Raw genomic sequence first — 144,179 nt, forward strand, 5'->3', positions numbered from 1 at the left:
ATCATAAGAGGCTACTATGAACGACTATATTCCAACAAACTGGGCAATCTAAAGAAATGGAAAAACTACTAGAAACATAAAACCAACCAAGACTGAATCATGAAAATTAGAAAATTTGGACAGAGAAATTACTAGTAAGGATACTGATTCAGTAATAAAAAAAACCTCCCAACAAACAAAAGCCCGGAACCAGATGACTTCACTGGTGAATTTTACCAAACATTTAGGGAAAAATTAATGCCAATCCCTCTCAAAGTCTTTGAAAAAAATCAAAGAGAAGGGAACACTTCTAAACTCATTTTATGAGGTCAGCATTACCCTGATACCAAAGCCAGAAAAGGACACTACAAGAGAAGAAAATTACAAGCCAATATCGCTGATATACCCAGATGCAAATATCCTCAACAAAATACTAGCAGACTGAATTCAACAGCACGTTAAAGGGATTATACTCCATTATCAACTGAAATTTATACCTGGGATGCAAGGATGTTTCAACATATGCAAATCAATAAGTGTGATACACCAAGTTAACAGAATGAAGGATAAAAATCATACAATCATCTCAATAGATGCAGAAAAAGCATTTGACAATATTCAACATCTATTCATAATAAAAACTCTTAATAAATTAGGTATAGAAGGAATGTACCTCAACAGAATAAAGGCCATATATGACAAGCCCAAAGCTAACATCATGCTCAACGGTGAAAGGTTAAAAGCTTTTCCTCTAAGATTTGGAATAAGACAAGTGTGCCAACTCTCAACCACTCCTGTTAAAAACAGTACTGGAGGGGCTTCCCTGGTGGCGCAGTGGTTGAGAATCTGCCTGCCAATGCAGGGGACACCGGTTCGAGCCCTGGTCTGGGAAGATCCCACATGCTGCGGAGCGACTAGGCCCGTGAGCCACAATTACTGAGCCTGCGTGTCTGGAGCCTGTGCTCCGCAACAAGAGAGGCCGCGATAGTGAGAGGCCCGCGCACCGCGATGAAGAGTGGCCCCCGCTTGCTGCAACTAGAGAAAGCCCTCGCACAGAAACGAAGACCCAACACAGTCAAAAATAAATTAATTAATTAAAAAAACAAACAAACAAACAAAAAACCAGTACTGGAAGGGGGCTTCCCTGGTGGCACAGTGGTTAAGAATCCACCTGCCAATGCAGGGGACACGGGTCAAAGCCCTGGTCCAGGAAGATCCCATATGCCACGGAGCAACTAAGCCCATGCCCCACAACTACTGAGCCTGCATGCCACAACTACTGAAGCCCACACACCTAGAGCCTGTGCTCCGTAATAAGAGAAGCCACCGCAATGAGAAGCCCACGCAGCACAATGACGTGTAGCCCCCGCTCACCGCAACTAGAGAAAGCCCGCGCACAGCAACAAAGACGCAACAGCCAAAAATAAATAGATAAATAAATAAATAAATTTATAAAAAAAAAATAGTACTGGAAGTCCTATACTAGAAATCAGCCAAGAAAAAGAAATAAACAGCTTCTAAATTGGAAAGGAAGAAGCAAAATTGTCTCTATTTGCAGATCACATGATTTTATATATAGAAAATAGGGATGTAATGCACAGCACGAAGACTATAGTTAACACTACTGGACAGTATATTTGAAAGTCGCTAAGAGAGTAGATCCTAAAAGTTCTCATCACAAGGAAAAAAAATGTTTTTGTATCTAATGAGATGATGGATGCTAACTAAACTTACAGTAGAAATCATTTCACAATATGTCATTATGTTGTACACAAACTTATACAGTGCTGTATGTCAATTATATCTCAGTAAAACTGAAAAACAAACAAAAACACAAATTATTATCTTACAGTTCTGAAGGTCAGAAGTCCAATATGATCTTATTGGGCTAAAATCAAGGTGCTGCCAGGGCTGTGTCCCTTCTGGAGGCTGTACATTCCACTGCCTTTTCCAGTTTTTAGAGGCTGTCTGCATTCCTTGGCTCATGGCTCCTTCTTCCATCTTTAAAGTCAGCAGTGCAGCATCTTCAAACCTCAATCTCACTCTTTCCATCGTCACATATCCTCCTCCGACTCTGACCATCTGCCTGCCTCTCATAAGGACCCTTGTGTTCATATTGGAACCACCCAGATAATCTCCCCATTTCATGATCTCTAACTTAATCACATCAGCAATGTTCCTTTTGCCATGTGACGAAAATGTTCACAGGTTTTGGGGATTAGGATGTGAACATTTGGGGAGGGGAGGTGCATTATTCTGCCTACAACAAAGGGCATCTGTTACTAACAGTGATTTGTAGACTGAAGAGCTACCATTGAAGTTTGAACTTTATGTGATTATTAAGTTAATATACCATGTTGACTGAAATTTGAATTGTGTTGTATGGACACTAGTGTTATTTAAGTAAACCATGGTAACTGGAATTTTTTCATAACTGAATCATGCAAAGCAAGGAGTGCCTGTTTTAAGCCCAGCTGATAGGTCAAAAAGGATGAGAAAATGCATGTAACCACACATGCAGAGCCATGGCTACAGAAGATAAGGTGGAAGTGATCTATATGTCTGTGCTCATATTTGGAGAACACTCATGTAAATAGGTTGAGGTTTCTCTTGTGCTGGATTCTCAAGGCCGCCAGAATACTAACAGCACTGCAACTTTTCTGAGAAACGTTGTACAGGTGAATATGGAAAAAATTCGAGAAATAATGATATAACTTCCCTCTTACCTCTGTCGTCTTCTGCCACTTTCCCCAAGCACCAAAATATCTGAGGATCTTGTGCACTAATATCCAACTACTAATAGTGTATTACACTTTGTTTATAAAGCAACTGTCTTTTAAAATTCTGATGAATAAATATAAAAGAGCTCTTTGATCACTGATTAAGAATATAATAAACACTTCCTATGTGTACATTGTTGAGCAAACTATACAATAAGTAAATGGATACACAGGCTTCTGATAATTAGACCAAACACAATTTTAAAAACTGAACTGCTGGTATAAAGTTTCTCATAAATTAATTTTATTAAAACAGCAAAAAAAAGTCAGTTATTCACCTCTGACTGGGATTATAAAGTACAATCTTTCAGCATGAGTATTCTCACCATGCCACAGAGAAAGAGGCACTGAGGGATTGGTGAGGGGGTGTTTTCCTTCTCTGGCAGTGCTATATTAAACTGCAGTATAAACATCTGATCTTAAGATCAGAATACCTCTTGAAGAGGTGTAGCTTGTTTTATAATACCTAAGTATTGGAAATATATTCATTGCATGAATTGGGAGAGGGAAAGGAAGAAGAAATGGCAATTCATGAAAATCCATTCCTAGACTACATCCATACCAAGTCTTACCACTTTATAGAATTCTTAATTTTACTAGCCAGTGCTATTTAAAAATACCACTTCAGAAGTCTTACACCGATACTGGATGAAAATCACACACAACACCTAACCCTGGTGGTTTATGTGAAACCAAATCCTTATCTGCCTCTGGCTCCTTCAGGGGTCTGTATCACCAGTGTCTGAATCCTGGTTGGGATGAAAATGACCCTGAGACAGCAGTTTCATTTTCTTCATGCTCAACCAGACAGATGAAGATCCAAAGTGCTAAGTACGTATTTCAAGCATGTGTTCTGAAACTGTTTAGAGCCACATTAAACTATAAAAGGCAATTTCATAGATACTCTTTGAGAGCGAATTAAACTTGATATTAAACATTAAACTTGATATTTTACCTCAAAAAGTTTTTTCATACTACAGAAAATAAACTCATATATGTTCTGAAACTCTCACTATAAAATTACTATCATAAGTTCATCAAAACTTGAGGGTTTCTGTTTTCATGAAGTAGGTGAAAGGGTAATCTCTATTCTTTCCATGTGATTGTACCTACACCAGGCTTCCCTACAATCACACATCAAAGTCCTTCAGCTCTCCCCAGCTGGCACCTATTTTCACTTTCACTTTCAGTTTCACAGAGAGTTTTATGGCACTTTCCATTTCATTCTTGACAATCTGAGCTACCTACAAAGGGAAAAAAAAAAGAGGTTAACAAACTCTGCCCAATCAAAGAATGTCTGCCAGCCCACCCACTGAGGCGATAAACCAGACTGGAGCTCTTTACCTCATGGTGCTTAAAACTCTAAATTGGAAAAGGGCCAGGCACCCCACACTAGTCTGCACTGACAAGCAGAAGCTCTGCCAGGTTCACTAGAATGCTCAGAGCTTCGAAATCCTCAGGGCAAGACTCCAAATTCTCATCTAACTTCTCACAGACAAAAATATCCCTGCATCAGGGATTTCTTTTAAAATGAGTTTCAAGCTGAGCACTCTTAGCTCTTTCTCTACCCTTAAGGATTCTACTTTTCTATAGCCATCCTGGGGCTAGGGAAGGGTTCCAGAAATCTCATGCATCTTAGCCTTACCTACAGTGTCTCAGCTTTCTATAGAATGGACATGAACACTGCAAAAATACCTGAACAACATCCTCTTCTGCCACTTCATATAAGAGTTCATCATGGAGTTGAAGGATGAAGAAGCCTCCTCTGATGGGACAGAACATCCCTTGCAGTTTTCTCTTTGGTAACAATCCTACCCCATGAAAAAAGTAGCAAAACTGATCAGCATGTCACTGTGCTATGGGAGTATTTTTTTTTTTTAAGAGAGATTTTGGGAAATTATAATTAAGAGATTAAAACACACAAAATTTGGAGCTATCAAGAAAATAACTAATTGCTGGTTGCCACCTAGCCCACCTATCAGGTAAACTCGAATCTCCACCTACCTCCTCCCAGAAATGAGGAGTCTAACAAAGACATCAGTAAATGGAGTTGATTGACACTCCTTGATGTCTTTTTCTGGCCAGAAGTGTCACCATGGTAGAACTGGTGATTCCCCAGTTGGACCACACACTCTAGACAAGTAATTCTAAACCTAGGGTCCAAATGTAGACTTCAGAGGATATACAGATTCCTTGTATATGTAAGGGTCTATGTCTGTACATTTTTCTGTGGAGATGATGTATACCTTTTCAGAAGATTCCCAAAAAAACTCATGAATCCAAAAATGGTTAAAAAAAAATCACTGTATTATAGTTAGTCACTATTTCCTAACTAGTGGGCCTAGTGGTACAGATTATGCCCCTCTGATCACTAAAATAAGGTTCAACATTAATACTTTTAGAGTAACTGCCTTCCATTGTTTGCCCGTTTCTCAGAGCAGTCCTTCCTTTTCGCCATTCAAATTTCCTATACTTATTCTTCAGGACAGCACAAATACCGTCTCCCTCAATATCTGGTGCTTCCCTCAGAGAGAGTTCTTTAGCTGTCACTACCTGCAGCCCAAGTTTTCTCAGAGGTGGCTCTCACAGGGTAAGAGAACAAAAGCAGATGAGGCATGGCAAGTTGCTTCCATACCAGGGCTGCAAAGGCTGTGCATCTGTTTGCCAGTTTGGCTAAAATCTGATCTGACCCATTGGGCCCCACTTATCTTGCATCATTGGCTGTCTGGATGCTCTAATTTTTCTGCTTTCTGATCATTATACCTTTGTCCTCTTGATTTCCCTTGGGTACCTGGCTTCTGACCCAGAATGCCATGATCCTCCTGTTCCCTGTGTGGTCTGCTTCCTCAGGCTGAGCTCCCTTTGATCCCACTGACCTACTACTGCCTTTAACTCAACATGACACAATCAAGTCAATCTCAGTGACATACCCACATTGTCTTCCACTCACTCTAAAGAGTGATACCACCTATATCTTCATTTTGACACTGCATCATTCTGCTGTGAAGAGTCAGGTAAATATTTCACAGTCAGGTATCATATCTTCCTTTCCTTAGCAGATTTAAAATTCAAATATAAGTTGACAACTTTTACTTCTAAATCCTCCAAAGCACACAGTACAATGTTATTCCCCAAATAAGTTTGACCATACATCCTCTTTCTACAAATATAAGAGTGTGAATGTGTGCATGTGTTCATGGAAAGTCATGAACAGGAAAATCAACATCTTCTTAAGGTGTGGTCTGAGGACTGAAGAGGATCCCAGAGATTCTTTCAAAGCATCTGCAAAGTCAAATTATTTTCCCAATAACACCCAAAGGTTATTTTCCTTTTTCAGTCTCCTTCTTTCATAAGCGTACAGCAAGGTGACCAATTATCTTGGTTTTAGCAATGAAAGTCCCACATCCTGGGAAACCATCGGTCTCCCACAGACTGGGACATTCATCATCCTCTACAGAGGATTTTCCAGAGATTACAGAACAGGTAATATTGCAACAAACTGAATACAGAAAAATATATGAGATTCCAACTGTCATCTCTTAAGCCAGACATTAAAGAGATTTTCAGAAAAAATGAAACCACTCATCATGAATTTTTTTGTTGTTCTGAAAAAAATGTAGTTATTTTCATGAAAATATGTTACTTATGTCAACACATGGTGGGTTTATTATTATTATCTGTAAATGTTAATAAATGTTTTTAAATTCCCAGTTTTAATTTCTAATATGGTAAATATTAGTAGATATAACACACATAAACAAAAGCTCTTTGGGATCCTTTCTAAGAGTGTAAAGACATCATGAGACCAAAATGTTTGAGAACTGCTGAGAAATAAATATAAATCATTTCCCCTTTTCTTTTCTGATGTAATTAATCTCACCATGTTATAGCAAGGGCCTCATTTATGAACAAACCTGTTCTGTCATTTTGGAGCATACTCTCCCGATGACCATGGGATTTGAAGGTTGAGTAGAAGGTTTCTAATTGCTTCTGAATATTAACTGTGGCTATTTTGACAATATCAGCCGCAGAACCTTGGACTCTTGTGTTGATAGCCTGACGCTCAGCCTATGAAAAACAGCAATAACAGATGCTCCATCAGACACGCCAGCATGGTTTCATACCTGCCCTTAGCGTCCACAGATTAGTGCTCACATGTGCAACCAGACTGGAAATCTGGAACTGAGATGTGACCCAGGGCATCCACTATAAGCTGTATCTTAAGAATAACAACCAGAATGATCCAGGGCTCTAGATTCTGGGCTATCATTCACATGAGGATAGACTAAACAGAAGAAGGTCAGATTGCTTCAGTTTAGAAATCTTCGACAGTTAGTTAGGAACCAAAAACTACATTACACTTGAAATGTATCTAGAAGCTCCATATTCTTTTTAAAAATATATTATCAGTGTTCTAAACTTCACTTTAAAGGATCTATTCCTCAAAATACAATTCCTCTTAATCCTAAATAGATATAATTAGAATACCATTCTTTGTGATGTGGGTTGGAAGGTTTCAAGCACATCCCCCATATCAGTGGCCTCTCAGTCCTGTGTAGAGTTTGGCCACAGCAAGTCTGCAGCCTTCTGGTATGAATCAGAGCTTTTTATGGGCTATTGGGCCTAATCGTTAGCTGCTGGCGAAAATGCAGATCCTAGATCCCCAGGTATTAGATTAGAACTTCCCTGAAACTATTGCTGCCATGAGCTTCTTGGCAGGCAACCACAGCTGCTAAAAGTGAACATCCTGGGGCAGTAGGAATAGAGGTCTAGGTTAATATCCAAGGTGTAATCTATCCATGAATATCACTCCTGTTGTTCCAAAAGGGCTCAGAAAATGGGAAGGGTCTACTCACTGGAGGGATCTATGTAACCTGAGAGGTATTCTCTAGTTCCCTGTCACCTGGGCCATATCCAACTCCTAGTATATTAAATACTGGTTAAAGAGATAGACTTTTTACCTATTGTTTTGTCAAATGCTGATGAATCCATTCTAAACTCACTCAGTTGTCACTGTTTAAAGAGTGACTGAATTTCAAAGTTCTGACTGCTCCCCTTCTTGAAACTATATGCCTCTGTGCAGTGGATTATGTTATTGTTGCTATTACTTGCTGCCTTTCTCTGTTAAGTCCCATGGCCCCCACCCATTGCCATGTGATTCAAAGTGGTTTTCACTCTAAAAGAATGGCCTTGACTTGTTTTGGCCAATAAAATGTGAGTAAAACTGACATACAGCACATGCAAGGAGTTTTAAAACCTATCTAACACTGTCACAAAAAAGGGCTTATCCCAGGTAGGTACTTTTCTTTATTCTGAATTTTAGAATGAAGAAAATACAGAGCAGAGGCAGAGTCAACCCAGAGCCAAACTATAACATGAATTAAAAATAAATATTCTTATTATAAGTCACTGAAATATGGGAGTTGTTTTTACTGTGACACAAGCAAATATAACTAAAATATATAATTCATTCTCATGATACTGTACTTCCCTGATTCTATTCCAAAATAAGAAAACTTGGCAGTCTCAGCTTTGTGTCCCACAATCTCAGTCCCTTCTCATCACTAGAGTGTTTTCATATACATAAAAATATATAGGTTTCTGGTAATAGGAGATTATGCCATTAGGACTAACCCTTCCACTGATAACCAGAAAAGGTGGTCAGAAACTGCCTCTTTGAATGAATCAGACAGGAAAAGGGAAGTGAAGAATTATAGAACCTAGAGAACTGGGAGAGAAAGGAAACCAAGGAGGTGATCCTGGCATTGGAGGCCATCCTTTCTCCCAGGGAAATCAACAGATTCCAGAAGAGGCAGCTGAGAGGCTAAGAAGCTGAGCAGAACTTGATGGTCTTGAAATATTTGGGTTCACAGCCCAACAAGTAGAAGGCCTGGTAAGGAGGTGAGATAATACAACTATTTTTATAGAAAACTAAGAAAAACAAAAGGCAATAGGAACAGACTACAGGGATTCAAGTATGAGCCATATTTGACTACAGACTATTATCAAACCTATTAGACTATAAAATGATCACGTTATCAAGAAAATAAAAGACAAAATTGAATATTTTGGCAGAGAACAAAATACCATAAGAACCAAATAGAAACTCTATAACCAAAAAAATTAAAACAACAGAACTTAAGCATTTAAACAGTGCTTTCCCTATAGTTTGGTGTATGTGTGCAGTGGGGAGATAGTACTGACTTGGAGAGAAGATAAAAAGGCCTTCTGGGGTGCTGGAAAAGTTCTATATCATTTAGAACCTAAAAGCTCAATAATTGCTCAACAGCAAATTGAAGAGCAAATCAGCCAACTGAAAGATAAGTTAGAAGAAAATATCCAGAATTAAGCATGATGAAATATAAACATGGAACAGAGGATACGAAAAGTGAGGAATTAAAGAGAAAAGTTTTAGAAGTTTATAATAGAAGTTCCAGAAAGAGAGGAGAGATTTCGATGAAGCAATGACTGAAGAAGAAATGACTAAGAATTTTCCAAAATCAACAAAAGATCTCAAGGTGCAGATTCAAGAAGTCCTAACACCCTCAAAAACAGATCAGTTAAACACACACACACACACACACACACACACACACACACACACAGGCACATGAAGTTAAAAAAAAAACCCAAAAACTTAAGCACATCACAGAAAATCTGCTGGAAACCACAAGGAAAGAAAAATACTGTATTAAAAGCAACCTAGAGAGGGGCTTCCCTGGTGGCGCAGTGGTTGAGAATCTGCCTGCTAATGCAGGGGACACGGGTTCGGGCCCTGGTCTGGGAGGATCCCACATGCCGCGGAGCAACTAGGCCCGTGAGCCACAATTACTGAGCCTGCGCGTCTGGAGCCTGTGCTCCGCAACAAGAGAGGCCGCGATAGTGAGAGGCCTGCGCACCGCGATGAAGAGTGGCCTCCGCTTGCCACAACTAGAGAAAGCCCTCGCACAGAAACGGGGACCCAGCACAGACATAAATAAAAAAAAAAAAAAAAAAAAAAGCAACCTAGAGAAAAAAGGCAGATTGCATTTAAAGAAGAAACAGACCAGGGATGGGCAAACTACAGCCTACAGGCCAAGTCTGGCCCATCTCCTGTTTCTGTAAATACAGCTCTACTGGAACACAGCCACACTCACTCATTTATGTAGGGTCTATGGCTGCATCTGCACTAGAACAGCAGGCCTGAGTAGTTGTGATGGAGACTCTGCGGCCTACAAGCACATATTTAAGGGAGCTTACTTTTTCTGACACAGACACTATTAAAAACCTAAAGGAAAGTTCTACTTATTGGTAAAATGTTTAGAATTTCCCTCTGAGACCTGAAAAGTGGCAAAGATACTCATTATCACTAACTCTATTCAACACTGTCCTAGCTAGTAAGTCAAGCAAAAGTAAAAAAAAAAAAAAAAGAATAAGACTTGGAAAGACAGTTATAAAACTACTTTTTTTTTTCCAGATAATAACTGTGTAGATAGAATACCTAAAAGTATCTACAGATAAAATTTTGGAATTAGTAAGTAATATTTGCAAGGTTTCTAGATAAAAGAACAACAATAAAGGCAATTATCTTTCTATACCAGCAGTAAAGGGTTAGAAAACGTAAAAAGGGAAGGAAAAGCATTAAAAATTTAAAAAGATGCCATTCACAACAGCATGAAACTTTTCCAATATCTAGCTATAAATTTAATAAAAACCTTGTAAGATCTCTTCCCCAAAACTATACATCATTAGTGAGAGAATTTTAAAAGACCTGAAGACCTAAATAAATGGACATATATAACATGTTTATCGACCGGAAAACTCAAATTTATAAATACGTCATTAATCCCATCTTGATCTATGAACTCAAGGCAACTGCAATTAAAAAATCCCAACAGGATTTTGTGTTTGTATGGAAATTCACAAGCTGCTTCTACAATTTATATGGAAATGCAGAGAACCAAGAATAGGTAAATATTCTTGGGGGAGAGAAAAAAAGCAAGTTGGGAAAACTTACTTTACCATATATCAAAACATAGTATTCAAGAAAAAGCAAATTAAAACTACAAGATACTACTTTACACCCACCAGAAAAGCCAAAATTATGTTAACTTAATAGCAAATGTTGGCAAGGATGCAGAGCAATGAGAACTCAAACTTATATGGGAGGACAAATTGCTACAACCACCATAAAACACAACGTGGCTTTATCTACTGAATTTGAAGATGAGAGCAATTCTATGTCTACCACTTTACCAAACATTAACGGAAACATATGTGCACCAGGAACCTTGAACAAGAATAATCAAATCATCAAGATCCATAATAGAAACCCATCCAAACAGAAAGTTCTCCAAACTAGAAACCCATCAACAGAAAAATGGATAAATTGTGGTATATTCATATAACAGAGCTATATACCTACCCCAACATGAAACAACATAAATGACTTGCCTAATGTAATTTTGAGTGACAGAAGCTAAACACAGAATACATATATTTGATATATAGAGAGGTCAAAACAAAACCAGAGGGTTAGAGGTTACAGTGGTTATTACTGGGAAGGCAGTGGATGGTGATTAGGAAGAGGCATGAGGGGAGCTTCTGGGGTGCTAACAATATTCTATTTTTTGGTTTGTATGGTAGTTACATAGGTATAGCTCTATAATAATTTACTGAAATTTACATTTGTTTCTTGTGCTTTCTCTATGTATATTTTTCAGTACAGTAAAAGTTGAAATAAAATGTAAAACCAAACTAAACGAAAACCAAACAATAAATCTGGCTATATTTATTCCATTTCTGATTCAGAGGGGCACAATTTTTATTTTCCTCAGCAACAACATAATGAATCAGTTAGAACTCTGACTCCTAAGGATTTGGTATAAAAAGTCTTACTCTCACATTTTTAACTTCAAAAATATTAGTTTTTAAAAAATTATATGGTTCATTAACATTAATCATTCTATCCTCCATTTTTCACTGTGTAAATACCAAAAAACATAATCAATCCCTATTAGATCAAGCCCAAATTCCTCAGCCTGCCATTAAAAGCCTTCCAATAGCTGATTCCATCTGACGGGTAGAAAATTATCTATTCCTAAGTGACAACTCAAACTTTCCACTCCTATCAGATTGGCTTCTAGCCAATCCTTACTCAAACTCTTAGTCACTTGTGATTATCTTTTTCTCATGCCCATCAATTAAATTTTAAATAGTCTTCAAGCATCTGTTTAAGTCCTACCTCCTCTAGAAGCCTAAATAACTGAGTATACATGCTACTTTTATATTTTTTTAGTTTGCTTTATCTCTTCCAATACATTTTAAGACTTACTTTTCCTAGTGCATCAACTACAGTGCCTACTTCACTTGGTGATATGGTAAAAGGCTGATAAATATCTGATGTCTGTATGTGGATATATGGGAGGCGAGAGAGTGAAGAAGTAACAAAACCCCAACTATTCCTCCATGGTCCCTAAGAGCATTATTGCTCTGAGAGATTCTAGCTCAAGACAGTAGTTTAGCAATTTGGGGGCTGGATATTTTCATTACATACAATGTGTAGTGGGCACTGACACACAAAAGTATGGGGTAAGGGCAAAATACAACCAGTTAAAATAGGAAGGTTTGGACTGTAACAGAAACGTAAATGCTCAGATACACAAAATATTTTTATGGATCCCAATGAAAGAGATTTCAATCATAATTTGAGTAAATACCATCAATACATCTTTTGAATGATATTAAAAATAGCCTTCTTTAATATTTTGGGTATCCTAATAAGCTCTGATGAGCCAGTGCTTTTAAAATAAATAAACAAAAGGAATGAACCAAAAAATACCACAATTCAATGACTGGCTAATCTCTGAAGACACTGGCAATCTGGTGTAATATGACAAATTAGTATATGATATCTGAAACAAAGAACAATTAGCAAATGTAAGAATTAAGTTTATATATAACTTATTACCAAAGCTAATAAATAACTGGCTTACTAAAACAGAACATTTTTAACTGAAATATTATTAAGTGAACCCATATTTACATTAGTCTCCTAAAGAGACTGTGTTCAGCAAATACTGGCATGTACCATCACTTCAGAAGTCCTTAATAAAACAGAAGATCCAATTAATATGCTAGTGATCTCTAAAAGGGACATTAGCAGGGTTCAGTCTTTGTTGAAAAAGTACATGTCATTAAAGTTAAAAATTTAAGTTAAAATATTAAGTTAAAAATCCAGAGAAATTTCAACATACGTGAGCTTTGTGATAAGGGTTGTTGTCTTTGATTCCTGGTAAATATCTATGCCTTCCCAAAATGGTCTGAACAAATCCATCTCTTTTACAATTCTTCACTGTCTCTCTCATGAAATGATTAATCCCTACAAAGAAAATGAAGAAATAATTGCAACCAATGTCCATCCTTAATCTCACTCACTAGTTTCAATATAGTGAAATATACCAAAACTTCACCATGATTAACATTAATATCACATCATCAAAATTTTGCATATAAACTTTCATTCACTTTTTCTTCCAGTTTTATTGAGAAATAACTGACACACATCACTGTACAGCATGACAGTTTGCTTTACATATATTGTGAAACAGTGCTCGCTTAGGCAGCACATATACATATATTGTGAAATGATTACCACAATAGATTTAATTAACACTCATCACCTCATATAGCCATGAAAGTTAGAAACAAAGGGACTTTAGAAATGACATAATCTCTGTTTTTCAACCACCACCACCAACAACAAAAACTACGAAACTAAACTCCAGAACAACAGAACCTAGATGGTTTTATTACAGGACCTTAAGACTATTCCATGCTACTTTTCACAGGGTTCTGTTCTTTGATCACACTAACCCTCTTTTACTCTTTGAGCTTATCTTTTCCAGGCTTAATACATTCCAACAGCTCCTTGTTACCATCTATGCTATGATTCAAATAGGACCTAACTGAAACTAATGCATGAAGTTGTAATATTTTATTAGAAACTTACACAACTCACTTCTTAAAATTCAAAAAGACTACATATAGTATATTACTCAAACACATTCATATTCCCTATACCAGCATTCATCCTTTGCTATATAGGTCCGTTATTAGGTCTTATAACTCTCCAGGATGAACTCTTTGCTTCAGATGGGCCAGTCTCTTCATTGCTCATTCCTGTCTCTGAGCTAGAGAGGTTCTTCTCTCCTGGAACATTCTTTTTCTATACTCTTTAAAACACATTCAAGTACAGAGACTGCTAATCTATCTTTATTCTTTTGTGCAATTTCTGCTTTCTCACAGCTCTGCTCATCCTAAGTAATAAACACTAATGCCTCCCAATTAAAACCCCTCATTTGAGGATTTCTATTGTGTGGCTGGCACAGATTGTGGGTGAAAGGAAGGGGAGAAACCCTGCCAAGTGCAGCTGTTGGTGATATCTGACCACTAGCATAGGGATTTCAGAAAGCAATCAGGCTCTCATCTTCTTCTCTTCAAGAATTACTGTGATACTGCTGAGTAAAGAGCAAAGAAAAGGATGAGATTTAAGAGACTACACCTCTATGAATTCTCTTACCTGACTCCTGTAGGAAGCCTTCAAATATTCAGAGATTGCAAGAACTACTTTAAAAAAACAATCAATGCTGAGGTATAATTTATGTACAATAAACAATGCTGAGATATAATTTACATACAATAAAAGGCACCCACTTCCGGTGAACAGTTTGATGCATTTTAACAAACGTATACACCCCTCTAACAACCACTACAAGATACAAAACATTTTAATCACCTTCACAGTCAGTTCCCCATTATCAACCTCAAACACTAATGGATCTACTTTATTACACTGTATCTTTTTCATGTTCTTGAATTTCATAAATTACACTGTATGTTCTCACTTGTGTCTGCCTTCTCTTGCTAAGTAGCATTCCATTGAAGAGATATACCAAAATCTGTTTATCCATAATCCTGTTGACAGATATTTGTTCCTGTTAAAAAGGAGACAGCAGGGCCAAAATGGAGTCACTTGTGCTAAACCCTATGTCAGCAAACTAAGACTTAATACCTAACCAAATTGCAGCCTCAACACACCCAGGAATGTAACCTTTAACCAGTCAACCTGGTATTACATGGTCAGCACTAGTGAGGTTATCTGCCCAATAGGCCCTTCCATTCCCCTTAGGAGAGTGATCTTGCCTGAAACAATGCATTCTTTGCTAATATTTCCTTATCCACCTACCCCCTTTCTGCTTTTAAAAAACTTTCCTCTTCTACAGTTCAGTGGAGCTCCTTTCTAGTGCTAGATGGGATGTTGCCCGACTCATGAATCATTGAATAAAGCCAATTTGATCTTTAATAAATTTACTCAGTTGATAAAGAAATGGAGTAATAGATACAGAGAACAAACAGATGGTTGCCAGAGGGGAGGGAGTTGGGGGGAGGAGAAAAATAGGTGAGGGAGACTAAGAGGCACAAACTTTCAGTTACAATACACATGAGTCACAAGAATGAAATGTACAGTGTGGGGAATATAGTCAATAACTATGTAATATCTTTGTATGGTGACAGATGACAACTAGACTTACCATGGTGACCATTTTGAAATGTATAGAAATATCAAATCACTGTGTTGTATACCAGGAATTAACATAGTTTGTAGTTCAAATATACTTCAAAAACAAACTCATAGAAAAAGAGATTAGATTTGTGGCTACCAGAGGTGGGGAGTGGGAGGAGAGGGAATGGGTGATGGTGGTCAAAAGGTACAAACTTCCAGTTATAAGATAAATAAGTACTAGGAATGAAATGTACAACACGATAAAGCTAATTAACACTGTTGAATGTTATATATGAAAACTGTTAAGAGAGCAAATCCTAAGAGTTCTCATCACAAGGAAAAAATCTTTTTTTTCTATTTCTTTAATGTTGTATCAATATGAGATGACGGATGCTCACTAAATCTATGTGGTAATCATTTCATGATGTATGTAAGTCAAATGATTATGCTGTACACCTTAAACTTATAAAGTGCTGTGTGTCAATTATAACTCAATAAAACTGGGGAAAATTTTTTTTTAATTTACTCACTAGGAGTTTTGTTGTTTAACATTTCCAGTCTTTGGCTGTTATGAATAAAACTGCTATAACATTCACATACAAGTCTTTCTTTGGAAATATATTCTCATTTTTCTTGGGCAACCATCCAATAGTAGAATTGCAGAATCATACAGTTAAGTGTATGTTTTACTTTATATGAAAGAGCCATATTGTCTTCCGAAGTGGTCGTACCATTTTACAACCAATCAGGAATGTAAAAGAGACACAATGTTTTTAAATTTTAGCATTCTAGTGTTTCTATAATGGTATCTCTTTGTGGTTTTAACTTGCTTTTCCCTGAGAACAAATGACGATAACACTTGATGTAGTTATTCACATATTTTCTTTTGTGAAGTGTCTGTTCAAATTTTTGAACTTTATTTTATTGCATGATTTACTTTCTAAGTATTGAGTTTAAGAGTTCTTTATATATTCTGGATGCAAGTCCTTTGTTAGATAACAGGAACTATAAATATTTCCTCTCAGTCTGTGGCTTGACTTTATATTTTCTTAATGGTGTCTTTTATCAATATTTATTTTTTATGGTTAATTCAGTGTTATTATCATCTAAGAAATTGTTGCCTACCTCAATGTCATAAAGCTCCTCTCCCTTTTCTTCTGCAAGATTGATAGTTCTAGTTTTTACTTTTAGGTTCGTGCTTATATCAAGTTAATTTTTGAATATAGTATGAGATAAAAGTAGAAGTTCATTTTTTTACCATACTGGTATCCAGTTGTTCTAGCACCAGTTGTTGACATGACCATCTTTCCTCCATTGAATTACCATGGCAACTTTGTTGAAAATCAATTCACCATATACGTATAGGTCTATTTCCTGATGCTCTATTGTGTTTCATTGTCCCCTGCATCTACCCTTATACCTATCTTGATTACTGTAGTTTTATAATAAATTTTGAAACCAAGGAGTGTAAGTAATCAACATTGTACTTTTCCCAAAAAAATTATTCTAGTTATTCCAGGCCCTTTGAATTTCCATATAAATTTAGAATCAGCTTGTCAAATTTGACACAAAAGTCTAATGATATTTTGATTGGAAATGCACTGAATCTATAGAACAATTTACAGAGAACCGTGATCATAACAATATTGTGCCTTCTAATAAATTAACATGGTAAACCTCACATTTACTTAAGTATTCTTCAATTTCTCTCAGGACTGCTTTGGAGTTTTCAATAAAGTCTTGCACATACTCTGTTAAATTTATCCCAAGTATTTCATGTTTTTTGATGTTATTGTAAATGGTTTTATTTTTACTTCATTCACTAATTGTTTATTGCTAGTATATAAAAATACAACTGATTCAGAGACTTCCCTGGTGGTCCAGTGGTTAAGACACCACACTTCCATTGCAGGGGGCATGGATTTCATCCCTGGTCGGGAACTATGATCCCGCATGCCATGTTGGCATGGCCAAAAAAAGGAAAAAACAAAAAAACAAAAAACTGATTTTTACAAACTGACCTTGTATGGTGGGAACCTGTGCCAAATTTAGCTATTTGTTCTAGTAGTTGTTTTTGTTGAATTCACATGATTTTCTATGTACAAGACCATGTCATGTGTGAATAAAAGTTTTTCTTTTTGGGGACTGGGGACAGGGTTGATTACAAAGGGGCATAAAGGAACTCTTTGAGATGATGAGGTGATGGTTCCATACCTCAGCTGTAATGTAGACAGTATGATTGCGTGCATTTGTCAAAATTCATAGAACTATACAACTAAAAAAGGTGAATTTTATTGTGTGCAAATTACCTCAATAAACTGCCAAAAGAAGAGGGAATTTAAAATGGTGATATTCAAACTGCTCTATAAAAGCAATTTTTCTCTCACAGTTTCTGGTACATTTACTCAATGGTTTACTGTTTCAAGATAAAGCTATGTAAACCTAAAGCACAGGACAATTCCTAGATTTTATAAGATTTTCACAATGACACAGTAGCATATACATCAACTTCATTTTGCTATTCCATTTCTGTCCCTACTTTTATGAAAAAAGCACATCTCTAAGTAAGGTTGACGTTATTTAATCAACAATGCTTGATGAAAACTTCTGTTAATAGAAAATTCTGTAACACAAATTTTTAAAAATATAATATGGAAAGAGAGTTGAGAAGAATAGTATCTAGAAGATAATTAACATTCAATGCTTCCTTACCGGTATATCTGGATTTGAAGGAGTCAATGTAAAAAGCAGCATCATTTTCTTTAATACCCATCTGCTCTCCCAAAGATTTAGCTCCCATTCCATAAATGATTCCATAGCAAATCTGAAAGGGACTCATCACACTCAGTAAGTAAATTATAGGTCATAACTACATAAAATGCAAACATAAAAAGTTCATTAGGATTGAGATTTGGTAAACTTTTCATAGTGAGTCAAAGAAATGATTAGATTTGCTTTGGTGGGTTAGATCCATAGAAGCTGATATCCAGTGAGCGCCTTTACTGCCTTTTAGCAATACTTTTTGAGGTGTGGGGAGAAAGAGAAGAAGGGACAGAATATGAATGAATATGAGTCTGTGTGTGTTAAGAAAATAACCCTAGTGGTTTAAAAGGAAATATTTCTGACTGTCATTTATCCAGAAGTCTTCAGAGAAGCTTTCTACTCCTAATACTTCATTAACTGCTGCTTAAAGAAGTGCCTAGGAGTCAGGAAAGAGAAGCATTACAAACATTCCTCTCCTCACCTTTGAATAGCACTAAAAAAGCAGGAAGAGTAGACTACATGGCTTCATAATAGGGAGGACATCATTGGAAATAAATATCCTCTTCATCTCACAGCCACCTGAAATCCCACAATTGCAGAATTCATTTGGGTTAAACACAAACTTTTGAGAAAATTTTGGGAGTAGTGGAGGAAAATGGTCTAAATAGGTCAATAAAGAAACTGATTTAGTAATAAGTATTGCCCGGGTTCAAATCCTAGTTCCACCATTTACAAGAGGTATTATCTTGCACCATCTACCTTGTATCTCAGTTTCTTCAACTATAAAATGAGGACAGTAATACCTACATCATGAGTTTGTTAGGATTAGATGAGTTATTTTATGTACGTGTGTATGTGCGCACACGTGTGTGTGTGTGTGTGTCTGTGTGGTGTAGGATACCACCTGACATAAAGCAAGATCTATATAAATATTGTTAAATAAAATTTAAAAAGATAACTTGCAAAAAATGATTATCAAAATCCAAAATACTTTCCAAAATAATTTTTTTTTTAATTACATTGAGAGGGATTTTTTTCACTCCTGTTTTCTTTTCCTTTTTGGTCTTTTTACACTTTTTTTTCTTAATTCAGATATTACTTAGTGCTAGCTGATATCTCAGCAAGACTGAGATCTAGATTAGATGGTTCAGTGCATGGCAATTCAACAAAAAAAAACTGGTATAGCATAAACACTATTAAATCATGCAAGAACTTATTAAATAGAGGCAGCTATCATCAGTGTATAAACGTTTAGATTATGGAGTCAGAATGTCTAAGTTCTGTCATTCTGAACTTATCCTGGCTCCACCACTTATAGCTATATGACCTTAAGCAAACTACTAACTTTCTGTGCCTTGGTTTCCTCCTATGTAAAATGGGAATAATAATAATAAAACCTATTTCGTGTATTTACTACGAGGATTAAATATTGGAATATTACCTATTTAACTTAGGGTTTGATTCTTGCTAACTGCAGGATTTAATCTGAGAGGATTAAATAGAGAGGACAAAGCTGGCTTTCTAAATAGTGGAAGAAACAAGTGTTGGTGCTAAACAGGCAGTGGTGAGAGGAAGTGTTTCATGCCTAATGAGCCAGTCAAGAATCACAGCTGTGAGTAACAAGAAGTGTAAATGTAAAACTAGTAAAGCAGGATCTTAGAGGTGGTGTGACTTTACCTCAGCCAACAATCCTGCTCTCTTGAAAAGGGTATCAGATTTCCCACAGGTGATGTGATAAGCAAGTATCAGTGTTAATTTAGGCCAGGGAACAGTGTGAATGTGGCCTTTGATTTTCCCTGTGCCCAACAGTCATCCAGAAGTAGGAACTAATATGGGCCCATGTGAAAAGTCCAAGGGCAGTATGAAGTTTCACAGGCAGATTAGCTAACCAATGGCCTCAAAAAACTAAAAAGCTGGGTTTCCCTGGTGGCACAGTGGTTAAGAATCTGCCTGCCAATACAGGGGACACGGGTTCAATCACCAGTCCGTGAAGATCCCACATGCCGCGGAGCAGCTAAGCCCGTGCGCCACAACTACCGAGCCTGCGCTCTAGAGCCCGTGAGCCACAACTACAGAGCCTGCGTGCTGCAACTACTGAAGCCCGCGCGCCTAGAGCCCATGCTCCGCAACAAGAGAAGCCACTGCAATGAGAAGCCAGCACACCGCAATGAAGAGTAGCCCCTGCTCACCGCAACTAGAGAAAGCCCGTGAGCAGCAACGAAGACCCAACACAGCCAAAAATAAAATAAATTAATTTAAAAAAATAATAATAAATAAATCTTAAAATAACTAAAAAGCTAATAGTTATTGATTATAATCCACAGCTCAGCAATATTTATTTTTCAACAAACATTCAGAGAGCACCCTTCTATGAAAGGCACCGTGGCTCAATGTGTGTGAATATAAAAAGATAAATATATCTGTGCTTACAGGCTAGAGATTTTAAAAATACACACACACACACACACACACACACAATATCTACCACCACCACCACAATATCTACCACTAATGCATACAGATTTCCCAGAACTAAGTAGGCTCGGACTAAGTCTACCTGATTCTTTCTATTGACTCTACAAAGGAAAATATGAATACCATGAGACAGGCTCAGATGAATGTTGTGAAAAATCCAAAGAGGGAGAAATCGTTCCTCAACCACAAATGACTGAGATAGTTAAAAAAATTTTTTTTGAATCGTAAAAATTCTCCTCATTTATGTTAAACATGTTCAGTAAAGACCACCTGTTTTGCTTGTTGCCTCAGATCATCCCCAACAGACTCTGGCTCAATCATCTTCCATTCAGCTGCAATACTCCTGAAAACATCAGCTCCAGTGTTTAGTACTTGAATGAGACGATGATCGTGGGATAAATGAGCCAAGATCCTCAGCTCAAGTTGAGAGTAATCAGCAGCTAATATTAAACCACCTGAAATAGAAATGATTTTAGAAAAGTCGGTACAAAGACAAAACCAAGTTTTATAACACTGAGCAGGATGACAGAAATTTAGTTTCAACATACAACTGTGAGATCATGTAAAAAAGCTCAAATCAGAAAAAGCTAAAACCTTGCTCTTAATATGATGCAATTCAGCTCTGTAACATGTAAAAATTTTTTGCTTAGCTTTCAAGGATATGTAATATATGTAAAGCCACCCTTGACCTCTGCCCGTTACCACTGTGGTAGTGCTTTCCTCAGTGTTCCTATAGCACTGACACATAATCTAAAATGGTTCTTTCATGCCTCTCCCATGTAACACTGAGCCATTAGGGATGGGAGACAATCCTCCTTTGCATTCTACAGAAATGCCCAGTTCCTGGTACCTAATAGGTCCTTAACAAATGGTTGTTGAAGGAATGAATGAATGAGTGAATAAAGAAACTGGTTTCTAATGTGTGTTGACATTTTAAGGGGGCTGGAGAGAAATGTGTGCAATGCTTTGAAAATAAACTTGTTCAACAAAAAACGGTCAAGTGGCCTGTATGTGAAAAAGAGTATTCAAATAATTAAGAGGATTCAAATAATTTATCTATGGACTAGAAATGACTGGATATGCATGGCAAAAACAAAATAAAACAAGCAAAAACATGGTTAAAGAAAAAGTAGAAAAATATCTGCAACTGATATCACAAAGGACTCATTGCTATATTGTATAAAAGAGGTGCTATAAATCAAGAACAAAATATAAACAAGCAATTCACAGAACTAATAAAAACAAAAGAACCTTAAACCTATTAAAGAATGCTTAACTTCATTCACAATAAAAGAAATGCAAATTAACTCTGTAATAAGAAACAATTCTTTTCTACTTGTAAAAATCCAGAGGTTGGATGGCACATTCTGTGGCAAGGCTGTGGAGAAAGAAACACTCATACATTGTTACTTGGAAGTAAATGGTAACTGTGTCCCATTAGATGGCAATTTGACAATATCTATCAAAATTAAACAGGTTTTTTTACTCTGTGACTCAGTAAACAAGCCCACAGGCTGCTGCAAAGATTATCTGCACACAGATTAAACTGGTTTACATTCAAATTTCTTTACTGATAATCACAAGTCTTCAGCATAAAAATATTAAACACAAAAACAAAGCAAACAACAGTGTATATGGAATGCTTATGCTTGTGTAAGAACAGAGGAAGAAAATAGTACATATTCATATTTGCTTGTATCTGCATAAAGAAATACTGGAAGGATATATAAGAAACTCAAATATGTAATTAACTATAAGAGTTGTACATAACAGGGTAGCTAGGACAGGGAAGGAAGCAAAGTTTCTCAATATATACCTTTTATATATTTTGATTTCTGAACTATGTGAATGAATAACCAATTCAAAAATATATAAATACTGATTTGAAACAAATGACCACAACTTTTATGGCCTTTCTGCCCTAAACAAAATAAAACTGGACAAACTATATGAAATAACAGTTTTCAGATGTTGGACAATAGGCAATGCAGGACTACCATCCCTGAGAAAGGGGAAGGAGAGAGGAGATAAGAGGAGCCATGCAACTGTCTCAAGTTTATGAATGGAGGCAGAGCAGGGAAAGAGATGAAACAAAGCACTGTGGTCTCTGAGCTGGAAGAAGAAAGTGTAATTTGGGCCTGCTGAGGCTGCTAGAACTTGTGAAATTTGGAGAGAAAGGAACTGTGCATAAAAGGATCACCAGAAATATGCACAGTAATCCCTTTGGATTTTTGACCAAATACTAAACTGTGCAGGGAGAAAGTTCAGAGAACCAGGCAAAGAACAAACACTAAAGAAATAGCTACTATCAAAGTTCAGCTATCAGCTGAACTACTTGAACAACATACTCTTGAATGTTGAAAGATGTTCAAGCTCTGACCAGACTGAGTGGAGAAACCCTGCTGAACAACTTGAGCACAAAGTAGAGACCACAGTAAGGCCAAACCTTACAATGAAGGTTAATCTAGCCCTAGAGTAAAGGCTACTCTAAACATCTGCTCACAAAGCTTTAAAAGTCTCAAAATGATCAAGCTGATGTGAAAGTAAATTAACTGCCTGCCAGAAGAAAATGCTATAAATGAAGACTACAAAATCCAAAGAGTTAACAATGTAGTAACCATAATGTTCAGCATACAATAAAAAAATACTAGACATACGAAGAACCAGGAAAATCTAACTCTGACTAGGAGAAAATTCAGTCAATAGAAAAATGACTCAGAAATTACAGAGATGATGGAATTTTAATATGTTCAGGAATTTAAAGAAATATAAAAATGATGATGGAACAAACAGTGAATCACAATAAAGTAATGAAAACTATATAAAAAATTAAAATTCTAAAACTGAAAATACAATATCTGAAATGTAAAATTCACTAAAAGGATATGACAGCAATTAGACACTGTAGAAGAAAAGATCAGTGAACATTAAAACAGTCAATAGAAAATATCCATTGCAGTACAGAGTTTAAAAAAATGAAGAGAGGGGAATAAAGAAGAAAAGAAAAAAAGGTTCAGTGATCTGTGGGACTATACTAAGTGGTATTACACATGTATATTTGGAGTAATAGGAAAAAAGGGCAAAATAGGGACAAAAATATTATAAGAAATGATGGTTGAAAATGTTCCAAATTTAATGAAAAATATAAGCACATAGATTAAGAAGAAGAAAAAAAAAAAAAACCTAAGTGAATTCAGGAAATTTGGCAAACTCAAAAGCCCAAATAGTAAAGCATAAAAAACCACCCAGAGACTCACATCCAAATCGAATTGCTAAAACTGAATAACGAATTTAAAAAATCAAAAAAGCATCCTGGGAAAAAATATATTATGCTTGGAGGAATAGCAAGAAAAATAGTGGTGTACTTCTCATCAGAAATAATGCAAACCATAAGCTAATGGAAATATATATTTAAAGTGCTAAAAGAGAAGGACTATAAACCCATAAATCTATGTCAAATAAAAATATCTTACAAAAGTGAGGATAAAATAGAGAAATTTAGACATGGAAATGCTAAGAGAAATCACTGTCAGTAGAACTGCACTACAAAAAAAACCTTAAAGAAGTACTCTGGGTGAAGAAAATTGATAATAGATGGAAACTTGAGTCTACTTCAAAGAACAAAGAGTGCCAGGAAGGGTAAAAAAGTGAACAGATAGAAAAGACACTTTTGTTTCTTGATTTCTTTGAAAGGTCATAACTGTTTACAGCAAAAAAAAAACTACATAGCAAAGTTTATAATAGTCATAGAAGTTAAACATATTACAAAAAATGGGAAATGGAAAAACACTCCTTACGTTATGGATGAAGTGGTATAAAATTATTTGAAGCTAGACTGTGATGTGATGCATATTGTAAAGTCTAAACTATCTAAGATATAGAGTTAAAAAGATAATAGAGGAAATAAAACAATAACAAAAATAGTCATTTACAGTTTTTAAAAAAGAATAAAGAACAGATAGAACAAAATACAAATGACAAGACTTAAATCCAACCATATATCAAGAATTATTTTATTTTTATTTTTTTAACATCTTTATTGGAGTATAATTGCTTTACAATGATGTGTTAGTTTCTGCTTTATAACAAAGTGAATCAGCTATACATATACATATAGCCCCATATCTCCTCCCTCTTGCATCTCCCTCCCACCCTCCCTATCCCACCCCTCTAGGTGGTCACAAAGCACTGAGCTGATCTCCCTGTGCTATGCCGCTGCTTCCCCTTAGTATCTATTTTACATTTAGTAGCATATATAAGTCCAGGCCACTCTCTCACTTCATCCCAGCTTACACTTCCCCCTCCCCATGTCCTCAAGTCCATTCTTTATGTCTGCGTCTTTATTCCTGTCCTGCCCCTAGGTTCATCAGAACCTTTTTTTTTTTTAGATTCCATATATATGTATTAGCATACGGTATTTGTTTTTCTCTTTCTGACTTACTTCACTCTGTGTGACAGACTCTAAGTCCATCCACCTCACTACAAATAACTCAATTTCGTTTCTTTTTATGGCTGAATAATATTCCATTGTATATATGTGCCACATCTTCTTTATCCATTCATCTGTTGATGGACACTTAGGTTGCTTCCATGTCCTGGCTACTGTAAATAGAGCTGCAATGAACATTGTGGTACATGACTCTTTTTGAATTATGGTTTTCTCAGGGTATATGCCCAGTAGTGGGATTGCTGGGTCATATGGTATTTCTATTTTTATTTTTTTAAGGACCCTCCATACTGTTCTCCATAGTGGCTGTATCAGTTTACATTCCCACCAACAGTGCAAGAGGGTTACCTTTTCTCCAGCATTTATTGTTTGCAGATTTCTTGATGATGGCCATTCTGACCAGTGTGAGGTGATACCTCATTGTAGTTTTGATTTGCATTTCTCTAATGATTAATGATATTGAGCATCCTTTCATGTGTTTGTTGGCAATCTGTATATCTTCTTTGGAGAAATGTCTATTTAAGTCTTCTGCTCATTTTTGGATTGGGTTGTTTGTTTTTTTGATATTGAGCTAAATGAGCTGCTTGTAAATTTTGGAGATTAATCGATTGTCAGTTGCTTCATTTGCAAATATTTCCTCCCATTCTGAGGGTTCTCTTTTCGTCTTGTTTATGCTTTCCTTTGCTGTGCAAAAGCTTTTAATTTTCATTAGGCCCCATTTGTTTATTTTTGTTTTTATTTCCATTTCTCTAGGAGGTGGGTCAAAAAGGATCTTGCTGTGATTTATGTTATAGAGTGTTCTGCCTATGTTTTCCTCTAAGAGTTTGATAGTGTCTGGCCTTACATTTAGGTCTTTAATCCATTATGAGTTTGTTTTTGTGTATGGTATTAGGGAGTGTTCTAATTTCATTCTTTTACATGTAGCTGTCCAGTTTTCCCAGCACCACTTGTTGAAGAGGCTGTCTTTGCTCCACTGTATATTCTTGCTCCTTTATCAAAGACAAGGTGACCATATGTGCATGGGTTTATCTCTGGGCCTCCTATCCTGTTCCATTGATCTATATTTCTGTTTTTGCGCCAGTACCATACTGTCTTGATTACTGTAGCTTTGTAGTATAGTCTGAAGTCGGAAGCCTGATTCCCCCAGCTCCGTTTTTCTTTCTCAAGATTGCTTTGGCTATTCGGGGTCTTTTGTGTTTTCATACAAATTGTGAAATTTTTTGTTCTAGTTCTGTGAAAAATGTCATTGGTAGTTTGATAAGGATTGCACTGAATCTGTAGATTGTTTTGGGTAGTATAGTCATTTTCACAATGTTGATTCTTCCAATCCAAGAACATGGTATATCTCTCCATCTGTATCATCTTTAATTTCTTTCATCAGTGTCTTATAGTTTACTGTATACAGGTCTTTTGTCTCCTTAGGTAGGTTTATTCCTAGGTATTTTATTCTTTTTGTTGCAATGGTAAATGGGAGTGTTTCCTTAATTTCTCTTTCAGATTTTTCATCATTAGTGTATAGGAATGCAAGAGATTTCTGTGCATTAATGTTGTATCTTACTACTTTACCAAATTCATTGATTAGCTCTAGTAGTTTTCTGGTGGCATCTTTAGGATTCTCTATGTATAGTATCATGTCATCTGCAAACAGTGACAGTTTTACTTCTTCTTTTCCAATTTGGACTCCTTTTATTTCTTTTTCTTCTCTGACTGCTGTGGCTAAAACTTCCAAAACTATGTTGAATAATAGTGGTGAGAGTGGACAACCTTGTCTTGTTCCTGATCTTAGTGGAAATGGTTTCAGTTTTTCATCACTGAGAACGGTGTTGGCTGTGGGTTTGTCATATATGGCCTTTATTATGTTGAGGTAAGTTCCCTCTATGCCTACTTTCTGGAGGGTTTTTATCATAAATGGGTGTTGAATTTTGTCAAAAGCTTTTTCTGCATCTATTGAGATGATCATATGGTTTTTCTCCTTCAATTTGTTAATATGGTTTACCACATTGATTGATTTGCATATGTTGAAGAATCCTTGCATTCCTGGGATAAACCCCATCAAGAATTATTTTAGATAATTAACTAAACACTATATTTAAATGGCAGAAATTTTCAGGTTAAATCCATATACATTGAATTTAAATTAATTTTAAAATTTTAAACAGAATCAGTATAAAATATTGTTGTGTTAAACACAATTTTATTATTTAGGTAAGAATAAATAAATATCATGAAATATTATTTGGCCTTAAAAAAGAAAGAAATTCTGACACGATTGCTACAACATGAATAAACCTTGAAGACATTATGCTACGTGAAATAAGCCAGGCACAAAAGTACAAATATTATATGATCTCGAGTGGTCAAATTCATAGGGACAGAAAATAGAATGGTGGTTGCCAGGGGCTGTGGGAGTCCGGGGGGAAAGTTATATTTAATGGGTACAGAGTTTCAGGGGAGGATGATGAAAAGTTCTGGAGATGGATGGTGGTAATGGCTGCACCACAATGTGAATGTACTTAATGCCACAGAACTGAATACTTAAATATAGTTACAATGGTAAAATGCTGGTAGTTCATATTTAAAAAGCAAAGCTGAAAATTGCCAAATGGGTTATACTATCATAGACCTGAATTCACCCTTGGAATATAAATTTCTGACAGAATTCAAATAAATTCAGCTGGTTAACTGCACTCACCCAGAGCTGCCAGGTGGCAAAAGGTAAAAGAGCAAATATGTATACAAATAATAGGGATGATCTGGGAGATAGATCATGACGTCCAAATGTTTTGATGATGAGTACTGAGGAGAGGTCAGACAGAAGTAAGATAGCCTTGAGGGTTACCCCCTGCAACAGGAAGCAGCAGTGGCGAGAAGTGGAGAAGAAACAAAAGAGCAAAACAAGTTAGAAAGAGACCAAAAAAAAAAAAAAAAAAATTGTGCCCTTAGAGGTCGGGGGGGGGGAGAGAAATTGAGGAAAGAGAGGGTTGACAGAGTGACAAATGCTGTAGAGAAGTCAAAGAGGATGACAACTAACAAAATTCACTGGATTTTGCAAAAAGGTTTACAGTGACCCAGGATTACATGATTTCAGCAGGATGCTGAGCAAACAGCACAGAGGTTTCCCACAGAGCAGATCATGAAGACAATAATGACTGACTGTTATAAACCTGGCAACATGAAGGGGAAAAACAGGCTCCACCAAAGAGAGGAAGATGGACGAACTAATGTATTCTTCTGAGTCTTATTCATAATTCAGGCTTTATCAGTGCTTTGAAAACCATTCCCACAGCAAAAGAAGCTCAAAAAACATCATCGGTCACCTTACCTGGGAAAGGCACAAAGGCATGTCTCATGCTAACTGAAAATGGAACTCCTTTGTCTGAGGCTCTCTCCTCCATCTTTGCCTGATGCCTGGGGTTCAGGCCACAATCCTTCTTTTTTCCTCCTCTGTTGTGCGAAAAACATCATCAGCTGGACATGAAGTAGTCTTAAATATATGAAAATGGTCTGAGTTTTTCATTAAGTCAATATTTCCATCTAAGAAATTTAAAAACCTTATTTGAAACACACTTTAAAGCTTAACAAATATACTAGACCTCGTTCAGCAAACCTTCAATTAAACAGGAAGTAAGGTATTTCTGTAATAACCTTTCCAACAAACTGCTTCACTCAATTCAGTAAATCTCATTGACCATATCTAATATAAATGATCTGTGCTTTTTCTTCCTTTTGTGAGCATATAGAGAGGGCAGGAAGGGGGATGTCCCAGACACTTCTAAACTTGTCCCTTTAGTATTTGACTTAAACAAGCATATAGTGCTGGTTGATTTAATTAGTGACCCAGATTTTCAGCTTTTTGCCATCAACTAGCTTCTTTATAGACAGACTCAGGATTTGAAATAGAATAGAAATGTGTATGCCTGGAACAGAAAATTAAACTGATTTCATTATTTGTCCAATAGGCTATTTCTGAGCCATTCATACTCCCAAAAGTATATTAACCCAAATAAAAAGAAATAGAGTCTACCTGCCGGTAGGAAGTAGGCCTTTGCCTAGGGCTTGGGAAGGTGGGCTTTCCTCTACTAGTGTTGGCATTTTGATCTCAAAATCTCTTGGTACATTCTGAATATTTGGTTCTATAAAGGTTATTCGTCCTAAAATCAAGCAGAATGAAGACATAAAATTGGGGGGGGGGGAAGGGAAGAGGGGAAATCTGACATTTACTTTAACACGAATATCATTTCTGAATTATCCTAAAAATGAATGCTCTGTTATTGTTAAACTAAATTTAAATGAAATACACTTCATTATGTTCATGTGTCTAACAATAATAAGTACAAGACCAATTGTGATATAAGTGAATATATGAATTAGCTACAATACAGTGTTTTATAATTAACCTCGTTCTACAGAAACAATCCCATGATAAGAATATGATAAATCACAGTATTTCTACGCTAAAATGAGTACCAGAAGTTAGCACTATAAAATGCTAGCAGTTATACTAATGAGTAAAAGACAAATCAAATGGATCTTAGGAGAAATGACTGTCGAAGCCTTTAAAAGCCAGGAACAAACAAGATACAGAGAAGAGGATCTGAAGCAGAAGAGCAACTGAGTGCTGAACAGGGACAACTGGGGCCAGAGGAGTTAGGCCACAGGATGCAGGAGATGGAGTAGTAGTGAGAGATGGTGACTAGAACGTTACTTTCTAGATATCACCTGGCCAGTTTTCCTCCTCCTCCTCATCACTTATCACAAGAATCAATGGTAGGTAGCACTGACATGACTAGAAACTAGAATCAGATGGCTAGTACATTTTCTAGGAAACAGAAAGCTATTTGTTTTAATGCTTATGGCCTTTACTTTCCCCCAAATATTTTACATTTTATTTACTTATTGGATGAATTTTTCAAAAACACACAGGTGTTGTTCAAAAAGTTTGGGTAACTGACTGCTACTGCAGTTTTTATAATACACATATAGTGACACAAATATCCTCTGTTTTATGATACTCTTCATTCTAACAGGCTCTCTACTAGCTACTGTATGGAATTCCATCTTCTTTAGATGAATCAGAGATCTTAAGTATCTCAGATACTGTTTTTCTGAATAAACTCCTGATACTATATCCTCGTTATTTCAATTTTAGCAAAAATTAGTGTTCAATTAATGGTAGATATTAATACACTTATTAGCATTAAATGGCCTAATCAATTTTATAAAGCTAACAAATAGCACAGGAAAGAATCCAAGTCTCTTTCTGCCTCAGCACACTGTCTTCTCTTCTAGGATAATATCAATACTTAATATTCAGGTCTAGTGTTTGAATTAATGAGGTAACACTGGTAGACAAATAAAATGGCAAAAGTAAATTACAAAACATGAATATAGCTTCATGAAGATGAATTCTAATAATGAAAGGGCTTTACTATACTTAGGTAAGCTTGTATTTCTAAAATATTCTTTAAATGTAGGCATAGTATAATGAAAAACAATCAGGAAAACAACAAGGAATTGATGATTTTCTGCTTTATAAGCAACAAATAAATGTGCAAAAGCTTTGAAAACTCTAGGTTGATTGTTTTTTCACCAACAAGAATTTATTTTACATAAGTTTACAGCATTAGCATATGTTTCAAAATGAAACTTAAAACAGGGCAAGAAATAGGCAAGAAGCACCAAGAGGTGAGCTAAATAGGGAGAAGGAAAAGAGGAATTGTTTAGAACAGAGACTAAGCAAGCAAAGAGAAAAGCAGCTCCTCACGGTGCTCCCATCCTCAATAACAGCAACAACTGATAATGTACCACGCATTATTCTAAACACTTTACATGTATTGACTTATTTAATCCTCAGGATGACCCAGTGAGGTAGGACTGTTATTATCTTGTTTTATACATGAGGAAACTTGGGCACTGAATGGTTAAGTACCTTGTCTAAAGATTCTTAGCACCAAGATTCAAACCTTGTGAAAATGTGATATCAAAGTCCACATTCTATACCACCGAACTAAAATGCCTCCTCTATGAAGGAGTTAATGCTGCCCTTTCTTCCACTGCACATTGCATTTGACAAATATGTGGAGTTGTGCACTACCTAGAAAAAGAATGCTTTTTTTTCTTCATGAGATTACATGCATACTTATCCCAAGAGGGCCATAAGACATGCAAAGGACTCTACAGCTTTCTTTTCTGATTGAGTAAAGTAAGACACTCCCTTATTACTGCACAGGCCTACTTAGATTCAACTTGGAGAGACTCTTAAGAGATTCAGAATAGGGCTGGGACTGAAATTAGATAAGATCACTGACTCAAATAAATATTTAATTCTTGGCCATACTCTCATCCAATATCAGACATCTGAGTTACTCTATACAGTACTTGAAAGCAGGAACTGTATCTTACTAAATTTCATCTCTTTATCTACCTGATATTCACCTATGCTTTGGATGTAGTATGCGTTTCATAAATGTTTATAGAACTTCACTGAACCCAATGATCAACACTTGAATTCCTTGGTCGTCATAAGCAAATATTACATATGAATTTTTTTTTGCAAAACAGGATAGTATCCATATTTAAGATTTCTCATTACCTGTAGCAGTGTGTGATTGTGATACAGGATAGATTCTTTCCATTCCAAGGAAAGGATTCAGACGTTTTTCCCGCTGCAGGGGAAAGACCACTTTGGTAATAGCATTAGTGATTCTTCTCCACTCTAATATCAAGCCTGGTAAAGGATGTAATGTCCTTAATTTATTTAAAGCATCCTGCCAAAGAATTATAATAAAGTAGGATCAGATTCTTGTCCAAATTCCATAGCAAACTAGAATCTCTTTTAAGTAAACAATATAATCTCAAAATTAAATTTGATAACTCCTGTATCTAAACTCAACTTTACTATTATAAAATTACTATTTGGGTATTTTGGAAATCACCATAATGATAAATCTATAATAACTATAGATTATAAAATGTAAACATATTAATGTTGAGTAATGTCAATTTACATCTACTATTAAAAAAAAATCAATGAGATGTCAACTTAGTCAAACAGCTGCTTCCCCACACCCCACCCAATTGTTTACATCATCTCTTTTCTTTATATTTTCCTCCTCCATTGCTCATGTGATTGTAAGTTTCCCAGTCTTTTTTTTTTTTTCTTCTTTTTGCCATAATACTTTCATGGTTTTTGTATCAAGGAAATTTATTTTTAAAACTTTGAATTTTCCATGCTACAGACATTCAATGAACCGTTAAGGAACAAAAACTTGTGAGGTAAAAAGGCCAATGCGATTAAATAAAAAGTTTTGTTACAGAATGAAGCTGTGGAAACTTCCCCAGGGCAGGCAAGTCATAATTAATAATATTATGGTCAAAATTCTACAGAATGGCAACTTGGACTGCTCTCTCCATGGCTGTTGTGGCTGTACTTTCTATCCTTATTTTCCATTGATAATTCATTCAGTAAAAATGTAAAATTAAGCCTTTCTCTCTTTTGTCCCATGCATACAGTTTCCATGGGTTGTGATTCCATTTTACTTTGAAATTAACAGATTAGATTCTCAAAACAAATGTATGGAAAACTTACTATTTTGCTCTGGAATTGAAAAAAACAAAATTTTATTTATATTGACTGTCTTTTTATTTTTTAAGTTCTTCCATACCTTTTTGTTCATGTTCATATAACGACAGAAATTATATTATACTAGAAGTCCAAGAGTAGTGCATGTCAATAATTAATGTCTATATAGGTCTGAATTTACAAACCTTTACACTGTTTTAATGATAGGAAGGACACAACTGCTAACTCAGATTATGATCCAGATTTTCCATGCTGGAATGTTTCCACAGTGTTTGTGGGCAGCTGAACCAAAAACCAATTTGTTTTTGTCTGGATAAGTTCAAATGGTGGACTACATTGGATCTTGATTTCATCAGCATTCTTTCAAGACACCAAAATGTTAAAAGTAGTTCAGATTCTGCCCTGTGACTGCCCCAAAGAGCACCTTACTAGTGCTGAACTGTTTTCCCAGCCTTAGCTTCCATCCATCGTCATTCCCTCTTCTGGTAGAACCCAAAGTTTTCTTGCTGCCTTGGTATTTTCTCCCTCCATTTGGTGGCAACTTCAATTCCAAAAATAAAACCTGCAAGAAGTTAATGCTTCTTTAGTCAAGAATCAAATCACAAGTATTATCATTCAGAAAACATTTTAAAAAGTTATTCGAGAAAAGGTTCTATACATTTCAACATGGATTGTAAGAATTTTTTTGGACAATTTGGAACTATCACATTTAATAAATAACGGCAATAAAATCTTATGTCAAGTAGGCTGTCCATAGCCTAATTTAGTCAGTATTAGATTAATAGTAACACCAGGCTCTTAAACAGTCAAGAACACAAGAATGTATATTCTGTGCTGAACGACTGACAAACTATTGGCATTGCGACTTTAGGTTGCTCTGATTATAAGCTCACCTAAATACCCCTTGATGTGGTAACCAATGTGGCTGCTTGATCATTTAAGCCCCATAGAGGATAAACATGGGAGCCTTCGTGGCTATTGTGTGATCACAAAACTCAGAGAACACTAAAGTAGGAAGGGGCCCAAAAAGCCATCTAATTCCACTACCACAAGGCTAGACCCTGAGAGGCCCCGACCAAAAAGCCAGGAGAAGGTGGTTGATCCAATGCAGCAATAATGAAAGTTAGAGAGTGGCCAGTAAGCACCCACTGAAGAAACTAGGCTTACACGGAACAGGGATCCAGGCTGTGGGTCAGAGGGAAGATCCCGTGTATACCTTAAACTCACTAGTTCATGTTAGAGGGGTTCCAATTTAGGCAATTCAGAACACTATCTACTCTTTCTACTCATTCATTTATATACTTTCAGTAAGATTTAATGAACCTTGGATTATTTTCCGAGTAATAATTCTAAAAATTGAAACCCTTTGCATGAGAATTTTTTCTACAAGTTGGGCCAGGGGTGGAAGTAAAGATATACCTGTTTCCCTAGAACAGTGGTGATGACAGAAACAAAAATCTGGTTTTAGTTTTAAGTAGTGGGAATAACTGGGGTCCTAGGCATGAAAATTACTGAGGCTTACTATGGATGTTAATAACTAACTTGCCCAAAGACTGTGTTATATAGATATGAGCATATGCACACATAAGGATTGGGGTTGTTATATTTAGCAAATAAAATTACATGATGCCCAGTCAAATTTGAATGACATGGAGCATACTTACACTAAAATATTGTCCACTGTTCATCTGAAATTCAAATTTAACCAAGTGCTTGTATTTAATCAGGCAACTCTAATATAGATATCAAAGAGTATATAAATGAATGGCAGCAGAGAGAAAAAAATAACTGAATAGGAAAAATGAAACATTATTACAGTAACAATAAATCAACAACCCCAGGAAGGAAGACCTATCATAATTAAGACAATTTAAAGATCTCGAGTTATGTATTTAAAAGTTCTTTATCTTAAGCTTCCATTTTTGGTGAATCCTTCAGAATTAATTATAAAAACTTCACACATAAATTCTCTCTTCAGGTCTTAATTAACACATCTGTGACTGAGGGAGTTGAACTGGATGGGAGCAAGAGACACTAATATTTATTGAGCACTGACTATGTGCCAGCCATCAGGCTAGGTGCTTTAACCTGCAATCCTTATAACAACTCTATGACAAATCTGCAAAGTTTAGACAGTTGGAGAAACTTGCTCAAAGTTGCATGCCCAAAATGTAGTAGAATTAAGAATTAGAACCCAGAGTCTTCTAACTCTAAAGTCCTTTTTCTTTCTACTAACCCATGCTTCCCTCTAGACCAGGAGTCAGAAACTTTTTCTACAAAGGGCCAGACAGTAAATATTTTTAGCTTTGTAGGTTTTACTGTCTGTCACACCTTTTCAACTGTGCCATTATAGAATGAAAACAGCCACAGGCAATAAGTACATGAACAGCTATAGCTGTGTTCCAATAAAACTTTATTTACAAAAACAGGTGGCAGGCCAGATCTGGCCTGCAAGTCATATTTTGCTGATACCTTCTCAAGACCAGTGCCATCCAAGAACTTTCTGCAATAATAAAACTGTTCTATATTTGTATTGTCCAATATAGTGGCCACTAGCCACATGTGGCTATTGAACACTTGAAATGTGGTTAGCATGACTAAGGAACTTAAATGATATATTTTATTTAATTTCAATTAATTTAAACTGAAACAGTGATAAGTGGCTAGAGACTCCTTTATTGAACACTACAGCTCTATATGATTAGTAACATTTTGCCTATTTGAAAGACTCAACTTAAAATCACCAAGGATAAAATAATCAATGTATGAAAATGTTAGATTACCTTTAATATAACTTCCATTTTAACATGAAGACATAAGAACAAGCCAATAATATCAAAGGACTTTTATTTTAGGCCAGAGTTTGGTCTAGGCCTAAGGCCCACATGCCTTTGCACCCATCTGAATCACAAGAGTACTGGTTCTTGCCTTTGCCCCAAGCCTACTTGTGCTGAATCCAGAGATTCTATATTTTTGACAAGTTCCCCATGTAATTTTAGGTGCAGCCAGCTAGGTTCTGGCTTGGGGACTTCTGGACTAAAGAAATCAAAAGAAAGTATTTTAAAACACCCCAAAAAACACCACTGAATTCAATACAAATGCACCATGTGATTAGGAGAAACAAAGTTCCTCATTTTTTAAAAACACATAACTGTGGCTTAAAGTGGGGGGGGGCTTTTGTAAGCCCTTTATATAATATTTATACAACACTTTACAACACTTACTATGAGATAGGCACTGTTCTAAGTGTTTTACATTTATTGCTTATTCCTCACAACTCTATGAGGTATTTCTAACATGAGGTATTTTACTGATGAAGAAACTGAGATATAGAGTTAATGAAGTGGTCCAAGGTCATGGAGTTAGTTAATAAATAGAGCCGGTAGCATTCAAACCCAAGAAGTCTGGCTTTAAAGTCTATAATACTTACCAATATGCTATAATACTGAATCACATCTAGATAACAATAGAACTTCAAAGCTATCAAGAGTAAGCACCCACCCTGTATCAGTAACTCTTCTAAAACAACCCAACCACCCTTTATGGAGTGTGGGGAGGGAAGAGAACACCAACCTTTGGGGGGGGGGGGGAAAGTAAACTATGTCAAAATTTATCTAAGATGATAAAAATATTAGTAGGTTTAAAAAAGCAGAGCATCCCCAAAATCCCTTTTTCACTAACATCTAAGAAAAATATCTAATTTTGCAGTGAAGAAGGAGTGAGAGTTCATGAAATGACTAACTTCATGGAGAAACACCTACGCTGTTATACAGCTACCACTATGGATCTCATTCACACAAAAAATATTTACTGGGTGCCCCTTCTGTTCCAGACAAATCTCCTTATGGAATACACATTCTAGGATACTTCTTTACTACCTTCCTATTCATAAGTATAGGTATAAACTTACAAAGGAGATGTTAGAATACTCTATCTCCAAAGTATTCTGGTTAACTGACTGTCTTATTTTACTGATCTTTGGTATTTAGGTAAACACATTTACAAAACACACATACACATTTTTTGCTCTAAAAATGACTTTTCTAAATTTTTTATTCCCATTATACAACCTCAGCGATGTCATCTGAACTGGTGAAAGAAAAACTATGGCCAGCTAGTTGATAGGCCTGAGTCTCAATTGCATCCAGTTTGGCTTGCATTATGTGTTTCTGACTTTCACATTCTGCGGTACTAAAGCCGATTCCATTTAGTTCTAGCAAGGCCAAGCAGTACTGGGAGGGCATTTCCACTTTACAGAAGACATCTGGAAGGAAAAAAGAAAGAAAAAACATTAATTCACCAGCTAAGTGACTAGATCAACATGATTACCTAAACATACATAGAATTTTTCTGGGAGAATCAGAGATGCTACTAAGCTATCCTTCAAGATCCAGTCTCCTGAGCAGCATTCTCAAACCGTCAGTGAAAGGTATTAAAGTACTTTCCACTTTTCCACTTGAGTATTGGATTACTATCTGTGTCTATGCAGAGTAAAACAGGCAATCTTATGAACAGTCTGAATTATAAGAGACTGCATTTCTCCCAAGATGATGTTTCTGCTTCTACTCTTAGCAAGAACAAGGTAGCCAATCTTATTTGCTAAGCTGACTGCAAAAGGTTAATTCACCAAAATAATTTCCAGAATTCCTGGTCCCATGGTATGCAGGTGTGCACAAAGATAAACATGAAGGTTTTATATTTTCCAATGCTCTAAGAGTAAAGAATAAGATTCCTGAAGTAAGAATCAGAGTATTTTTCTATCTGCTGACATTTCTCAACAGAATAGTCACTCTAAATCAGTTTTCCCAGTATGTTCTTTAGAATATTAGCCTCAAAAATACTCTATAAAAGGCTGGGATTGAGAGACACTGTATACTATGAGTTTCAGCATTTATAAATTACTCTTAGATGTTCATGATGCCTGTTAATATATTAAAGGCTCTGAGTAGAAATGAACAAAGACAACTATTTAATTTCGTTTTAACCAAAAGTCTGAAATCATTTGACCATAAAACCCTTTATCTGTATAATATTTATTAACATCGTGAAAAGTAAGTGTCCATAGAACACTCTGTGGGAAATGCTATCCTAAAATTATTAAGAAAAAATCCATAACAAAGATTTCTGCTCCAGTACTATGGGTCACTAGGACTCTGTGTAACCCTGGCCTGCCCTCCCCAGCTCCAAACACACACATTCCTTAAGGCACTCTTGGTCTCAAGCAGCAGGCGAAATCCCAAAGGACACCCGTAACCACCCCCAAAAGCAAACACGTGAGAGCTACTGGCCTCTAATAGTCAGAACATACTGGGCAGTCAGAGCCTGGCTTTGGAGACTTGGAATCAGAGCAGAAATTCATGGGATGTGGGACCAGAGAAATAAGGAACTAGGGTCAGAAAAAGAAGAGTCAAGAGTGGTAGGAAGCCAGCATGGATTCATAGACAGTAGGAAGAAATAGGGTTGCAATGGGAATGGAGTCCTACTGCAAAAAGGTTGAGGGAATAATAGATTTTTGGAGTAGCATCTGGAGGAGAAGCTGATTCTCAGACTTCTGTTCTGAACCAAAACTCTCAAGAAAAGCTAATGTAGGCCTTGGATGCAGTTTAGTTTAGTAACAAGCAGAAGCCAGAGCAAAGCCTTTCTAGAGGAAGGCTTCCCCCACATAAGCCCTGCAGGGCTCTACTGATCAAATCTTGTATGATTTCACAAAGAGTATAAAAAATATAAGATAGCAAAGAAGTATGAATGGGACTCAGCAGAAACAACAAATGACAGATTTAGATCCCTAAGAGTTACAGGTATGGAATCATTAGAACAGAGCACAGCTACGAATAAACTATATACAAAATCAAACAAGATGAATAGAAACAAAACAGCAGGAAAGTGTAAATATGTCAATAATCACAATGAATAGAAACACATCAATAATCATAATAAATTGCTAAATTTGTAAAAAAAAAAAAAAAAAACTGGTAGTTTGAAAAAGAAATAAGCTATACTTTGGTTTATAAGACATCTAAAAAGTAAGGCTCTAGAAGGTTTAAAGGGATAGAAAAAAGATATATGAGGCAAGTATTAATCAAAAGAAAGTTGATGCTGCCATATTCATTCCAAAAAATAGATTAAGAGTAAAAATCATATTAGTGGAAAAGCTAGTCACAACATAATGATAGGTTTAATGCACCAGGAAAATACACCAATTTTAAACCTGTATGCACCTAATAAAATAGTCTCAAAACATATAAAATTAAAATTACCTGAACTACAGGGAAAATTAGATATAGAAGATTTAAACAACAACATTGAATTAACAGACATTTATAAAATTCTGCATCCAGAATTAGAATACATATTATTTTATATGCGCACAGAACGTTTACACAATAGTTCAAGTTTTAGGTTACAAAACAATTCTCAAAAGACTTCAAAGAATGGGTATTATACAAACATGTTCTCTAGCTATAACACAATAAAGATTGAAGGTAATAATAAAAATATAAAATAAAAGTTTCCAACTATTTGAGAATTAAAAACAATCTTCTTATAATTTATGAGTCTAAGAGGCATACCAGAAAATTTTAAATATTTAGGATAAAACAATGAAAACAATATATGTCAAAACTTGTAAGATATAATGAAAGTAGAACTTTGAGGAAAATTTATAGTCTTAAGTACTTAAATTAGAAAAGAAAAACATGATTTTAAAAGTAATGAGTTTAGTGTTAAACTTAAGAATTTACAAAAAGGACTGCAAATAAAGTCAGGGGAACTAGAAGAAAAGAGATTACATAAATGTTCACAGAAATCAATGAAATAGAAAACAAAAACAACAGGAAAGATCAAAGGCAAAAGCTGGTTCTTTACAAAGACTGAAAAATTGGATAAACTTCTAGTGAGATTAAACAATAATATTATGAAAGAAAAAGAGGACATAACAGATAAACCAGAGATATATAAAAAAAAAAATCAGCAACACCTTTAGATAAATTCTTAAAAATATATATAGCTTACCAAAACATAATCAAAAGATATAACTGAATAATCTTACAGTTATTAAAGAAGTCAAAGTAGTAGTTAAAAATATTTCCATAAAGAGAGTTTACAGGCAAATTCTACCAAACTTTTAAAGAACACATCATTCCTACGATACATAAGCTCCTCCAGAACAAAAAGAGGCTATATTCATTAACTCATTCCATGAAACTAGAGTAACTCTCTTACCAAAAACAAAGCACAAGACAGAAAAATTACAGTCATTTTACAACCAATGACTTGGCAAAGTAGAGACAACGTAATCAGCAAGATTTCTTTCACATTGCTGTTTAAAGAACAAACTTTATACAACCATTCTGGAAAACAATTTAACATAATCTTGTACAGTTGAATATTCCCATTTCCAAGACAGAGCAATTCTACATGCAAAAGAAATTCTTGCCCAGTGTAGCAGGAGACATGTAAATTTATAAGAATATTTACACAGAAATACCTGTTATAGCAGAACAAAAAACCAAAATAAAACAAAACTAGAAACAACCTGAGCATTCACCAAGAGGAAAATGGATAAATACATTTTGGCACACACACACACACACACACACACACACCCACACAGTGATATATTACAGAGCAGTGAAAATCAATAAACTACACATACTTGCAATAATATACAGGAATCTTACTAACATGATGCAGAGCAAGTAAAACAAGATATAGTGTGACAGATGCTTTATAAAGTTCAAAAACAAGCAAAACCAAATAATATATTGTTTGGACTTAGACACATATATGCTAAAATTTTTAATTAAAAATAAAATTTAAATAAGAAAATAAGGGAATAATAATAAAACTTGGGATGTACAAGGAAGGAGGAGCACAAAGGTAGACAAATGTCTAAGTTATGAATGTGAGTTAACAGTTATCATTATATTATTAAAATAATGGTGAATAATAAGAGGACCATACATGGACCAATGATAATAGTGTTCATGAAAGAAAGATTATGACTAATATAAATCTGTGCAGCTGAGGTCCTTTGAAAAAGAGAGAAACCAACTCACTCCATACCTAGAAAATCATCTCATCTATGTTCAAACTAGAAAGGACCTAATTGATCAATGTGAAGAGGACAGGATACTTTGTCCTGGGTCAAATTAAGCAAAGACACATTAGTATTAATTCACACCCATACAAAAATCAGCTCTCTATGGGGAGAAAGTCAGCTAGAACACACCTTTCCAACAGGCAAGAGGATGAGAAAAGAAAAAGATGAAGATTCTGGAGGCCCATTAAAATTAACAAGCACATCCTGAAATAATTATTTTCAAATAAAATTTGATAGATGTCCACATTCTCTCCAAAAACCTCCCTTATCTCAATGTACTTCAATTCTATGGATTCTGTGAATAAGAAATATTTAACACTGTACAAGAATGCATTTAACACCTCCTGGTCACCCACTTTTGAAAATCTGCAGGAAAAAAAGAAGCTTTCAAGGCACATAGAAAGAAATTGTGAAAGTTAAAAATTACAAATCTAGAGGGTTTCTTGTACGTTTCTGGAAAGGAAAGTCAGTCTTCTTTTTTTTATAGGTGAAAAACTGTCTTTAAATAGTGGAACCATCCCCTCCCAATCAGACTGAAAACTTACAAATCTGATAATGGGCAACAAATATCTAAAAAGTTACAGACTAATTCATATCACCATCATCAAATGTCAGTGTCTAGAAACTATACAGACTACCCAGGATGCCTATCCTAGGGGCAGACTAGTCAGACTAAGAGGGAATGAGCTATGTTCATTCAGCATTATTGTAAAGTAGCCTGAGGTATGTGTGCTGCATACTCCCACTCCTTGGCCTGCCTAGATTGGCTTAGAGAAGCTGTCTGAAATACTACAATGCCTGTTGAAGAGCTACTAATTAACATCACTTAAGCAAGTCTCCTGTGAGCAAATAAGTCAGTCTGGTCTTCTGTATTATTCTACCCCAGTGATGTTGGGGAGAACTTTATTACCAGCACAGAGGGTTTGCGCTAGCAGTAATAATAATCATCAAGGAATACAATAATGAGCGCCTGCTCTGTGGCAAATACTGCACTAAGTTCTCTGTCTCATTTAATACTTACAAAATAAGAACCAGACTTAGAGAGTTAACATAGCTTGCCCAAGGTCCCTCACAAATAAATAATACAGATTCAAGCCCTGGTCTCTGTGAATTCATCAGTCTGCTGTTTCTAGTATTTATTAATCAGCCACTAAATCCATGGTTTATATCTCCTCACAATTAAGCCAACTTTGTTCCACTTCGTCATTTTCACCATAAGCATATATTATGCTCTCCGAAGTCAAGGTACTCAATCTGAGCCAGCAGCCTGCACAATAAATCCACGCTATTTGTCACAATGGAAAAAAAAGATTCACATAAACACCCTTGGCTGAAAAAAATAACTGTTAATAGTTCTAAAAAGAAAACAGTTGATTTTTTTAAATCCATAAAAGATATATTCTAAGTGTGAATAAAAACCATTTGATAACATTCAAATATAAAATTAGGAATAAATGAATAAGATGCCACTAATTCACCTCATTATAATAGAGCCAAAAGTCAGCAAACTACGGCCAAACTAGGGCCAGATGCCTGTTTTTGTAAATAAAGATTTACTGGAACACTCATTTTCATATTGTCTATAGCTGCTTTCGTGCTGTGATGGCAGAGTTAAATATTTGTAACTGAGACCGTCTAGGTTGCAAAACCAAAAATCATCTGGCCTTTTACAGGAAAAAATTTGTTGATTCCTGCACTACACAATCAAAAGAAAGGGTCTGCATAAAAAGTATAATTTATCCACCTGTGATAGAGTGGCTAAATACATAACTATCCCCAGTCTTATAACATCGTAAAAATGCCAGGAACTGTGTTTTTACCTTGAAGGTTTTCCTTCTTCAACAAAGAATTAAGTTGACTCATAGAGCTGAAGATGAGAATGGACTCTACAGATGCTCTGTATCGCCCAGAATGCTCAGTGGTGACATTCAGCCCTAGGCTTTGAGTTCCTTGGCCAGTCTCTATCTCTTCCAGGAGTGGAAGCTCATGAGGAAGAAAACGGGAAACTATGCCATGAAGGGTCGGCTCCTTGGAATCTGGATCTAGTAACCAGCATGCCACCTGAATGGGATAACAATCAGAATATTTTCTTGATTTTTCAAAGATATTTCTGTACCCTTAAATTAAAAGGGGAAAAAAGAAAGCTCATTTCTAATCTCACTCGTTTTCACTGAATACTTAATTCAGTGGTCTTCCCAGGAGAGGAGAAGGAAAGGATAATTGTACCAGGATAAGGAAAGGATAATTGGTATAAAAAATAACTCATTTTTTACCAATAAGAGCGGTGGCCTTCAAAGAAGGAAAATTTATACTTTTCCACTACTGCAGTGCTCCTGCTGACCTCCTTCAGAAGTAGGCTTGAAAACCAAGTGCCTTTCAGCTAACAAAAGTCATGTTTCTGAAAATGCAGCTGGATTCTTCTCCACTAAGGCTAATTTTGGCTTTCCTACTACTATAATAAAGATGGGCCTATATAGTTTTAGGTTTCTTTAATTAAAAAAAAAATTTTTATTGCGGTAAAAGTCACATAATATAAAACATACTATTTTAAGCATATTTAATTGTACAGTTGAGTGGCTTATTCACTACTGGAAGAAGTGAGACATAAATATTTCACCATTACAAGTTCATATCCAGTGTTTTAGAATGCCTACAGAATTTCTCTCAAGGATGAGGACCTGTCACCATGACCATCCAACTAGTGATTTGACTGCTATTGTTAGCTTCCCTATGAGACTAGAAGACCTGTATTTTCTAATACTTGATTCTAGCAGAGCGAAATTGGATTTAGAACAAGGAAATCTAAGCCTTGTTCATAATTTCAATAATTACTAAGTGACTCGGTTACTTCTTTTATAGGTTTAGAATGTAGTTTTACAGGGCGGGGAGGGGCGATCTTGTAAATTATAATAAGAAATATAAATTGGGTCTTCCCAACAGAGATAAAGGTGTCTTTAATTATGCTAATGCAGTGACTTGGAGTGCCCCTAGGGTCACCTAGGAATGGCGGCTGGTGGCCACCAGTAATCAACCCTGTGATAGGAGGGCTGGAACTTTCAGTTCCACCCCCTTAAACTCCTGGGAAGGGGAAGGGGCCAGAGGATAATTGATCACCAATGGCCACTGGTTTGATCAATTATGCCTATGTAATGAAGCCTCCATAAAAACCCAAAAGGACAGGGTTCGGAGAGCTTCTGGGTTGGTAACCACATGAAGATGCAGGGAGAGTGGCAAGCCTAGGAAGAACAGAAGCTCCACGCCTCTTCTTACAAACTTCACCCTATGTATCTCTTCATCTGGCTGTTGACTTGTATCCTTTAATATCCTTTGTAATAAGCCAGTAATCTAGTGAGTAAACTGGTTTCCTGAGTTCTGTTAGCCGCTCTAGTAAATTAATAAAACTCAAGGAGGGGGTTGTGGGAATCTGATTTATTTATAGCTGGTTGACCAGAAGCACAGGTAACAAGCTGGGCTTGCAACTGGTGTCTGAAGTTGGGGGCTTGTGGGACTGAGCCCTTAACCTATGGGATTTGATGCTCATTCCAGGTAGATAGTAACAGAATTGAGCTGAATTGTAGGACACCCAGCTGGTACCCAGAGAACTGTTGGAGATACACTGAAACCCCCTCCCCCCCACCATTAGAAATTGGTGATCAGAACCCTTTTGGGGTGTTGAATAAGATAGTCTGATGTAAAAGTTGGCAAACGTCTCTTATAAAAGTGAAATTTTATAAATTAATAGCTTCTCTTCTTACACCAAAAATGTTATGATTAACAAAACCAAGTATGGAATATTTCAAATAGTTTATGCCAAAGGTGCTATATAAATCTGGGATACTACTATAGTTTTAATAAGCTCACATTACCCATATTCTCATTTTGGGCTCTGGAACATCAAAATTAGGTGATAACCTTTTATATCCAGTAAAGGTCAGTTTACAAACTATATGAAATTTATCACATATAAACCAAGGCTTGTTTGAAGTATAGGAAAGAATAGTATCATTAGTTTACCTGATACTGTCTTCAAAAATCTTTGCCAAAAAAGCTAAAGAAACTAAAATATTATCCTATTATCATTGATTATATTGATAATAACAACCAATTAGTATCATATCTCAATTCAGAATTAATATTCCACACACCTCATGTATCCAGTCTCAACAGGAGGGAAAAAACGATATCCCTTTTCAGGGCTATGATCCTGTAAATAAATGTCTTCTGAAAGTGCATTATACTGTTAAGTGTATATTACAACAACATAAGTTACTCTTTCCTTAATAACTCAGAGTCATCATTATGAAGAGTGCATCATAGTTTGCTATTATATGGAAAAGTTCTCAGGGGCTAGTAAGGTCATTTGTCCCTAAGCTAATGGCCTCTAACTACTATGCTTTGTGATCTCTTATATCTATATGCTTTTGCTACTTTCTGCCTCTATCCTCATGGATATTTGAAACACCCTGCTATCATATATCTAAATCTGACAGTTCTCCTTTCATTTCTAATTTACTATGAGACAGAAAATTTAGAACTTATGACCAAAATGAAAATTGTTTAAGTCTCTGAAGAAAGATGTGAACTTTAGTGCTTGGAATGTGTGACATCTCTGTTTTCATCTACACAGAGGCATTTGGTGCGTAATAATCTGTTCTGGGTGGATGAAGTTATTGGACAAAGGAGTGACTACTCAAATACTTAAGCTGTATTGTTGAAGCTAAATAAATACCAAGTCATTTAAGAATTAACCCTAAACATTAAAATTAAATATTTTTTGAAGTATGTAAAATTTTTTTAAATAAGACAGAGAACCTTAGGATCTTCAAAACTTTGTTCCAGGGAGATGCCACAAGACAGAAGAAGAATTTTATAGCTCTGGATGAAGTCATAGATGATAACAGAACGTTCTTTATCAGATTCCTTTTGAAAGCAAGATTGAAGGTGCCGCATTCTGTCTTTCACAGTCAGGCTTGGATCCAGAGAAGGCGGGGCCAAACTGGCACTGATTTCTTAAAAAAAAAAAAAAAAAAGTCTTAAGGCAAAAAGTACATGCATTCATTTGAAGCAGCAATCTTTAGTGTCAAGACTGAAAAAGACTCAAAAGCCTCAGTTTAGTTCAGCAAGACCTTATCCAGGTCATGTTGGCTATATAGATGAAGTGCTCTGTAATCTAAAAATTGAGGGTTGGGCTACGTGATTTATAATGCTCTATTTAATCAGGTGGGAGAAAATTCTAAACATTAAGATTCCTAAAAATAAATTTACACTTCTCAGAATGTGCAATTAAAGAGAGAAAAGTTATTTTGAAATGAAGTTTAAAGGAACTCATTTCAGAGGGAATTTTAGAATGAATGTATAAAATTACATCTAAAATAAAAGAAGTTCAAGTAATTACTTATCCTAAGATGTTTTCCTACGAAACAACTGAAAATATGTCATGCTTACTCAGAACAGACATTATACGGCATCTTTTAAAATGTTTCCTTATTAATTTTGCTTCTGTCTAAAACCAAACAATCAACTAGGTATCCAACAACCATAATCAGATCACAATTTATACCTAGGTCCTATCCTTTTAATTCCAAGACTTCTCCAAAGGCTGTGTGATTCAACTACGGTAGATGTCTAGCTCATCACTGCCTCTAAATGAGTTCCAGATACAGTCGATAGGAGAAAAAAAGCCTGGAAAGAAACTGCCATGATCCAGTCTTCAGAAGCAAATCCTCAAGGTGGCCAGTGAGTCCTTCAGGATCCACTACCCCAAAGAAGAAAACACAGTATTAACAGCCACATGTGACAAGCAGAAGAGAGTAAGGGGGGTGGCTTCTTAAAACATCATTCTAGTTAATATATGAAATAATGTACACAATATAGCCACTATTTTTTTAAAGGTTTTTTTTTAATCCTAAAAAATAAATTCTAGGTATATATCAGGAAACTATTCTCAACAGACAAGTCACTATCCTCATAGAGGTTACATTAAAATTATATGGTAACTTAACCAAATAGTGATTACTTACCAGAATGCTTTTGTTCCTTCTGCAATGAAAAATAGTAAGCATCTCTTCCACCCCAGCATACTGCCAGTCCAACCACCAAGATGCCATCACAACCTTTAACAGGAATTCCATCATCTCCAATAGGGCTTTCCTGAGAGGAACTAACTATGTAAAACCAAAGTGAAATAGTTAAAAATCTCTAAAAATGAAACCACTAAATTGAATACTAAAAAAAATGATATAATAAAAAATTATTTGATAAGCAAATTTTTCAGATCCCTACAATATGCATTATGTGGATAGTCATTTTTAGGTGTAAGATCTTTCTAGGCTTCCCATCATTTAAGATAACTGTCACTATGAAAAATCTACCAAAGATTTCTTAAAAGAGATCTGTAATAATGACTAAGATAGTTTAAAATTAACTTTTTTAAGTTTTCCAAAAGCTGCATTTTGAATTTCTATAACTCAAAAATAAAGACCACTTGCACACTACAAAAATTTTGTAGCAAATTTAGCAATTCTTAATACTTAGAAACTCCAGAAAAATTAAGATTCTTACTTCTTAGTGAAGAATTAGGTATGATTTTGTATTTGAGTCAATATTTTTCCTAAAATAATACACCTTTCAATTTCACAAAGACATAGGTCAAAAACTAATCCATCTTATTTACAATTATATCCCCAATACCTGAAAAATAACTGTCACATATTTGTTAAATTTAAGTGAATGTTTTTATCCCTCTAACCTCTAGCACAGAAAATGTACTCAATTTTATGTTTGTTGAATGAAAAATGGAAAGAGCTAGTCAACAATGAAAGTACATAAAACTTGTCGTTAACACATATGCTTCCTGAATTGAAGATCAAATACTCAGAACTTTATGAACAAACTCTTTCATAAATATAGAGATTTAAGAAATTTGAACAAATCTTTGATTTCCACAACAGGTTGTCAAGCTGACTACAGCTATCCCCCATAATACTGAATCATTACTTCCATGAAATAAGACAGGAATACATGGCATTATTTAACCAAAAGTTTCAATTCTCTGAAAACCTGAAAGAGTTCTATGAGCCTTTCATGACTATCAGTAGAGGTACAAGTTCTACTTGAGATAAGTCTTGGAAAACATAGCTAATATACACTGTGAAAAATATAGTGCCTATTTGCTATGTACTTCTGTTATTACATAAGTGAATATGGATATTACAGTTTAAGAGAAAATAATTCATGAGCAATGATGATTAATAAAAACCATCAAGTCTGCCATTTGCAACAACATGGATGGACCTAAGTGAAATAAGTCAGACAGAAAGACAAATACTGTATATTATCATTTATATGTGGAACCTAAGGATTAAAGACGAATGAATATAACAAAAGATAAACAGACACAGATATAGAAAACGAACCAGTGGTTACCAGTGGGGAGAGGAGGGGGGAGAGGAAAGATATCAGTAGAGGATTAAGAGGTACAACCTACTATGTATAAAATAAATCAGCTACAAGAATATATTGTACAGCAAAGGGAAATATAGCCATTATTTTACAATAACATTACATGGAGTATAATCTATAAAAATACTGAATCACTATGTTGTATACCTGAAACTAATTTAATATTTTAAATCAGCTATACTTTAATTAATTAATTAAATTCAAACCATGTCACACCGTTAAGGTACCATAAAAAAAGTCTGATCCATTGTCAAAATATACATCTTAAATTTTACAAAATTATATTCTAACTAATATACATATTATATAATATTGCACATTATGATTATATATATATATACATAGATGCATATATATATGATTTCTTAGAGAAATGCTGTGTTTAATGGTAAGCTTGGCACACTCTAACACCAGGCATGACCAGGAGCTAACCAAACAGAAGGGCCCTATGGCCTCAGACAAGGCAGAGCCCACAATGGCATAGAAGAAAGAGGTGTTGTTTGAGAGACAGATTCCTGGCACACCCAAGCATCAATCTGTCAAACACTGTTCTAATGCTGGCCCCTGAACCAGCCATACCAACTGTGGTGTCCCCACCAGCAATAAGACTGGCTGCTGGGTCAATGTCCTGGGAGACAACACTGGTATGGAACTCCTGTGGGGAGCTCCTATAGAAAGGCTGTTTAGATGGGATTTCTGGCCTGCTTGGAAGGAGGCAGACACAGGCCTGATTGTGCCTGATCCAGGCACAACAATGGATCAGAGCCAGAGGAACGAACAGTCTCCTAGTGGTCTGCACGTTTTCAGTCTACCAGCTTGAGCTCTTGGCCTCACTGCTCAGCTCTCCTACCCATGTGTCCAGAGGTCCCCCATCTCTTATACCAGAGGGTAACTATTTTTAATCTAGTTGTGCTGAACAATAAGGCTGTTCCACATGTAAACGCACATAGGAGAAACTTATTAAACTTTGAACACGTTTATTACATTTAATATCCAATACTGAAAAGTCTCAGTCCCATCTCAGTCCACTATTTTACATACAAATGTAAAAGATTTTTTAAAAAATCTTACCTTGCTTAAACCTACCACCAATAGTAGCGCTTTTAGAAGATGTCAAATTACTGATCTTTTCACAAGCCAATGAGATGGAAAATCGAGTTTTGTTATGCCACTCCTTCATGAATGTTTGAAAGAGAGTTTGGTCACTCGCTACGTCAATTATGGCCAAACTTTCTGGACTGCATGAGGCTAGAGTTAACTGCGATCCATCCTGTGGTAACTGCGGTGAAAAACTTGTGTCTCTAATAGGACTGTCATCTTTGAAACCATTTCTAGTCTCTGGACTTAAATCACGGTTTTTATTATCTGAAGGTGAGCCAAATGAATAACTTTCACCAAGTTGTAAACCACTACTAATTTTCTTAAGTTTTACAGAAGATGTTCCAAGAAAACCTGGAAATGACAACTTAGAAGCAGATGGTATAGGAGGAATGAGTCCATTATCATCAACTATACAGTTTTCTTTACAAGGCAAGAGGGAGGAGGTTTCACCATGAATGACATTGTTCTCTAGTGCGTCAATATTGCCTTTTAACACAATATTAGGGGAAAATGGAATTCCTTGAACTTGATTTGTCTCCAAATTTGAAATCATTTCTTGTTTGTCATTTACCTCTGTATTTTTTCCTTTCAAACTGAGCAAGTCTGTAATGGTTAATTTTAGCTTTTCATTTTCTAGAGGACTGGACACATTATCTAAAATCCTTTGCAGTCCTGGACTTAAATCAAATGATGCCCCTGACCATATGAATGAATTATCTTGCCTTGTCCCAGTTAATTTGGATTTTTGAGACCTTTTATCTTTATCTCCTCCAATTACTTCTCTTTGGGAATAATCATTACCCACAATCACTGGATCACTCAGTTCTAATACTCTAAGAGATCCTGCAGTATTATGTTTCTCTTGGACAGGAAATACGTCTACAGTGTCCAAAGCTTCAACCATCTGAGCAGAATCCATTTCTGAAAATACAGTAGACTCATCACTGAAACAAGACAGTGGCTGCTGATTATCTTGATTCTCATTCACATCTGATTTTTTAATTGGGCCCTCTGGTTGTAGACACAGAGAATCACCAAAATGGACTGAAGTTATTTCAGAAGGAAGGCGTTCTTTTGCTTGTACATGAGGTGGTTGCTCTTCTACGAGGTACTCTTCACTGAAACTGTCAAACAGTAAACTACCACTCAAATTCAAACTTGTTTCAGGAACTGGCAGACGTTCTACTTCTATATCAGTAGGAGTTCTCATTTTAGGAACCAGAGGTATAACTGGTTTCATAGCTTCTTGTGTTTGATAACCTTGAAGAAAACTATTTAATTGGGAGTCAGTAACAGAAAGTTCACTGCCTTTAAAACATGGGTCATTTTCCCCTATTAATATTGGAGAATAAAAAATTGGGCTTTCTGGAGTCAGGTTATCAACCCCATGTGAATCAGTGCTTTGTTTCATAGCATCTACAGTCTTAAGTTTCAAATGATTTGTCATTCCTGGTGAATGTTGTTCACCTGGAAAAGTAATGTGAATCTCTTTCTGAAAGGAGCTCACTGAGCTCTGTTTGTCTAGGCTTTTCTGCATCATCCCTGTTGCCAGGCTGGTATCCTTTGCTCCTTCTTGCTTGCCATTTTCAGTTGCTATCTGTTGAATTATTTTCTCTGACTGAGTATCCAGGTAGAAACTATCTTCAAAATCACAGAGATCTAAACCTAAGTCAGAAACATGATTATTTTTAGTTCTGTCTGCTGCATAAGCATCTGTTTTTACCTGTACTCTAAGGGTATTTAGAATATTCTCACACTGGCCTCCTGATTTACCAAATGCTCCACTTAGTAGATGTACTCCACTGGGTATCTCAGTGCTGCTTATGTTATCTTCTGATACCTGAAGATTACTTGATTTATTTTCCTCAGCATTCAACTTTGTACTTTCACATTTCATAACAACATTTGAGTCCCTATTCATATAACTGCTATCTGTCTCATAGGGCATTTGTCTTGCTATTGGTTTTTTCAGTTTGGTGTAAGTATTTGTCTGTTTATCAAACTGCTTTTCCAGGCACTGGTTAATTGGATGGGTGTCATGGTGTTTCACATTAACATGCTGGTTTTTTGAATCATTTTGTATCAGCGCTTCATTTTTTTTTTCTGATTCAACAGCTAATACTCTTCCATTTTCACTAACCACACTAGTGGCTTGATGAGTCACATTTTTATTCTGGGATCCTGTGATAAAATATTCCACAAGAACATCATTAGATATTTTATTGTTCCTTGAACAACTCTGTTCTGTTTGTGATGGGAATGATACTTTGCTATATCTTCCCTCAGCACAGAAAGATATGTTTTTAGCAAATGGCTCTGGACTTCTAAATTCCATATTCTTCTCATCTGAAGTAAATGACTCTTCACAATGAATAGGATTAGACAGAGTCTGTTCTTGTAAATTGATTCTACACATCCTAGTGTCTTTCACAGGGCTACTGTCTCTAGATCGTTTTAGATGCTTACTATGTTTCCAAGATTGAGAGGTTGTACTCATCTCTTCTGAACTGAAATTCAAAGCTTCTTTTTTTGTTTTCTCAGATGAGAGAGTCTGAACAACTTTCGTAGTGCTTGCTTTCCCCTCATTCAGAGAGGTTCCTAGCTTTTCTTTATTTATACTCAAAGAAGCCCGTTTTTTTGCTCTGGAAGTGGAATGCACCTGACGTTCTTGATGCCCATCCTGAAATTTATAATAAAAGGAATCTGTATGCTCTCTACTTTTATCTAAATCTTGCACTGTCTTTGGTAAATGAGTAATAGAAGAATCACTAAATATTGTGTTACTTTTTTTCTTTGAAGTTAATCTTTTATAAGAACTCTTAGTTTGGGGTATAAATTTGTGTTCTTTTACTTCTGATTCACTGCAGGTCAATGAGTGTGTATCAGAATTTAAAAGGGAATATGGACTCCACTGCACTCCCATTTCAACTAAGTCCTGCTGCAGAATCATTCTGGCTTCTTCTACTATAAGAGTTGCCGCTTCCCTTTCAGTTAAATCTTTTCTGCCAGTCACCCAAATAGTTCGCATATTCCGACGTTCTTCAACTGCTTCCTCTTCCTCATCCACTGCCTTTCGGGTACTATACAAGAGGTAGGAAAATAAATAAATTAATGCATTGATTCATTTATTAATACAAGTATTTATTAAGCATCAATCTGAGCTTTTCTAGGAACTGAAGAAATAGCACTGAACAAGAGGGAAATGTATCTACTCTCATAGAGCTTACATTATAGTTGGGGAAATCAGAAAGTAAACAAATGTTAAAATGCATTCTGTGTCAACTGGTAATAGATAAGAGCTGTGCAAAAAATTGAAGCGCCATTGTGATCACCTAGAAGGGTGGGATAGGGAGGATGGGAGGGAGATGCAAGAGGGAGGAGATATGGGGATATATGTATATGTATAGCTGATTCACTTTGTTATAAAGCAGAAACTAACACACCGTTGTAAAGCAATTATACTCCAATAAAGATGTTAAAAAAAAAAACAAAACTGAAGCACCAGAAAGGGATAGGTGGTTGTGCAATTTTTAAATAGCATCATTAGGGAAGGCCTCACTAAGACAGAGTCTTTAAATGGAAACCTGGAGTTTATTGATTGACAGAATTTGAAAGACAGTTCAGAGTAACTACAAGAGATTCAAAATGAAGAGAGAAAGTTCAGAATTGAGAGATCCAGGGAAGGAGAACCCCATATTTTTCATACAAATTCTGCCCAAATATCTGGCTGACCTCAAAACTATGCAAGTGTAGAGAGACTCCAAGCAGCTAGGTGAAAGTCTAAACAACTGAACAGAGATTTGAGCTATTGCCTACGACAGGAAAAGTTTGACCTTAGCCAGGCTGACTGATAAAATATCAGTGCTCTTCATAGTAAAATAATAGATTCTACACCCTAAAAGAGCAAACATACATAACTAAAGTACCATGAAGAGAAGAAAAACAGGATGAGGCATAAAAATTATGGAAGCTGGGAAACTTCTGTTTCCAACCAAGATAAAATAACAGGGACCAATTTAGCCTCTCACCCAAAACAACTAAAAACTGAGGCTAGGTCATAAAAGACATTGCAGTTTCCATTTTGCTCTCTTTTGGGTCACTCACTCTGGGGGAAGCCAACCATCATGGCATAAGGGTCTCAAGCAGCTCTATGGAGAAGTTCATGTAGAGAAATGAACACCAACCTGCCAGCATGTGTGTGAGGCATCTTAAAAGCAGATCTAAGTCAGCCCTTCAGATGACTACAGTTCTGGCCAACAACTTAACTACAACCTCCTGAGGAGCTCAAACCACAACTATGAGGAAAGGTACTCCCAAATTCATGACTTGCAGAAACTTTGAGTTAATATATATTTACTAGTTGCTTTTAAGACACTAAGTTCTTAAGTAATTTCCTCCATAGCAAGAGTTAACTAAAATGCCTAGTAAAACTATCGAACTTCAAAGATATAGAAAATAAATCTCGGGACTTCCTTGGTGGCGTAGTGGTTAAGAATCTGCCTGCCAATGCAGGGGACACGGGTTTGAGCCCTGGTCCAGGAAGATCCCACATGCCGTGGAGCAATTAAGCCCGTGCACCACAACTACTGAGCCTGTGCTCTAGAGCCCGCGACCCACAACTACTGAGCCCACGTGCCACAACTATGGAAGCCCGCACGCCCAGAGCCTGTGCTCTGCAACAAGAGAAGCCACTGCAATGAGAAGCCCGTGCACCCCAATGAAGAGTAGCCCCTGCTCACCACAACTAGAGAGAGCCCACACACAGCAACGAAGACCCAATGCAGCCAAAAATAAATAAATAAACAAATAAATGTTAAAAAAAAAAAAAAAGAAAAGAAAAGAACTCTCAAGGCCTACATATTTGGAAGGGCAAAAGAATCACACTCCCATAAGAATTCTTGAAAACAGCATACAAAGCAAAGAAACAACATTTTCAAAAAACTCAGTAAAAGAAAGTATAGACCAAGGATTTCTATCCAGCCAAGGTGTGCTTCAAATATTAAGGTTATGGAAAAACTGTCTGAAACATACAAGAACTTGAAGAATTCTATATTATATAAGCCCTCCTCAAGGAACCTAAAGCTACTAGAGGATAAGTTTCATCCACTCAAGAGAGGAAGGAATACTTCAGCAATAAGAACGATGGTAATCTGAATAACTAAAAATGTAAATTATATTAGTCTTCCATCCCTACCCCCCACAAGGGTGGAGGCAAAGGTGGAAAATTAATGTATGCAAGTTTTATATTGAGATAAAGTAGAAATAATGCACTTTGAAAAAGGGAGAGAGAAAAAGAAAGTTAAAGTAAGCTCAATGTCAGTGACTGTTGTTCCGGCAATAGGTAGGAATTACAGGATACAATTAAAATTTTGACAAACCAGATAATAAAAAGTACAAAAGCACCCATTAAAACAAAAATATACACCTTTCTAAATTTAAAATAAATTAAAAAATTTAAAAATAAAATACCAAAGAATACCCTTGGGTGGAGAAAGAAACAGCAAATATCACATAATACACATAATTATAAAATAATTTGAGAGAATTGAAATGAAACATGTTATTCATATTGATAAATGTGAATGGGATTAAATCATCTATTAAAAAGATCTTCAATTTGTTTCAGAAAGCAAAACACAACTACAACTCAATGTGGTATAAAAAAGCATATCTAAAACAAAGTAATTCAAAAAGGCTAAAAATAAAGGGATGGGCAAAGGAATTCCCAGGCAAAGGGAAACAAGAAGAAAGCAGTGAGGGATATTCCAAGAAGGGTATAATTTAATGCTCAAAACCAAAAACACAACAAAGATAACTATCAATCAGTCATATTTACTATGAACATTTACACTCTAAATAACAAGCAACCACATTTGTGAAGCAAACACTGTAAGAGATACAAGGAGACAAAGAGAGAAGTGTACTAACAATTAGTAGACTTTAATAAACCATTCTTATTAAAAGACAGATGAAGTACTGGCAGGGGGGAATAAGTAGGAATGAATAAGACTTAATTAACATAATCAAAAAGGTAGACTTTGTGAAAATATCTCAAATATTTTACTTTTATAATAGAGAATACAACTATCTAGTTTGTATTGATCATATATTAGTAAACAAAGAAATTGTCAGTGAATTCCCTAAAGTAGAAATGTTATAAACAACATGCTTAGATTGCAATGCAATAAAACTAAAAATTATTAACAACAACAACAAAAAAGAACTTCTACCCAGGCAAAAGAGGGAAAACATGCAAATTCCATAATTCCTAAAAAAATGTAACAAAAGTCCTAAATAGCAGAATCTATGGTTACATTTAAAATAAGACACCACAGGAAAATTCACAGTACTAAATTCATAGTATTAAAATAAAAACAAACAGTGTTTTATCAATAAAAATATGAATGTCAACAAATTAAACTCCTAGTTCAACAAAAAGAACTAGAAAAAGTATGACAAAGTAAAACAAAAGAAAGCAGTAGGAAGTAGCAATAAAATTCAAAAAATAGGATTTAATGAGGTAGATTTTTTTTAATAGACCTAACTAGTAAAAGAAAATACTTAATTTTTTAAAATTTACAAAATAGACCACTAGTTAATCTGATCAAGAAGAAAACAGAAAGTAGAAATTTACAAAATAATAAATCAAAAAAGAGGCATAGCCAATGAAATAGAAGAAATATTTAAAATTCCTAACAGACTAATTTACAGATCGCTATGAAAATATATTTGAAAATCCAGATGAAATAGATAATTTCATTGGGAAAGAAAGGTTACCAAAATTGACCCCACTAGACATAGAAAGCCTAAAGAGATTAAGTTCTGAAAAAATAAAATAGAGAAGGTGATCAGAGAATTAACCCCATAAAAAGGCACCATCCAAGATTGTTTCATAGGGTAATCATATCAAACCTTTAACCAGTCCCAAAGTACTGAAAATAAGGGAAATATTTATGGATAACAATGCAAAAGTATACTATATTAAATATTAGCAGATAGAATGCAACATCATGTAAAAAAAATAATATAACACGACCCAGTGAAATTTATTCTGGAACATAAAACTGATTCAACAGTAGGAAATCTATTAATATAACATGCTAAGAGATGTAAAGGGGGAGAAACCTATGACTATCTCCATAGATACTGAAAAAGCCTTTAACAAAATTTAATAAAAAATTTTCCTGATAAAAAATATACGAGAAAATTGCAATTAATGGACATTTTCTTAAAATGATTACACACACACACACCATAGTCCTGAAGTCAGTATCTTACTAGGGTAGCAGAGGCATTTCCACTAGGATCACAAACAAAGCAAAAATGTCCACTATCTCTATTACTACTGTCAACTACCACTACCTATTAGAGCTATTAGCTAATTCACTTAGACCAAAGAAATCAGTTAGATGCACAAGAATTGTTAGGGAAAAAGTAAAATAACTCTATTTACAAATGATATGACAATATACCTGGAAAATCCTTGAGAATCAATGATAAAAGTAATTTAAACAACAAAAGTATTCAGAAAATAGCACGATAAAAAAAATATAAAACTCAACAGCCTTTACATATTCAAATAATAACCATGTAGAAGACATAGAAGAGAGCCACTAATTAAAAACAGAATAATGATTAAATAGGAATAAATTTAACAAGAAATGTACACAATTTGTATGAGGAAAACTAAAACTCCTGAAAACCTATACGAGGAAAATATTTTAAAACTCCTGAAAAATCAAAAAGACTAGATCCAATGCAAAGATATTACCTATCCTTGGGTAGGTTCACTCAACATTATAAAGATTTCAGTTCTATTAAATTTCAATCGAATTCTAATACAATATCAAAAAGCACTTTAAGTTTCATATGGGCAAACATGCAAGAATAGCCAAGAAAATACTGAAAAACCATAAGGTAGAATTTACCCTACCAGACATTAAAACACACTATAAAGCCCTTATAATTAAAAGCATGGTACTGGCTCATTAATTGACAGAAAGAATAGCAAATAGAGAATAGAAAGTCCAGAAATAGACTTAATTACATATGGATATTTAATATATGATGATGGCATCTCAAATCACTGGGACAAAGATAAACTTTTTTATAAATGGGAACCATTGAGAAATAAAATTGGATCCAGACTTAACACCATACACAAAATTAAATTCTAAATGCATCAGGAATCCAAATGCAAACTTACAAATACTAGAAGAAAACGAGTGAATTCCTCTTTCATCTCAATATATGAAAAACCTTTCTAACTATGACAATTTAGAAGCAAAAAAAAAAAAAAAAAAGATTGCTAAAAAATAAATGAAAAGAAAAATAAAAATTCTGCATGGTGAAAACAATGCAATAAAGTCAAAAGACAATTGATAAGTTCTGAGAAAAATATATGAAATATACATGTGAAACAAATGGCTAAGAACCCTAATCAGTTTTAAAAAGAAAAGATTCTAAGACTCTTTAAAAATGAGAGGGTAAAAACCAAAACCTAGTAGAAACATAAGGAAAAGATATAACCAGATAATTCACAAAGATATATTTCTTTAAGTAATCCGGAAAATAAGAAAAAATATTCACCATCACGCACATTTAGAGAAATGCACATTAAAACCATACTGAGATACAACTTCTCATCTATCCGACTAGTAAAAATGAAAACCTTTTTGTCAAAGAGAAAAACCAGAGGCTCCAAATGGCATCACTTGTGCTAAAGCCCATGATACCAAGCTTAGACTTAATACATAACCTAAATACAATTTAAACCTTCATCAGACATGTAATCTTTTTTTTTTTGAAATATAGTTGATCTACAATAAGAGCTGTATTTTTTTTTTTTTTTTTTTTTTTTTTTTTGGTTTAAAGACAAGCTTGTAAGGATTGGCTATTCCAAAGTTCTAAGGAATATAGCTAACTCAAATGCTTTTCAAGATCAGGTTATCCAAGATAATCTTTAGGAAGTAAAAGCTAGTTTAAGTTTGTCGCTTTAATTAAAACAGACATGTCTTAATAGTTGTCAGCATTAATTATAATATTTTTACTCTACCTAAGCTAACAAATTTGTCAGCAAGAAAAATAACTTGGTATGATGAAATTTTCATTAGTAACCTAAATATAATTGTTTAGAGCAAGTAAATTAAATAAATAAAAGTAGAATAAAAAGATTTTCTAGGTGAACTTTTGAAATAAGTTTTCCAAATCTTTAGCCTGAAACCCTAAAGTTTTGCTAAGCTTAGGTTAAGTAATGGAAATTTATTGAACATTTAGATCATTCCAAATAAGATAAAATAGGTGAAAGATTAATTACTGAACATAGCTTTACCTACTTTTGGCTTTCTATTGTTGAAAAACTAAAGATAAAATTTGGGATTATTAGTGAGCATGTTTGGTGCTGCCAACTATTGGCACTTGCCATCTACCTCTACAAGGATTAAATCATGAGCTGCTGCAGCTGCTGACCTTCAACACCCCCTGAAAGGAGTTCAGGGTGGAGATCAGGAATGAGGCACTTTGTGCTCTAGGAAAAACTGGCAGAACAGGTCTTCAGATAGATATTTTCAGGAGATTTTATGAGCCCAATTCTTACATTCCTCATATCTAGAAAAGCACTAAAATCATTAACAGTGACACCTGCTCCTCATGACTAGCAGCAACCCTCTGCCAAAATGTGTGCTTGGCTGCTCATACCCCCTTCACTAAAGTCATATAACACTGACCTTCCCCGCTACCTCTTTGGAGCGGCTTCTCAGAGCTACCTGAAATGCTGTCTCCCAGGCTATAGTTCTCATTTTGCCCCAAATAAAACTTAACTCACAACTCTCACATTGTGCTTTTTTTTTTTCAGTCAACAGTGCCATGCTAAGAAAGTTTCTATGAGAAAGTACATGTTTCTAGAAGTTATAAAGAGTACTTATAATTTTGCCAAGCTTCGGAATGCTAGTGTAAGAGTCCACAACTGTTTAGTTCCTAAATTTTAGCCAGAAATTAAGGTTTTCAAAAGATTAAAAATTCTAATATATGTAATTAAAGCTACAAGAAACAACAAAGGAAACATCTCCATATGCAAGGAAAGCAGGATGTGTTTTTGGCTAGAAAAGGCATGAGGGACTTCCCTGGCGGCACAGTGGTTAAGAATCTGCCTGCCAATGCAGGGGACACAAGTTCGAGCCCTGGTCCAGGAAGATCCCACATGCCACGGAGCAACTAAGTCCATGTGCCACAACTACTGAGCCTGTGCTCAAGAGCCCACGAGCCACAACTACTGAAGCCCGCAGGCCTAGAGCCCGTGCTCAGCAACATGAGAAGCCACTGCAATGAGAAGCCTGCACACCGCAACGAAGAGTAGCCCCCTCTCACCGCAACTAGAGAAAGCCCGCGTGCAGCAACGAAGACCCAACGCAGCCAAAAATAATAATAATTTTTAAAAAAACAAAGAAAAGAAAAGGCATGAGGAATGAAGATGCATTTTGTTAAGGGAAATGAGAGTAATTTTGTCTGAACTAGAGCTTCTGGTTATAAAGGGTAAACTAAAGGCATACAAAAATCTTTTCTCTCTTCACTGAAGAGAGAAAGGATTTTACCTTGTGTAATCAAGCTGGCTAAAACTGAATTATTATAAGCATTTTAAAAATTAAGTTTTAATATCAATAGTGTACTTATATAAAACTAGAACTTAATTTTCCTTCATCTGCTAAATAGACAATCGAGTATTGTTTCATATGGACCTGTGATCCTATTTAGTCAAGTGTCCAAACCATTTGATATCTCTGACAAACTTCCCCAAATCAAATTCTGAATGAAGTCTTTTGACCACAAACTAAATGAAATTTTTCAGAGGCCCCTGGAACATTTCAAAAGATGTTAGGCTTATTTGGTATGTTAAATTACATGGGAAGCATTACCAAACAAGAAGTAACATTAAGCCTTCTTTATGTTGTACTTGATTAGGTGTATAAGTGTTCTAGAAATTGTGTGAAATTCATAGAAACTTGATATATCCTGGTGTAATCTTACCTTATAATTCTAGTCATTATCTTAAAATGGTGTATGACATCCTCTGGGACCCCAATCAGAAATGGGTAACCAGTAAACAATCCTTTTACTGCTATTCACTTACTTTCTGAAATTACTCATCAAAATTGAGGCTCACACTAAAAATATTGAACCTGAGTAACAGGGAAATGACCTAGCTGACTTTCATGTAAAGGCAACAGAATCTATATAAAGATTGTGTCAAGTGTTGATGAGATTCATTCTACTTCTCCAAAAATGACCCGCTTACTGCCAGACCTGATGTCCTTATAACAGATGACAGTATGCTCCTGAATCAGAGAAACTAAGATGGGTAAACAATGGCTGTAAATTAAACAAACAGTTGGAGCTGTGGGAAAACCAAGATGGCCTCATGGTTCTTCCTGGCTCCCTGACAAATCTCATTTTTCTGTTTTCCCATTCCTTCACCCACCACAGTATATGTAAGAACAACTATTTTTGTCCCTAAAGGCCTCAGGCTTCCTCCCTCTGGACCCCTGAAAAACTGTATTCAAGCAGAAAAAGAATAAATTACATAGGACTACATGACCTGAGGAGGATACTCTAATGTTTTTGTTTTTCCAGATTTAAGGAGACCTTTTCTTAAGCTATCTATGACTTACAACAATTTGGTAAAGTATACCTTTGTGAACAAAGATGAAACTTTTTCTCCCCACCTGATCCCTTCAGAATTCAGGAACTCTCAGTGAATATTCTTACTCTCTTAACAATTTATTTGCTTGCATAAGTTCAATAACAATCTTTTCTCCTTGTAACAGGATACAATTAGAAACACTGGCTATATTACCAAGGCTTTGACTGGAATGTCATATTTGAGAAAGGCATGCACAGACTCAGATATGACCAGATAGCTTCAAAGAACTGCTTCAAAAAAAAATCGACCTGGTACCTTGCTTACCAGGTTTCAGCAAAGCAGTCTTAAAAAAGGACTTATATGGTCAATCATTATTCTTGCTGTACTTATATAAATAATCAGGCCAAGTTTAATGCAAGCAAATTAGTTTTACTATGATTATCTTTGGTTAAAAAAAAAATAGGGGTAATTAAAGAGAGAAAAATTATCTTTGCACCTTTGTAGATAGAATTAGATTCTAGTCCTGTTAATTGTCTTTGAGGTTTTATTACATACCTGTAAACTGGACTGGATCCTGAATTCTTCTAGTGTCCTTAAATATCTCGCTACAACTCACCAAACTAGTATTTCCAATTTTCTCCCACCCTTCTGATTTGACATCACTAAGAACAAAGGCAGCCTTCGAGCCCTGTCAGAAGGGAGCTTACCAAGTGCTCCTGACCACTGACACTGATGCAGAACTATAGAAAGTACTGAGCCTTGGGTACATGTCTCACAGCTAAGGAGGACCACCTGACATCTGGTCCTACACAACACTGGAGACCCCTGAATCAAAATGATGAGTAAGAAAAGTCGCTGATATCGATGTCTACTGCTTTCGCCCAAGACACCAAATTCAAGTCTTCTTGCTTTAGTTAAACATGAAACCCTTTCTCCTTTTCTTTCTTAATTTCACTCTGGCATTGGCCTGGAAAGATAACACTCTCATCTGTATCTCCCAGGCCATTACTAAGAAGGGATAACCTTCAGTATTTAGGATAACTCTATTTTAGGATGGGAGATTCTCTTTCCACATGCACTAAAAACCTGACTGACTCCTGGCTTGAACAGGTAAATGCAGCAGTCCCTGTGAATAAATCTTTTATCAGTATTCCTTAACAGGAATGGTTTGCATCCCGACAGGTCTTGTCTTTGTCTGTGGTGGTTATCATTCTCCTTGGGCCTATGAATGCCCATATGGCTGGCACACAACTGTACTAGGCATCTTAGGTTATCTAACTGTGCCCCTAACTGTTCTAGAAAAGGCCTAACAGGAGGATTCATGATTCAAGAACTGTTTCCTTTGGCAGGGCCTACTTCCCTGATTAGGAGTTAAAACAAAGAAGAATATGATCAGGAACATTTCCTCAACTCTTAGAGAACATTGCAGATTCCACTGCTAGGGCACTAGTTGCCCAACAAAAATACTTAGACTCTCTGGCCATAGTTGCTCTTGATAATAAGATAGCCCTTGATAATCTTTTAGCTGAGCAGGGAAGTGTCTGTGCTATGACCAATACCATCTGTTGTACCTGGATTGACACTTCTGGTGAAGTTGAAACTTAATTATGTAAGATCACTGAGTAAGCCACTTGGCTTAAAAGGGTGACTCCTTCAACAGTGCCTTTGACTGGTTTGGGTCTTGGGGACTATGGCTCTGAAGCACACTCCAAATACTGGGAGTTATCCTATTTATAGTTATCATAAACATCAGTGCATTGGATCCTCTCAAAAGTTTTAAATGCATGTTCACAGCCACTGACCAGCAGAGAAATGATCTCCCTAAGAGTGGAACATCAGAAAAGAAACGAGGGGCTTCCCTGGTGGTGCAGTGGTTGAGAGTCTGCCTGCTAATGCAGGGGACATGGGTTCGCGCCCTGGTCTGGGAGGATACCACATGCCGCGGAGCAGCTAGGCCCGTGAGCCACAACTACTGAGCCTGCGCGTCTGGAGCCTGTGCTCCGCAACAAGAGAGGCCATGATAGTGAGAGGCCCGCGCACCGCGATGAAGAGTGGCCCCCGCTTGCTGCAACTACAGAAAGCCCTAGCACAGAAACGAAGACCCAACATAGCAATCAATCAATCAATCAATCAATCAATCTTTAAAAAAAAAAGAAAGAAAGAAAAGAAACGAGGAGAACAGCCACCTTAGAAGTTGTGAACCTGTAACAAGGAAGAACAAAATCTGACTCCATGTTGGATCTGTTTCTTTTACTTTAACCTTTGCTTCCCGTTGCTTTTGTGACTATAATCACTAAAAGGATGCTGTTTATAGCTATAAGCATACATAATGGCCTCCCTTGGGGAACCCTGCCCCTCTGCCTCAATGTTAAACCAAAGTGCCTTCGTTCAGCTCACAGGGAAACACCCTGCCCCTGCCCACCCTTGAATGACTGCAAGAAAGAAGAAATTAACACATCCCCTCCCAGAGGCTGGCCAAACCAGAAGATATTTTGCAAGACTTAGAGCCTTTTTACTTTACTTCCTCACCTCCTTCCCCTCTCTGTTCTATAAAAGAAACTAGCATCAGACCCAGATAAGATGGTACTCTAGGACTCTAGTCTGCCATCTTCTCGGATGCCCAGCTTTTCAAACAAAGTTGCTATTCCTTGCCTCAACACCTCGTCTCCTGATTTATTGGTCTGTCGTGCAGCAGAGCAAGCTTGGACTCGGTAACAAACCTGAAGTCATGGCCTGTGAATATCATAGGAGTTCATCAAAGACGTCATGACCTATGGATAGCACAACAAAGATCAACAAAGCTGCAGAGCAGTAGTTGAGAGCGAAGCTAATTCCTTAAATTTTGATCACATCTCTCAGGCTGAGAGTATGATGAAAAGGAGAGAATTATTAAAGAGAAAAGCCACAGGCCCCAAATGGCTAAAGCCCATGATACCAAACCTAGATTTAATACCTAACCTAATTGCAGTTTTGACCTTCACCAGAAATGTAATCTTAATCAACCAGTCTAGAATTTCCTGGTCAGCACCAAGAGGTAATCTGTCCATCCTCCCTCCCCACCCGCAAGATACAATCTGCATGATAAAACCCCCTTGCCTTTCCCTTTTACCCCCAAAAAGCTGCCCTGGTATAAAAATAATCCTTTCTTTTATTTTGCTAATAGCTCTTTTGCCCTATCCTTCTTCCTATAAAAACCTTCCATCTTTTAGTAAAACCCCTTCTAGTTCCTAGATTGGATGCTGCAATTCATGAATCGCCTAATAAAGCTAGTTGGATCTTCAAATTTACTCAGCTGAATTTTGTTTTTTAACAACCTCTAACAATGGATTCTACTGGTGAGCTGAGGGGTAATAGACTAGTGAGAGTGCAACTTGGCTAGACCCTTCTGCAGAGCAATTTGGAATCTAATAAATCTATATATATGCACTTACCTTCTGAAATCTCATGTCTAGGAATTTACTCTGAAGAAACATCACCAACAATATGAAAATACATATGCACAAGGTAATTCATTACAGATTGTTGGTAATGGCAAGCTATTTGAGACGATCTGAATGTTGGATGGGTTTTCTGGCTTTTACGTACCGGGCACTGAAAGGGTGGCCAGTCTCCAAATACATCAGTTTCTATTCAGAAAATTAACGTTAATACAATACTGTATCTAATCTACATACCTTACGCAAAATTTACCAATTGTTCAAAGTATGTCCTTTTTCTAATCCAATTTAGAGTAAGGTGGTACATTTAGTTGTCATGTCTCTTTAGCCTGCTTTAATTGGAATCAGCTCCTCAGTCTTTGTTTCCACGACCTTGATATTTTTGAAAAGTACTGGCCAATTATTTTGTAGAATGTCTCTCAATTTAGGTTTGTCTGATGTTTCTCCACAGTTAAATTCACATTAGACATTTTTGATAAAAATATTCCAAGAGTAATGTTGTGTCTTTCTCAGTATGTCACATGAGGAAGCAGATAATGTTGATTTCTCATATTACTATGTTTCATTAATTTTGATCAGTGAAGGTTCTGGGCTTTCAGAAGAATCACAGTCATGGCAATAATGGCCTTAGAATCACACAGAAGAGATTCCAAAATGTGTTTACAAATTTTTTCCAATTAACTTTTTTAAAATGTGTACTGACTTCAGATGACTCCCTGGAAGGGTTAAGTATAATATATGGTATGCTGTTACCACAGAGATACTCCCACATCTGAATTTTTTCACCTCTGGTCTTTTATTACATATTTCTAAGCAAGTATGAATATATCCAAAGATTCTGTGAAAATCACAGGCTCCAGAGGAGATCAACACCTTTATAAGTAGGTTTTAAAGCATACTCTATGTAGGTTTCAGCCAGAGGCACACCCAAAAGTGACAAAATCACCCACCAGTGGATCTTCCAATCTGGGGTCACAGGGGATGACCCTGCCCCCACAGCTCCACATTCTCTGCTTGGGTTGCATATGCTTAAGACTCCAAGCAATTTCATCCTTCAAAATCTAGGTAGAGGTAGCTATACAGCTATAGCTATGCTGGCTGTAGTGCATGCTGTACCAGGGCCCACTAGCAGGAATCACACCTGCATTGCTGCCGAAATACACGGAGTAGAGCCCATGATGTGAGGTGGCACTGCACAGTGAGGCCCTTTCTTTGACTATGCCCCATCCCTTCCCACATGTTTCAAGTTTCAGAGCGTGTGTCAAACCAAAGAGGAAAGAAGCACTGAACTGGAAATGAGATTAATGCTCTCATTTAGAACAAAATTTTAAAACCTGAAAATAAAACTGTTAATACTTGAAACTGCCTAAACAGCTATAGAATCTGGCTGAGATTCCATACAACAGTGAGTTCAAAGAATAATGGTTGAGAAAATAATTAAGCTATTCCTTGATAATATGCTGAGTCCAGCCCATTCAATGAATTGGCTACACACACACACACACACATATCAAGAAGTCCTCTTCTCATAAACTGTTTTTGAGGGACTAGTGTTCCAAAGAATATTCAAGAAGAGTATATTTTAAAGTTTTCTTGCCTGAAGAAAATCTAAGATGAGCCCTGGATATATACTGAGAACTAAAATCCATCAATGCAGAAACATTAGTAACTTAACTTTACTCAAACTTTCTAGGAGAGAGTTATGATACATTTAGAAGTGTCTTTAAAGTCATAGAATATATTTTAAATATACAAAAAAAGAAAAAAGTAATCCTCAAAGGGGAAAAGGAGCCACATTTTCTTCCACTTATACCAAATATGGCATGATATTATCTAAGGGAAAAATATTTTAATATATTATCTATTATTTACAAATTGACCTGTTTTCATTTAATAACATACGTAGACAAGGGGATTTTTCTTACCTTTTAAAAGGCACAGCATTTTTCAGAACACTTTCCACCTCAGCAACATCTGCTCTGGCAAGATCGGCCACAGTAAGAAAGCCAGAAGCATAGAGGAATCTGGCTCTCTGTGCATTAAGTAAGGATACCCGGACCAGGTCACACAGCTCCCTCTGGATGCCAAATGTAAGACGCTTCTGAAATTGGGACAGTAGTAGTTCCATGTTGTGCCAGCCCAGGCGGTTGGAAAACACTGTAATCATCCCTAGAATATTCATATAATATTTATTGAATTAAAAATTCTTTCTAGACCAATTCTCCGTTTCTTGAGATGTATTTTTGTTTCACTGTTGTTTTTTCTGCAGAATTATAAAGTTTAACAGGCCCAAGGTATAAAATAATAGGAGAGCAGACATCTTTAAGGGCCTAGCTAATTGGCTAGACACATTAAATATCATCTCATTTTTTCTTAATCATGAACTTGCATTTGAAAAAATTGAGGCAGAGCACATAAACACAAAACAAACAAAAAGCCCTCACTAGTTCCCCTCTCTCTCTCTCTCTCTCTCTCAATTTTTTTCCTTACTTTCTTTAAGGAAGAAAGAACTCTTAAAACAGGTAAAGAACTCTTTTCACCTAGAGGAAAACAAGAGAGCTAATTTAAATTGTCAAGTGCTGAGAGGATTATTTACAAAGAGTGAAAGTCCCATTGATAATTTCTTAAAAAAAAAAAAGGTTGCCCAGCTTGATAGCTATACCCTCTTGAAATAAAGAGGCCAGAGTAGCCAAGTGTCAAGTCATTAAGAAAATCACTTCCCTACAAGAACATTAACCCTAGAGGTAATCTGAGATTTTTGATGCCAGTGAGTTGAAGGGTAAGTCTCTCCCTTCTTACTACCCTCTCCTGGCATCTTTCCCTCAGTAATCTCTCATGCACACAATTTCACAATGAAACTTCTTACACATGTAAACACACTCTCCAGCAGCCCAGGATTTCCCTCCTAAGGGCTTAAGGATTTCTTGGTAAAATCAGACCTAGAGCTTCCCTTGTTTGCCTAGCTTAGAAGATAAGAGTTTAATTTTATTAAGAAAGACCAGTATTTCCTTAGAGAAGAGATATTTAGAACAGTGAGAAAGAAGTCCAGAAATCCCTCTCCACTTGCCATCTTCCACAATAATAAGTATTAATCAATAACTTGATGAGAAAATGAAGATCAGTGAGAACTGTATCTGTTTCTTCTTACAATACGCACCCCCCCCCAAAAAAAGACAGAAAAACAGAAAGAAGAGCAATGGTCAGCAGGTTGCTAGGGAATGGAAGGGGACCAAGATCCAGACACTCAGCCAGCTGCTATTCTTCTGTAGCAGGGTAACTGAGCCCACAGGAGTCATAGTTTTGGGTGTTCTGATGATGACAGGAACTATACAAAATTATGGCTTAACATGATCCCCTCACTTTTAGAGAAACCTACAGTAAAATGGAATTTGAAAAAAAGTAATCTTAACTTGGCCTCAAACCACAGAGTCTTAAATAAATGTGGGAACACTTGTTTAACTTACCTGCATAAACAGCAGCTGACTGTTGTAACGATTGAATCTGTCCACGACTGCATCCATATTTCTGATTAATTTCCTTTAAGGGAACTTCACTGATTAAATCTAATAGCACAAGACTGGTAAAAAACCTGGAAAGTAAATTACCAAAAGTATGGTAAGAGGTCACTTATGTCTACTATGAAAGTACGATGTATGTTGAGAAACAAGAAAGAACCAAAAAAGGTAAGAGGGTGAGAAGGTGAGAAGATTCCTAATAGGATATAGGATTAGTGGACAAAGAGCTCAATGTTTGTAAATTCTAACATACGTTAGTACTATAGCAAAAAACTAATATCTGTATAACAAAACAATTTTGTCCATATTTCAATAATGCTAACTAATTTTAAGAAATGAGACTTGGTTCAAGAAATACGACGGCACAAAAATTTTAAAGAACACTTGATACATAATTATATCACCTAATCATATTTCAATCAAAATTTGGTTATAAAAAGGTTTTGATGTGAAAGGCAATTGTGCCACAAATAATCCAAGTATATAATCCTTACAAAATTTACACTTGACTATGATGTAAATAATATGAGACTAATGCTTTAAGAAAAATAATTTTATTATATTTCAAAGAGGCTAAAGCCTGTACAATTTCCCCACCTGAATCTTTTAATTGGCTCTTCCCTACTGGTAACAAATCACTTCAAAGGATGATACAAACCATATCCTCAAATGGAGCCACACTAAGTTGGCAGTTCTGATCATATATTCTTTAAGGGAAGAAAGTAATTAAATGTTCTACTTTAAAAAGTCTTGATATATAGTGGTTTCTTATAAGCTACAAAGAAGAAAAATATCAATAAATTCAGTAAATACAAGAAGTTGAAAATTTTTACTATATTCAGCCAAAACTTTGATTTTAATGACAATGAAAGTGATTACAATAAACTGGACATCTACTGTATATCCAATACTGTGTTAAAAACTGGATAGTCCAGGCTCCTTGATATTTACCTTTTATGGATGGCCATTTGTCGGTGTTGTTTCTCAGTTCTGGCTACTACTTTTCCTTTCACACAGCGAGCCAAGAACCCTTCTTCAACTCCCACTAGCTCTGCCACCCGTTTCATAGAAGCTGGTAACTTCTCCCATAAACACAAAAATCGATACCAATCAATAGTAGTCCAATCCTCAAACACAGGTGTAACCTAAAGGGAAGAAGCATCATTCATTACCTAAAACTATTGCATTACAAAAGGGACAAAATTGTAAATGTAAACTTCATATTAAAAACAAAGGCTTCAGTATTTGGAAAAATTTCTAAATGTGATAATGCCTCACTTATATGGAAACTTCATTTAATCACAAACAACTCACTGACAAGAGAAGAGACCACTAAGCATACAAGCTGGATTTTACAGAATCCAAGAACTTTAATCATAGACATTTTTAATCTCAGTATTCTGATGTTAAATACAATCTTAAGTATTTTGTATGATTTCTGAGAAAATACAGGGAGGGGGAAGAGGAATCAATATTCACAATTGCTATAATATATTATCTGAAGTGTCCAGGATTCAACAACAGAAAAAAAACAATGAGACATGCAAAGAAACAGAAACATGTGTCCCAAACACAGGGGAAAAAGCAGGCAAAAGAAACACCTTTGAGGGGTTCCAGATGTCAGAAATATCTGCAAAGACTTCAAAACAGACATTATAAGTATGGTCAAAGAACAACAACAACAAAAAAAACCATGCTTAATAATGTAAAGGAAAGTATGATGACAATGTCTCATCAAGTAGGGAATATGAGTAAAGAGAAATGATAAAAAAAAAGAGCCAAATGGCAATTCTAGAGTTAAAAAATACAACTGAAATGAACTATTAACTATAGAGCTCAACAGTAGATGCAAGCTGGCAGAATAAAGAATCAGCAAACATGAAGATAGATCAATCAAGATTATGCAATCTGAGAGGTGAGAAAAAAGGAAAAAAAAATGAACAGAGCCTCAGAGAAATGTGGGAAGCATTAAAGTGTACCAACATATGCATAATGAGAGTACCAGAAGAAGACAGAAAGGAACAGAAAGAACATTTGAAGAAATTATGGCTAAAACCTTCCCAAATTTAATGGAAAACTTTACATATGCAAGAGACTAAAAGTGAACTCCAACTAGGAAAGCTCAAAAAGATCCACACCCTGATGCATCAGAGTCAAAATGTAAAATACCAAGAGAAAATCATGAAAGCAGCAAAAGAAACACAATTCATCATATACAAGGGAAACCAAAAAAAATTAACAGCTGACTTCTCATCAAAAACAATGGAGGACAGAATGCTGTGAAACAACGTGTTCAAACTGCTGAAAGAAAAAAAAGTCAACCAAGGATCTTATATAAAGGAAAACTAACTTTATAAAATAAAGGCATAACAAAGACATTCCCAGATAAACAGAAAATTTGTTGCTAGCAGAATTGCCTTACAAGAACTACTAAAGAAAAGCTCTTCTGGTTGAAAGAGAGTGACCCAAAACAGTATATTAATTCCACACAGAAAAACAGAGTGCCAACAAAGGTAATTGCGTGGGTACTTATAAAGATAGTATTATTGCGTATTTCCCCTCCTTTCTTTTCTTGACTGACTTTAAAAAGCAACAGTACAAAACAGTATGTATAAAACATATAAAAGTACAAAATGTTTGACAATAACAGCCCAAAGGAGACAGGTGGGAGCAAAGCTATATTGAAGTAGGAAATAACAAGAGATAGCAACTAAATCCATAGAAACAAATAAAGGGAAGCACAAATCTTAAATAAAAATGTAAATACAACAAATTTTATAAGTATACATTTGCTCTCCTTTCTACTCTCAGCATCTTTAAAGACATAAAATTGTATAAAATAACAATTATAACAATGTAGTGTTGCGTTTGTAACACATGTAGATTAGATGTAACATGTATAACACTAATAGCACCAAAAAGAAAAAAAAATGGAATAAGAATACAGCTATACAAGAATAATGTTTCTATATCTCAATGGGCTCAATGGGATTAAGTAAGTATAAATTTTAAGCTGTATATGCTAACACCCTGAGCAATTACTGGGAAAATAACTTCAAAAAATATAGAGAAAAATTAAAGAAATTTAAAAGTTATACTAGAAAGTTTTGCTTAATTCAAAAGAAATCAGTAAAAGTACAAGAGAACAAAAGAAGACGTGAGATATATAGAAAATAGACAAAATGTGGAAGATGTAAATCCAACTACATCAATAGTAACACGAAATGCAAATGGGCTAAATAATCTATCAAAGACAAGAGATTGACAGATTGGATAAAAAAAAAAACCAGAATCCAACTATATGCTGTCTATAAGAGACACATTACAGATTCAAAAACACAAACAGGTCAAAAGTAAAAGGAAGGGAAAATATGTAAACCACAACTATAACAAAGCCAGAGTAACTAGACTAATATCAGATAAAATAGACTTTTAAAAAAAAGTTCACAGAAGAGGAATATTTTATAATGACAACAGGACCCATCCATCAAAGAAACATAACAACTGTAAATATATACAGGGTTCCGAAACACATGAACAAAACTTGACAGAAATGAAGAAACAGACAATTCAAAAATAAGAGTTGAAGATTTAAATACCCTCACTTTCAACAGTGGAAAGAAGACCTAAGAAGATCAACAGGAAATAGAAGGTGAAAACTATACAGTCAATCAACTAGACCTAACAGACATCTGTAGAACTTCAACCAGCAACAGCAGAATGCACATTCTTCTTGAAGCCACATAGAACATTCTCCAGGACAGACCACCTACTAGGCAATAAAACAAGCCTCAATAAATGTAAAAGGATTGAAATCATGTGAAATATGTTTTCTGACAATGGAATGAAATTAAAAATAAATTTTAAAAAATATTGGAAATTCACAATGTGGAAATTAAACAAGATGCTACTAAATAACAATGGGTCAGAGAAGAAATCACAATTGAAATTACAAACTACCTTGAAACGGATGAAGATAAAAAATGAAAACATAAAATACCAAAACTTATGGGATATAGTGAAAATAGTGCTTTGAAAGAAATTTATAGTTATAAATGCCTATACTAAAAAAGAATAAAGATCTAAAATCAATATCCTAATCTTCCACCTTAAGACACTGCAAATTGAAGGGCAAAGGAAACTCAAAGCAAGAAGGAAAAAAAACCCAACAACTATAAAGAGCAGAAATTAATGAAATAGAGAGTAAAAAATAATAGAGAAAATCAACCTAACCAAAATAGGTTCTGTTAAAAGGTAAACTGAAACACATTAAAATTTTCAAGAGTTTATTTGAGCATGCACCAATTAGAATTGGGCAGCGCCAAACCAAAGGCAGTTAGGAGCCCTCTAATGACAGGAGCTAGGGGCAAAGTTTTTATAAAGAAGATGCTGAAGAAAAGCAAAGCAATTACAGGACTGGTTATAGCTTCAGCAGTTGCCTTATTTGGGAAAACCTAGTTAGCTTTTTGTGATTGGTTGTTCTCAAGTTTCACTTTCTTGGATTCAAGTGCATTGACTAAGGCTTAAGTTTTGGTTTGCTTACATAAGCTGCTAAGACATTAAAACTGCCTCAGTCTAACAGCTTCCTTGTTTAATTATTGTTAACAGTTCTTTGAAACAATACTGAAACCTTTAGCTAGACTGATCAAGAAAAAGAGAGAGAATACTCAAATTACTAAAATCAGGAATGGAAGAGGGGACACTACTGCTGCCTTATAGAAATAAAAAGAATCATAAAAAAATACTATGAACAATTGAATACCAACAAATTAGATAACCTAGATGAAATGGACAAATTCCTGGAAACATACCAACTACCAAAACTGATTCAGGAAAAAATAGAAAATCTAAATAGACCTACAACAAGAATAGAGACTGAATTAGTAATCAAAAAATGTACTCCAAAGAAACGTCTAAGCCCAAATGGCTTGACTGGTGAAATCTATTACCAAATGTTTAAATAATTAACAGCTATCCTTCACAATTTCTTCCAAAAAGAGAGAGGAACACTTCCTAATTCATTCTACTACCTCAAAACCACACAAAATCATCATGAGAATAAAGAACTACAGACCAATGTGTCTTACGAATGTAGATGCAACAATCCTCAACAAAATACCAGCAAACCAAATCTAGCAACATATAAATAGTACTATACAACATGACCAAGTGAGATTTACCCAGAAAATTCAAGATTAATATATCTGAAAATCAAATAATGTAATATCAATAGAATAATGGACAAAAATCCCATGATGATCTCAATAGATGCAGAAAAAGCACGTCACAAAATCTAACACCTTTTTGTGATTAAAAAAATTCAACAATCTAGGAATAGAAGGTAAATTCCTCAACCTGATAAAGGCTATGTGCAAAAAGTCCACAGCTAACATCATACTTGATGGTGAAAGGCTGAACACTTTCCCTCTAAGATCAGGAACAAGACAAAGATGTCTGCTCTCACTATCTCTATTCGTATTTAACTGGAGATTCTAGACAGGTCAAGAAAAAGAAATAAAATTCATCCACAGTGGAAAGGAAGAAGCAAAACTACCTCTATTTGCAGATGATATGAACTTGTATATAGAAAATCCTAAGGAATCCACCAAAATACTATTAAAATTAATGAACAAGTTTAATAGGCTGCAGCATACAAGATCAAAATATTAAAAAATTGTTCATACATTTCAACAATCTGAAAAGAAAATTAATAAAGGAATTCCATTTACAATAGCATTAAAAACAATAAAATGTTTAAGAATAAGTAACAAAAGACATATAAAACTTGTACTGTGAAAACTATAAAAATTGTTGAAAGAAATTAAAGACCTACACAAATGTGAAGACAGCCATGTACACTAACTGGAAGACTTAACGTTGTTAATTGTCATCAAAATTAAAAATCTTTGTGCTTCAAAAGACATAATCGAAAACTTGAAAAGACAACCCACAGAATGCAAGAAAATATTTCCATATCATATATCTCATAAGAGACTTGTATCCAGAATATATAAAGAACTCTTACAACTCAATAATAAAATGATAAATAACCCAGTTTAAAAATGGGCAAAGGACCTGAGTAGATATTTTTCTAAGGAAGATATTCATGTGGTCAAGAAACAGATGGAAAGGTGTTCAACATCACTACCCATTAGGGAAATACAAATTCAAGCTATAATGAGATAGCACTTCAAGCCCATAAGGATATACTTAAAAAGGCAGATAAAAACAAGTATTGGAGAGATGTGGAGAAATGTGAACCCTTGTACACTGCTTGTGGTAATGTAAAATTATGCAGCTGCTTTTTAGGACTTTGGAAGCTCCTCAAAATGTTAAAATTAGTTACCATATGATCCAGCAGTTCTACTCCTAGAGATATACCTAAGAGAATTCAAAACATATGTCCACGAAAACTTGAATATGAATGTTAACAGCAGCATTACTCATAATAGTCAAAAAGTAAAAACATATCAAATGTCCATCATTTTGATGAATGGATAAAGATGTAGTACATCTCTACAATGAAATATTATTCTGCAATATAAAGGACTTAAGAACTGATACATGATAAAACATGGATGAACCTTGAAAACATTATGCTAAGTGAAATAAACCAGCCATGAAAGACCACATATTATATAATTCCATTTATATGAATAAGAATAGAATAGAAAGTCTATAGAAAAACAGAAAGCACACTGGTGGTTGCTCAGGGGTAGGGGAGGATGAGGAGGTTGAAGGAAAATGGGGAGTGACTGCTAATGAGTACAGGGTTTCATTCTGGGGTGATGAAAATGTTCTGAAATTAGATGTTGATGACTGCACAACTCTGTGAACATACTAAAAATCATTGACTTGTACACTTTAAATTATATACTATGTGAATTGTATTGCAACAAAGCTATTTAAAAAAAAACTCAAATTCCCTATGAGAAAATTTTCAGAACACTCTTGAAAGCCCCAAAATAGACTCAAAGAAATAGAGAAACATCTCTTTTCATGAATAAGACCAATCAAATTAAAAAGGATGTCAGTCAGTTCTCCTCCATGTTAATGTATAAATTTAACAATACCAATGAAAATACCAAGTTAATTCTAAGCGATATATGAAAAGGTAGGTAAGCAAGAATACCTATGAACACTAAAAAAGGAGAGCAATGAAACTAACCCTACTAGATAATACAATAAAAGCTTTTAATTAAAACAGAGGTAGTAGTGTACATATTGGTAAAATTGGTCTGTTGTCAGGTCAACAAATGAAATAGAAATATATCCAACAACAAATGGAAATTAGAAATGCATCTAAACACAAATGCAAATTAGTACATAAAAATTGGAAAAAAAAGTTAAATGAAAGCTGAAGAAAATTTTTCAGTCACTGTGTGTAAACAAATCTTTTTAATAAATAAAGATGTGACTACAGATAGCCATTATGAAAAAAGATAAAATTGAAGAACCATATATTAGAATAAACTCTAAATGGAACGGAGCACAAAAGAGAGGGACTACAATCATATAATTACTTGAAGAAAATGTGAGAGAATTTATAATCTCAGAGCAAGAAAAGCATTTCTCACTGATTCTAAAGTTCAAAATTCAACTACATTTTTTTAAAATGCTATACAAAACACACAATAAACAAAGTCAAAAGCCAAGTGAAAAACTAAGAGAAAAATATTTATACCACAAAGAACTACTCTCCCTAATATATATAAAAGAATTGTTAAGGGCTTTCCTGGTGGCACAGTGGTTGAGAATCTGCCTGCCAATGCAGGGGACACGGGTTCGAGCCCTGGTCTGGGAAGATCCCACATGCCGCGGAGCAACTGGGTCCGTGAGCCACAACTACTGAGCCTGTGCGTCTGGAGCCTGTGCTCTGCAACAAGAGAGGCTGCGATAGTGAGAGGCCCATACACCGCAATGAAGAGTGGCCCCCGCTCTCCACAACTAGAGAAAGCCCTCGCACAGAAACGAAGACCCAACACAGCTAAAAATAAAAAAAAATAAAAAAAAAAGAATTGTTAAAACTTAAGAAAAAAACAAAAATACAATAGAAAAATGTGCAAAAGACATGGACAACTCATAGAAAATAAAATACTACCTTAAACATATAGAAAAAATGTTCAAATTTATTCATAATAAAAAGTGTAAATCAAAAGTACACTCAAAAATATAAAAGCTTGACAATATAACTTTATTTATGAGGTTGTGGGGAAATAACCACTCTCATATAGCACTGGTAAAACTGGAAAATGATACAAATGCTACAGAGGGCAATTTTGCAAAACCAAAATCACATATGTCTTTACACTTGACCCAGCAATCATACTTCTAGGATTCTTTCCTAAAGATACACCTCCATCAAAACTAAACTAAACAATAATATATGCCAAAGTTACTCACTGCAGCATCATTTGCCATACCAAAATATTGGGAACAACTCAAATATCCATCAGAGAACTGACTGAATAAACAATGGTATATCCACATACACAATGGGGTTATACAGATATAAAAAGAATAAAAATCTCCATGAACTGACAAAGAGTGATTTCCAAGATATATTAGATATATTGTTAAAGGGGAAAAAGAGGTACAAAGTAATGTATATAGAATACTATCCTCTGAATAAGAAAGGTAAAGTGAGACTGTACCTAAGCACTTGCTAATATTTATTAGCACTTGCTAATATTTATACAATGAAAAAGAAAAGACATACACCAGAAACTAATGAAAACAGTTATCTATGAAGGTGACAGGAAACGGCATGCAGGGCATTGACATATAGCTGCCAGACTTCACTGGGTATTCCTTTTTATATAGTTCTGACTTTTGAATCACATAAATGTTTTAAATATTCAAAAAACAAAATAGTACATGCACACTTAAATGTTTTATTTAAAATATAAATGTACATTAACTTGCCAGTTTTTTGAGATAGGGTTAAGGTCTTTTGAGTATGAGTCTATTGATTAGAATTTACCATGTCTTTCTTATGTAAACCATACCCACAATACATTGTCTCATAAATCCAGTTTCTCTTTTGGTCAAGTGAAGTTAGACATTAAAGAAAGTTGCAAAATAATCTGTGAACAGTATCCTTCTAGTTGTTTTCCAATATAGATTATAACTTTTTTTCAGAGCTTTACAGAAGTCTCACTCACATATTTTATCAGCAATTATTTTAGTAACTTGCATTAAATCTAATTTTCATAGAAGTATACTGGCAGTCTGACTCTAGGGCCCATAATCATAACCACTATACAATAAATGAGACTTATTTTTAAGGCCATACCAGATAACTGGTAAGACCAGCTTTGAGATTCTCCTTAGACACATTCTCAGGCACAGAACTTTGAACACATTATCACCCACGTAGTACACATGTTCACTGGGGGGGTGGAGGGGGAGGCCCTGTACAGAAATTTCTCCTCTGCTCTCCTCTATATAGTGTTTTTATTGAAATACATTTCTTGATAAGCCTTCCTAATTCTTATGATAATTTCAAATTTACCCCCCACTCTCTTGCCTATCAAAACACATGCATTTGCTCTTTCCCCCTTCCCAACTTTATTGAGGTATAATTGACAAATGAAATTGTATATATTTAAGGTGTACAATATAATGATTTGACATATGTATTCACTGTGAAATGATTACCACAATCAAGTTAATTAGCACATCTATCACCTCACATAGTTACCATTGTGTGCGTGTGTGTGGTGAGATTCTCTCTGTAAGTAAATTCCAAGTATACAATACAGTATTATTAGCTATAATCACTATGCTGTACATTAAATTCCCAGAACTTATTCATCTTACACAGGCATACCTTGGGGATACTGTGGGTTCAGTTCCAAAACATTACAATAAAGCGATTATCACAATAAAGTGAGCCACACAAGTTTTTTGGTTTCCCAGTGCATATAAAAGTTATGTTTTGGTTTAACAGTGCATATAAAAGTAGTCTCCTAAGTATGCAATAGCATTATGTCTAAAAAAAAACCATGCACACACCTTAATCTAAAAATAATGCTGTTAGGGAATTCCCTGGCGGTCCAGTGGTTGGGACTCCACGCTCTCACTGCTGAGGGCTGGGGTTCGGTCCCTGCTGGGGGAACTACGATCCTACAAGCCGCAAGGTAAGATCCCTCAAGCCACAAGGCACAGCCAAAAATAAATAATAAAAATAAAAATTTTTAGTTAAAAAAAATAAACATAATGCTGTTAGAAAAATGGCACCAAAAGACTTGTTCAACGTGGGGTTCCTATAAAACTTCAATTTCTAAAAAACAGATGCAGTATCTACAAAGCGCAATGAAGCAGAGCAAAGCGCAATAAAATGAGGAGGTATGCCTCTAACTGAAAGTTTGTACCCTTTGACCAACACCTCCCCATGTCCCCCATACCCCAGCCCCTGGCAACCACCATTCTCCTTTGTTTCTGAGTTCAACATTTCCGATTCCACATTAGCGAGACCATACAAAATTTGTCTTTCTCTGTCTGGCTTATTACACTTAGCACAACACCCTCCAGGTTAATCCATGTTGTCACAAATGGCAAGGTTTCCTTCTTTTTTATGGCTGAATGATGTTCCATTGTATACATAGTTATAAAATCCTATTTTAAGCTAATAACAACTTAACTTCAATGCTGTACAAAAACTCTATGCTTTTATTTCTCCACCCCCTCATATTTTATGCCATTAATATTACAATTTACATTTTATCTTATGTATCTATTAACAAATTATTGTAATTATAGTTATTTTCAATGTTTGTCTTTAACTTTTGCATAAAAGTGATTTGCATACCACCATTACATTCAGAATTCTGAATCTGATTATAAATTTACCTTTACCAGTGAGTTTTATACATTCATATGTTTTTACACTGTTAATTAGCATCCTTTCATTTCAGCTTGAAGAACTCCTTTTAACATTTATTATAATGCACGTCCAGTGGTGATGAATTTCCTCACCTTTTGTTTGTTTGGGAAAGTCTTTCTCTTACCTTCATTTCTGAAGGACAGCACTACTTGGTAGAGCATTCTTAGCTGGCAGTTTTCTTCTTTAAATATTTTGAATATATCATACCATTCTCTCTGCAAAGTTTTTGCTGAGAAATCCAGTAATGGCCTTTTGAGGTTTCCTTGTACATGACAAGAGTCTTTTCTCTTGTTGCTTTCAAAATTCTGATTCTTGGACTTTTGACAGTTTGATGTGTCTAGATGAAGTCATTTTGGGGTTGTACCTGTTTGGGGTCCTTTTAGCTTCATGTCCATATCTCTTGCCATATTTGGCATGTTTTTAGCCATTATTTCTTTAAATAAACTTTCTGCCATTTTCTCTCTCTCTTCTCCATCTTGGACTTCAATAATGTATATGATGGCATCCCATAAGTCTTGCAGGGTTTTTTCACTCTTCATTCTTTCCATCACCCCAACCCCCACCCCCACCCCCGGATGTATAACTTCAAATGACCTATCTTTTTTTTTTTTTAATTAATTAATTTATTTTTGGCTGTGTTGGGTCTTCGTTTCTGTGCGAGGGCTTTCTCTAGTTGTGGCAAGCGGGGGCCACTCTTCATTGCGGTGCACAGGCCTCTCACTATGGCGGCCTCTCTTGTTGTGGAGCACAGGCTCCAGACATGCAGGCTCAGTAGTTGTGACTCACGGGCCTAGTTGCTCCGCGGCATGTGGGATCTTCCCAGACCAGGGCTCGAACCCGTGTCCCCTGCATTGGCAGGCAGATTCTCAACCACTGCGCCACCAGGGAAGCCCCAAATGACCTATCTTTGAGTTCACTGATTCCTTCTTCTGCTTGATCAAGTCTGCTTTTGAAGCTCTCTATTGAATTTTACAGATCACTCATTGTATTCTTCAGCTCTGGGATTTCTGGGTTTTAGAGGGCTTGGGGGGCTTTTTAAAAATGGTTTCTGTTTCTTTGTTGAACTTCTCATTATGTTCATGTATTGTTTTCTTTATTTTGTTGTTGCCTATCTGTGTTTTCTTGTAGTTAACTGAACTTCATTAAAAGGATTAGTCTGAATTCTTGGTCAGTCAGTTCATAGATCTCTATTTCTTTAAGTTTGGTTATTGGAGCTTTATTAGTTTCTTTGGTGGTGTCATGTTTCCCTGATTCTTCATTATTCTTGCATACTGGTGTTGGTGTCTGTGCATTTGAGGAAGCAGTCACCTCTTCCAATCCTCACATTTGCTTTGGCAGAGAAAGACCTTCACTAGTCAGGCTAGCTTGGGGTTCTAGAAAGGGCCAGCTGGTAGAGTCCATAGGAGGGCAGGCAGGGCCTCTGGTTGGGTGGGGCCACTGGCTCAGCTCTGCATTCAGGCAGGACCACTGCCTGAGCTGCCTGGTCAGGTGGAACTGCTAGCTGGGGTCCATGGATAGGCATGACCACTGGCTGAGCTCTGAGGTTGGGTAGGGCTGCTGCTTGGGTTCTCCGGTCAGGCAGGAACAAACTGTACTCCCTGGCTGGTTGGTGCCATTAGCTGGATTCCATGTTCAGGTGTAGACAGAGACTGTGCTCCACAGTTGGGTATGCCCACAGGATGAACTCTGTGTTCATGCAGGACTCCAGGCTATGTTCCACAGTCAGGCTCCCTGGTCAGGTAAGACTGCAAGCAAGCTCTGCAGTTTGGTGGGGCTGCTGGCTTGGCTCTCTTTTTTTTTTTTTTTAATTAAAAGGTTTTTATTATGACCTTTATTAAGAGCTCATAAATCACGTTCTTAATCTGGCTCTGTTACTACTTTTTCCCTCCACGAATTCTCCCAAAGTTATAAAAAATAAAAATTTATAAATATACATTGAGGACTATGCACAGGCCACTAGCCAGGGATGCCAGCTGGGCAGAACTGCTCACCCTGCTTCTGGCCAGATGGGGACGTCATTCTGATGTCACAGTGAGTGGAATCGCTTACTGGCCTCTCTGATTGGGCGAGGTGGCCAGGAGAGATACAGAGCCACTGCCATGATCCACATACTGGTCACTGTGAGCCCCACCCACTTTTTTGTTACTAGCTGACCCTTGGTGGTCTAGCCTTGCCAATATTCCCAGGGTTCTCCATGAGGCGAGACAGAAGTGACCTTCCCAGGGAATACTCCAGAATGCTGAGGAAACTGGATGACTACCTTGACTCTCTTCTCCCCACTAGAGAAACTGGATGCCTCAGTGTGGCACTGTGCTTGCTTGAAGGAGAGGCAACAGAGTCAAAGTGAAACCACTGCTCTTAGTGTTCTCATGTGGCCTCTCTCAGTTTTTGTGCTCTAAGAGAGTGTTTTAACCTCACCACCAGGTTCTGGGATTTTCAGAAAGGCATTCTTGACTGTGAATAGTTGCTAATCTGTATTTTTGATGAGGACTAGAGCCAGGGATCTCCTATACCACCATCTTGCTTACACCACTCCCCACATCTGCTCTTAATTGCAAAATTAAGTATTTATTTCCGGTCAGGTTCTTCCCAGAGAATATGATCTCAAACTTTATTTTACTCAATTCTTATCAAAAATCTTTGTTATAAGAAACAATATTTATAAAAGATTATCTAATATAAACAAACTTTAAAAATTCCTAATTGCATTTACTCTAAATATTTTATCAAGAATCTAAGTCCCATAGTGTCTTTTTAGGACATTTCTCTTAGGCAATAAAATGCAATGCTCCTCCCCAATTTTTTTTTTTTTTATCTTATGAACATTGAGACTAACAAAGCTTCCCTCTTGGCTACAGCTGCTAGACAGCCCAGAACCAATGTTGGGCACAACAACTGTACATGACTTAATGGTGTTCTTGTTTATGTACCAACCTTTGCTTGAGTTTTACATTATGATCTTATCTTTAATTTCCAGATATCTCATTGTCCTTTGCTGTGTTCTTACATAATATATAATACACATTTATTAATAAATCACCTCAAGTACTTTTTGAAAGAAAGTTGGAGAAAAAAGACAAGTAGGCAAGTAGATTGAAAAGGTCACTAGAACATTTAGCTTATTACTTTACAACAATTCTTCTTACTTCTTCTCTATTCCCACCAGTACTACCCTAGTCAAGGAAAGCAGACAAGATATTCCCTTAGGGTATCTTTGATGTTCAGGATTCTTATAGGTATTTTCTCCCCATTTTCACAAATATAATAATGAAGAAAACAGAACTTACCAGATAAACAATATGCAGATCATTTTCTAAAACAAAGCCCTTCATTGCTCTTTGGAGGTCAGCAAAAATATCTAAAGTATCAACTGGAGAAAGTGAAGAAGAAAGAGTTGCCGAACCAAGATGTGTTGGATGATACACACTTCCTGATTTGGGATTGGGGGTGGAGAAATAAAGGACCAAATGTTAAAAATAAAATAAAACAAATGCTGTCTTTTGGCATTCTATAATTAACATTTTAAGGCTCTGATAAATTTTACAAACAGAATCCAATGCATGGATATTTGTTAGCAGGCTCTATGCTAATTGTCTGATGTTGACAGCACTGATTTACTAAAAATGAGTTGAAAAGTCAGTTTCCTTTTATACTGCTGGAAAAGTCAATTTCCTTTTACTAAGCAGTCTTAGATACTCTAAATCACTAAAGGTGAAAAAGTGAGTAAGTTGCAATTAAGAATAATTTACCTTCTGTTCCATCACTAGCTTCAGTAATCTGGATGAATTCATTTTCTAGTAGCCACATTACACAGGCCTCAATTGCTCCAAGTTGAACAGAATCTTTATTTTTCTGAATTCCCTGCTTCCCTTCTTTCATACTTGCAGCCAAAAATGTGCAAGAAGCATAAGTTTGTATGTCCTGTGATGTACTTGCCACGCCACCAACTATTATCTGAGACAAGAGGTTTGAAATATTCTGTAACTTTTTAATAAGACACATAGGTCCTCAAAATATAAAAGAAATTACTTTGTTCTCTTAAAATATTATCAGCATCTTAATGTAGAGACTCTTTATTAACTCTTCTACCATCATTCATTACAAAGGTAGATAACACCTACTGACAACATGAAAAGTTTTCCTTAAAAGTAGATATAGCATGTTCTCATAAATGAAAATAAATGAATCATTATCTATCTGAAATGTGGGAATTAACAACATAATTAAATAATATACATATATAAGTATATAACATATATAAAGGAGGTGTTGATGGTTCATGGCCATGAACCAAATCAATTCTTCTCATCCTTCCTTTTTTAAATATGTGGGCATATAAGAATGCAAGTATTGAATATTCCCCACCTAGCAGAGGGGTGAGAATCGGTGTAGAAAAAGATGAAAGTGGCATCTTATAGATATCATTTTCCTGAAACTATTCTATTACATATACTAATCTGCCCCTTGTCTTCTTTCATTTAATGTATACTGGAAACATACCAAATCATTCTAAACAGAGCTATTTCATTCTTTTTAATGAGAGCAAAGCATAGTTTTACCAAGATTTGTTTAGTTTTAATGGTATTTTAGATGTTTCCAGTTTCTTCTTATTACCAATAGAGCTATAATAAACATTCTTGTATCTTTAATTTGATGAAATTTCACAAATACATCTCTAGGTAAAATTCCTAGATGTGAATCTGCTGGATAAATGGCTTTGTGCGTTTTTAAAAAAATTCTTAGTAGGTATGGCCACGTTGCTCTCCAAAAGAGTTTCAGCACTGTATGAGCGCCTACTTTCTACAGTCTTACCTATCCTGTGCTATCAATTACTTTCTTTTTTTTTTTTTAAACAGAGCTAAAGGGGAGAAAAAGAGAATGAGTACAATACCAGTCCTCCAGCACCAGCAATGAAACCAACAGCAAGACATGCTGGTATAGGAATAGAAACTTTTTTGGATGAATATATGAAACAGTTAAAAGGGGTTACCTTTGAGGACTCCAAGCAAAAGGTTTTATTTTTCACTTTAGATACTTCCGTATTTAGAAGTTTGCAACTTCTAATTGTGCATTTGTAATTTAATTTTATTTTAATGTCAACAGGTATTACCTGGATGGAGGAACTAAGGTCCATTTTTGTCATCTTTTTTTAAAATTCAGAAAATAATAAAGAATATCTAAAAAATAACCATCTGGCATTTGTGATTTAATCCACTGTTTTGAAGTAGATTCATATGGCACTAGCTGTATTAAACTCCAGGAAATAACTATATAAAGTAGAAGAGGTTCAGACTTGGGAAGGCTATAAATAATCTCATACAGAAACACAAAGCTAAGATTTTTCACATACTAAAGTTCTATCATTGTACTATAGGAACAAAAAAGCAAATGGTAATTTAGTGAACTCTCTCTTACCTCCAGAATAGCTCTTATCATGCTCGAAGTTACTTCTTCTCCTTCTTGTCTTTGCAAACAGCTGCGAACAGGTTTTAGAGATCCCTGAAGTAGAGCTATACCTTTTGATTTCTCAGAGTTTTTACAAACTAAGATACTCTCACCTATAATCAAAAAAAACTATATATTTGCAGAATCCCAACACATCTACATAAAATACCTGCTAAAGAGAATTTAAACTGGTTTATTTGTTTAAAAGGAGACAAGAGATGATAGTGGCTGTTATAATCATATAATTATCACTGTTTTTATTTTCTGAATTTTGGATTGAAGGGGATCAGAATATGCCACACCAAAATATGCCACTTTAGCATAAGGATTATTTTGACCTGAAGCCAATTGGGAAGCAGCAAACATAGAAAGAGCTCTTTGCTTTCTCCTTATTTGCTTAGAAGCAGGACGTAAATTTCTCTGTGAAGGTGTTCCCCTTCCTGTCTCTCACAGCAGGAGGACAATTCTTATTACTGGAGACAAAAAGTCAGTATTGAGATGGGTGTGCACAAACCTCACTAAAGAAACCTTAACTTGCATTAATCTCCAGCATATATCTACCTTCCCACAATGTACCACCCCCTAGAAGCCCAAACCCCTATTCCTTTGTCTTGTCACTTCTCTACAATTCATCACCCTTTGTTCAAAGGGTATATAAGCCCCCAGCATCTAACTGCTTCTTTAGATTTCTACTTTTCTATTAGGGACTCTGTGTATGTAAAAAATTAAACATTAACATCAAGTCAAATATGTATGGCTTTTTTCCTGTTAATCTGTAATTTGTCAGTTTCATTTGCAGGCACTAGGCATAGAACCTAAGAGGGTAGAGGAAAAGTTTTTTCCTTCCCTACAGGATTAACTACTGTTATTGAGTAATTAAGTATATAATAGTAATAGATATTTTGAAAACTATAAAGGAAAATGCAGATGCAAATTATTATTGGTTATGAAACTGCATACCAGTCCCTGTGTCCCTGTCCTTTGAAGTAAAAAGCTCCCAGGCCTCCCCTCAGTCTCAAAAGGCTGGCTCAAGAGTTAATGATTAGGAAATGTGAAGGTGTAGAAACAAAGAATAGCTGTTGGGCCAGGAAACTGGTAACAATTTAGACTATAAACCAGCCACAAAGCAGAGTCACCGAACTCTCAGTTCCCTGAAAGATACTGATAAAAGATCTAACACACGTTCCTAAGTTGTTCTATAGGAAGCAGACCCCCAGATGAAAACTGCTGACTGCAAGCATGCAGACCCCAGACCAGCTGAACCCAGAAAACTGGTGATGCTTGAAACTTCACCTTGATGCCAACCAATCCGAGAATTGTGCACAAGCTGCTCATGCACCTGGAAGCACCCTCCCTCACACTGCCTTTAAAAGCCCTTTGCCTGCACCAAGATGTTAAGATAATTTTTAAGGATGCTAGTCCACCATCTTCTCCTTCTCGGTTAGCTGGCTTTTTCTAATAAAGTCACTTTCCTTGACTCAACACCTTGTCACTTAACTTACTGGCCTATCGTGTAGTGAGTAGCCAAACCTGAGTTCAATATCAGTTATACATGATGATAATATAAAATCAAAACTATTAACAGATACCTAGAAATCATATTATAACACTCACTAATTTAAATGCTTTAGGCTATTGAAACAATCACGTGAACAAAAATATGTGAAAGCACTTATTAATTAAAAACATATATAGGACTTCCCTGGTGGCACAGTGGATAAGAATCCGCCTGCCAATGCAGGGGACACGGGTTCCATCCCTGGTCCGGGAAGATCCCACATGCCATGGAGTAACTAAGCCCGTGCTCCACAACTACTGAACCTGTGATCTAGAGCCCGCGTGCCACAACTACTGAGCCAACGTGCTGCAACTACTGAAGCCCACACGCCTAGAGCCCATGCTCCGCAACAAGAGAAGCTACCGCAATGAGAAGCCTGTGCACTGCAACGAAGAGTAGCCCCCACTCACCGCAACTAGAGAAAGTCCGCATGCAGCAACAAAGACCCAATGCAGCCACAAAAAAAATAAATAAATCTTTAAAAAAAAGTCACTAAGAAAAAAATACACAAATATACAATTTATACAAACATAAACACTTATTACAACAATTAAGACTAGAGAAAACAAATTTTTTTTCAAAAATGAATCCAATAGTAAGGGAAAGGAAGTGGTAAATAAGATATTCAACAGGCAAAATGAAAGCCATTTGCATTAGAGAAAAATAAAAATAAAAGTAGCATTGTGGTGGACTATACTAACCACCCAGGCAGAAAGAAAATACAGATGATGCTTTCTTAACACTGCCAAATTGAGACAAGATAGGAAAAATATAAGGAACTATAAACTTGATAACCATTGGTTAGTTATCCCAAATATAATTACAGAAAACATAGGTACCATCAAAACAAACAAACAAACAAAAGCCAGGTGAATAAAATATACCACCTGGCTCTTGTGATAACTATAAAACAACCCAGCTTAAAACAAAAAAAACTACCTAGAAAATGGATCAACTAGCATTAGCAACAAGGTAAAAAGCCACTTTGAACAGTGTAAAGCTCTTCCAGGCTTTGATTCTTCAACAAAATAGACAATCCTTTTTCAGGATGAGCAAGATTTATGAAAATGCCCAAAATAATGCCAGTATATATGTCCAGATCCCATTCCCACCTGCCTAGTGAGGCTGTATCCATATTATAATTGAGAAGTCAATTAGAATCAAATCATTCATAGATTTGATATAGATAGATCTGCAAACTTTTTAACTTGCAAGTCACTGTTTTGGCACAAAGCACCATCATCCTACACTGGAAGGTTCCAAGAAATCCAAAGAGAGATTAAAGAGTCATCTAAATAAAACTCCACGAACTATCCAGGAAATATTAACATCATTTATAAAATGCAAAGAAGTTACAAACATGCTACACAGTCCAAAAAGAATGACCAAGTATTTAAATCTTCATAGTTGATATGAAACCCTTTATTTGCACATTCCCCACTTAAAGAAATTCTGAGCAAGCCATATGCCATCCTAAAATGGAACATTATGCAAAGTCAAAATCTCAGAAGTTTCCAAGACCTCAGAAACAAAGTTGTTGTGGTATATTTTAGTATTGTTTGAATGTTATCTGATTTAAGGCTTGATATTAGTCCAGGGTGCCAACCTTCCTATTATTCTTCCCCATGAGAAAGATAAGCACAGGCTAAGAATGTAGCAAGGCAAATAAAACCTCCTTATCTTTACATTACCTTGAAGACCCTCTGGCCTTGAAAGAAGAGCATCTGTGTAAAATGAACTTACACTCCACTCTCCAGAGTTGTGAGTCTACTGAGAAATGAAAATTGGAGGAAGGACAGAAGGAGGCAGTTAGAAATGAGAAGGGAGTGTCTTAGCTCTTCCTCCTGCCCTTTTAAAACACCTAAATGTAATCTGCATATTTCGTAGATAAAGTAAGAGACAGAAGCAGGATAAACTTCTTTGATTCCTATAGTAAGAGAAATCCAATGAGTTGGAAGGTTTGTTTAATCAACAAACTTCTTAGGGTTTAAAAGTGAGGCAGACCAGTGGCCCTTCAGGGATTACACACAGACGAATCATTTGCTACTAGGGCTGAGACTAATACTTGCCCCTAATAGCCATTCTCTCATTCTTTCTTTAATAAAACCCCTAAATGTTAGATGAACACAGGGCCACTCAGCTAGATTATATTCACCAGCTTCCCTGTAGTCGGGGAATATAAACATGTGACTTAGTTCTGGCCAATTGTGTGTAAGGAGAAATACTATGTGCAACTTCTGGGAAGTGCCCTTAAAGGGTAGGATGGGCCCTTTACTTCCTCATCTCTCCTTCCTGATGACTGAAATACAGAGACTGGAATAGCCATCTTATACCACAAGATAGAAACTATATTGCTGAACACGGAAAAACAAACTAGAAGAAAGAAAGTGTGACAGAGAATGTTCCTCTCAAAGTTCTTTAATGTTAGAAGACTCAACAATTTAGTCATACCCAGAATAATGTAGCAGGCAAGAAATAATATTTGCTGCTATCTTCATATTTAATTCAAACAAGCCTCTTCCCTATTGCTTAAGACAAAACTTTTGTTTGCATTGCTGGTAATATTATCATTACTTGCTGATACAAGATAAAAAACTGAAAAAGTGTTTTCAGAGCCAGCACCAATTTAGAAAGAGAAAGAGGGTACATGAAGTTCCTATTCCAAAAGTGTGAGAGTACTTCCCGGCTCTCAGCATCCTTATTTGAACTCTTACAGCAGGCACATAAACAGAATTAATACTCATAAAAATGAATCCCTTCACTAGCACAAAATAGTAGATGATACTGGAAATTAAGTCATCTTACAGCCAATGTGATGTCATCTGATTAACATAATACTGAATCATTTCACTGTATATAATACAAAAGAAAATCTTGATTCTACATTACTAGAAAATCAATAGTTGATGATATGAAAATTTTAAGTTATACTCATATAAATATTAAGTAAATCCAAAAGGATGACATTAGTGTTTTGGATAACAAAGAAATACAGCATGATAAGAAATGGGTTGCCATTCAATTTCAGGTAGATTGACACTGTCCTTCAGCAACACTATTACAAAATTCAAACTCACTTACCTACTGTGTCTACTCCTTTCCTGCCAGCACGACCAACCATCTGCTTGTAAGTAAGAATATCTAGAGGTCGACCACTGAAAATAGGAGTCCGAATGATTACACGACGTGCAGGTAAATTCACCCCAGATGAAAGAGTAGAAGTTGCTGCCAAGACCCGAATCTGACCTTGACGGAAGGCTCCTTCAAGGATATCCCTCTCCTCAAAAGTAAGACCTAAAAAAAAGAAATTACAATAGCATATATTTATTAACATATAATGAAAATATTGTACTTGATCACTTACAAATGGATCTGATAATCTGTTACAAGCATGTAAAGATTTTTTTCAAGCTATTGTTATGACTGTAAACAAAGAAGTAATCACAGTCTACCAATTTAAGAGTATAATCTGCCAACCCTTGTACTGTATACTGTACTTCTATCTCATCTTCTAGACCAGGGGTTGTCAAACTTTATCTGTAAATATTTTAGGTTTTGCAGGACAGATGGTCTCTGCTGCAACTACTCAACTCTACCATTGTCACATGAAAGCAGCCGCAAAACAAATGGGCAAGACTGTGTTCCAATAAAACTTTATTTACAAAAACAGCTGGATTTGACCAGCAGACTGTAGTTTGCTGACCCCTGCTCTAGACAAGAACTCCTTGAAGGTAGAGACATGCCTTATAACAGTATCCGCAGGGTCTATCCAACACCATGGTGAGACACATAAATAAATGTCTGAAGAATAAATACATGAGTAAATGAAAAACAGCATATAGAATACACAATTATGTGGCTTATTTTTTATTTTCTTTTATTTTAAAAAAAATCAAAAGGATTGGGGTTCTAGTTTGTAAATAAGTTGTGGGTCCACCGGTATTCATTTTATTAGTATGCATTATAAGTTATATACAATGAAAATATTCTTTTATGTGTTTGTGTGTGTGGGTATATATATATTTTTTAAAAATTTATTTATATATAGCATGATAAAAATTTTAAATAAATTGAAAAGGCTAAGTTCCTAATCATAGAAACTATATATTCTTAATCATATCCTCAGCACGTATCATCATGGACAGATCATACCCTGAAAGAAATTATTTAATTCGGTGACTGTCATAACCCTTGCAATTTTGACAACCTAGGTATTTGGTTTTTAAACACTTGTAGCCCTCTCAAAATATAATATGACAAATTCTAAAATTAATTTGATTTTGATATACTCATGAGAATATTTCCAATACCCCTTGAGATAAAAGGAAACAGAGTGGCATAAAATTAGGATAGCAAGTACCACTCTAACCTAATTTTTAAGGAAACAAAGTATAGAAAGGTAATAATTTTAGAATTCACTTCCCCAATGGTACAAAAAAGCTTATATCTAGTATTTATATACCATACAGATAAGTAAACCTACATGTTTGTTTTATTCTTGTTTAACCTTAATCACACAATTTCTTAAAATGAAATCTAAGAGTATTAAGTGTGGTTAACAAGAAATCAAATGCAAATCAAATATAAAAATAAAAATGAAATTATAAGGATTTTTGGAGGGGGCTTCTTAAAACATACTATAAATACGGATACCTGCATGATGAAACGCTACTCCCCATGGCACAGTTTTTTGTAATACAGAGTCCAGTCCTGAAGGCAAACGTTTTAACTGATCCATCACTTCTAGGAGGCCCTTTTGTTCCAGTATCACTGGTGGAAGTTCAGATGATCTTACCAATCCTGTCACAAAAAAATCATCAACACTGTCACCTCCCCTTGGACCTCTTTAACTGCTATCTGCCTGAGTCATGACAGAGGGCAATGGTTCTGAAACTACTACATATAATAATCACCTGGACATCTTTTAAAAATACTGATGCCTGGCATTCACCTCTGGACTTTGTGATGCGATGCAACCTGGACATAACGATTTTTAAATCTCCCCAGTCAATTCTAATGTGTACCAAAGTTTAGGAAACACTATATTAGGGTGAGATCAAGCCCACAGGAGGAGATCAAAAGAAACAGCTGAAGGAAGGAGAAAATTACAGATACTACCACTCAGAGCCTAAAAATCAAAATCCTTGCTCAAAGTGTGCCCCACCCCCCAAACCAGCAGTGTCAGAATCACATAGGAGCTTAGTTCTAAATGACAATTCTTCTAGCCTTTTTGGCACCAATGTGGTAATTAATCATACATTACCCTCTGTTTTTGCCTCTATGTGTAACTTCCCCCAGAAGACTTTCTTAGATGCAAGAACTATGTTTGCTTAAAGAATTTCCTAGACTTTTGGATTTCTGAACTAGTAAACCTTCTCATAGAATGTATCTTTTATTTTATGTATTTTTAAGTCTTTTAGGTAAACTTTTCCTAAAATTTTGAGGATCCACAGAGGGTTGCCAAAGTTTTATTTCTCTAAGGACAATTTAAATTTTTAAAAAAATTATCATTGATTCCTTATTTCAAAAGAAAAGTTATTTTAACATAAAAAAATTAGTAGGGATAATTTCAAAATTTAAACTTCATCTTTATGAAAAATGTGCTGCCTTGTCTTTACTCTTCTGGTGAAAAGTTCATCATAGCCCAGGCTCCAGTCTAAGCACTAGGATTTGGGAACCACTGCTATAAATCAAAATAACAGAGCCTCAAGCAAAGAAAATACTAATAATGTTTCTGGTTATTAAGGAATATAAGTTATCATGGTTCACATAAAAAATACAAGTTGGCATAATAAGAAAGTATCAATTAAGAGGGAAGTAGAAGAGATATTATAACGTTGGATCAGAGTCTACCCAATATAACTTCAGGCAAAGTTTACTTATTGGAGCTAGGCTTGAGATATCCATCACCTGTCCTCAAGATGCCACTGTCATAACAAAGTCATAAAATATCGTAGTATTCTGTAACTAGAACTGGTCTGTCTTCCCTACACTTATCTTTGACCCCAAGGGACCATAAGCTAGTACTCATCCTAGAATCAGTAAAAATATATACTAATGGTTATAGCAATATACTAGATCAATACTCAGCAATAAAAAAGAAACAAATTGATAAAAGTAACAATCTGGATGAATCTTAAAAATATTATGCTGAGTGAAAGAAGCCAGGCACAGAAGACACATACACACAATATGACTTCATTTACAATATGAAATTCTTAGAAAAGGCACAACTAATCTAGAGTGACAGAAAATATATGAGTGGTTGCCTGAAGCTGGGGATAGAGGGAGGAGATTGACAGCAAAAGAGAACATTTTAGAGTGACAGAAATGTTCTACATGTTGATCACAGTGGGGGAGTTAAACAGGTGGACACATTTGTTAAAATTCATGAAGTTACACACTTCAAGTGGGTACATTTTATTCCACATAAATTCCACCTCAGTAAAGCCGATTTTAAAATACTGGGTTGGCCAAAAAGTTCATTAGGCTTTTTCTGTAAGATGTTATGAACAAACTTTTTGGCCAACCCAATACATGTGTATATATGTATATGTACATATACGTGTGTCTGTGTGTGTGTGTGTGTGTGTGTGTGTGTGTGTGTATGATTCTTTTTAGAGTTACAGTTTGGAAATATAAAAAAGATATGACTGTTTTCCCCAAAAAAATGTGTATATGTGAAGTTTTTTATACAATTTAGGGGCTTCGAGGTCAACCTCTCAAAGCCCATGGATCCTAGATGAAGAACCTCAGTATATACCTGTAGAAATCCAACATTCTAAAACTCTGAAGATTAGTCTGAATGTGTGTACACACTGTCTGTAAGGAGGATAAGGAGATGATTAGTCACAAAAGCATAGTTTTACAAAGGAGTATCCAGTAGGCAGGTGGTGGCAATGATGAAAGAGAGCCATGCTTTGCTAATATAATTATTAACATTACTTTCAAGCAAATGTCCTAAGTATGGAGGCTTTCACTGCCATCAGTAACTTACCCTCAGCTTGATGGTGTAGACTGTAAAACGCATGGGCAATGATATCTGCCAACTTCTCACACCATTTCTTTGATGGACAGAAAAGTAATACTGAATGGTTATCACGAATGGTCTCATAACATAAACTAACAACATGGTCCTCATCTCCCTAAAAAAGAAAGAGAAGTTGCACTGTAGTAGTACTTTCAAAACATTTTCATATCATTTTAAAGTCATTCATTTTGCTTCAAGGGAAAGGTTTTTCTACACAAAGGCATGATAAAAATCAGTTACACAAAGTCAGTAATAAAACAAAGAAAAAACAGAAAGAGAAAAGAAGAAAATAAACTTCCTTATGATGCAAGGTGAGTAGGAAATATCTTATATTCATTCAACTAATATTGACTGACCTCCAACCCTCAGGTAATAGGGATATAATGGTGAGTAAAAGAAAGTCAAGGTACTATCTTTAAAGGGTTTAGGTCTCACTGGGGAAACATATTAAAGTACTAAACAAACAAATGTAAAATACAATCATAATATGTACTATAAAAGAGAGTTTTATGGTGTTTTGAAGCCTTATATTTGACATAAATTTGACAGAAAGATCTGAAAGAAAGGTTTCCCTGAGAAACTGATGATTTAGCTGAGATGTGAAGAATGGGAAGCATTATCTTAATGAAAGGTAACTGGGGGACAGGGAACACATCTCAAGCAGAACAAAGAGCATTTGTAAACACCCAGTGGGGCCCAGGGAGTTCTCAAAACTGGAAGGTCAGTGTGTGTAACTGGATCAATTCATTAATCCATTCACTCATTAAGCAAATATTTACTATGTGCCATATATTGTTCTAGGCACTGGGGATGGAGAATAAAGCAGAAAAACAGCTCTGCCCTCAGAGTTCTTCTACTTCAGTAAGAAAAGATAGATAAAAACAACAAGATAAGTAAAACACATAGTACGTTCAATTTTGAAAAGTGCAAAGGAGAAAAATAAAACAGAGAAAATAGGAGGAATGGGAGAACACAGCAATTTAAATAAGGTGGCCAAGGAAGGTCTGAGAAATTGACATTTGAGTAAAGGTCCAAAGGTGAAAGGGTAAACCCTACTGATGCCTGGGGGAGAAAGCATTCCAGATAAAGAGAACCTGAGGTGGAAGATTCTTGGCATATTATGGAATAGCAAAAAGGCTATGGAGGAAGTAAGAAGGACTAAAGAAATTGAAGTCAGAGCACTAAGGGAGTGGGACAGATCATGCAGGGGCTTGTAGGCTACTTTAAAGATGTTGGCTTTCATTCTAAATGAAACAGGGAACCATCACAAGTTTTTGAGCAGAATGTGATATTCATTTTAAATAGGTCACTAGCTCTTGATTTAAGCACAGACTGAAGGGGACAAAGTAGGAAGCAAAGAGATCAATTATGAGGCTATTTCAAAAATCCAGGTAAGAGTTGTAACATTTAAATGAGATGGAGGCATAGGCATGATAATAGAAGATTAGCAGGAGAGTAGATGAATGTGCTTACTTATATATTTGAGGTAACCAAGGCACAGTCAGGTGAAATTTGGGGTACAGATTGAAGCAACTAAATAAGATTCCATACCAGGCATACAGAAGCTACGAATGCATACCTATGAGGGTACTAAAACACATGAATTTAGTCCTATTCCTAGTTCTAAACTTACCCTTAACTTTTTTAGTACTCAGAGGTACCGCTCGGCATAAAAACAGATCCCTCGCAGCACAGATCATGAGTCAGTCCTTTAACCTCAGGACTGAAGAATCAGGCTTAGAGAAATACTGTGAACTAAACGTTTTAAAGTGTATTTAGGGGTGTGGGGAGCGGATATTTCTCAGGCCCTTTCTAGGTGCTAGGCAATTTTTTTAAATCAAATTTCATTCTTACAATACTAAAGACAAGTATTATATCCCATTTTATAGATGAAGACACCACATTCAGAGAAGTTATGTGATTCAACTAATATCATAGCCATATCAAGTATCCTATGAAGTATCAGAAGTAGGTCTTTCTGACTCCAAAAAATGATTTTTCCACTCTACTATATTATACCTATATCATTAAACAAAAGGTCAATTTTCCACATTAGTGTTTAGTGTAAACAAAGCCATAAGAAAATCTTTTTCCTAGTTAAAAAGAAAAATCTACAAAATTTTATACTTACACTTATAGGAAATGATAATATTTAAATTTAAGACACAGCTACATTTCCTCTCTCACCAACACCACCAATTCTTTAATATGAAACCAATTAGCTTAACATTAGGAATCCTTCTAATGCATATATAATGCATATTCAACTACTTTGCAACCCCCTACTTTACTTAACTCAAAAACTGTTAACTTGTGAGAAAATGCAATCAAACACAAAAGTACTGGTGGTAATTATATAAAAATAATGACTTACCTTTACTTGCAGCATGGGTTGAAATTCCCTCACAGGCTTCAATGAAGAGTCATAAATAGAATTTCCAATTTTTACTGATTCCAGCAGTGGTACAGGGCGAAAGTCAGTGTGGTAGAGTTCAGCATTCAACCAGGAAGCCACAAGCTCCAAATTTGGGAGAGTAGCACTCATGCCAACAATCTGCACGGCATTAGACAGAGGACTGGCTAAATATGCCTGGCTGTGAAAAACAAATGAAAATGATGCTAAAAGACACACAGTACTAATTACAAATAGTGCTAACAATATTCTTGGTCGTGTCCTTTGGTATATACGTGTATAAATTTCTTCAGGTATATACCTAGGAGTAAAATTGCTGGGTCTTATATTATCTTCAATTTTATTAGATAATGTCCAACTGTTTTCCAAAGAGACTGTACCAGAGTTACACCCCTGCAATCCATGTGTGTTTTTTCCCAGTTTTATTGAGATATAATTGACACACAGCACTGTATAAGTTTAAGGTGTACGGCATAATGATTTGACTTACATCATGAAAAGAGTATCACAATAAGTTTTGGGAACATCCATTATCTCATATAGATACAACATTAAAAAAACAGAAAAATGTTTTTTCCTTGTGATGAGAACTCTTAGGATTTACTCTCAATGACTTTTATATAGAACATACAGCAGTGTTAATTATATTTATCATGTTGTACATTACATCCCTAGTACTTAGTTATCTTATAACAGGAAGTTTGTTCCTTTGTCTACCTTCATTCAGCTCCTTCTCTCCCCAACTCTGCCTCTGGTAACCCACAAATCTGATCTCTTTTTCTACGAGTTTGTTCATTTTTGAAGTATAATTGACCTACAACACTGTTAGTTTCTGTTACACAACACAGTGATTCAATATTTCTATACATTTCAAAATGATCAGCATGATAAGTCTTGTTACAATATGTCATCATACAAAGCTATTAGTTATTAACTATATTCCCCACATTGTACACTTCATATCCATGACTCATTTATTTTGCAACTGAAGTTTATACCTCAGTCTTCCTCACCTATTTCTTTCCTCCCCACAACCCCCATCCTTCTAGCAACCATCTGTTCTGTATTTCTAGATTCCACATGTAAGTGAAATCATAAAGTATTTGTCTTTCTCTGTCTCTGTTATTTCACTTAGCATCATACACTCTAAGTCCATCCATGTTGTTGCAAACAGCAGGATTTCCTTCTTTCTTATGGTTGAATAATATTCCATTGTATATAAATACACCATGTTTTCTTTATCCATTCATCTATTGATGGGCACTTGGTTGCTTCCATATCTTAGCTATTGTAAATAATGTTGCATTAAACCTAGGGGTGCATAAATCTTTTTCAAATTAGTGTTTTTGTTTTACTTCAGATAAATACCCAGGGGTAGAACTGCTTGATCATATGGCAGTTCTACTTTTAATTTTTTGAGGAATTGCCATACTGTTTTCCATAGTGGCTGCAGCAATTTATATTCCCACCGAAAGTGCACAAGGGTTCTCTTTTCTCTATATCCTTGCCAACACTTGTTATTTGCTGTCTTTTTTGATAACAGCCATTCTGACAAGTGTGAGGTGATATCTCATTGTGGTTTTGATTTGTATTTCACTGATGATTAGTGACGTTGAGCATCTTTTCATATGCCTGTTGGCCATCTGTATGTCTTCTTTGGAAAAATGTCTATTCAGATCCTCTGCCCATTTCTTAATTGGATTTTTTTTTTTGATGTTGAGTTATATGAATTCTTCATATATTTTAGATATTAACCCCTTACTGAATACATCATTTGCAAAGATCTTCTCCCATTCAGTATGCAGCCTTTTCATTTTGTTGAAAGTTTCCTTTGCTGTGCAGAAACCTTTTAGTTTGATATAGTCCCCTTTGTTTATTTTTACTTTTGTTTCCCTTGCCTGAGGAGACATATCCTAAAAATATTACTAAGAGCAACATCAAAGAGCATACTACCTATGCTTTCTTCTAGAAGTTTTATGGTTTTAGGTCTTGATTTAAATCTTTAATCCATTTTGAATTTATTTTTGTGCATGCTGTGAGACAGTAGTCCAGTTTTAACAACACCATTTATTGAAAAGGCTGTCTTTTCACCATTGTTGTATATTCTTGCCTCCTTTGTCATAGATTAATTGCCGATTAAAGTGTGGGCTCATTTCTGGGCTTTCTAATCTGTTTCATTGATTTATGTGTCTGTTTTTATGCCAGTACCATACTGTTTTGATTACTGTAGCTTTGCAGTATAGTCTGAAGTCACGGAGTGTGATGTCTCCAGCTTTGTTATTCTTTCTCCAGACTGTTTTGGCTATTCAGGATCTTATGTGTTTCCATACAAATTTTAGAATTTTTCATTCTAGTTCTGTGAAAAATGCCATTGGTATTTTGGAAGGGATTGCACTGAATGTGTAACTTGCCTTGTGTAGTATGGTCATTTTAACAATATTTATTTTTCCAATCCATGAAGCATAGTATAGCTTTCCATCTGTTTGTGTTGTCTTCAATTTCTTTCATCAGTGTCTTATAGTTTTCTGAGTACAGGTCTTCTACCTCCTTAGTTAGACTTACTCCTAGGATTTTTTTTTTTTAATTTTATATTGGAGTATAGTTGATTTACAATGTTGTTTTAGTTTCAGGTGTACAGCAAAGTGATTCAGTTATACATATACATTTATCTATTCTTTTTCAGATTCTTTTCCAGTAATAGGTAATTACAGAGTATTGAGTAGAGTTCCCTGTGCTATACAGTACAGGCTTGTTAGTTACCTATTTTATATATGGTAGTATGTATAGGTTAATCCCAATCTCCTAATTTATCACTTCCCCCCACATTTCCCCTATGGTAACCATAAGTTTGATTTCAAGATCTGTGAGTCTGTTTCTGTTTTGTAAGTAAGTTCATTTATATCACTTTTATTAGATTCCACATATAAGTGATATCATATGATACCTGTCTTTCTGTGTCTGACTTACTTCACTCCTTATGACAATCTCTAGGTCCATCCATGTTGCTGCAAATGGCATTATTTTGTTCTTTTTTATGGCTGAGTAATATTCCATTGTATATATGTACCACATCTTCTTTATCCATTCCTCTGTTGATGGACATTTAGGTTGCTTCCATGTCCTGGCTATTGTAATTAGTGCTGCAGTGAACATTGGGGTGCATGTATCTTTTCAAATTATGGTTTTCTCCAGGTATATGGCCAGGGATTGCTGGGTCATATGATAGTTCTATTTTTAGTTTAAGGAACCTCCATACTCTTCACATAGAAGCTGTACCAATATACATTCCCACCAACAGTGTAGGAGGGTTCCCTTTTCTCCACACCCTCTCCAGCATTTATAGTTTGTAGACTTTTTAATGATGGTGATTCTGTGTGAAGTGATACATCATTGTAGTTTTGATTTGCATTTCTCTAATAATTAGCGATGTTGAGCATCTTTTCATGTGTTTTTTGGCCATCTGTATTCTTCTTTGGAGAAATGTCTATTTAGATCTTCTGCTCATTTTTTATTGGGTTGTTTGTTTTTATGATATTGGGCTGCATGAGCTGTTTGTCTATTTTGGAGATTAAACCCATGTCGGTCACTTTGCAAATATTTTCTCCTATTCTATGAGTTGTCTTTTCATTTTGTTTATGGTTTCCTTTGCTATGCAAAAGCTTTTAAGTTTAATTAGGTCCCATTTGTTAATTTCTGTTTTCATTTTAATTACTCTGGGAGGTGGATCCAAAAAGATCTTGCTGCAATTTATGTCAAAGACTGTTCTGCCTATGTTTTCCCCTAGGAAGTCTATAGCATCTGGTCTTACATTTAGGTCTTTAATCCATTTTGAGTTTATTTTTGTGTATGGTGTTACGTAGTATTCTAATTTCATTCTTTTACATGCAGCTGTCCAGTTTTCTCAGTGCCACTTATTAAAGAAACAGTCTTTTCTCCATTGTATACTCTTGTTGCCTTTGTCGTAGATTAATTGACCATAGGTGCATGGGTTTATTTCTGGGCTTTCTACACTGTTCCATTGATCTATAAGTCTGTCTTTGTGCCAGTACCATACTGGTTTGATTTCAGTATGGTACTGGAACAAAGCTTTATAGTATACTCTGAAGTCAGGAAGCCTGATTCCTCCAGCTCCATTTTTCTTTCTCAAGATTGCTTTGGCTATTCTGGGTCTTTTGTGTTTCCATACAAATTTTAAGATTTTTTGCTCTAGGTCTGCAAAAAATGCCATTGGTAATTTGATAGGGATTGCATTGGTCTTCTACCTCCTTAGTTAGACTTATTCCTAGGATTTTTATTCTTTTTGATGCAATTATAAATAGGATTGTTTTCTTAATTTCTCTGATAATTCATGTTAGTGTACAGAAATACAACAGATTTCTATATATTAATTTTGTATCCTACAACTTTACATAGTTCATTGATGAGTTCCAGTATTTTGGTGGTGTCTTTAGGATTTTCTGTGTATAGTTATCATGTCACCTGCAAACAGCGGCAGATTTATTTCTTTCTTTCCAATTTGGATTCCTTTTATTTTTTTTTTCTTGTCTGACTGCTGTGGCTAGGACTTCCTTACTGTTCCACATCTTTGTCAACACTTAGTATTGTCAATCTGTTAGGTATTTTGGACAGTGTGTGGTAATATCTCTTTGAAGAGGTAATTTACATTTCCTTGATTATTAATGAGATTAAGCACCATTTCATGTTTAGACACCATTTGGATACCCTCTTATAAATGTCTGTTCAAGTTCCTTACTCATTGATACATTAGATTGTATTTTTCCTCATTGACCTGTAGAATTTTTTTTAACGTTCAGGATAATGACTTTCCTCTTTCATTAATTTTTGTTCTTGTCTTTATTATTTTTCCTTCCACTCTCTGTGGCATTATTTTACTATTCTTTTTCTAAGTTCTAGAGATGAATAAGTCATTAATTTTCCAGTCTCTCCTCTTTAATAATATACACACTGTATACTATCAATTTCCCTTTAAAAACAACTCTAGCTGCATTTCATAATTTCATTAGGAAATATTTTTATTATACTTTCATTCCAAACTATCTTCCTGTTTCTACTGTGATTATTTTTTTCACCCCAAAAGGGGTCAAAATTATTTATTAATTTCTAAACACGTGGGTATCTTTTAGTTATGTTTTTCTTATACTTATTTCTCGCTTAATTCCACTGCTGTCAAAGAATATATTTTAAATGAGTTAAATCCTTTAAATATGTTGTTTTATGGCCTAGCATATGGTAGGGGTTTTTTTTTGTAAATGTTTCATATGTAACTGAAAAGAATATATATACTGCTCCTATTTGGTAAATATTCTACATACATCCATTAGGTCAAATTTGCAAATTGTATTAGTCATATCTTCTATATCCCTACTAATTTGGGATATAGATGATTATCTGCATGTTTTCCCACATACTGCAAGAGATGTGTTAAAATCTCCCTAAACTGAAAGACAAGAGCTCTTAGATTGAAAGCAACTACTGAGTACCCAGCACAATGTTAGAAAATAGACCAACACTAAGACACATCAGTGAAATTTCACAATACTAAGGAAGAAAAGGATCTCTTAAAAACTCTCAGAGAAAAATTTTAAAATTTATATAGGGCTTCCCTGGTGGCCCAGTGGTTCAGAATCTGCCTGCCAATGCAGGGGACACAGGTTCGAGCCTTGGTCCAGGAAGATCCCACATGCCGGGGAGCAACTAAGCCCGTGAGCCACAACTACTTAGCCTGCGCTCTAGAGCCCACGAGCCACAACTACTGAAGCCCGTGCACCTAGAGCCCGTGCTCCCCAACAAGAGAAGCCACCGTAATGAGAAGCCCACACACCGCAAGTAAGAGTAGCCCCCGCTCACTGCAACTAGAGAAAGCCCGCGCGCAGCAACGAAGACCCAACGCAGCCAAAAATAAATAAATAAGTTTATAAAATTTATACAAAGGATGAAGGATCAGCATGGTACTGGATTTCTCAATAGTAATGAGAAAAATGAAGTACTATCTTAAAAACTCTAAAAGTATTTAAAATCTTGACTTTTGTACCTGGAAAATCTATGAAATAATTGTAAGGTATTTTCAGACATGCTAATTTTTGCAAAATTTATACCCAGAATAGCCTGTACACTGAAATAAAGTGGAACTTCCTAGAAGATATCCCCACTAAAATAAGAAAGTGAATCAAGAGAAATACGTATGATCATGAAAAAAGAGGGCTCTGACTCAAGCAAACAGCAATGGGAATGAATGATAATGATAAAAAGAGATCTCAAGATAACTGTTGTACAGCACATGTATAGATTAACCAACTATCTAAATTGGAACAACTCAGGAGGCTTTAGGAGAAACTTCTTCAAGAAAACAAATTGGGCAGAATAACAAATGTATTGGAACATATTGGGTGGAGATTTATATAAGTGGGGAAGAGGCTGGAGATAAATCAATGATAAGTTCACAGAAAACCAACTCATCAAACAAAAGACATTTATTAATTTCAGAGAAAACAAAAAGTTATTTAGAAAGTAAAAATAATCATAATATACCACATGGCTCAGTTGACAACGACACTTATATAGTCATAATAGTGTAATATTGAATACTGAACTAAGCAAAACTAGAACATAAGTATATTTGAAGAATGGGAATATAATGAGAGGATAAAGAGAGACTAAGGGGCTGGAGGAGGAGATCGGGCAGAGTGAGTAAAGAATATAAAAAAGAGCTAGATCTTCAACTTCCATAGTAAAAAGTGTATAATGTATAAAATGTACAAGTGTATAATGTGTAAACCTAAAAACTCAAGTAGCTATATTTAGAGATATCTGTGTAAATAGAATTTTTAAAAAGCTCTAAGAGTTGAAAATAGTTACCTCTGGAAAGTAGGGGATAAAGTAATGCTATTTTTCATAATTAGCCTTGACTACTTAAAAAGGATGTGTGTAGAGATAACAAATACAAAAACTGGATTTTAAAAATTCTATCATAAAAGTGGTGAGCAGTCAGAAATTTAAGAATGTTTTCAAAATAATCTAAAATCACTCTTAGTCTTAAGTACTTCTTTTGGAACAAAAATGAAATGCTGTACATGAGTTTGTTCTAAATAAGTACTACCCTCCTCTGATGTATTTAACTTCTAGTTATTACGCACTTTTGCAAACACATTCTCAACATTCTTTGGAATCTCAGGAACTTAGTTATTTCAGGTACTTACCAAGATGCTGATTTCTGAGTAATATAGGAAATCTTGGTCAGCAGAAGTTCCAGCAGATACCCTCGGGGAGAGTCTCCCAGCATATGCAATTCATCCACAACCACCATTCCTAAAGAGATTTTCCAGATACTAGTTTTTACAGAATTTCACAATTCCAAGAATTTTAAAAGACTCAATATCTTGTATCTTGTACCATAAATAGCTGTCATTATAATACACTGCAGGTAATACAAATTTCTAACCATAAAACAAAAATCAGATTCCACATAGCAAACAATTCTTTTCCAAGATATTTCAAGTATAATAAGTGGTCTTACCACAATGTATTCTGGATCTAAAAATCAATGATTAGCTAACTCAGGTCTAACTCAAGGAAAACTTCGTCGTGTTACTCAGACAATTCTTAATTGGCAACCTTGTAGAAATACATGTACAATGAAAATCAAGGACATCCATGACAATTATTCAGTGGGTTGACTTTTCTATGGGGAAAACAGCCAGGGCAACCATACTGATGTTAGCAAGTGCTTAGAAAAACAGAATCAGATCAAGAAGAAATAAATGATTTTAAGGGGATGTTTTTGTTTGATTATGGTAGACTAGTGACTCACCCTACTATAAAACATAAATATGATCATAATTCCCTCCTCCCCTACTTGGAGAATCAAACCAGTCTATGCACTTGGAATAATGCTCAAGAAGTACTGAAATTAGTATCAACGAATGCCTCCTTTAAACATTTTCATAACATCATAGTTTGCATGGGCACTGGTGTCTCCCCCACAAATCCCCCTATAAAAATAAAAGACCTTTCAGACTATTTCATAATGACACATGATGATCCTTTTCCTCATCAATTACCTATTTCCAAATCATATTGTATGATGACTTATTTCAGCATTCATTCATCCACCCAAAAAATATTTATTCTACCTAGTGTGCCAGGCACTGTGCTAGGTATAGTAGATAAAACACTTAATCTGATACAACACAATCTGACAATTCTGATACAAACTGATGAATGTGATTTCTCTCTCCAAGCTTTATAGAGCGGAGCCTGTGTCTCATTAATCTTTGATTTTACTCCTCACCCCTAGCCTACCCTAACTTTACCATTTAAGTTCACCAGGAAAACAATGAGTAGCTAATTAATATTCTTTTTTTTTTTTTTTTGAGTTTGATGTCCCTTATTCAAGGATTTGGGGTGCACAGCGTCTCATAAGCAGTGGAACCCGCTCCCAGAGGGATTTTGGGCAAGAAGGAGGCTTACAGAGAGAAGAGGCCACGTGGAAACAGCACTGGGTAGGAGGGTGGGGATTTCCTTACAAAACTAGCAGGTCCTGTTCTCCAGGGTAAGGTAAACTAGCTAAAGCTGAGTTGGAGGATTGTGAGTGGTGTATGTCAGGTTTCCTTGGCAGGAGTTTCTGGTAAAAGCAGGCTGATTTAGGCTTAGATCTGTGACGTGGGTCACAGACATGGGGTCACTGGGGCGGCCTCCATTTTGAGGCTCCCCATACGCGAACTGTCTTTATCACTCTGTTACTATGTCAAGTTACTTGAACCTCAATTCTGCTTGGTAGTGGAGAACTCATTGGTTTAGGGCAAACCCAATCCACTCAGAGTTAAACCATCCAACTTGGGGCTCACTCCCTGCCTGCGAGTTTGTGAAGCATCATGACACGGAGGGAGGAGGAGGTTGGAGGTATCTGGTCTTCCAGTGTCACAGGTGCCCCGTGGGTCCTGCTGAGATGAATGTCATTCTGTTTGGCTGTCCTCCTCCCCTCCTCTCTCTGGCATCCCTCAGGACACTTGCGTTCCCGTGGGGTTTCTGCTCTCACGGTGCACTCTGCGGCCACTCTGCGTCCTCTCATTCCCAGTCACGAGTCCCTTGTTGGGGAGGAAAAATAATTTTCCCTCTACCCTTCTGAGTTCTTGGCTGAGGTCCCTTAGTTTTCCATTCCAAGCATGCAATTATCCATGTTCTCTACTTCAAAATGCATTTACCTCTGACAGAATCCTAGCAAACAAAGACCTGGTCCAGTGGTACCTGTGTTTTTATGTACCACCTCCTGCTGCTCTAGGCTCCATCTCTGTGCAGTTGGGTACCTTGTATTGGTGGTAACTGTTGACCTCAAATATCACTTTTCCATGGGAGTTTTTCATCAGAAACTTCCTCATACTCCAAATGGCACCTTAATTCTACACTATTTTCTCACAGTTCCATAGTCCTGTTTGCAGATTTGGTGGCTTGTCTTTCGCCCCACTCAGTCCACTTGGGGGCTATCTCAACCCATCTGAGCTCTACTGTCGAACGGAAGACGACACGCACAGTTGCCAAACCAAGTCTCCCCGTCCGTCAGGCATTCACTGAGAGCACACTTGCTGTCTGAAATGAGAACTCTCAGAACGCCACCGTCTGACCTTCTGACACTCTTAGTCTCGCTAATTGATATTCCTGCAGCTTCTATTACTGCTATAACCATTCTCTTCCTGTTGCTACCTCTACATAGTGGGCTTTCCCAAGTGGTTGGAAAAGAAAAAAAAAAAAAAAAGGATTAAGGTAGAAAAGTTCCAAGCTCAAATACAGTGCCAGTTTCTATAGCTCCCTACCATTTGCCTGCTAAATGGTAGCCTCTGGGTCCAGGCCTAATCTAGATACCACAGTACCAGAATATGATAATGAATACATATATACACTAATTGCAGAGATGGCAGATGCCTCCTATTCCTGGTAAACTTTAGATAGGAAAGACTATCTAAAGATAGAGAAATGACTTGAGGGTTCAAGGATACCCTCTATGCTTTGTAAAGTGCAAAAATACAAGGAAGTAGAGTCAATAACATCAGTAGGATGCAAAACTTTTTTTTTTTTTTTTACAGAGTTCCTAACATTACAGATGCCAATTCTCATCTCCAGAAGTAGATGACAGACAATAGAATAAAACATAAGACATACAGAAATCACAACAGCTTCACTCCATTCTATCAAAAATAGCAAGAGAGGGCTTCCCTGGTGGTGCAGTGGTTGGGAGTCTGCCTGCCAATGCAGGGGACACGGGTTCGTGCCCTGGTCTGGGAGGATCCCACATGCCGCGGAGCAACTAGGCCCGTGAGCCACAACTACTGAGTCTGCGCGTCTGGAGCCTGTGCTCCGCAGCGGGAGGGGCCACGACAGTGAGAGGCCCGCGCACCGCGATGAAGAGTGGCCCCCGCTCGCCGCAACTGGAGAAAGCCCTTGCACAGAAACGAAGACCCAACACAGCCAAAAATAAATAAATAAATTAATTTAAAAAAAAAAAAAATAGCAAGAGAAAGTATACACTTATTTCCTTACCTAATAGATCCATCTTATTCTCCTCTATGAGGCGATTGATCAGACCATTGGCTCTCTCAATTGTGCAGACAGCAATATCCAAAGAAGAGAAATGCCCTGTTGGAGAGGTACTGCCCATATAACCATCTACTTTTATTCCTACTTCCTGAAACAGACTCTAAATTGAGTAAAAAGGAAAAGTACAGGGGAAAATATTTGAAATTCATGAATCTTAAATTGGTTCTGTCCCAAAACACAGACATAAGTATTCAAATACATTTATCAGATTACTGTTAGTTATTCCTGGTCAGGGCACACTGGTTCTTTTTAGAATCATATACTAAAAATAAGAAGTTCAGAACTGACAAAACTCAGTACAGAGATTTTCTGTTAAGACAGAGTCAAATAAAATGGCATACTTAATCAAATAAGTTCTAAGAGCTCTTTATAGAAATTAAAATTAAAGAAAAACTACCTTAAGCATTAACACTTTTAATCTAATAAACAAGCAAGAAACCCACTCTTTCTTTAACACTAATGTAATATTTTCAGAAACAAATTTATACTTCATGAGGAAAATATTCTCATTATCCCACTAAAGATTAGTTTTTTATATAACAGAAGAAAAGGTTTCACAAGTCAAATGCAATGGGACTTTGATGTTAATTTTTTTTAGTTTAACTTTTAACTAACATACCTTCTCAATAAAAAGGATCATTATTTTTTTACTTTGGTCTAAGTTGAAAGGATGTTACCATGTAGAACCAGCTTTGTTGGCTATTTGACCTCTGAAATAACTGTTAAAAAAGATTTATAGAACCACTGAATTTTAGAGCTGTTCATTCAATGAAATGTTTCTGAGTGTTTACTAAGTTAACCCATAGTTAACCCCATAGTTTCATTTTACCAGTGAAAAAACTGAGGCCCAGCAGATTATGTATCTGGCCTGAAGACACAGGTAGTGGCAAAACTGGGAAGAGAACTCAGATTTTTTGTATTACCACTGCAATAATCTTGGCATTCCAAAATCACATTTTTTCACTGCAGAAATCAGAATAAATTTATTCTATTTAATGAAATATTGTATTTGTAAAAATACCTTAAAGACCAGTGAGCATCACACAAATGTATACTGTTGTCATTCATTTTTGCAGGAGAACAGAAGAAGAAAACACAGGTCTGGAGCTTTACATAAGCACCAATGGATCTTGTTCTTCATCCTCTAACGTTCCCAAATGGCCCTGCATTAGGATGGGATATGCTTCCTCAAACACACTTCCTTTCCATGCTTCAGTCTAGTCCTACTATTCACTTAAGAGGTTGATTCTTAATTTGCACTTTTATATGCTAATTAAAGTACTCTGTCTATTTCCTAAGGAAAAGTTTATAAATTTTTACACAATTTTCACCAATTGCTCTTTGATTTAATGGCCCTTTCTCCTTTATGCAGTAATTTAAAAGTTTCCCCTCATAAATGGTCAACTTTTAAAGCTACAATGGGATGTAATAAAAGAAATTTTATTTTCCAATTGCTTTTATAATTCTATTTCAAATGAGTAAAGCCGAAGCTGCCAATAATAGGCCTTTCACAATTTCAAACTTAGTAAAAGAACATTACCTGGAAATAGTATTTCTTCTCTTTAGCCACAGAGACAAAGGGCAGAATAAATAGAGCTTTCTTCCCCGTTTCCAAGACCCGCTTCAAAATAAGTAGTTCAGCAACAAGAGTCTTCCCAGCACTTGTAGGAGCTAAAACAAGTTATTCGGCAAGGTTATCACAAAAAGAAGTAATATTTGATACACTGCATTAATAAATGTTTTAAATCATATCCAGTAACTAAATAGCCCAAGGCTAAACTATCATTAAGGCCCCAGCTAGCATTTGAAACCTTTATACCCTGAAATGCCCCTGACTTTAAACCAGGTTTCTAAATACTCTCACAATGAAAATAGAGACAAATAAATCTTTACATCAAATAAATGATGAATATTACTGAGTACCTAGCTTATACCTAAAGATCCTTTCCTTTAAGTACTGAATAGTTAAAAGCCCTGCTTTGGGGAAGTAGATAAAAAGCTTTAATACACTGTGATAGGAGCTATAATAGAAGTTGAGGGAGAAGAGCTGTAAGGAAGTTTATGGAAACAGAACTTATGAGAGCAAAGAAGGCAAGAAGAAAGGAATGCCAAGCAGAAAAAAACAGCATGTGTAAAGGTCTAGAGGAAAGCCTGGTATGTTCAGATGATAGTAAGTAATTTAGTAAGTCTGAAGTATAAAGTACAAGTAGGGGAGTGAAAAAAGAGATATGAAAGTGCCACATGGAGAAGACTTTTATAATCCTACCACGTAAGGAATTCATCCTGAAAGCAATGCAGAGTGACTAGTGAGTTTTATGAAAAGGAATGACAAAATCATATTTGTACTTTATAGAGATCACTTTGGCTGCAGGAGCAAAGCAAGAGCAGAAAGAAAAGATTAACTAGTTAGAGAACTATTGCATAATCTAGAAGATGATAGTAAACTAGGTAATGGACCTAAGAACAGAGAGTAGTAGCCAGAATCAAGACATTTGAGGTAATAGACACTACACTTGGTGATTAATTAATGTGAGTTGGTGAGCAGAGTTATGAATGACACCCAAATTCTTGTTTAAGCAACTGAAACGGTCAGGCCATTCTACCACTGCCACCAACTGCCACTAGTTAGCATTAACTGAGTATTTCTTACATGCCAAAAACTTTTCTAAGCCCACACCCTGGCACTCATGCTCTCTGCGCGCGCACGCGCTCACTCCCTCCCTCCCTCTGCTTCTCTCTCTCAACTAATTTGCAAGGTTACACAGTCAGTAAACAGCCTGAACTTATATCTATTGACAGTTAACTCTCTAATTATTTTTGGCAGCCATAATGAAAATCTGGATGACTCACAATTTCAGAGAAAACTGATACAAAGGACGTACATCTTACCAAGTGATTAGATTCTAAAGTCAGTATACTAAGCACAGATGGTTAAAAATTATGTAAGTCAAAGTTGCTCTTGAAAGCCCATATAAACCTTTCATAAAGTATATTACATAGGGTTTTGTATATACAATCCTGTATAAGCAGGTCAACTTATAAACATATAACGTAAAATGTTCACACACTGAAAAGCAACTGAGATCAACTGTGGGAAGAGCACATTTACATCTCATACTGCACACTCACTCTGGGACATATGTTTTTTGAGAGGAATGGTAGGCAGATAATTCTGTTTAAATTGTTGGGTTTTTGCCTTCCCCCACCCTACCATCTAATGGAATTTTCATAATTTAAGTATGAATATGAAACTCTGCTTTTCAAATATTTTAAGACTTTCTCTAGTTATAAAGCACTTTCTCACCCTATCTTACCTCAATAGTGTCCTTTACATTAATAAGTCTTAAAAATAGTAGAGAAATTAACTTGCACAAATTTGAATACCTGAATAGACTAAATTCTTTCCTTCCAGGACTTGTCCAAGCAAAAGGCACTCTGCTTGCCATTCAAACATCTTTTTTACACCAAAACTGTGATATTTCTCCAGAACCGCTGTAGGAAGCCCCCAATTTGCCAATAGCAGCTTGTCTACTTTATCGTCAGGAAACGTCTGCTTGCATTCCCCTTTTAGGAAAAAAAAGAAAAAAGGAAATAGTTGAATTTAGTTCTAACATAAGACTTCAGTAATTAGCCTTCCACTGCGTTTTGGGATTCCTATGTGTTGTAAAGAGGCTATTTAAAGTACATCCTGACAATATAAGGATCCGTAAGGAGCACTGCGCACTACTAGAAGTGAATTCCCTACAGGTGATGAGATTTGGCCAACTAGCAAGTTGTTTCTGTAAATAAAGGTCGAAAAGACCCAGAAACCACTTGAAGATTACTACCAGACAGTCGCTGAATATGGACTGAAAGCTCTTCCACGTCAATAGAAAGTGACGTGCCGCACCAGGTCCTAGTCACAAACTGAGAAAGGGGAGTAGAAGCCTAGCAGGCCGTGCAAACGCGCGAGTTCCGCGCGGTGAGGACACCTCCCGACGAGCGCCCACCTCACCCGCTGCCCACGGAGTGCCTGGGCGTACCTGCAGCTCTGGCCGGCGGGCGGCCGCGGTCCTTCAGGCTGCGTGTCAGGCCCGGGGGCGGGCTCAGCACCGGCCGCGAGAGGAGCAGGGGGCTGTCACTGCTGTCACCGCCGCTTCCCGAAAAGGAGTCTGAGCCTGATGCTGAACGTCGTCGTTTCCCACTCCAGCGCGTCAGATTCATCGCGAAATATTCTCGGCCATTCAAGGAAAGGCACAGTCCCAGCGTCCTCCCGCTCGGAAGAAACAGAGCCTGGCGACAGATGCGGCCGCCATCTTCCCGCCACGGCTTTCAAACTCAAGCCTCCCAGCCCGCCCCGGAACCATAGAGTTCTCAGTGACGAGAGTAACCTGAGGACCATAGAATCGTGGGGAAGGAGCGGCTCTCGCTGGTGTTCTAGGCCTCCGGCCGCTCACCTTGGTTGTCGGATAGTGAAAGAGAACCAGAGTTGGACCTAGATTAAACGAGGGGAAAACCAAACTCAGTATATATAATCTCCAATTATAATCATACTGGCTTAAAGTTTTTCCTTTTCTTTTTGTCCATGTCTGGTTTAAATAGCAAGTTTATGTTAACTTCATAAAATGAACTGCCCATAATCGGTAGAGAAGTAGCTCTATTTAACATATCGTATTTTTAAAACAATTATTACAAATTATATGTGCAAAACATTATACAAGTAAAATTTAGGATTTAGAATGGAGTGCAATTTACTTTCTCCTGGTATGTGATGGTAGGGCAGAGGTTATTTCTGTACACAATTTCTACTTTAGCCATCATACGCTGTGAGGAATATGTGATGGAGAGATAGGGACTGCGGCCGATAGACCTCTTAGGTAGTAGAACGCTGCATGGAAGGGGCTCTGGATGTGCCTGAGTGATCATTCGGAACCAAGAGCTTGTTAATGGATCTGTGCTCTACCTTTGGCAAGGTAGAATCAAACGAGTTCTGGACTTAAACTGATGCCAGTTAAATACCCAGTTGCACAATTTGTTTCACCAAGCAAATCTAGTAAGGGAAAGGCCTGCCTTGAAGGGGCGGTGCTTTTCTACAGCTCTAAAAGTCTCAAAAGGACCAGTCCAATGACAACAACAAAAATTCTCCTATTTCCCGGACTTGTAGCCTGGGAAATAGGAGAATCAGTTCTCCTGTGAAACCTTCCTTGTTAAAAGAAAATTTGGGGGGACAGTATTCTAAAATTCCACAAGATGGAGACATTACTCCATGAAGGAAGCACTTTTCTTAGTTACCTTTCGTGCAATCATTCACTCAACTAGTTATTGAGCGTCTACTACGTGCTAGGCATTGGGTATATGGCAGGGAAATGGAAGAAATGGCTCCTGCTCTCAAAGTGAAAGAGACTAGAGGAGACAGACATTAAACTAATTAATTATTGATAATTTTAAATTGTACTAATGCTCAGGCAAAAAAGAATAGAGTGCTATCAAAGAAATAAAAGGATCCTAATTTAGATTGTAGTCATGGAAGATCTTGCAGAGATGCAGTGTAGCATAGGGGTCAAGAGTGCAGCAACTCTGTAGCCAGTCAGTCTGTGTTTGAAGACTTAGTAGCTGTGTGATTTTGCTTAACCCCCTGAGCTTCCTTTTCCTCATCTATATGATGGAGGTGATAAGAGTAACAACTATTTGGTTATTACTAGCACTAAGTTAGTCATAGGTGTAAAGTGCTTAGAACAGTGCCCAACACATAGTAAGTGCTCTTCAGAGAAAGTGCTATATAAATATTGTAATATTGCTCCCAATATAAATCCAGCACTTCGATGGGAAAAGAATAAACCAAAGAAATCTCTGTCACAAAGTTATTCTATTTTTATTAGGTGAACTATGATCAAGTGGGAAAAATAATTAGGAAGAAATTGAAAGGCATAGTTTGTGTCATCCTTCTAAAAAGCCTAGAGAATATTTTTAAATTTACAATGTATTTCAAGCATTCAACATAAATTTCTAATTTAAAAAAAAACTCTTAGAAAATAGAAAGGAGAAGATTACTTCTCAAAAATGTGAAACATTTTTGGTGCTAATAGTTACCATAATAATTAAAGCTAATACACCTGAAGTATTTCCCGCCTATCTTTTAACTGTGAGCTTGGATTCCTTGGAATTTTATCTGTGGTAATTCCTTAAGGTCTGCATTAAAGACCTTGAAATTTTTGTTGAATATATTTCTGCCAGCTACCTGGGAGACATATCAATTCTGGCCCATTTTATTTTTTTATTTTTTATTTTTTTATTTATTTATTTTTTTTAAACATCTTTATTGAAGTATAATTGCCTTACAATGGTGTATTAGCTTCTGCTTTATAACAAAGTGAATCAGTTATACATATACAATATGTTCCCATTTCTCTTCCCTCTTGCATCTCCCTCCCTCCCACCCTCCCCATCCCACCCCTCTAGGTGGTCACAAAGCACCGAGCTGATCTCCCTGTGCTATGCGGCTGCTTCCCACTAGTTATCTATTTTACATTTGGTAGTGTATATATGTCCATGACACTCTCTTACCCTGTCACATCTCACCCCACCCCCTCCCCATATCCTCAAGTCCATTCTCTAGTAGGTCTGTGTCTTTATTCCCGTCTTGCCACTAGGTTCTTCATGGCCTTTTTTTTTTTTTTTCCTTAGATTCCGTATATATGTGTTAGCATACTGTATTTGTTTTTCTCTTTCTGACTTACTTCACTCTGTATGACAGACTCTAACTCCATCCACCTCATTACAAATACCTCCATTTCATTTCTTTTTATGGCTGAGTAATATTCCATTGTATATATGTGCCACATCTTCTTTATCCATTCATCTGTCGATGGACATTTAGGTTGCTTCCATGTCCTGGCTATTGTAAATAGAGCTGCAATGAACATTTTGGTACATGACTCTTTTGACCTATGGTTTTCTCAGGGTATATGCCCAGTAGTGGGATTGCTGGGTCGTATGGTAGTTCTATTTGTAGTTTTTTAAGGAACCTCCATACTGTTCTCCATAGTGGCTGTATCAATTTACATTCCCACCAACAGTGCAAGAGTGTTCCCTTTCCTCCACACCCTCTCCAGCATTTATTGTTTCTAGATTTTTTGATGATGGCCATTCTGACCGGTGTGAGATGATATCTCATTGTAGTTTTGATTTGCATTTCTCTAATGATTAATGATGTTGAGCATTCTTTCATCTGTCTGTAGGCCATCTGTATATCTTCTTTGGAGAAATGTCTATTTAGGTCTTCTGCCCATTTTTGGATTGGGTTGTTTGTTATTTTGTTATTGAGCTGCATGAGCTGCTTGTACATCTTGGAGATTAATCCTTTGTCAGCTGCTTCATTTGCAAATATTTTCTCCCATTCTGATGGTTGTCTTTTGGTCTTGTTTATGGTTTCCTTTGCTGTGCAAAAGCTTTTAAGTTTCATTAGGTCCCATTTGTTCATTTGTGTTCTTATTTCCATTTCTCTGGGAGCTGGGTCAAAAAGAATCTTGCTGTGATGTATGTCATAGAGTGTTCTGCCTATGTTTTCCTCTAAGAGTTTGATAGTGTCTGCCCTTACACTTAGGTCTTTAATCCATTTTGAGTTTATTTTTGTGCATGGTGTCAGGGAGTGTTCTAATTTCATACTTTTACATGTACCTGTCCAATTTTCCCAGCACCACTTATTGAAGAGGCTGTCTTTTCTCCACTGTATATGCTTGCCTCCTTTATCAAAGATAAGGTGACCATATATGTGTGGGTTTATCTCTGGGCTTTCTATCCTGTTCCATTGATCTATATTTCTGTTTTTGTGCCAGTACCAAACTGTCTTGATTACTGAAGCTTTGTAATATAGTCTGAAGTCAGGGAGCCTGATTCCCCCAGCTCCATTTTTCGTTCTCAAGATTGCTTTGGCTATTCGGGGTCTTTTGTGTTTCCAAACGAATTGTGAAATTTTTTGTTCTAGTTCTGTGAGAAATGCCAGTGGTAGTTTGATAGGGATTGCATTGAATCTGTAGATTGCTTTGGGTAGTAGAGTCATTTTCACAATGTTGATTCTTCCAATCCAGGAACATGGTATATCTCTCCATCTATTTGTATCATCTTTAATTTCTTTCATCAGTGTCTTATAATTTTCTGCATATAGGTCTTTTGTCTCCTTAGGTAGGTTTATCCCTAGATATTTTATTCTTTTTGTTGCAGTGGTAAATGGGAGTGTTTTCTTAATTTCACTTTCAGATTTTTCATCATTAGTGTATAGAAATGCAAGAGATTTCTGTGCATTAATTTTGTATCCTGCTACTTTACCAAATTCATTGATTAGCTCTAGGAGTTTTCTGGTAGCATCTTTAGGATTCTCTAAATATAGTATCATGTCATCTGCAAATAGTGACAGCTTTACTTCTTCTTTTCCGATTTGGATTCCTTTTATTTCTTTGTCTTCTCTGATTGCTGTGGCTAACACTTCCAAAACTATGTTGAATAATAGTGGTGAGAGTGGGCAACCTTGTCTTGTTCCTGATCTTAGTGGAAATGGTTTCAGTTTTTCACCATTGAGGACAATGTTGGCTGTGGGTTTGTCATATATGGCCTTTATTATGTTGAGGAAAGTTCCCTCTATGCCTACTTTCTGCAGGACTTTTATCATAAATGGGTGTTGAATTTTGTCGAAAGCTTTCTCTGCATCTATTGAGATGATCATATGGTTTTTCTCCTTCAATTTGTTAATATGGTGTATCACATTGATTGATTTGCGTATGTTGAAGAATCCTTGCATTCCTGGGATAAACCCCACTTGATCATGGTGTATGATCCTTTTAATGTGCTGTTGGATTCTGTTTGCTAGTATTTTGTTGAGGATTTTTGCATCTATGTTCATCAGTGATATTGGCCTGTAGTTTTCTTTCTTTGTGACATCTTTGTCTGGTTTTGGTATCAGGGTGATGGTGGCCTCGTAGAATGAGTTTGGGAGTGTTCCTCCCTCTGCAATATTTTGGAAGAGTTTGAGAAGGATAGGTGTTAGCTCTTCTCTAAATGTTTGATAGAATTCACCTGTGAAGCCATCTGGTCCTGGGCTTTTGTTTGTTGGAAGGTTTTTAATCACAGTTTCAATTTCAGTGCTTGTGATTGGTCTGTTCATATTTTCTATTTCTTCCTGGTTCAGTCTCGGCAGTTTGTGCATTTCTAAGAATCTGTCCATTTCTTCCAGGTTGTCCATTTTATTGGCATAGAGTTGCTTGTAGTAATCTCTCATGATCTTTTGTATTTCTGCAGTGTCAGTGGTTACTTCTCCTTTTTCATTTCTAATTCTATTGATTTGAGTCTTCTCCCTTTTTCTCTTGATGAGTCTGGCTAATGGTTTATCCATTTTGTTTATCTTCTCAAAGAACCAGCTTTTAGTTTCATTGATTTTTGCTATTGTTTCCTTCATTTCTTTTTCATTTATTTCTGACCTAATCTTTATGATTTCTTTCCTTCTGCTGGCTTTGGGGTTTTTTGTTCTTCTTTCTCTAATTGCTTTAGGTGCAAGGTTAGGTTGTTTATTCGAGATGTTTCCTGTTTCTTGAGGTAGGCTTGTATTGCTATAAACTTCCCTCTTAGCATTGCTTTTGCTGCGTCCCATAGGTTTTGGGTCGTCGTATCTCCATTGTCATTTGTTTCTAGGTATTTTTTGATTTCCCCTTTGATTTCTTCAGTGATCACTTCGTTATTAAGTAGTGTATTGTGTAGCCTCCATGTGTTTGTATTTTTTATAGATCTTTTCCTGTAATTGATATCTAGTCTCATAGCGTTGTGGTCAGAAAAGATACTTGATACGATTTCAATTTTCTTAAATTTACCAAGGCTTGATTTGTGACCCAAGATATGATCTATCCTGGAGAATGTTCCATGCGCACTTGAGAAAAATGTGTATTCTGTTGTTTTTGGGTGGAATGTCCTATAAATATCAATTAAGTCCATCTTGTTTAATGTATCATTTAAAGCTTGTGTTTCCTTATTTATTTTCATTTTGGATGATCTGTCCATTGGTGAAAGTGGGGTGTTAAAGTCCCCTACTATGATTGTGTTGCTGTCGATTTCCCCTTTTATGGCTGTTAGTATTTGCCTTATGTATTGAGGTGCTCCTATGTTGGGTGCATAAATATTTACAATTGTTATACCTTCCTCTTGGATCGATCCCTTGATCATTATATAGTGTCCTTCTTTGTCTCTTGTAATAGTCTTTATTTTAAAGTCTATTTTGTCTGATATGAGAATTGCTACTCCAGCTTTCTTTTGATTTCCATTTGCATGGAATATCTTTTTCCATCCCCTCACTTTCAGTCTGTATGTGTCTCTAGGTCTGAAGTGGGTCTCTTGTAGACAGCATATATATGGGTCTTGTTTTTGTATCCATTCAGCCAGCCTGTGTCTTTTGGTGGGAGCATTTAATCCATTTACATTCAAGGTAATTATCGATATGTATGTTCCTATTCCCATTTTCTTAAATGTTTTGGGTTTGTTATTGTAGGTGTTTTCCTTCTCTTGTGTTTCTTGCCTACAGAAGTTCCTTTAGCATTTGTTGTAAAGCTGGTTTGGTGGTGCTGAACTCTCTCAGCTTTTGCTTGTCTATAAAGGTTTTAACTTCTCCATCACATCTGAATGAGATCCTTGCTGGGTAGAGTAATCTTGGTTGTAGGTTTTTCTCCTTCATGACTTTAAGTATATCCTGCCACTCCCTTCTGGCTTGCAGAGTTTCTGCTGAAAAATCAGATGTTAACCTTATGGGGATTCCCTTGTGTGTTATTTGTTGTTTTTCCCTTGCTGCCTTTAATATGTTTTCCTTTTTTGACAGTTTGATTAATATGTGTCTTGGCGTGTTTCTCCTTGGGTTTATCCTGTATGGGACTCTCTGTGCTTCTAGGACTTGATTAACTATTTCCTTTCCCATATTAGGGAAGTTTTCAACTATAATCTCTTCAAATATTTTCTCAGTCCCTTTCTTTTTCTCTTCTTCTTCTGGGACCCCTATAATTCGAATGTTGGTGCATTTAATGTTGTCCCAGAGGTCTCTGAGACTGTCCTCAGTTCTTTTCATTCTTTTTTCTTTATCGTGCTCTGCAGTAGTTATTTCCACCATTTTATCTTCCAGGTCACTTATCCTTTCTTCTGCCTCAGTTATTCTGCTATTGATCCCATCTAGAGTATTTTTAATTTCATTTATTGTGTTTTTCATCATGGCTTGGTTCCTCTTTAGTTCTTCTACATCCTTGTTAAATGTTTCTTGCATTTTGTCTATTCTATTTCCAAGATTTTGGATCATCCTTACTATCATTATTCTGAATTCTTTTTCAGGTAGACTACCTATTTCCTCTTCATTTGTTAAGTCTGGTGTGTTTTGACCCTGCTCCTTCATCTGCTGTGTGTTTTTCTGTCGTCTCATTTTGCTTATCTTACTGTGTTTGGGGTCTCCTTTTCACAGGCTGCAGGTTCGTAGTTCCCGTTGTTTTTGGTATCTGTCCCCAGTGGCTAAGGTTGGTTCAGTGGGTTGTGAAGACTTCCTGGTGGAGGGAACTAGTGCCTGAGTTCTGGTGGATGAGGCTGGATCTTGTCTTTCTGGTGGGCACGTCCATGTCTGGTGGTGTGTTTTGGGGTGTCTGTGGCCTTATTATGATTTTAGGCAGCCTCTCTGCTAATGGATGGGGCTGTGTTCCTGTCTTGCTAGTTGTTTGGCATAGGGTGTTCAGCACTGTAGCTTGCTGGTCATTGAGTGATGCTGGGTCTTGATGTTGAGATGGAGATCTCTGAGAGATTTTTGCCGTTTGGTATTACATGCAGCTGGGAGGTCTCTTGTGGACCAGTGTCCTGAAGTTGGCTCTCCCACCTCAGAGGTATAGCCCTGATGCCTGGCTGGAGCACCAAGAGCCTTTCGTCCACACGGCTCAGAGTAAAAGGGAGAAAAAATAGAAAGAAAGAAAGAAAGAGGCTATAATATAGTGAAGTAAAGTAAAGCTATTATAAAGCAAAGCTATACAGACAAAATCTCACCCAGAAGCATATACATATACACTCACAAAAAAAGGAAAAGGGGAAAAATTAATATATCCTGCTCCCAAAGTCCACCTCCTGAATTTGGGATGATTCGTTGTCTATTCAGGTATTCAACAGATGCAGGCACATCAAGTTGTTTGTGGAGTTTTAATCCGCTGCTTCTGAGGCTGCTGGGAGAGATTTCCCCTTCTCTTCTGTGTTCGCACAGCTCCTGGGGATCAGCTTTGGATTGGACCAGCCTCTGCGTGTAGGTCGCCTGAGGGCGTCTGTTCCCCGCCCAGACAGGACGGGGTTAAAGGAGCAGCTGCTTCAGGGGCTCTGGCTCACTCAGGCGGGGGCGGGGGGAGGGAGGGGTACAGAGGAGGCGGGGCGAGCCTGCGGCGTCAGAGGCCGGCGTGACGTTGCACCAGCCTGAGGCATGCAGTGCGTTCTCCCGGGGAAGTTGTCCCTGGATCACGGGACCCTGGCAGTGGCGGGCTGCACAGGCTCCTGGGAGGGGCGGTGTGGAGAGTGACCTGTACTCGCACACAGGTTTTTGGAGGCGGCAGCAGCAGCTGCAGCGTCTCACGCCCATCTCTGGGGTCCGCGCTGATAGCCGCGGCTCGCGCCAGTCTCTGGAGTTCATTTAGGTGGCGCTCTGAATCCCCTCTCCTTGCATGCCGTGAAACAAACAGGCAAGAAAAAGTCTCTTGCCTCTTCGGCAGCTGCAGACTTTTTCCCGGTCTCCCTCCCAGCCAGCTGTGGTGCGCTAACCCCTTCAGGCTGTGTTCACGCCGCCAACCCCAGTCCTCTCCCTGCGATCCCTGAGCCCGAGCCTCAGCTCCCAGCCCTGCCCGCCCCGGCGGGTGAGCAGACAAGCCTCTCGGGCTGGTGAGCGCTGCTCGGCACCGAGCCTCTGTGCGGGAATCTCTCCGTTTTTTCCTCTGCGCCCCTGTTGCTGTGGGATCCGCACTGATAGCCACGGCTCGCGCTCGTCTCTGAAGTTCGTTTAGGCGGCGCTCTGAATCCCCTCTCCTAGCGCACCAGGAAACAAAGAGGGAAGAAAAAGTCTCTTGCCTCTTCGGCAGCTGCAGACTTTTTCCCGGACTCCTTCCCGGCTAGCTGTGGTGCACTAACCCCTTCAGGCTGTGTTCACGCCGCCAACCCCAGTCCTCTCCCTGCGATCCCTGAGCCCGAGCCTCAGCTCCCAGCCCTGCCCGCCCCGGCGGGGGAGCAGACAAGCCTCTTGGGCTGGTGAGTGCTGGTCGGCACTGATCCTCCGTGCAGGAATCTCTCCGCTTTGTCCTCCGCACCCCTGTGGCTGCGCTCTCCTCCGTGGCTCCGAAGCTTCCCCCCTCTGCCACCCGCAGTCTCTGCCCGTGAAGGGGCTTCCTAGTGCGTGGAAATCTTTCCTCCTTCACAGCTCCCTCCCACTGGTGCAGGTGCCATCCCTATTCTTTTGTCTCTGTTATTTCTTTTTTCTTTTGCCCTACCCAAGTACGGGGGGAGTTTCTTGCCTTTTGGGAGGTCTGACGTTTTCTGCCAGCGTTCAGTGGGTGTTCTGTAGGAGCAGTTCCACGTGTAGATGTATGTCTACTGTATCTGTGGGAAGGAAGGTGATATCCACGTCTTACTCTTCCGCCATCTTCTCCAGTATCCCCCTGGCCCATTTTAAATGTAATCTCTGGGTTGGCATTTTTTAAGATATGGAAGTAGTAATGTTAGACACCAGAGCCAGATTTGGACAGCTTCCACACTCACCATCTCAATGTTCAGAAGAGATATTTCTCTGCTTTACTTTCTGAGGGGGTTGTCATTTTGGGGTTTTGGCTTTATACAGGGAATTTTAGATCTTACCACCCACCCTGCTAGGAACCCCAGATTCCTATCCCCCAGAACACATAATCCATTAAAATGCACACTCTAGACCACCAGGTATCAGCTGACATCACTATGGAAAATTTTGGTTCTAATGCTTCACTTCTCTACTTACTCCTTTTATTAAGGAGTCAAATGTCAAATTATTTGACTGACAAGGAAGTCTTTGATTTTACCAGTTTAGTCATGAATTTTAAAGGAAGTATTTTCTATATAACATCCAGAATTTTAAGTAAAGTGTGCTGTTCTAGAAGTGGTTTCTTGTTTGGCCTAATATTGCTAAACACAGAAGTAAAGGAAACTCAATAACAATTGATGTACCTTCAAAGATGTCATCTGGTTATTTTAGTAAGTTGCACAAATAATGAAGAGTGGTTTATCCATTGAAATTGCAGAGGTTATATGAAAAAATGAAATTTACACAAACTAAATTGTGAATTGACTAAAACAGAAACATCTAAACAGACTAAACAAATTCTGTGGTTCTCAGGGATGTAACATACAACATGATAAATATAATTAACACTGCTGTATGTTACATATGGAAGTTGTTAAAAGAGTAAATCCTAAGAATTCTCATCACAAGAAAAAACTTTTTTTCTATTTCTCTGTTTGTATCTATATGAGATGATGGATATTTACTAACTTACTGTGATAATCTTTTCATGATGTATGTACGTCACATCATTATGCTGTACACCTTATACAGTACTGTATGTCAATTATATCTCAATAAAACTGGAAGAAAAAAGCAATAAACAACAAAACTATCTGCTTCTCACATGAGTGGAAGTGATTGCCAAAAGAAGAAACAGCTGGAAAATACACTCCATCAGAAATGTCGGATGCAGGATAGCCTCATCCACCAGAGGGCAGACAGCAGAAGCAAGAACTACAATCCTGCACCCTGTGGAACAAAAACCACACTCACAGAAAGATACACAAGACGAAAACGCAGAGGGCTATGCGCCAGATGAAGGAACAAGATAAAAACCCAGGAAAACAACTAAATGAAGTGGAGATAGGAAACCTTCCAGAAAAAGAATTCAGAATAATGATAGTGAAGATGATCCAGGACCTCGGAAAAAGAATGGAGGCAAAGACCGAGAAGATGCAAGAAATGTTTAACAAAGATCTACAAGAATTAAAGAACAAACAAAGAGAGATGAACAACACAATAACTGAAATGAAAAATACACTAGAAGGAATGAATGGCAGAATAACTGAGGCAGAAGAACGGATAAGTGACCTGGAAGACAGAATGGCAGAATTCACTGCTGCGGAACAGAATAAAGAAAAAAGAATGAAAAGAACTGAAGACAGCCTAAGAGAGCTCTGGGACAACATTAAATGCAACAACATTCACATTTTAGGGGTCCCAGAAGGAGAAGAGAGAGAGAAAGGACCTGAGAAAATATTTGAAGAGATTATAGTCAAAAAGTTCTCTAACATGGGAAAGGAAATAGCCACTCAAGTCCAGGAACTGCAGAGAGTCCCATACAGGATAAACCCAAGGAGAAACATGCCGAGACACATAGTAATCAAATTGGCAAAAATTAAAGACAAAGAAAAAATGTTGAAAGCAGCAAGGGAAAAATGACAAATAACATACAAGGGAACTCCCATAAGGTTAATAGCTGATTTCTCAGCAGAAACTCTACAAGCCAGAAGGGAGTGGCATGATATACTTAAAGTGATGAAAGGGAAGAACCTGCAACCAAGATTACACTATCTGGCAAGGATCTCATTCAGATTCGATGGAGAAATCAAAAGTTTTACAGACAAGCAAAAGCTAAGGGACTTCAGCACCACCAAACCAGCTCTACAACAAATGCTAAAGGAACTTCTCTAGGTGGGAAACACAAGAGAAGAAAAGGACCCTAAAAAACAAACCCAAAACAATTAAGAAAATGGTAATAGGGACATACATATCGATAATTACCTTAAATCTGAATGGATTAAATGCTCCTACCAAAGGACACAGGCTTGCTGAATGGATACAAAAACAAGACCCATATATATGCTGTCTACAAGAGACCCACTTCAGACCTAGGGACACATACAGACTGAAAGTGAGGGGATGGAAAAAGATATTCATGCAAATGGAAATCAAAAGAAAGCTGGAGTAGCAATACTCATATCAGATAAAATAGACTTAAAAATAAAGAATGTTACAAGAGACAAGGAAGGACACTACATAATGATCAAGGGATCAATCCAAGAAGATGATATAACAATTGTAAATATATATGCGCCCAACATAGGAGCACCTCAATACATAAGGCAACTGCTAGCAGCTATAAAAGAGGAAATCGACAATAACACAATAATAGTGGGGGACTTTAACACCTCACTTACACCAATGGACAGATCCTCCAGACAGAAAATTAATAAGGAAACACAAGCTTTAAAGGACACAATAGACCAGATTGATTTAATTGATATTTGTAGGACATTCCATCCAAAAACAGCAGAATAAACTTTTTTCTCAAATGCACACAGAACATTCTCCAGGAGAGATCACATCTTGGGTCACAAATCAAGCCTCAGTAAATTTAAGAAAATTGAAATCACATCAAGCATCTTTTCTGATCACAACGCTATGAGATTAGAAATCAATTACAGGGAAGAAAACGTAAAAAACACAAACACATGGAAGATAAATGATACGTTCTAAATAATCAAGAGATCACTGAAGAAATCAAAGAGGAAATCAAAAAATACCTAGAAACAAATGACAATGAAAACACGATGATCCAAAAGTATGCGATGCAGCAAAAGCAGTTCTAAGAGGGAAGTTTATAGCTACACAAGCCTACCTCAAGAAAGAAGAAAAATCTCAAATAAACAATCTAACCTTACACCTAAAGGAACTAGAGAAAGAAGAACAAACAAAACCCAAAGTTAGCAGAAGGAAAGAAATCATAAAGATCAGAGCAGAAATAAATGAAATAGAAACAAAGAAAACAATAGCAAAGATCAATAAAACTAAAAGCTGGTTCTTTGAGAAGATAAAGAAAGTTGATAAGCCATTAGCCAGACTCATCAAGAGAAAGAGGGAGAGGAATCAAATCAATAAAATTAGAAATGAAAAAGGAGAAGTTACAATGGACACTGCAGAAATACAAAGCATCCTAAGAGACTACTACAAGCAACTCTATGCCAATAAAATGGAACACCTGGAAGAAGTGGACAAATTCTTAGAAAGGTATAACCTTCCAAGACTGAACCAGGAAGAAATAGAAACTATGAACAAACCAATCACAAGTAATGAAATTGAAACTGTGATTAAAAATCTTCCAACAGGGCTTCCCTGGTGGCGCAGTGGTTGAGAGACTGCCTGCTAATGCAGGGGACACCGGTTCGAGCCCTGGTCTGGGAAGATCCCACATGCCATGGAGCAGCTGGGCCCGTGAGCCACAACTACTGAGCCTGCGCATCTGGAGCCTGTGCCCCGCAACGGGAGGGGCCGCGATAGTGAAAGGCCCGCACACCGCGATGAAGAGCGGTCCCCGTGCCGCGATGAAGAGTGGCCCCCACTTGCCGCCACTAGAGAAAGCCCTCGCACGAACCTAAGACCCAACACAGCCAAAAATAAAATAAATAAATAAATAAAGTAGCTATAAAAAAAAAAAAAAGCCTGGCCCCCTAACTCCCAGCGTTTGCCACCCGTTTTGTAAAAAAAAAAAAAAAAAAAAAAAAAAAAAAAAAAAAAAAAATCTTCCAACAAACAAAAGTCCAGGACCAGATGACTTCACAGGTGAATTCTATCAAACATTTAGAGATGAGCTAACATCCACCCTTCTCAAACTCTTCCAAACAATTGCAGAGGAAGGAACACTCCCAAACTCGTTCTATGAGGCCACCATCACCCTGATACCAAAACCAGAGAAAGATACTACAAAAAAGGAAAATTACAGACCAATATCACTGATGAATATAGATGCAAAAATCCTCAACAAAGTACCAGCAAACGCAATCTAACAATACATTAAAAGGATCATACACCATGATCAAGTGGGATTTATCCCAGGGATGCAAGGATTCTTCAATATATGCAAATCAATCAATGTGATACACCATATTAACAAACTGAAGAATAAAAACCATATGATCATCACAATAGATGCAGAAAAAGCTTTTGACAAAATTTGACACCATTTATGATAAAAACTCTCCAGAAAGTGGGCATAGAGGGAACCTACCTCAACATAATAAAGGCCATAGATGACAAACCCACAGCAAACATCATTCTCAATGGTGAAAAACTGAAACCATTTCCTCTAAGATCAGGAACAAGACAAGGATGTCCACTCTCACCACTATTATTCAACATAGTTTTGGAAGTCCTAGCCACAGCCGTCAGAGAAGAAAAAGAAATAAAAGGAATCCAAATTGGAAAAGAAGAAGTAAAACTGTCACTGTTTGCAGATGACATGATACTATACATAGAGAATCCTAAAGATGCCACCAGAAAACTACTAGAGCTAATCAATGAATTTGGTAAAGTTGCAGGATACAAAATTAATGCACAGAAATCTCTTGCATTCCTATACACTAATGATGAAAAATCTGAAAGAAAAATTAAGGAAACACTCCCATTTACCATTGCAACAAAAAGAATAAAACACCTAAGAATAAACCTACCTAGGGAGACAAAAGACGTGTATGCAGAAAACTATAAGACACTGTTGAAAGAAATTAAAGATGATACCAACAGATGGAGAGATATACCATGTTCTTGGATTGGAAGAATCAACATTGTGAAAATGAGTATACTACCCAAAGCAATCTACAGATTCAATGCAATCCCTATCAAATTACCAACGGCATTTTTTACAGAAGTAAAACAAAAAATCTTAAAATTTATATGGAGACACAGAAGACCCTGAATAGCCAAAGCAGTCTTGAGGGAAAAAAACGGAGCTGGAGGAATCAGACTCCCAGACTTCAGACTATACTACAAAGCTACAGTAATCAAGACAATAAGGTACTGGCACAAAAACAGAAATATAGACCAATGGAACAAGATAGAAAGCCCAGAGATAAACCCATGAACCTATGGTCACCTAATCTATGACAAAGGAGGCAAGGATATACAATGAAGAAAAGACAGTCTCTTCAATAAGTGGTGCTGGGAAAAGTGGACAGCTACATGTAAAAGAATGAAATTAGGACACTCCCTAACACCATACACAAAAATAAACTCAAAATGGATTAGAGACCTAAATGTAAGGCCAGACACTATAAAACTCTTGGAGGAAAACATAGGAAGAACACTCTTTGACATAAATCACAGCAAGACCTTTTTTGATCCACCTACTAGAGTAATGGAAATAAAAACAAAAATAAACAAATGGGACCTAATGAAACTTAAAAGCTTTTGCAAAGCAAAGGAAACTACAAACAAGATGAAAAGACAACCCTCAGAATGGGAAAAAATATTTGCAAATGAATCAACGGACAAAGGATTAATCTCCAAAATATATAAAGAGCTCATGCAGCTCAATATTAAAAAAACAAAAAACCCAATCAAAAAATGGGCTGAAGACCTAAACAGATATTTCTCCAAAGAGGACATACAGATGGCCAAGAAGCACATGAAAAGCTGCTGAACATCACTAATTATTAAAGAAATGCAAATCAAAACTACAATGAGGTATTACTTCACACCAGTTAGAATGGGCATCATCAGAAAATCTACAAACAACAAATGCTGGAGAGGATGTGGAGAAAAGGGAATCCTCTTGCACTGTTGGTGGGAATGTAAATTGATACGGCCACTATGGAGAACAGTATGGAGGTTCCTTAAAAACTAAAAATAGAATTACCATATGACCCAGCAATCCCACTACTGGGCATATACCCAGAGAAAACCATAATTCAAAAAGACACATGAACCCCAATGTTCATGGCTCTTTACAATAGCCAGGTCATGGAAGCAACCTAAATGCCCATTGACAGACGAATGGATAAAGAAGATGTGGTACATATATACAATGGTATATTACTCAGCCATAAAAAGGAACGAAATTGGGTCATTTGTAGAGACATGGATGAATCTAGAGACTGTCATAGAGTGAAGTAAGTGAGAAAGAGAAAAACAAATATCACATATTAACCCATATGTGTGGAACCTAGAAACATGGTACAGATGAACCGTTTTGCATGGCAGAAATTGAGACACAGATGTAGAGAACAAACGTATGGACGCCAAGGGGGGAAAGCAGTGGTGGGTGGGGCTGGCGGTGTGATGAATTGGGAGGTTGGGATTGACATGTATACACTGATGTGTATAAAATGGATGACTTATAAGAACCTGCTGTATAAAGAAATAAATAAAATAAAATCCAAAAAAAAAAAAAGCCCTTTTGACTCCCATAGGAGCCTGAATTTCCATTACTCCATTTACCCACACATGAACATGGATGTTTAATTATCTGTCTTCCCCACTAGACATAATCTCCATAAAGTCAGAGATCATGTCTATTATGGTTGACTTTGTATATCCTGCTGATGAGTATTGAAGGTCTCAGGCGTTTGTTCCATAAATCTTTACTACAATCCTTTGAGGGAATTAATTATTGCATCTGGTTGTTCTGTCAGTTATTGAGAGAGAGATGTTGGAGTCTCCAATTATGATTCTGGTTTTGTTTATTTTTCCTTTCAGCTCTATCAGTTTTTGCTTCACATTTGTTGTTTCATATGTACACATTTAGGATTGCTACATCTTCTTGGTATATTGATCCTTTTATCATTATGTAATGTCCCTCTCTGTCCTTGATAATTTATTTGCTTTGCTCTGTACTTCACCTGATATTAAGATAGTCACTCCAGCTTTCTTTTGATTAATGTTTGCATTTTATCTTTTCTATCCTTTTATTTTTAACCAACTTATGTAATTATATTTGAACTTAGTTTATTGTAGAAAATATACAGTTGACTCGTTTCCTCCCCACCTACTCTGCCACTCGCTGTCTCTAAATTTTCATATTTAGACCATGTATATTTAATGTAATTATTGATATTAGGGCTTAGGTTTCTTACTTTATTTTTTGTTTTACGTTTATGTTTGTTTTTTCTGTTTTCTTTTTCTTGCCTATGTATGGGTCGCTAGAACATTTTTCAGAATTCTGTTTTATTTTGTCTACAATTTTTGAGAACATCTCTTTGCATAGCTTTTTAAAGTTATTGCTCCAGATAGTATATATATAGTAATAATATATGATATATGTAATAATAATGTCCAAAGTCAATGGATTTTGAAATTGTGAGTGAACTATAGAAGTCTTATCTCCCTTTATGTCCCTTTACCCTCCTCCATTTATAATATGTGTGTTATTGTGTTAAATATTTTCTCTATATTCATTGAGAACCACCCTGAAAGGTATTATAATTTTGGCTTTAACCATTGAACAGGTTAGGAAACTCAAGAGGAAAATGAAAATGTATTGTGTTTACCCATATTTTTATCTATGTTCTTTCTTCCTTCTTGTTGTTCCAAAAATCCTTCTATTATCATTTCCTTTCTTTTTAGAGAACTTCCTTTAGCCATTCTTTTAAGGTAGGTCTGCTGGTGACAAATTCTCTTAGTTTTCTTTCATCTGAGAATCTCATAAATTCCCCTTCGTTCCTGAAATAGTTTTTCACTGGGAATAAAATTCTGGGTTAATAGTTCTTTTAGCACTTGAACAATGCTTTTTCATTTCCTTCTAGTCTTCATGGTTTCTGATGCTGTCATCTGAATTATGCTGTCATTTGAATTGTGCTGTCATTTGAATTCTGTTTCCCCTGTTGATAACATGTCATTTCTCTTCGACTGCTTTTAGGACTTTGTCTTTAGTTTTCAGAAGATTGATTATCATATGTCTTGGTATTAATTTCTCTGGTTTTAACACATTTCAGGCTAGCTCAGCTTTTTCAATCTGTAAGTTTATGATTTTTGCAAAATTTTGGAAATTTTTAGTCATTTTTTAAAATAGTTTTCAGCCCTCCCTCTTACTCTGTTTCTGGGACTCTGATGATACAAATATTAGACTTTTTGTCCACAGGTCCCTAAGGTTCTGTCCATTTTTTCCTAGACTATTTTCTCTTTGTTTTTTAGATTGGGTAGTTTCTGTATTTCAGATTCACTGATCCTTCCTTCTGTCCTCTCAGTTTTGCTATTGAGCCTATTCATTGAGTTTTTCCTTTTGGTTATATTTTTTAGTTCTAAATTTTCCATTTGGTTCTTCTTTATATCTTTATTTCTTTTTGAGGCTTCCTATTTCTTTACTAAACGTTAAGTTTTTTATTTGTGTCGAGTATTTGTTATTGCTTGTTCAAAAAATTTTATGATGATTCCTTTAAAGTTCTTGTCAGACAACTTGACATGTGTGTCATCTCATCGTTGGCATTTGTTGATTGTCTCAGTGTGAGATCTCCCTGGTTCCTGGTATAACAAATGATTTTCACTGGAAACCTGGACATTTTGTACATTATACGACTCAGGATATTATTTAAATCTTGTGTTTTATCAGACCTCCTCTGATACCAACCTGGTGGATGGAGGGGGCACCACTTTATTACCGTCAGGTTGAGGTGGAAGTTCAAGTTCTACGCTCAGCCTCCCTTGACACTGTGTGTGTGGGGAGGGGTTGGGTGGGGAGTGGGTAGGGTGTAGGGGGAGAAGGGAGGGAAGGATTTCATTACAGCTGGGCCGGGGTGGAAATTTAGTTTCCCTACTAGGCCTCTCTTGATTCCACCCTGGTTAGGAAGGGGAGGGACACCTCGTTACTGCTCTCCACATGGCTTCCACTGATACCTTTTGAGGGGGCCAGGGGTTGGGGGGCTTGTTACTACTGAGAAGTCATGAAAGTCCTCTTTCTCAACTAAGCCTCATCTGATACTATTCCCGTGAAGATGGGGAAGAATACCTCATTATTACCAGATGGGGATGGAACTCTAGGTTTCCCACTTGGTCTTAACTGAAGCTTGTGGACAGAAAGATGTTCATTACCACCCAACAGGAAGTCCTGGCTCCCCACTCAGCCTTCTATGACATCTCCCAGGTGCAAAGAAGCTGGGAAGGGAATGCCTCCTTACAGTGGCAAAGGTGTAAGCCTAGGCTTTTCACTCAGTTTTGCTGGCCAGGGTAGAAGTGGGGCTCTAATGTTTTTGTAGAGTTCATATTGTCTAAAAGTCTCCTGTCTTTCTTGGCTGCCCCTTTCCTGGTCCTTTGAGAGGAAGAGGAGGCTTTTCTTGGTACTTTTTTTGTCTGTGCCCATTGGCATTTCCAGGTTGCTGGCTTTTCTAGTGTCCAGTCTGGGATATACATGGCAAGACAAAACAAAAAAAACAACAAAACAAAACAGGAAACTCACAATATCATCTTATGTTTGTTTATATGTAATATTCAGGACTTTGGGTTGTACTTAGTAAAAGGAATAGGGAAAAGTACCTCTACTTCATCTTCCCAGAAGCAGGTCTCACTTTGCGTTCTTTTAATCATCTGTTTTTACAAACAGATATTTATAGTGTATACTGTTGATGCCCTGCCCAGATCCCTTTAACTGCACGTGGTTTACCCAGTCCTCAGCTTTTCTAACTGTTGGCTAATAACCCACAGCTGCCCCTTTCTCTGAGGCATTGCCCTGGGGTTAATGGGAGCTGTCTAAGTCTTCCCATAGTCATCACCACCCACCTTTCCTGCCAGGACCAGACCTCTCGGCCAGTGCTGCAAATTTGTGCTCTAGAGCTTCCCCTTGAGATGAGACTACACCTAGTCTGTAGCTGAGACCACACTTGGTATATTTATGTTGCCTGATTTATCAATCTTTTCTTTTGTGGTTAATGCTGTTTGAGCATTTATCTCCCAGCCCTCCTCCCTACTACCTTTTTCTCTTTGACGGTCTCTGATTCCCATTTCTCTAAATTTGTTTCTGGAATGGCAAAGTAAAGAGAGCTAGTCCCAACTCAATTCAGCTCTCTGAGATTCAATGATCTCATCAGCAAAGTGGGGTTAATGCACCTATCTCACATATTAGCGGGGGTTCCATGAGAGCATGCACTTACACACACTGGTACAGGGTTTGAAACCTAATGAGAAGCAATAAATGGGAGCAAATTTTTTTTATCTGTAATTCAGTTGTCCCAGGCTCTTGTGTGTTACCTACTCTCCCTCTCTATTTTATGTTTCAGGTTTTTTAAATTACACCTTTCTCTGTCTAAATGCTATTAACAACACAGCCAAGAATTGCCTGCCCTCCTTTCATCCCTCAGCCTCTCCATCTTGTTTCACTTCTCTCCTCTTGGTCTGTCTCAGGTCAGAGCACATCTCACTCCTTTCAACTACCCTCTCCATATCTCTCCCTCACCTTTCTCTGCCACACCTGTGGTTCCTCTTGCATCAGAGTCTCTGCCCCTGTCCTGGTCTCCTGTGGAAAAATGCTCAAATCTTCTTAGGCAAGAGCACTCTCACAGACCAAGTATGAGAGAAGGTTGAGTGGGACATGCAGAGAAATAATGAAAGTCCCTCTCATGGACTATCTTGACCCACAAGCAGCCTATGAGACTTGGAGAGAAAGAAAGGGAGGCTGAGAACTATTTTTATTAATTTCTAGAAAATATAAGCTTCTAAACAAAGATTCAAAATATGTAAAACAAAGTTAGACAATTAAAAGGAAAAACAAAAACACCTACTGACATAAGAGACTTTAATACAGCTCTCTAAGGACCTGATAGATCAAGCAGACAAAATATCAGGATGTAAAAGTTTTGCGAACAAGCTGTATATATGTAACATTTATATATAATTCTGTACCCAAATAATAAAGAAAACACTTTCATTTCAAACATGCATGTAACATTGTAACATTTATAAAAATGAACTGTAAAGTAAACCAAACAGGAAAGACAACAAATACCAAAGAAAATGTGTACTGTGTTCATTCTCTCACTGCAAGGCAAGAAATTTACAAATTAAAAAAATTTTTTTCTTTCCCCTTCCAAAAAACTCATATACTTGGAAAGTAAAACTGTACTTCTAAGCAATTCATAGCCTGAAGAAAAGGCCACGTTGGAACAGTACAAAACACATTTATAAGTGATCTATACTGAAAGCAATATGTGTGGGATGAGGCTAAAATGGTGCCTAAGCTAAAGATCTAGCCTTAAATGTTTATCATAGAAAAGAAGGAAGGTTTTAAATCGGAGCTGGATGATCAGCCTAACATGTTAGATAAACTCAAGAAACAGTAAGAAGTCATGGTAAAAATAAGGAGGAATTGATACAGCAGGAAACAAACAACAGAGATCAGCCAATCAAAAAAAAAAAAGGGTAGTACTTTGAAAAGAATAATAAAATAAAGAAGATTGGCCAAGAGAAAAAGAGAAAGAATTTAAGTAATTAAAAGGGAGCATACTTACAGAAGGAGTATATTAGTAACACATTTTTTTCCATTTAAAGAGAAAAAGCTACATTTCAGAGTTTAGGAACTTGCTCAAGTAAGCATCTTCAGGATTCAAACACCGGGCATATTTTCATGAGACCATTTGGGATAAAGTGCTAAATTGCAAATACTTAGAGTCCTGAGGTTTTCTCTAAACAACACACAAATTCAAATAATCAAGAATGGAGCTGGTACTGTCTGAGAAATATTTTTGGACGTAGGACAGTAGCCTTGAATAATAATACTTACACATAACTCCTGAGGACTTTCTATGGGCTAGGTTCTGTGCTAAGTACTTTACTGCCATAAGTCCTGCCTTGTCTGTCTTCCACTCCAGCTCCCCACCAGAACATAAGTTTCACAATGACAAAGTCTTTGTGTATTTTGTTCATTGATGTATCCTCATAACCTATAACAGTGCTTGGCAAATGGCAGGCGCTCTATAAATATTTGTCCAATGAATGAATATAGATTATTCTGAGGAAGTTTTTCATCTTAGTTTTATTTGAGCCTTAGCTAGCTGACACGACTTGTTCAGAGTGCTTACCTACTATATTCCTCTGCCTCCCCTTGCAGACAGAGAGCATTTGGAGATGCAGTGGGAGAGGCTGGGATCCTGAGTGCATGCAGAGGCATAGTGGAGGGCAAAGCTGAAGATTTTTTTTTTTTTAACGTAAGTATAGCACAACACTTTATTTATTTATTTTTAAATTTATTTATTTATTTATTATTTATTTTTGGCCGTGTTGGCACGCCAAACGTTGCACGCGGGCTTGTTGCACGCGGGCTTTCTCTAGTTGCGGCAAGTGGGGGCTGCTCTTCGTTGCGGTGCACAGGCTCTAGGAGTGCAGGGTTCAGTAGTTGTGGCACGTGGGCTCAGTAGTTGTGGCTTGCAGGCTCTAGAGCTCAGGCTCGGTAGTTGTGGCACACGGGCTTAGGTGCTCCGTGGCGTGTGGGATCTTCCCGGACCAGGGCTCGAACCCGTGTCCCCTGCATTGGCAGGCAGATTCTTTGTGTGTGTGTGTGTGTGTGAGTGTGTGTGTGTGTGTGTGTGTGTGTGTGTGTGTTAGTGATTTGGAGTTTCTTTTAATTTTTCCAGACTTCTACCAGGTGACACAATGTTCAGGTCCATGACTTACGTTGATGAAGAAGAATCATCTTGGTCTCTCTGACTTTCATGCTCATATTTCTGTTCATTTTTCTGTTTTAGTGATATGAGAACCTTATCCTTTTCTTTCCTGCTCTCCAGGTTGGGATAATGTGCATCAGCCATATATTCCATCAAATCCATTATGGCCTCACTGTTCATCACTACAGATGAAATTCTTTCTTCTCCCGTCTTCATTAACAATAGTGTCTTTACAAGAGGATCATTCCCATAGCACATAAACATGATATTTCATCTTCCAACTGAAAGGCTGTGGAAGTGCAGAGCAACTTCTCTTACATCCTCAATACAGCTTTTGTGTCCATCTCATTCTAGTGCTGAGGATTAGGTGACAGTGGAAGAAAGAGTACTGTTAACATGGTAAAGCAGGGTGCTGTTTCCCCTTTCACACCAGCTGAAGAACATATCAGGTGTCTCCCCTGAAGGCTAAGCTTATTGTCATAGTTCAATATCAGTTTTCAGGCACATACATCTCATTTAATAAGAATTTTAAATATAGGGTAACCATAGAATGGCATCATTCGGGTTCCAAGTCCACTGTGATGCTCTTGGAACTGTTAGCTTCTGTGTTTCAGCTTTTTCTTCAGGCCAGCTCTCTTTCTGTTCACAGGACGGCTGCTAGTGTTGGAGGGTCTCCTGCAGAGGCGGGGGGTGGCTCTGCTCCACCGGGGGGACAAGGACACTGGCAGCAGAAGCCCTGGGAAGCACTCCCTGGCGTGAGCCCTCCCAGAGTCTGACGGCAGGCAGATTCTTAACCACTGCGCCACCAGGGAAGCCGCTGAAGATGTTTAAGGGCTAGTGATGAGGCCTTGAATCTTTATCTGAGGCATACAAGGGTGAAACTGGCTTAATGTCATGTACAAACAAAGATTTTAGCCTTTACACCTCTTTGGGCATCATGGTGTCTCCCATTCTGGACTCAAAAAACTGCCTATTTATCCATCCCTGATCCCCATTTCACACTTGTCCCCATGCAGGAAAGAAAATCATGTCCTTCCCACCTACAGCAATCTAACATTCACAACGCCTCATGTTCAAGACCCTCGGCCAAGGCCATCACCAAAAATATTAGTGAGATTTCTGAACATCTCCATCCCTATTTCTTTTCTTTCTTCCTCCAAAAAATATACATTGGCAGGCCTGTACTCTGTGATAGGCATAAGAAGATGAACAAGACCTGGTCTCTGCCTCAGAGTTATCCATCGTCTGGTAGAGGTACACACAGTTCTACTGTAAGATGACAGGAAAGTTTCTTTTTAACATAGGAAAATTTAAGCATATTTGTAACAATAATCCCCAGTCTTAAGAGCTTTATACTTTTATTGAATTCTCATAAATCTATGAGGATGACATTTGCCTCATTTTACAGATGAGTAAACAGATGCACAGAGGTGAGGTCGCTTGTCCAAGGTCATATAGCTAGTAATACTGGGGGCGGGGGGCTTGGTTAAGGAGCTGGCACTGGGAACCAATTCTGTCTGGATCCACAGGCCACACTTTTAACCTATAGGTAATGTTGGTTTGTATGTTGATAGGAAAGAAAGAGAGAAGAAAAAATTTGAGGTTGGAAGAGATATTTCCCCCACATTTCCTGACCTTTTCAGGCACTTTTTATAAAAGCTGTCTCAACGGTTCATATGGTGATCCCTGGATCTAAAGATGACTCATGGTGATCCAAAGTGATTTCATAATGATTCATGTTGATGGTCCATGACAACCCACTATTGGTGGTTCTGTGGTGATCCATTGTGACCCATGGTTATCCTTGATCCATTAGAATCTATGGTGATTTATGGTTATCTGACATGATAGCAATGAAAATGCCATTTTCTACCTTTGCATTTTATTCTGGGGCAGGTGTCATTTTCATGATGTCAGCCAAACGATGTCACAGTAAAAAAAAAAAACAATGCACTGTGCTTACTTGTAATAAGATGAACATTTCTCATCTTTAATTTTGTTTGCTCTGGGTGTTCTGTGGTAAAGATGGAGATGATGTGTACAGATGATGTGTACCTCCTTTGCCTTGAGGGGTTACGGGGTGGAGAGAAAGTTGGAGCTAGGCCTATAAGCAATTAATTTCAAAATACAGCAAATTTGTTCATATTTGATAATTAAGTAAACAAAGTGGCCTGTCAAATTTAATAGGAAGTATGATACAAATTTTGTGGGTAAACACAAACACATAGATACACTCCACAGACATAAGTCATGAAAAAAATGTATGCTGTGTGTTAGAAAAAAGTATATATACACAGATTTAAACAAAGCAGTTTTCTACTATATGCTAGGAAAGAAGTTTAGCATCATCTATGTGAGTGCATATAACAGAGGAACTCATCAGGAAAGGCTTCCATGATGAAGTATTTGAACTGAAACCTGAAGCATTAATGTAAGATAATTACAGGAAATTAAGAGAGAAAGAGCATTCCAGGCAAAGGACCAGTGTGGGCAAAAGACCTGGGTTTTAAAGGACCTTGGAGAATTCTAGAAACTTAAACAAGACCAACATGCTGAAAGATGGTGGGAGAAATTGGCAAAAGATGACATGAGAGATAGGAAAGGTCCAGATCGTGCACAGCATTACAAGCCATAGTGTTTGGCTTTTATTCCTTGGACATTAGAAAACAGTTGAGGGAATTCCCTGGCGTCCAGTGGTTAGGACTCTGCACTTTCACTGCAGGGGACATGGGTTCGCTCCTTGGTCGGGGAACTAAGATCCTACAAGCCACTCGTCTGGGTCAAAAACAAACAAACAAACAAAACAACAACAACAAAAACAGTTGAAGAGCTAGGAAAAAGCATGTATCAATTTATGTTAAAAGATGACCCTGGGTCTTATATGGAAAAGAGAAATAAAAGAACAAATGTACAGGAGCAAAAGCAGAATGAAGGAGATGAGTTATAAGATTATTGTCATCCTCCATTAAATAAATGTTGGTGGCTTTTTAGTAACAGTGGAAATGGTGAAAATTATCAGACTGCACATCTATACTGATAGTAGATTGCTTATGGATTCAATGTAGGGTGCAAGAGAAAGAGAGGCCAGGGATGACAAAAAAAAAAAAAAGCTGGAACCCCTTTGGCATAATTCAGCTGACCATACATTTCAATCTTACCATGTCTCCCTAGCTGGTAAAATTTTACATTAATTTCTTTACATTTAAACATTCCTATGCCCGCAAGGGCCAAAAAAGCAACATAAATGAGTAAAGTGAAATTAGTGGGGACTGTGAAAAACTCTTTATAGTTTCCTTCCTTGGACATTGCATGTGGCAAAAACTACCAATAGTTGACCCCTAGTAGCAGCTATTTACATCTTCTAGCATAATAACAGAATTCCAAAATTTTACCTAGGCCCATGGCCATCCAAAACACAGACTATCAATGAGGGTTTCTCAGGAAGGCTTAACTTATGAATGATATGAATGATATAGAATAAGAGATTTATTGCAGACATTAGACCTTATAAAATTGTGGGATATGGTGAAGACTGCTTTACCTCTGCTTCTGGTGGCAGGTCTGAAGTCCCTACAGGTCAGCAGGGCCAACAGTTGGGAAGAAAGCCTGGATGTGAAACAGGGAAGCATGAGAACAAACTGGAACTTGCCAAGACAAATTGGGAGTCCATAACTGCAAAAGAGAAACTGCATTCATCTCACTGCCTCCTCCTCTCAATGGGAAAAGTAGCAAAAAAAATTGTAGCCATCTTTAATCTACAGAACTGACTATATTTCTTTTCCTTCCTTGCAGTCCAGTATGTGAGCACTTTGGTGTTCATGGTGTGTCTAGATGAGGATTTTTTTTAAACTTTAGGGATTAAACAGGCTCCTAGAATCTAAGTATTGGATTAATCCATTCTGGAAAATTCATTTTTTTTTAAATAAATTTATTTATTTATTTACTTTTGGCTGCACTGGGTCTTCATTGCTGTGAGCAGGCTTTCTCTAGTTGCAGCGAGCAGGGGTCGTTGCCGTGCGTGGGCTTCTCACTGCGGCGGCTCCTCTGGTTACGGAGCATGGGCTCTAGGTGCACGGGCTTCAGTAGTTGTGGCTTGCGGCCTCTACAGCTCAGGCTCAGTAGTTGTGGCGCACGGGTTTAGTTGCTCCCTGCCATGTGGGATCTTCCCAGACCAGGGCTCGAACCTGTGTCCCCTGCATTGGCAGGCGGATTCTTAACCACTGCACCACCAGGGAAGTCCTGGAAAATCCTTAGATATTATATTTAAAATACTGCTCAACTATATTCTGTCTCTCTCTCTCTCTTCCAGATCTCCAATTAGAAGTATGTGAGACTTTCCCACTCTATTATCCCTGTCTCTTAATCCTTCCTTCCATTCTTCCTTGGAAAAAGGATATGTCCAGTAGCTGGGATGGAACAATAGGATCTTGGAATTTCCTCTTCCTATAGACTACATTATATCCTTAAAGAAAGATTTTCAGGGAACTGTTTGAACTTGAAATTTTTTGTCATTCAGTTATGCAAGATCATCTTTAAACATTGGTTTAGGGTTTTCCTAAAATATTTTGTCATCCCCAAAATTTGGTTGATGGAGGCCCACCCATCTCTTTCATAAATGAGAGGGAATAAAAAGAAGACTGTATGAATCTGTGTAATTATTCAACAAATCTGCTTTAACAGTGACCTTCTCAGAGAGGCCTTCCTTTTTAAATATCACCCAATAGCTCAGCACTCTCTTTTCGCTTCCTCAGCTCTATTTCCTTCATAACACTTATAACTCTCTGAAATGTAGTATTTGTTCACATGTTTATAGACTCACTTCCTCACCAGAATGTAAGTCCACGAGGGCAGGAACTTTGTCTTCTTCTCTGTTTTATCTCCAGCACTTAGTACAATGTGTGACACATAGTAGACACTCAAAATATTTGTGGAATGGATGAATGACACCTATGTCAGGCATTTTGTTGGGGTCTGGAACACAATGATGAAGGAAAGAAACACAGTATCCTCTGTTGTGTATCTTAATTTCAACCCAACTGTCCTCCTTTTCTGAAATTTTTCAGTTCTGTTATTTGATCTGGAAATTAGTCTGAGGAAGACTTTATTGCATGTACCATGTTCTCTGAGATGTAAATATTAACTCTTCATACCAGAGACATCAATTGAGAAGGATTCCTGAACTATGAATCTCCTAGAGTTTAATATTTGGGCCCGGATATCCTCAGACTGATTTGTCCTTTTTCTTCCTCCTGGGATGAGGGAGGGAATACCTATGAAAACCTTGAAGAAAGAGGATTTCACTTATCAAGGGAGAATGTAGCAACCAATCAATAAACAAACATAAATGTTTAATTCTTTTAGTGATATTAACGGCTTTAACTTCATAGCCACCCTGAGACCTTGTGAATTGCCCAAGATCACACATCTATAGTGTAGCCTAGATGCACACAGTTCAGCTCCAGAATCCATTCTCACTCTTTTCTACATTTTCCCACTCTCTTTTCCTTCTTTTTCTGCCCTCCCCCATCACTTTGTGGACACTTTTGATGCCTGGGAGAACTGCCAGAGTTCTTTTTTTACATCTTTGCCTTCTCTTCTTTCTTCTTCCTGTCAGGCAAGAGTTACAGAGAAGTCTTAGACCCTTGCCCAGCTAAGAAGAAAGAAAGGTGGAGGAGAGCCATCCTGGGGTTAAGGAGGAAGAATGAACCAATCAGACCTTCAAAAACAGGACCTGCCCAGGGAATAAGGTTGTGTCCCTGGAGTACCAGCCACCTAGAATGAATAAATGGATTAAATGGAATGAAAGAATAATGTCCTCAACAACCACAGTCTATGCCACATAACTGGCACAGGGTCTTTCTCCAGGATGAGAGTGGAGAACAAGCAACACAGCTCCTTCCAGACAATTTTCCTCCACACACACACCATGTGTTTCCACCCCTGCAAACAGTTTTCTCCTTGCTCACTTCTGAGGCTGGAAACCTTTGCCATCATCCTAGATGGCATCATCACCCAGCACATGCTCTTCCTCTCAGTGCTACAGGACAACCCTATAGCCCTGCCTTTTCATAGACTGGCCTCTATCTGAAAAGGAAGAATCTGCATTTCTCACCCAGCCAAGAAAGGGGATGGAGAAAAGGAAGGAGGAGCTGCCTAAGGGAGAGCTGGGACGGCCCCTGCTCTGGATCCACTCGAGGTAAACCCAGAGTAGAACCAGGCAGGCTGGAAAATGGCAGAGAGATGGAGAAAGGGTTCAGCAAATGAGATTTTTTCTTTTAACTTTCATTTTTTCTCATTATTGTAAAAAATGAAAATATGATGAAGAAAGTGAATATTCAGCGGAATTCCTATCTCTTAAAATAATCCCTGTTAACAGTTTGCTTCTTTCTCTCTTTTTTTTCTTTATTGGTCTTTTTGCTTATAAGTATATTTTCTTGTTAAAAAGTTCCAAGAGACTCTTCCCAATCAGTACCTATTAACTCATGCATCTGTCATCCATCCATGTAATCACTCATAAAATAACTGTTTTTTTAACTTTGTTCCAAATCAAGGGTTTGGCTCTGGGGATACAGCAATAAACAAAATATTACATACAAGAGACTTGCATTCAGTTGTAGGAGATAAAGAAATATAGATATATTAATTTATTGTACTTTAAGGTAGGTTTTCCAAATTCATTTTTATTGAGAGAGTAATTCATATAATAAATGTACCACAATTTATCTATTCTATTGATAGATACTTAGGTTTACTCTAAAATTTTGACAATAAAACATAATGAATATCATTGTATAGTTTGTTTCTTACAACATCTTTTACATATTTTTATAAGTTCTTTTAAATATAAACAATGGGCTAAAAGTTTATATGACATTTTTGTGTCATATATTTTAAAATATTTAAAATTTCAATGACAGTAACCTAAAATAGTTCCTAAAAGATCAAAGAAATTAACATTCTTCCCAAGTGAATAAAAGTGCCAGAGCTTATCCCTGCACCATGAACCCTGAGTTATATTCATATTTTAAACAGAAGAAGGAAAAAAGGAAAAGGAAAAATTATTTCATTCCTATATCAAATGGCATTTCCTTTTAATTATCTTTCCATATGCTTATTAGCCAATCAAATCGCTAGATAACAAATTCTTTCTGGGCAGAAACATTTTAATTCTTGCTTGTCACTGTGTCCCTAGAACTCAGCACACAACACAGAGCATGATAAATAATGTATATAAAATAAATGTTAAGCAAATTGTAGTTAAGCTGAATTTTTAGGTACTGAATGGATATAAGGTAAGGAGTACAAAGAGAATGAGAGGAAAAATGGAAATTGATAGACGTACATAACTGAGAGATACCGAAAAAGAGAATGATGTACTGAGATGGAATAAGAGAGATTCTGAGAGAGATGTTGGGATAAATTGTGAGTTTTCTGTACTGTGTCCTCTCTTTCTGGAACACCTGTCGATCATTATCTCATTTCCTGCGTTGATTCTTTAATGCCTAAATCTTTTCTTTCCTATTGTCTATTGCTTTATACTCTTGCTTTACTTTGGATACATTTCTTTTGTCACATGGTACTTTCCATCTTCCTTCTTTGGTAGGCTGCAGGGTGTGAATCTAGTCTTTTGTTTCTGGATCTATGGCTTAGTCTATGCCCTCTGGCTAGCTGATGGGAGGAGTGGAAAGGGCCAGGATCAGAGTCTCCTCCCCAGTCTAGAGAAGCACAGTCCAACAATCCAATGATTTCTACTATGATTTGAAGCAGAAGTCAAGTCTATTAAAGTCCTAATTGACTTCCCCCACCCAATGCCAGAATAGTGTTTGTCACCCAGTAGTCATTCAATAAATAAGTGATGAATAATGTACAGCATATGACTGTAGTTAATAATACCATATTGCATATTTGAAACTTGCTAAGGGAGTAAATCTTAAAAGTTCTCAACACAAGAAAAAAAAATGTTTAACTATGTATGGTGATGGATGTTAACTAGATTTATTGTGGTGATCACTTCACAATATTTACAAATATTGAATCATTATGTTTATACCTGAAACTAATATGTTATTATGTCAATTATAAATTAATAGATTTGAGGGGAAAAATAAGTAATGAGTGAATAAATGAAAGAACAAACAGATGGATGAATGAGTAAGCCTTCGGTCATTTTGAGGAAGATGGTGGCAGGGGCGGGGGGCAAAGCACCACAGAGAAAACAAAACTAAAGTTCAACAAAAAGCATTAGCCAGAGTGATAAAATATATAGCATTATGGCTAAACAAACTAGAGCTCAGACAGTTAAGGAGATGACAGCAGTTAAAAAATATTAAGAATAGAATGAGAAGGTCTAATATAAATCTAATGGAAATTCTAGAAGAAGCTAGCAAAGATAATCAAAGAAAGGCAATGTTCAAAGAATTAATCGCTCAAAAATGTCCATAATTGAAAAAACTCAAGAAAGTTTAGATTGAAGACGTATAGTGAGATGTGGACAGGATAAATAGAAATCTTACCTAGACACTATGGACAAAGCACAAATCTTTTAAAAGCAACTAGAGAGTAGAGAAAGATTACCTATAAAGGAATAAAAGTTTGACTGTCAGCAGATGTCTCAAATGAGCTCTATACTCATCTAACTTATTATGCAAGATTGACAATGTAATCAATATATTTTCAGGCAAAGAAAGTCTTAAAATGTTTACAATTAATGGACCATCACTAAAAGAGCTACTAATGATGCTACTTCAGAAAGAATAAAACTGTGCCAAGAGGAAAAAGAAGGATGAAAAAAAACAGTGATGACCAAAGAACTTGATAAACCTATGGTTACATCTAAATAAATATTTATGACAAAATAACAATGATGACTTTTAGGGGCATAAAAGCAAGTTTGATAACTGAGTCACTTTGCTGTACAGAAGAAATTAACAAAACAATGTAAATCAACTACAATAAAATTTTTTTAAAAGAGGCAAAATACTAGACAAAAGTAACACAAAAGACTGAAGATGGAGAATTCACTGTTAAAAATTCAAGGAGCATTTTATTATTTGGAAGACATATAGAGAAACAGATTAATGTTTGAATTTTTAAAGGCAAGTATGTATGTGAAAAAATTAATGGTAATTAAATCTTGCATATAACTTACACACCATTGTGGGAGAGGGGGAGGGAATACAGTGCAACCATTCCAACAGAAGGCAGGAAAAGTGAAAAAAAGAAAAAACACAAAGCACAAAGATAAGGAAGTAGAAATCAGTCCTCATAGATTACTAATCATTATCCTATCAAACATAAGTGGATTTAATCCATGTTAAAATTCTCCAATTGGACTGCTGTTTTAAAGAGACAGACCTATAACTTTAAATAATGCAAGAGTAAAAGTAAAGAGGTGGTGGTATCAAAAGGACACAGGAGCCAGCATAAAGGGTTGGTCAAAGGTAGGGAGTTTGAGTATAAAGAGAATAATGACTCTATTTCCAGCAACAGTTATTTAGTCTCTAAGCATATTTCTATTGAATAAATAAATGATTGAATGAATGAAGGGTGTGACATTAGCGGTGTGTCTGGATGGTGCAAGGGTCTGATGGTATCAAAAATTATGTTTAAATACAGGGTGTTTCACCATGAGGGCACACTGAAGGAACTGCATTTCCAGAGAGACACATCAAGAGGGCTTGAAAATGGGCAGTCATGACAGGTAAGCAGGGGGAGGGGAGGGATAGAAGGGGAGGGCTCCAGAATGTGGGGTTTAAGTGGTCAAAAAGGATTTAAAAGACCAAAGGAGCAAGATTAAGGATGCAGATCACTCAGCTCCATCCCCATTGGAGGGAGGTGACAGAGGGTTGTAAATTGAGGACAGAGGGTTGTAAATTTAGAACAGAGGGAAGATCTGATTGCCTTATGAAAGTCAGGGAGTAAATGTGAGACTCCTTATTACTGAAGGTTGTTGTCTGCTTTGCAGAGCTCCCATACTTTCCCGGTTTGTGCTAGCCTGGACTTCTTTGAAAATCCTCATTAGACTATTCATCATTAGAAGCTCCATCAGAGCAGCAGTTTTTGTGTGTTTTGTTCACTGCAGAATCACCAGACAGAGATAAGCACTGGCTGTAGAAGGCAGGCAATAAATACTTGCTGAGTAAGTGCAGTACCCCTGGTGGCAATTCTGTCTTGTGCTTTCCATAGCCCTGATCTGGGAAAATACCCAAGTTCAGATGAAACCTATGCTTCTTTGTTTAATATGCCAGTTTTAGCTGTAGACCCTCAAATGCCCCTCCTGAGGAAGTGGGCAGGGGCTTAGATTTGCACACAGGAGTTAGTAAGACCTGATTCCCAGTTAAGCTACTCTAGCTACCCAGACTTTAAGAACTTAACTTCCCTTCATTTATAAGAGGATGCTAACAATTGTACTTCTCCCCATGTGTTTGTTGAGAATTAAATGAATCACGTATATGAAGCACTTAGGTGTCTAACACATGGAAAACATCTCCAAATATTATTATTATTATTACTATTATTATATTTAACCAGATATTTACTATTTCTGTGCCTCTTCATTCCTAAAGTTCCAATTTTCCCTTTAGCATGAAGAACTTTCTTTAACATTTCTATAGAACAGGACTAATGGCCATAGATCTCATAGTTTCTCTTAATCTGAGAATGTCATCATTTCACCTTCATTCTTTTTTTTTAAATTTTTTAATTTAATTTTATTTTTTATACAGCAGGTTCTAATTAGTTATCTATTTTATACATATTAGTGTATATATGTCATTCCCAATCTCCCAATTCATCCCACAACCATCTATATTCATCAGTGATATTGGTCTGTTATTTCCTTTTTTTGTAGTATCTTTGTCTAGCTTTGGTATCAGGGTGATTGTGGCCTCATAGAATGAGTTAGAAGTGTTCCTTCCTCTGCAATTTTTTGGAAGAGTTTCAGAAGGATGGGTGTTAGCTCTTCTCTAAATGTTTGATAGAATTCACCTGTGAAGCCATCTGGTCCTGGACTTTTGTTTGCTGGAAGATTTTTAATCACAGTTTCATTACTTGTGATTGGTCTGTTCATATTTTCTATTTCTTCCTATTTCAGTCTTGGAAGATTATACCTTTCTAAGAATTTGTCCATTCCTTCCAGGTTGTCCATTTTATTGGCACAGTTGCTTGTAGTAGTCTCTTAGGATGCTTTGTATTTCTGCAGTGTCCGTTGTAACTTCTCCTTTTTCATTTCTAATTTTATTGATCTGAGTCCTCTCCCTCTTTCTCTTGATGATCCTGGCTAAATGTTTATCAATTTTGTTTACCTTCACAAAGAACCAGATTTTAGTTTTATTGATCTTTGCTATTTTCTTTGTTTCTATTTCATTTATTTCTGCTCTGATCTTTATGCTTTCTTTCCTTCTACTAACTTTGGGTTTTGTTTGTTCTTCTTTCTCTAGTTCCTTTAGGTGTAAGGTTAGATTGTTTATTTGAGATTTTTCTTGTTTCTTGAGGTAGGCTTGAATTGCAATAAACTTCCTTCTTAGAACTGCTTTTGCTGCATCCCACAGGTTTTGGATCGTCGTGTTTTCATTGTAATTTTTCTCTAGGTATTTTTTGATTTTCTCTTTGATTTCTTCAGTGGTCTCTTGGTTGTTTAGTAACGTATTGCTTAGCCTCCATGTGTTTGTGTTTTTTACATTTTTCTGCCTATAATTTATTTCTAATCTCAAAGCTTTGTGGTCGGAAAAGATGCTTGATATCATTTCAATTTTCTTAATTTACCAAGGCCTGATTTGTGACCCAAGATGTGATCTCTCCTGGAGAATGTTCCGTGTGCACTTGAGAAGAAAGTGTAATCTGCTGTTTTTGGATGGAATGTCCTATAAATATCAATTAAATCTATCTGTTCTATCGTGACATTTAAAGCTTGTGTTTCCTTATTAATTTTCTGTCTGGAGGATCTGTCCATTGGTGTAAGTGAGGTGTTAAAGTCT

The 144,179-nt window shown here is 36.6% G+C and overlaps 2 protein-coding genes across 9 annotated transcripts in view; one reads left to right on the forward strand and one right to left on the reverse strand.

Moving 5' to 3' along the window:
• Positions 1–1,434: 1,434 nt before the first annotated feature.
• POLQ (DNA polymerase theta) lies at positions 1,435–113,915 on the reverse strand. 8 transcript variants are annotated; one of them, XM_082394830.1, is made up of 30 exons: positions 109,785–113,708; positions 109,147–109,326; positions 107,303–107,433; positions 105,706–105,862; positions 102,372–102,480; positions 95,116–95,335; positions 92,709–92,856; positions 90,365–90,511; positions 88,793–89,005; positions 84,124–84,266; positions 82,458–82,662; positions 81,996–82,138; positions 68,772–68,965; positions 67,770–67,894; positions 66,231–66,474; positions 49,204–52,313; positions 46,692–46,835; positions 45,484–45,680; positions 42,492–42,732; positions 36,641–36,834; positions 32,995–33,132; positions 31,581–31,755; positions 29,013–29,139; positions 28,311–28,432; positions 20,812–20,996; positions 18,016–18,127; positions 12,995–13,119; positions 6,674–6,827; positions 4,455–4,570; positions 1,435–4,003 (listed from the first exon to the last, which is right to left on the reverse strand). In XM_082394830.1, the coding sequence occupies exons 1-30, from the start codon at positions 109,963–109,965 to the stop codon at positions 3,890–3,892; spliced, it is 7,794 nt and encodes a 2,597-aa protein (XP_082250956.1). In that variant the 5' UTR covers positions 109,966–113,708; the 3' UTR covers positions 1,435–3,889. The 8 variants fall into 8 exon arrangements, 6 of the variants coding, with proteins under 6 accessions (XP_082250956.1, XP_082250957.1, XP_082250958.1 ...); XM_082394831.1 differs by lacking the exons at positions 66,231–66,474; positions 67,770–67,894 and having other exon boundaries at positions 109,785–113,915; XM_082394832.1 differs by lacking the exons at positions 107,303–107,433; positions 109,147–109,326; positions 109,785–113,708 and adding an exon at positions 106,784–107,287.
• A 22,334-nt stretch (positions 113,916–136,249) lies between these two features.
• Positions 136,250–144,179, forward strand: part of ARGFX (arginine-fifty homeobox) — a 16,809-nt gene continuing 8,879 nt past the window's right edge. The window contains 1 exon segment of the mRNA XM_082393601.1: positions 136,250–141,904. Coding sequence (XP_082249727.1) covers positions 141,898–141,904 — 7 coding nt within the window. The 5' untranslated portion in view covers positions 136,250–141,897.

The sequence above is a fragment of the Balaenoptera borealis genome (assembly GCF_965194805.1).
Source record: "Balaenoptera borealis genome assembly, chromosome: 5".
Classification (NCBI taxonomy): Eukaryota; Metazoa; Chordata; class Mammalia; order Artiodactyla; family Balaenopteridae; genus Balaenoptera; species Balaenoptera borealis.

What these genes read in the sequence shown, in the direction of transcription:
- POLQ (XM_082394830.1), bottom strand. Translation starts at nt 109,965, where the DNA reads ATGAATCTGACGCGCTGGAGTGGGAAACGACGACGTTCAGCATCAGGC. An exon ending in CCCGCCGGCCAGAGCTGCAG is followed by an intron (nt 109,327 to 109,784) that starts GTACGCCCAGGC and finishes TTTTCCTAAAAG; the next exon opens with GGGAATGCAAGCAGACGTTT. An exon ending in GAAAGGAGTAGACACAGTAG is followed by an intron (nt 84,267 to 88,792) that starts GTAAGTGAGTTT and finishes TTTTGATTATAG; the next exon opens with GTGAGAGTATCTTAGTTTGT.